Source organism: Phaseolus vulgaris, chromosome 6 (assembly GCF_051622355.1).
Source record: "Phaseolus vulgaris cultivar YP4 chromosome 6, ASM5162235v1, whole genome shotgun sequence".
Classification (NCBI taxonomy): domain Eukaryota; kingdom Viridiplantae; phylum Streptophyta; class Magnoliopsida; order Fabales; family Fabaceae; genus Phaseolus; species Phaseolus vulgaris.
The window spans coordinates 32,071,847-32,200,149 of record NC_143503.1 but is presented as its reverse complement, the minus strand read 5'-3'; the positions used below and the strand labels follow the sequence as shown (position 1 = coordinate 32,200,149).

Sequence of the window (128,303 nt, the reverse complement as noted above, 5' to 3'; positions counted from 1 at the left end):
ATATTAAATAAAATAAATTTTTTTTCAATCACTTTTTTTCATTTCATTTCAAGTAATTATATTATTTTGTATTTACCATCAAATCAATCATAATTTTAAGGTGAACATCATCACACTCTCTGATCCCAAAACTACTAATAGAATAAGAGAAAAAACTTGAAAAAGAAGAGGGACTTAACTCGAAAAAAAAAATGTTCAATCAATTCATCTTTTACATGTTATTATTTGTTTTTTAATTTTGATTAATCCAAATTTCTGAAAATTGAATAAAAATATCAAATACACACACAAAACCACTACGCTATGTTTTCGCTATCGCTGGTATTAGTAATATGTATTGGTCACTTGGTATACGTATTTGTGAAAGTTACAGAATTATTTATACAATAAAATAAATTTACATATTATGTAGAAAGTTACGTAGTCTAGTCAGTTTAAACAACTCTATCGAACTACTTCTCTACTTTCGTATCATACATTAAATGGCTGACACGTAACGTGCCACCCAAAAGTTGGTCCTAGATCTACAGAGAATTACGCATTATATTTCTTTTTATTAATACTCTTAATAAAAACACAACACTTTACACTATAATATTTTTTTTAAATTTTTAATTTAAAAATATTATTATATTATTATTAATAGTATTAAATATATGTTTTTTTTTATTGTTGATGTGTCAACAAAACTTTTATCAAATACTATTAGTATGACCAAAAGGTACAAAAATAAATATAATATTATTTTATTAAAATAATATGTTATAAATAATTAAAAAGTAAAATTATATTTGTTAGTGTGGTTTAAATATTTTTTTCAATTTAGCCTTTTTATTTTTTTTCAAAAAACCGAAAGGTTGGTCCGGTATTCGATCCGACGGACACGTTTTACGCCTTTAACTCATCAGCCACATTGAATCAGTCGTTTAGACACCCTAATTTTAACATGCATAAATGTTTTTTAATATAATTTAAGTATCAATAAATTATATATTTCTGTTTCTCTGTCAAAACTTCTGGACAATGATTGCGAAATTAACAGACAATAAATTATGGTAGAAATATACTAATAATATTACACTTTTCTCGGTGAAACTTTGTCATTTTAATATTTCTAGAACAATAAATAAGGTACACTGATATTTAAATTAAAATAGTAAATATTTTATTATTGATAATATATGCATGTTCAACTATATGTATATTATATCATTTAAATATATATATACATAAAAAAATAAGATCAAATAAGAAAAAAAAAATACTTCGACTATTGTACAAACATCAAATTTTTTAGAATCATTTACTTCAATGTAAAAACATGATTATAGCATAATCACATGAAATAAATATTTATTACAGGATTGAAAATAACATAAAAAAGTTGTATAAAAAATTATACATGCTATCCATAATATAATATAATATAGTATAATACAATATAATATATATATATTATATCACTTTAATTATTACTCGTGACATATTAAATTTATTAATTATATTTTATTACTCATCATTTCATTCTTATTGTACATTATAATAATGTATAACATATTATATCAATATTTAAATTGGTGTAATATAGCGTTATATATAATTTTATTCATCTTTATATTAACGTAGGTGTCGTTAGAGTTATAATTGTCGACTTGAACAAGAATATATTTAGTTTGGAGACAACATCATGTGACTTATGGCATGAATAATCTCTCAAAAACTATAACAAATGAATTATTTTAATGAGTGTTTGAATATCTAAGCTCTTATTAGAGAAAGAATAAACATTGACTCTTTATCACTTGAAAGACATAACATTGGTGGAACATCTGATTTTGACACTACACTCCAAAGTTCAAAAATTCTCATTTCAAACCTTTGATTTTCAGTGCTTAAGTTATGAAAGGTTCAAAAATAGAGGAATTGTTTCAATATATCTCACTTCAATCTCAAACATAATTTGAAGGGAAAACTATATACTTATGATTATTTGAACATCACTACAATAACAAACAATCAAGTGTTATCTTTATAACATAAAAAATTGTGTAGATTATGATATCAATGATCTTAATTTAATATGACAAATTTACCTATTCCAAACATGTTATATCGTCAACTTCTCTGTTAATACGAAAAACAAAACACAACTTCATCTTTATTTCAAAACTCAAATTGAATAATTTTACATTTAACATCCAACTTACAGTAGAGTTGTTTGTCTTCCAAACAACAACAACTTCAAATCAGTAAACTTAAAAAACCTTAAGTTACAATACAACCCTTAATCCAACAAATAACCAGGAAGTAGATCAATTTAAATAAAATATGCTTCATAACTTGTGAACACGATAATGTTATCAATTGGAACCAAAGAGAAAAATACAAAAAAAAAAATAGAATAGGAGAAACTTACCCAAAAATAAATTATAATAAAATAGGTTTAGTCCAGTTAAAAGTAAGAGAAAATATAAAGAACAAAAAATTCAAAAATTTATGAATTTTAAAAATATAATTAAATATAAGTATGAATTTTAACTTCTATTTTCTTAAATTGTTTGTGCAAAACCAGAAAAGAAAAATAAATTTTTACGAATACCATATTTCGTGGTAGTTAAAAGAGGGGGGAAATGCACTTAAAAGGGTCTATAATTCAACAAGTTAAAGATGTGTATGAAATGATGTAGATCTACTATTGAATGCCTACAGATAAAAAATTAGGATAAATACTTACTGCTTTTGTAATTTTGATCAAGAATGTAGACTTAGCTGTACACACTTCCCAGGAAAATGGTCCCAACACTCAGTTATTTGTAGGGTAAGCTATTTAATAGGTACGTAGATTGAGTGAAGAGTTGTGAGATTCAAAGGGAATATTGAGATATGCTGCACATAATATAAGAAAATTGAAAACAGAAAAAAAAATGTAAAGAAACGGACACAGAAGATGTCTCGTATTCATCATATGTATTTCTGAATTTCGAATATATAAATTATATATTAATATATACTAGAGTTAAAAGTATGAAAGTCAAGCATAACTCGTGTAATTCATTCATAACTTAATTATTTTTAATTATAGCATATCGTATTACGAAATAAATAATAATAATGATGATAATAATATAATTTTATACTCGTAAACACTATAAAACCGAAGCTAAAATATTCGATTAATAAAATTACCAATTACTTACAAATATTTATGATCAATTTAAAAATAATCCTACAAAAATAAATTAAGTAACCAATGTGATAAGATAATGATAAATAATATTATCTTTTCAAGTATTGGTTTTAATCTTGAAGGATTTAAGTTTTACTGATTTTAAGTAAATTCTATCTCTCCTTTTTGTCAAAATGGCTTCATTATTTACAAAAATAAATGTTTTTTTTTTAAAAAAAGGGTATATTTATTGATGGGTTAAAATGGAAAGATGTTTGAAATGAGAGGGAAGATAAGACGAGTGTTGATTCATGAGACGCACATGCAGTGTCTTAATTTTTTGTCAAATGTGATCGATTGGTGAGATCCTGTTTGTCTGAATCGAAGTCGAATCCAAGGGAAAATCTAGAGCATTCATGTCTCACGCGTACAAAATTTGACAGAACACTGAGGGATCTATGTCTAGTAAACATCCAACCTAATAATGTCTTGTGTTTTCACTCCTCCAAACCCAACTTCATCTAGATCCTCTCTTTCTTATTTCTTATGCCTACATATACATACAATAACACCATTACTATTCACCACTTAATAAAGAATCTAATCAACTCTGCATTAAATGTCAAATATATAAATTATTTAAAACAGTTTTAATTTTAATATTATTTTTGTATGGGTGGGAAAATCTCGTCATAGGACTCTTCTCCACCTAAGTCTACTCGATATCTTTTTTGAGTTTTGATCAGGAATTGTGAGAGATATCTGTAAAAGATTTATCAATATTTAATTTGTAATTTTAGACAATAAATGTTATCATTACAAGAAAAAAAAGTTATTAAATAACAATTAAATTTAAAAATAAAAAAATAATTAATAACTGTAGGGATTAACTTAGATATTAATATCTAAAATGATTTCTATTATTAATAAATAATTATAAAATGGTTTTTAAATTTTAACTACCAAAATTTTAGGTACAAATATTTTAGATTATAAATTAATTTTTATAAAATTATAAATATTAATTTAGAATATAAAGTAATTAGTAACTAAAATTTTGGTAACTAACTATTATATTTTAAATTATAAACTATTTTATAAATTTTTATTAAAAATAAAAATTATTTTAGATATTAATAATTTTTTTAATTTATAAAATGATTTCTAATTTAGTCAATAATAACTAATTATTTTCATCTCTAAATTTTTTTATTTAATAATATTTTTGTAGTACACCTTAATCTGGAAATAGGTAACTTATATACAAAGTCAAGTTAGGTTTATGAGATATTGGACTTAATTAATACAAATATCATCTCTTATTAGTTTGACCTATGATAATTAATTATGTTAAGTTATTATTAGGTGGAAGGTATTTGAAGAGACTGAGATGTATTTCCTCAGTTATGTGATCTGAACGTCACTGGTATTGACCTAGTTTGGCACATCTATCTTAGCCATAGAATACAAACATAAACTCTAAATATTGTCTCAGTGAATTCCACACAAAATTCAATATGTACTTAATTATGTTATTCATGTGAATAAATTTTGTAAGTTTACTTTTAGGTTGATGGTTAAATATGATTTTAATTATTTATTTTTCCTTTAAGTAAAAAAAAGAGTCTTAGTTTCCCCCCGTAATAAAGTATTATGTCAAATGATTACGTAATATACTTTTTCTGATGAAAAAAATCGAAAACATATTTTTTTTCTTTAATATGACTAAATTTTAAGAACTCTCACTTCATCTAATTGTATTTTGTAAATATTTCAATTAACGTTTTATCTTTTAGTTACACTATCATACTTTTTTTTCGTTTTATAATAAGGAACTTTTACAAAATATTAAGATATTAGTGATATGAATTACTTTTTATTTTTATAAATAAGATAGAGATTATATATATATATATATATATATATATATATAATCATTTGAACTATTGGTTTATTTTGACAATTATGTAATATAATATGATGTTTATTTTGAGATTTTTTTTATTGATTTCTAGTTACTATTATTTTTGTGTAAAGCCAACAAACAAGGTATTTTTCCCAAAATTCCATTTTCCAAAAAATATTCGAAAGCCTAACTCTTTGAATACTTTTCTTCCCACAGGCAAATCTGTTTAGTTCAGAATTTGTTTTTTGGATAAACAATTTGTTAACATATTTTTAAAATATTTTTTTTATAAAAAGTATAAATATACTATATTATATATATATATATATATATATATGTGTAGGTTAATAAAGAAGCAAATATTTCTCATAAGTGATAGTTATTTTAAATAAATAATAATTTAAATTATAAAACAATACCAGTTTAAAACATGATATTCAATAACTTTTTCAAACAAAATATAATAGTAATTTTCCTCCATTCTTAAATGAGCTCATATTTTATTTGCTTCATCTAGGTTTCAGAATTGTTTAAGTTGATAACCAACTTTTTAATTATTGGGTTGTAGCGTACATATTTTTAATATGTGAAAATAATTCTGCATAGTGTAAGCAGAAAAAATATTTTTTTTCTTATATATTCAAATTGATTTGTATATATGGGTTAAAGAAGAGTAGGAAATAAAATTTTAAATATATAATACTATCGAGCAAAGCTGTTGTTTCTTCAAACAATACAGTCTATTGTCCAATTTATAACTTGAAGTTTGAAAAAAAAACATGTGAAACCAATTATATTTTAATTAAAATTATCATCGTTTAAGTAATGATTAGTTTTTTAAGTAATAAAAAGACAAATTTTGTAATTAGAATATAGAATTTGGTGGGTTAATATCTGAAATCGTATCATTCAAGTGGTACAATATTTAAAGTGATAGAGAATTAGTATTTTTTTTTTCTCTACTAAAAATGTGAATACGCAAACACTAATTGGTCGTTTAAACAAGAAAGATGGTGAATCAAATTTATCTTCTCCACAAATATATTATTAAAGTATTGAGAGGATACTTAAAGCGATATATTATATCGTTAAAGTGAGGAGGTGAGATATTGTTCAAGTAACATGTTCGTAACTCAAACATCATTTTTCTCTTTGTTTTAAAATTCAATGTTTGAAATTTAAGTTTTTATTATTGGATTATTTAAGTTGAATATGCATTATTGCATTGCTCATATTTATCATGTAGAGTGATTTGTCATTGTTGATTATGTATTTGGGTGAAATATGTTATGATGAATAGTGTGTATGTAGGTAGTAAACAAAGGAAATACTATCGAGTTGATGATATAGTGTATGAGTATTAAGTTAGGTAATTTAATAAGATTTTAGGTTTTATTGATACATCAATATTTGTACATGAAAAAAGATAGATTGTCAAACTAAATATGTATTATATCATAAACAATAAGTTAGTTTTTTAGTCTAAAACTTATTATTAGTCTTTCAGAGTTTGCAAAGATGTAATTAAACATATTTTAGGTTTTTCTTTCTTTCTTTTAAGTATATATGTGATATACGTAATATAAATATATATTGAATATACAATTGAGAAAATAATATGTAATTTGTAAGTTTTATTAGACTCAAAACACAATATTTTGATAAAAGTTAATGGAATAAAAAATATAATTAATATTAAAAAAATCATAAATAATAAAGGCACAAATAATACAAAATTACTTATTGAGAATAATGAAAAATGTTTTTTATTTATTTATCTCTTAGTGAAGAGATAGTTGTGGATTGAAATGATGAACCAATCGACTACTATGAACATAGTAGTTTTGGACCACCTCAGAGACTGGATATATATTTTTTTTATCATTTATACCACTTGGAAGAAGATTCCTAAAAAGTACATTATTAAAGTAAATCATTTTGTATTTTACTTATATTTCATTTCAATTATAATACAAGTTGTTAACTTTATTGTCAAATTATTTGAAGGTTAAATTTGAAGTCAAAAATCCCAATCAAATAACTTATGTCTTCAAATCATTCAACACAAAATCACAAAATGATGATAACATTGTCAAGATTTATGACAATAAAGAAATAATGACACTTATAATAGACATTAAGACAACACCTATAGGATTGATTGAATAAGAACCAATGACTTTCTCTCTAGTTGGTTATCATCTAGATTATAAAACTAAGGTAAAGTTAAATTTTATTTTCGTTGAATTTACAAATTTTTTGTATGTTAATGAATAGGAAAAGGCTAAAAAAAGCAATTTGGCACATGGGTGGATCCATGAACATTTCATTCAAGAAGCAAAAAAGATACATAATGCTTCTTGATTTTTAATAATAATGCAAGTATACTTCAATTATTTAAATATGTCCATTTGAATTCATTGAGTTGTGTAAGAATTGGAGTGTAGTATAAAGCTAGTATAGAAGAAAAAAACATGAATAGTAAAAAATTTGAATGACAAGTTGAGAAATTGTATTAAGTTTAGTTCTATTATAATGATAATGCTCCCAATTTGTTTTAGGTTATCTTCAACTGTTTTTGGTAAGAAAAAAATGAAACACATGAATAAGTAGTGTAAATACTTTAAAAGATATACTAACTCAATATTATATAACATAGGTTTTAGGAACTGAACATCACAATAAACATGTATAAAGGCTTAAATTTAGGAACTTACTCATTTTGAATGTTTGGACACACTATAGGTCCTTATGGTAGGACCTCTTTGCCACTTCTTACAGAGAATAAAAGAAATAAGATTATTAATTCAATAAATTTTGATGTTAGACTTTAATTTCTTAAGAATATGAAAATGATACAAAACTGAATTTATCCAATCTTATTTAGATTAAAATTGTAGATTTTTTAGTGCTTTGAAATAACTTAGTTCCATTTTTTTACATACTTGATTAACTATATTATATTGTTTGGCTATATACATATATGATGGGATAGAATTTAGGGTTTGATAAAAATTGAGAAGATGTGTGAAAAGTATAGAGGTAGAAGGAAAGGGAAGTGGGGTTTGTGAGTGGAGTTGTGTATGTTGGGAGATGAAAGAAACTTGTGAAGAGAGAACAAAGATATGTGGCCCTACCCAAAATAATTTGTTCACAAAAAAGACAATATTTTAGTGAGAAGTCACAAAACATTTACCTCTTTCCTCACTTACCATCCAATGCCCCCACTTGGCTTATCTTTGGTATACCTCTCTTACAAAAACATGCTTTCTCTTTTGGATCTTTCTCTTCCCACCACACATGCATCCAATATAATTATAAATGCTGAGAGTTGAATTGAATCAACAACGCCAAAACCAACACACAAACATTAATGCTCAAACTATGCCCTATCATAATACTAGTAGTAATTAATTAAAACCCGTGTTCTCAAAATCAGGACAAAATAATTCAAGCATAATGACAAATAACTATAACTCATATTGTTTGATATTTTTCATTTTATTTATGCTAATAATTTTATATGTTGTAAAAACCAACATTTAAGTTTAAATGTCTCTCAAAATAACATTTTCTGCTTTTCTCCTAACTTTTTGTAAGCACTTCTTTTATAGTCAAATAAATACAAATAAAATGAAAGAAAACTAATATTTGTGGTAGTGGAATATATCATTTTATTATATTTTTTTTTATAAAAAACCACTTAGCTTGAGGGCCCAGGATTGATTATAGTAGAAGAGTAGACCTTTAAATAATTGCATATTATCTTAACATATTTAGTTTTTCTGTTTTAAGTTATTGGATTTTTTTTTTTCAACTAAATCTTAGTCTTTTTTTTTATATATACAACATGTATTTTACTCTCTAATAGACAAGTGAATAAGAGTTTTTTTTTATTTTCTTTTCTTTTTTTCTCTTTTTTACGTTTGAGTCATTGTCTCTTTGTCATTTGCAATTAGGATTCATCAAAACTTTCTTTCTCCAATGATTACGTGCGATTAAGTGTCCTTCATTGAAATACCACATCAGGTTCATCAAAACCTCTCTTTCTCTATTATGATTATGTGCGGTTACGTGTCCTCTATTAAAACACCACATTAGACAATAAATATTTATCTTAATTGACCATAATAGATTAGGATAATATTCATCTAAAGAATTACCTAAAAAGAAAGAAATAAAATTGATAGATGGAAAAATAATAACAGGAAAACTCAATTAAACGTGTTAATGGAAGTTGGAAGAACACCACATAGGAGGAGGAGGAGTCAGCTCTCGTATATACAAAATAAATGTAATAGTGTGTATAATTTTAAGAAAAGCTAAAGAAATAGAGAAGAAGGAAAGGAGTGGACCATGATGGTATACAAAAGACAAAGAAACATGGTGAAGTTTGATTTGAAAGCTTGGAAAATCTGCAAACTAGTGTACTATGTTAGATAATAGGGACAATCACCAATGAAAATACTAGAATTCAAATTTTTCAAGAAAAAGACTGTACAAGATCACACAAGTGAAAGGTTAAAAAAGTCAAAATGTTGGAACTGCAAAACAATGATTTTAGAATATATACAAAAAGTAGTTGAGGACGGTTACTAGCAATGAATGCAAATGGACGATGGAATAAAAATAAAATTATTTGTTACGGAGTAATTGTTAACTACCAATAATTGTACATCATCATGACATAAAATATCACCTAAAATATGCTCTTTTTAAGTGGCTTTAATATCTTTATAACAATCCTAATTCTGTTTACTTACTTCTACCAGGAAACAATTATTTAATGTCATATAAATGTATATAATTAATTAAAATTTAATATCATATAAAAATTAACTAATTTATAAAATATTTTACATAATTTTTCTAGACATGTCTTATAAGTCTATACAAAAAAAAAGTTGGAGATAAAGGAAGAGTGATTATTTTACTATTTTAAAATTATATATGTTATAATATAAACTAAATTTACTATTTTTTCCTTTAAGAAATTTTTTTCTCTAAACTTATAAAACCTTTCACCCTCTTTAGATTTTTCAAGGGAGTTTTTTTCTTCTTTACTTTATTTATAGTACAAAACTTAAAAATATTATAATTTTTTACAATAATATTATAAGAAAACCATTAAATAATAGGAGTTAATTTTAAAGATAAAAAATAATTAATCATTATATTAAATATGTTAGATACTATTTTTTTTTATAAAAATGCTTTCATGTTAGACATCATTATGTAATTTGACATCTCAACTAGGTTGATACCTCAAGTAATAACAATCATATGTCATTACATGAAAAAAAATATTATTAAAAAAAATACAAAAATATAAGGGAATTAGGCCAAAACCCATATGTTAACAAAAGTATGAGGAACTCTAAACCTGATTTTCGCACAATAATTAAGACAAATATTCCATTGATTACGAAACATCCACAAAACATTAGTCATAGCATTAAACACATTATGTTAGATATTATTTTATAAACTACAAAATTATTCACAACTACAAAATTTGTATAATTAATAAAATATGATGTTATGTGTTTAATGATCATAATAAGTATCAAGATGGGATATCACTACAAGAAAATCATGGAATAGAAATTATAGTAACTAAATTAGAGACCATTTTAGAAACTAAAAAGAAATTTGGTTTCTAAATTAGTTTCTATTATTTTCTATTATTGTTAAATAGTTTCTAAATTAGTATCTAATTAACAACCAAGGTTTTTGCTACCAAATTTAGAAACTAAATAATTGGCAGTTAAAACCTTAGTTGCTAATTAGATACCAATTTATAAACTATTTAACAATAATAAAAACTAATTTAGAAACCAATTTTTTTTTTAGTTTCTAAAATGGTCTCTATTTTAGTTTCTATTGTAACTAACTATTTTGGTCTCTGAAAATGAGTTTCTATTTCATGATTTTCTTGTAGTGTATGATATGTAATATGGTAGACATCAAGAATAAGACATCTAAACATATGTTGTTGAAGATCCCACATTAACTAAAAATAAACACATTTCACAATATATAAGTGGATATAAACCTCATTTTATAAGAGTCAGTTTTATAAAATTGAGTTAGACTTAAAATTCATTTTTTACTATGGTATCATTGGAGGGTCTCAACATGAGGGTGTGATGGTGTGTTAGAGATTGCACATTAACTAGAAATAAAAACATTTCAACATAGTATATAAGTGAGTGCAAACTTCACTTTATAAACCGATTTTATTATAAGATTAAATTAGACTTAAAGTCTATTTTTTAATATATATTTTTTATAACTAAAATAATTTTAAAAAATGAGATATATTTCTTTATAAATGGACTTGAATAATGAAATTATTTTAGTTTCTTATTATAATTATATATACATATTTTTACTATTATACTTCTATAAACATGACAATTTTTAAGCGAGCTTACCTTTATGTATTATTTTGTTGTATAATAACGATTTTAATCATACTTGATAGTTTTTTTTTGAAATAAGATGTTTAAAAGATAATCTAGGAACTACATATACATGATAGAGTAGGGATTTTTATTTTTAAAAAATTACCATGTAAATGTTTTATTATTATGTTTTGAAAAATATGTTTTTAAGTATCATAAGTCGTAAATATATGTATATATATTGAAATGACTTTATGAATTATATATATAAATATAAGAGTTAAATTTTTACGTTTATTAATGACTATTCACAATAATATATTAATATTTATTTTTCTTATTGATGTGTGAAACAAGTTTATCTCACAGAGATGGACTTTTTATTTATTTATTTACAGAATGCAGTTTTAAGTGTCAAGTAACTAACATGAAATTTTGATCATTCATATATTTCATGTATCCTTTTATGATCGAGTTTTTAAGAGATATATAATAAAATGGTCAATTGTTTTTACACAAGGTTGAAACATGTAAAATAAAACTTAAGTGTGAGATGAGTACTATTGCCCCATAAATAATGACTCTTTTAGTAGATATGTCTATTGACAATTAATTTAATATCACATAATTTCTAAAAGATATTGTGTGAATTTAACATAAAAGAAGTAAGTTGTATGTTTTAATTATCATAAGATTGCAAACATTATATATTAAATAATGTTACACAGTGAAGAGAGAAGAAGAGTTTGATGTGAGATGTAATAATTATGTTTTTTTTTGTTATCAGTGAGAATTCAACATCTAAAAGGGAATTTACAATTTACAACCATTCGCGTTAAGCGATGACATAATTGTCAGGTTTATATACACTTGTAGCAATAATAATACGATGGAAGAAAATCTTTTACTAAATCTTCTGAAATAATCTTTGTGAGAAAGATGTATCAACTAATGTGAGAAGATCTTAAGTGGGGAAAAGTATCTCTCAAATAATTAGAACAAGATTTTTAAGGGAGAAAAGTCTCATAGTTTAAACAAAATTGTTTAGATGGACGAAAAAAAAGCGAATAATTAAAAAGATTAATAGAAAGTTTATAATTGATTATAAAGTTTATCTAATTACAATTTTTTGTTAAAATATATGTTTTTGATAATTATGATAGTACTACGATTGGTTCGTATTCGAAACCAAAAGTGACCTTAAGAAGTATAATAAAGCAAGTATCATCCCTCACAACATGATTTATTTTATATCTAAAATTACATCAGCATAAGTTAAATACTGAAAATTTTGATTAAAAACATAAAACAACTATAACTTATTAAAACTATCAAATTATTTATTAACAATTAACATATTAAAGTTTAATATAATATAAACAATAATTCTCTTAACCAGTAGAAATGTATGTTACTTAATAAAAAACTATTATCAAGATATTCTCGTAATTAAACAAATATTTACCTAGTCATTATTATAACACGAGTAAAATTGTAAATACAAGATGTCGAACAAAATTCTTCATACAAATATTATCGATCTTTGTATATTACTTTTTTAGTGTTTATTATAAGATGCATAATACATTTGTGATTTTTTTTATAAGATACTAGCGGGAACACATGCACTAATGTACAGTGCCTGTGTATCCACATTTTTTATTTTTGTTTCTTTAGTATTTTTTTTTATTTTTCAAAAACAATTTCTTTTAATAAAATTAAAATGAGAAGTTAAAGAGTATACAATTAAAGAGTAGGTTAATAAAATAGTGGAGAGAGGTAATTAAAAGTTACATATGGCAAAGAGAATGAATGAATTTATTTATTTACATGAAAGTGAAAAGGAAAAGATAAAAGAAAGTGAGAAGTATGGTAAAAAAAAGAACGTGTTATGTGTAGTGGAGAGAGAAAGTGGAGAGTAGGTACCTATACATGAGAGAGTAAGTGGGAAGTAGGATACGTGGGTTATGTGTAGTGGATAATCATAAAATCCGTTTCTTAAATCAATTTTAAAATTCTACAATTTTAATAAAAGAGAATATCAGTTTAAATAAAAAAGTAACGTAACAAATTTCCACTTTTCCGCTAAAAGTGGTCCACAAAATATTACAAATATTTTTAATTTTTTATTTAATAAAGGAGAAGATCTTTAAAACAGAAAAGTAACTAATCAATCTATCCACTCTCTCCACTCTCAGTTAAATAATGACAAATAAAATAAATTTTAAATTTTAAAATTATTTTATTAATTTTTGAAATTATAAAATGTCCAAATAACCAAAATAAATTAATACAATAAATTATTAAGTAAGGATAAAATGGAAAAAAAATTAAGAGCAGTTGAGAGGGGAATAAGAAATGACACAATAACCATAATACAATAATAAAATTAAATATTAATATAAGGATAAAATAGGAAAAAAAATTAAGAGAAGTTAAGAGGGGAATCCCCTTTATATATAGGTATAGATTTTCTAATTTTGATGAAGCATTAATTTTTTTATATTTGTCTTTACTAACTATTATGAATATATGTTTTTATTCATAAAATTGAGATTTAAAAAAAGTCAGTAATAATAAAAAAAACAGTACCGCCTTAGATTTAATTATAAACAAAACAAACTATTTTACATTGATTAAGAATAGTTAATTTCATTTAGTAATTTTGTTATTATAAAATAAAGATACACTTTTCATTAATTGTATTTATTGAGACTAGTGATTAAATTTAAGGATGAGAATATCTATGAAGTATTTAGAAAATTTGATTTTTTTTATATTAAAATTCACTAAATATAATATTTATTTTCTTGGAGTATATTATCTGTTTTAAAATTTAAACAAATAAATTGAATTAATTATATATGTGTAATCTCATGTTCACATATTATATTTTTATCATTTATGACTTGGCGTCAATGCTATCTCATGAATCATTATTTACAAGTTGATTCAATTCATACGTATACTCACTTTAATCGATTTAGTCAACCGTTTCGTTAATTTGGATTTAAATATTCACATTCGATTTAAAAGTATAATTATATTGACTTTATTTTAAGTGAATCTTAATTAATCATGACTGCATGCTTTGTGCCTTGTATACTACTACATTTTGTAACTTAAATTCGATGCGAGAAACATTTACCACTAGGAGTCAATGCCATCACATAAAAGCATTAATGATTTATATAAAAGGAAAAAAAATTGTGATTCGTTTCTTCGACCATCACAATTTGCATCTAGTTGGCTAGTTTTTTTTTTTTTTTAGTTTTTAATTTGTTTGTGAACATGCATATTTCGAATTAATCTTAGTTTACATTGAAACAATTGTATATTTGGAGAAGTTATTCTTCAATAAATTGTCCACTTGGTTTTACTAACTTAGTTAAATTTGTAGTGTTCTATTTCTCATTTGATCAGAAAACGAATCCACACAAATCTAGAAAGTTACTACCAAATTTAAAACTGGTGTAATAACTAACAGATATGTGGAGAACTCACAAACTACCAACAATTAGTATTTATTTTAATATAAAAAAATATAATTTTAAAATTATTGATAAAAATATATTTATATTTTTATACAGTTTTATATTAAGAAGTGGACTTTAAGCCTAACTCAACCTCATAAAATCGGTTCATGAAGTTGAGGTTTGCACCAATTTATATATAATGAATTATACCCCTCACACCGAAATTGACAGCAGTTCGTGTGTGTGGGATAACATATTATAGGTAATGACCTGATAAACCCAACAAATATTCGCTAGGATAGGATTGAAATGGTTCTGATATCATATTAAGAAATGAACTTTAAGTCTATCTAAACTCCATAAAACCATTTCATAAAATTGAGATTTGCACTCAGTTATATATATGAATTCTTCTCTTTTCTAGTCTATATGATCTCTAGTTTTTTTCTCTTTTTGTTTTCCCAAATAACAAAACGCAAGCTACATAAATAAGTTGAACTAAATTTGGAGGAAGCTAAGTTGGATTTGAATTGTAATATTACCCAATTGTTTATATTGAAATAGTTAAGTGATGCAGACATTGAATTGGTAAATAAAAGAAAAGAGAGTAAAAAGTGAGAGAGGGTTACGTGGGAAAATGTAGAAAGAGAGAAGAGGGGGGGACAGATGGTGGGGTCAAATCCATTTATGGACAGACCACATGCGCACATAAGAAGATGCAATGTACACAAAACGGTGTTTGTACAATCACTTTAGTGCACTTCAACCTGTAATTTTGACATTTGACAATCTTTAATTCTCTATCAACAAAACAACCTTTGTCACATCCACAAGTCATTCCTAGAAAAGTTACGGAATTTTTCCTTACTCATTTCTCATACCTTAAATTGTTTCATGCCACTTCTTTTTCCCAATCTCTTAAATATGCTTAATCACATTTTTTTTGGATAAATTCCCACTTCCTATAAATAAAATCTTTCATTTTCTTTATAAATTCTTTTCCTAAAGGCAATTAGTTTCTCTATAATAAGTAAACTAATTGGCATGAATTGTCTTATATCACTTTTTATTTTTATAAAGAAACTCTAAAGAGTGTTGTTTAATTGCGATTGGACATTAAATTGAAACAGCAACTGTTTAATTTTGATACTACATGAAATAAATATTTTTATACTATTAATTGCTAGAAATTAGATTTGATGTCACTTTTAAAGTAATTATTATAACAAAAAAGAAATTAATTATGAAATAATATATGTTACGTAGTTTTTTTTTTAGTTTTTACGTGCTAATGTATTTAATTAAATTGTAATAGTAAATTGAAATTTAAAGTTGAAAATTTTGAAAATGTAAGAATTTATATATATTAAAAGTCAAATAAGAATTGCTATAATCAAATAAAAACGGTTTCTACACGTTTTTATTAATTTTCTCAATTTTGAATTGTGTTTCGTTTCTTTGTCTATTCCGTATGATTTATTTAAATCAATCATCTATCTACTTTATTGATTTTTTTGTCTGTTTATATGGTTCGGAGCTGTTTCTAAAATATGTAATAATTAATTGTTTAATTTTTAGTAATAGAATTTGTATAATTGAGATAAAACATTATTATTTTATTATTTAAATAGAAAATTTATAAATAGAAAAATTAACTATTCAAATTTCATATTAGAAAAACTATTATTTTTCTAGATTTTTGACAAATTTGTATATTCTTTCATAAATCTATATGATCATAATTTGTTTTAGACTCCTTTCTACCCATTTTCTTGTTAGATTTATGAAGTTTTGCATGTACAGAGATTAAGGGTTTTGCATGTGATCTTAGGGTAAATATGAATCCTTGTTAATCCAATATCACAATGGTATATTACAAAAAAATCATGAAATAAACACAAATTTTAGATACAAAAAATAATTATTTGTTATAGTGACTAAATTAGAGATTATTCTAGACACTAAAACAATTGTTGGTTTCTAAATTAGTTTCTATTATTATTAAATAGTTTCTAAATTGGTATTTAATAACTACCAATTATTTAGATTCTAAATTTGATAACAAAATTTTGATAGTTAATTAAATACCAATTTAGAAACCATTTAATAATAATAAAAACTAATTTAGAAACTAACCATTTTTTTAGTCTCTAAAATGGTATCTAATAACTAATTATTTTTTTTCTCTAAAATTAATTTTTATTTCATAATTCTTCTAGCGGTATGTTTAGATAATTGCTAAGAGACATTTGTGTACAATTTTAATTTTAATTCTATGTGAAATAGGAGGAGTTGGAAATTTGACTTTAACTAAAACAAGCTTTAACAAATAACCAAAGTTATTAATATTTTTTATAGAACTCTAGAATAAATGATATTGATATAAAGATGATTTTGATTACAATATTTTGATTTTTTTACACAAGAAGTGTGTTTTGTTTGAAAATATGTAAATGTTTGAAATATAGCATAATGTTATTTATTTGAGTTTATTTTTTGTTAATAAATTATTGTTTTAAATCACTTTTTCAATATAATTTTTGAGATATTGATATGATGAATAGATTCTTGCATGTTAAATTATTAAAGTATGACTATTATGAATTAAGTTTTGGATATGACTTTCTACGATAATAATTATTTTTTATTAGTTACTGTGGATAGATACATGAATTCGGTGAGAGTGCAACTTACATTTGACACATTATAATCATCAAATTGATCTTTTTGGTATTTTCACTTTTTTCTTAAGTGAAAATATAAGAGGCAATCAACACTTATTCCCGACTTCATTTTTACTTAAGTGAAAGATTTTTCGTATAAGTATTGGAAGTTCCGGAAAACTTTAGGATAACTTTAGGATGTTTAAACCTTATATTATTAATATTTATATTTTTATAAGTTAAAATTTTGTAATAGAAATATTTTGAATAATTTCAAGTTTGTATAAAAATCGATAGAACTTATATTGTAATAGTTAGATGTATATTTTAGAGTATTACGTAAAGTGTTTTAAAAAAATAATATAAAATTTTTATGGTTAAAAATATAAAATAAATTAATTTAAGTATTTTATATAATCAAAATGTTGCTATAATTTTTGTATATCTTGCGATACATTTTAAAGATTTTTTTTTATAAAACTTTGTAAATATTTAGTTTCCAGTAATTTTTTTTATAAATTTTACAAAGTTCCATTATAAGAATTCTTTTTCCGAAATATAACAAATTTAAAAGTTATAGTAATGAACCTTTCTTTCTTATCTTTTTTTTTTCTCAAGTTGAAGAAAAAACAAAAAATGCAACAACTTCATATAAAATTTATTTTTTTCTTACATATACAAAGAATCCAAAGAGAGAAAAGCATCTTCTTATCTTCTTTGTTTCTTATCTTATTTATTTATTTAAAATAAACTATAAACTTAAATAATTTTTTAAAAAAGTTATTTCACCAAAAAAAAAGAGTAGACTTATTTATGTTAAAATAGATAACATTGTAAAATACATAAATATTTTGAATAAAAAATATATTTAAAATTTTCAAATAAAAAGAATTATTGATATTTTCAAAGTACAGAGAATCAGACATTGACATTTCCTAGCAAATTGTTATCTTTGTGTGCACAGCCTAGAAATCAAACTATTAATTATATTTAAAAGAGATAAGTTAATCTGTCATCCCATTAGTACATCATTACTTATCACTGTAGTGCATAGCAAGTGGAAACACATCTCCATGTTTTATATTTAAAAATATAATTTTAAAAAATTAAAATATATTTAATTCTATAAAAATAACTGTGAAGTTATAGGATATTTTAATAGGGTTATGCCGTTTATGTTTTTTTTTTTAAAATAATTATGCCATTATGTATTTCATTAAGTAATAAAATATTTAAATTTAGTAAAAGATAAGACTATCTAACTAAAATGACATAAAGAAACTGTTATAAAAAAATTGTACTATCTTTATAATATTAGTTCTATAAATCAATTTATTATTAGCATGCTCTAACTGTAGTTTACAAATATTAATCTGTTTAATTGCCTTATATTTTAAAAATCACTAAACGGGATGAACTTTATTAATAACGAGTGGAAGCATAATCGCATGTGTAAAAAAAATTCTTTACTCGAATTTCATCACGATAAAAATTTAATACACATACAAAAATAATTTTGAATGACTCGAAAATGAAAAACAAAAAATAACATGTAAAAGAAAAATGATAAATTGATTAAATAACTTTTTTTTTTCTTCTCTGGTTTGAGTATGTCTTCTGCTTCAAATTTATTCTCATCTTCCATTAGTAGTTTTGGGATTTGATAGTGTGATGATGTTCACATAAAGTTATGATTGATTTGATGGTAGATACAAAACAATAATGATTTTACTAAAAATAATTTGCATTAAAAACTTGTACTTTTTATAGTTTACAAGAGGAAAATTGGAGGAGAGCGTTTCCTGCACCACCACCGTACACAACATCTTCATCTTCTTCCTCCAGTGGTGACCAAACATTTTGAAAAGGGAAACCATAGTGTGGTGCGACCATTTAAGCTTGAACCTTATATTGGTACTGACCATATCACTGTTGAAAATCAGGTTGGTTAAAATTTTTAGACTGATCCTAAAAAGATGGAGGAAGATGTCAATGATACTGGGAGGAGATAGTTCGCACTAAAAGAAAAATTGCTAAGACATTCTCTCCACAACTTCGCAATAAAAGTTTCTTCATTTTTTTGGAATGTTAAAGGCTCCTAATTGAAAAGTTTTTCATAGGCGGCTTCTTACAAATCAACATATTCATAATAAATGTTTGCTTATTTGTTTTATGTGTACGCTTTAGAAAAGTATGAGGAATCTATTTCGCATATGGGTATAGTCTACCTATGTATCGTTTTTGTTAACATATGGGTTTTGGCCTAATCCTCCATATTTTTGTATTTTTGTATTTTTTTTTAATAATATTTTTTTTCATGTGACAGCATATGATTGTTGTTGTTTGAAGTGTCAGCCTAAATGATGTAAAGTTGCATAGTGATGAAAACATTTTTATAAAAAAAAAAAATGGAGTGAAGAGAGTGATTAAAAATGAAGATTATTTTATTTGATATGTGAGATTTGATGTAGAAACGTGTGAGAATATGCTATCTCTTTCTTCCTGTTGTTACTTTAAAATAAGGAATTAAGGAAAAAGTTAGGTAGTCAGTTTGCCTATAAAAACGGTGTATTAATATTAAATTAAAAAATAGTTTTATTCTAAGTAATTCATATGAAATGATAAAATACTTCATTGTACTAATAAAATGAGATATATTAATTAAGGGTATAATAAAAAAAAATTATAAACATAAAAAAGCGGATTATAATGGGAAATTTCCTTATATATAGGTATAAATTATAACAAAAACACTAAATTAAGAAGTTAATAATTACTCTTTTTTATTAAAAATTAAAAGTATATTAAAACGTAAGGTAGTGTACATTAACATTTTATCATAAAATTTAAAGGTATTAAAATCAAAGAATTATGAATAAATACTTTACTAAACGTTGTACTAAAAACATGAATATCAAAGAACTGTGAATGGATATTATATTTTCTTATAACTATTTTTGTGCCTTGATTAATAATATCCTCAAAATATTGGCTAACTTCCTTATTTTTTATTTTAAAAAGTAACAACTAAGAAAGCATAATTAATTTTTATTAAATCTTATTATTAATCACGTAGATAAGTTGACACATTTTTTTACATCAAATTCAAGTTTGCAAAAAATTTCATACATGTGACGTCTGTATTTAACATCTACAGCGAATACTAAATATTTTTAATGGATAATAGATAATGAGTATGTATATTTTTTAAGAGAATAATATTAAATAATTTTAAGATAATAATAATACTTTTTATCAAACTAATTATTAAAATTTATGTTACAGTGAATTTATAAACAAACATGGTATGTATGCCTACTAATCCTAATTGTAATCAATTCACACATGCCTATAATCCTAATTGTAATCAATACATACATGCATGCCTGTTATAGAATGAACAATACATGCATTTCTTTTAAAGAAGAAATAAGACACACACACTTTCTCAGTTTTCATATTAAATTCCATTATAATTTGTAATTCACATGTGTATGTTAGGTTTAACTTTTATAATAGTTGTTAAATTTATATAATAAAAACAATATTTGATTGGTTAACATGATGACCGAGCAGCCTATAAATCTCTCGCGTCTCTGTGAGGCTTTCAAAAGCAGTGCTCTGTTTGCTGTGCCTTTCAATCTCACCAAGCTTCTCTACTCTGCTCTGTTCCTTTTGCCAGAAACTTTCATGTGAGAAAATTCTTTCATTTCTCCTTCTTTTATTTTTTGTGTGTGTAGTTTTTATTTTATTTTTTTCTATTAATACCTCTCTTTTATGCAGCATAGTGTTTTAGACTGTGTTGTTCATCAAAGTTTTCATTTCTTTTACATATGAGATTGATGGGGTACATAGACTTTCCTTATCATGCCTCTGTTACTACCAGTAAAAAAAAATGCTAAATTAATAGTTCAAGTTCAAGTATTTTTAGAACAATTTTTTATAAATATTTTTGTCATAAATTTGAAGAAGGATTGACTTTTAACAAGATATTCTTTTTCAATTATAATTCTCTATCCAACAAAATCAAATTTTACAAATCCAATATTATTAATAACTTATATATTTTTTAGAATATGTTTTAAAAAAATTCTTATTTTAAATTACAACTTTCAAAATATTTCCACACGAGAAAATCATGGTCATACACGAGACAACCTTAAAACATGGATATCCTTATGTTAAGAAGAACTATAAAGTGCACAATTTACTAAACTAACCGTTCATGCAAATTGTTTTTCATATTCTAACATTAGAATTACCAAATACTAAATTAACTAACGGCTATTTTATGCATTTTTTTTTCGAAAATGCATCATTTCCCAAGTTTCCTCCTACCTTTCATTAATTTTTATAATAACTGTTTTAAAAAATAAAATTGTTTTTATTTTATTTTATAATGGTACAAGCTTATTAAGCTCATGAATATAGCAGTAAATATTTAATTTATTAGATTTTTTATGTTAAATTTTAAATTTATTTATGTTTATAGTATAAAGAGAAATTAAAGAATTTATTTTCAGAAAGGTTGTTCTATAATTATATATAGAATTGAATAAAATGAAAATGAAAATTTAAGGAGAGAATAACATTAAAACGGTGGAGTTTAAGCCATTAGAAAATAAAGATTGAAGTTTGGGAACAAAAGTCGTGGAGCTGTTGGTTTGCGTGAGCCATATATATAAGCAACCAAACCCACCGTTTGTCTTTCAGTTACATTCATAACATAGCAAAACCAAAAACCAGAGAAAGAGAAAGAAGAAAAGAAACATGGAGTGGTGTTTGTCAATGCCAAAGGTTGAACTGCATGCTCACCTCAATGGATCTATCCGTGACTCCACACTTCTGTAACTTTCTTTTCTTCTATGAAACTTCAATTTACTTTTTTTCTTTGCTATCTTTTGAGGATGCACAACCGAGCTTGATTTTATTGTTATTATTTTTTCAGAGAACTCACGAAGGGTTTGAATGGAAAGGGTGTCATAGATAACTCCGAATTGGAGCATATCATCATGAAATGTATGTATGCCTCTCTTGTTTATTCTCCTGTTTGGTTGCTGGAAAAGACAAGACCGCCAACAAACATGTCCCTCTCTTTCTGTTTTTCTATGCCTGCGCTTTGGTTAATTGTCCACCCTGTCTCTCTTTCAATGCGCCCCTTTTTCCATTTTTCAAATTCATGTTGACGTTTCACTACATGCTCTCTAAGCCTTCTCTTCCAAACTTAAACCACAAAATTCATCCCTGGATAAACCAACCAACTCACACAACCATCCATCAATTATCTTTTTTATTAACCTTTTAGTGAAACAATATATCTACATATATTTGCCACCACCACCACTACCTACTCACTTGCTTTCTTAATTTTCTTTTGGCTTCTTGCATAATTCTTGGTGGACTTTGTTTATTATTTTAATTTTATCCTATTTCTGTTATGCTTAATTCATTTTTGTTTCTTCATGCTCACACTGATTTAATTGTGTTCTTGTAAATACAGACAATCGTTCCGTGGCTGAAGTTTTCAAGCTGTTTGACCTAATCCACATTCTCACTACTGATCACACGACTGTTACAAGAATTACCAAAGAAGTATGGCTGCTTGGTTGCTGCATAAATTTTGTTTTTTCCTATTTTATTTCCTTCTCTTTTTAACAAGTCGTAATAGTAATAATAATAATAATACTTGAATGCAGGTTATTGAGGATTTTGCATTAGATAATGTTGTCTATTTGGAGTTGAGGACTACTCCAAAGGTAACCGAAGGAGATTGGTAATTCAGGGTGTTCTTGTTTTTTCCATTGATTGTGACAATTGATCTGACGAAGAAAATGTTATTTTTGGTTCCACCGTTCAGAGAAATGATTCCGTGGGAATGAGCAAACGCTCTTATGTTGAAGCTGTTCTCAAAGGTTTATCAATCGCTTCCGTTGACGTGGATTTCATTCCACATTGTGAAGATTCAAAGAGTCTTTTTAGTTCTCTACCACCAATTGGACATGTGAGAAAAAGAATCTATGTTAGGCTTCTCTTGAGCATTGACAGAAGGGAGACAGCAGAAGCAGCAATGGAAACTGTAAGATAAAATGTGCAAGTAATTTGAAAGCAAAAACTTACAGTTTGTCGTGTGCGGGCTTTCTATGATACATTTCTTTGCTGTAGGTCAAGCTTGCATTGGAAATGAGGCCATTTGGGGTAGTTGGAATTGACCTCTCTGGAAATCCAAATATTGGTGATTGGTACGTCAAACTGATCTAAGGCTTCATTTTAGTAATGCATCTTCATGTTTGAAAATCGATGCTTATTCTAGCCCATTCTTAACTTCCGTAGGACCACGTATTTGCCGGCATTGAAATTTGCTCGAGAACAAGGTCTTTATGTAACACTTCACTGTGGCGAGGTGGGCTTATCTATATCTCTTACTCGTGACTTTTGGAGTTTCCCTGACTAAGTCTATTTTTCCGACTAATTTGATATTAGGTACCTAATTCAGAGGAGATAAAAAATATGCTTGACTTTCGTCCCCAAAGGATTGGACATGCTTGTCACTTGGAGGATGAACACTGGAGACAGCTGAAGTCGTCTAAGATTCCGGTCGGACTTTTACCACCTTTATAGCTAAATTAAACTAGTAAAAGTAAATTATGATTCAAGTTGAAAGAGAAATTTTAAGTGTGAAAATTTAGTTGTATTATCTAAGAATTCCTCATACATAACAATAAAAAATATTATGTATATACAGTGCACTTCTCATAGATAAAAAAAAAAGCTCATGTCTTCACTGCTCAACACTTCTGGGCTCTTGATCGACGCTAAGTTTGAATTCATTTTACATAATATCAATTTGCAATTTATAGCCAGCTAAGATACATATTATTTTTTCCGTCTTCTTCACTATTTTCAGGTTGAAATCTGTTTGACATCAAACATTAGGACACTGACTATTCGATCCATACATGTTCACCATTTTGGTAGGTGCTACTTGTTTATAGTTGAAGTTGGTGATCATAAAGATAGAATCAATGGAGGAAGCGTTAGTTTAACTTCACAAAGAAGATGCTGTATGCTTGAAAGTGACTTTGGATTTTGGCTAGCTTCTATTTTTTATGTCGGAAAAAAAAAATGACAGAAGAACTTTTGGAGAAGTCAGAAGTTGGGCATCTGTGATCCTCTTCTCACTTTTTTTTTTCTTCCTTAAAATCGTTTTCTAAAACAATTACATATTAGTCACAAAATTTCTCCTCCAAAATCTGTATATTAAGTGATGAAATTGTTTTCTGAAACAGTGTTTTAAAAGCAAAAAAACAGAAACAGTTGGGAGATGTTTTCTCCTCTTCTGTTTTCTTCAAATGTTCTGTTCAAGTTTTTCAGGAAACACACCTTTTAACGTGTTCAGGGGACAGAAATAAACAAACAAGACCCGTTTTGACTTTCCTAAGAGTGATTACAGCATGTAATGCTCTTACATTTTGCAAGAGAAGTTCATCTCTTCTTGGTGGAGAACAAAACTCACTTTTGTGGGTTAGAAACAAGTTAATGGGTCTATCACTAAGAGGATTACTAAAAGTCTATATGATAAACATACTCTTATTCTCAAACACTTGAAAAGTAATTTCAGAGTTGTATATATCAGGGGATCTACATAAAAAAAAAAAATCCTCTCTTAACCTCATGATCTTGCTGATGCAGGTGATTTGTACAAAGCAAAACATCCTTTAGTCCTGTGTACTGACGACTCAGGTGTGTTCTCCACCAGTCTCACCGAGGAATACAAATATGCAGCTGATTCATTTGGTACGTTTCACTTTACTTTATTATTTAAATTAATTGACCAACTTTTGCTGACGACATGGCTGATTGATTATTTATAGGGCTGGGAAGGAGGGAAATGTTTGAGCTTTCAAGGAATGGTATTGAGTATATATTTGCAGATAGCCAAGTAAAGGAGGATTTAAGAAATTTTTTCAATTCAGTGGCAAAAAAATATGGAAGTGTAACTAAAGCTTTATCTTAGAGAATATCTGCATTTAGCTTGAGTTTAGATGTTGTCCCTTATCCTAGGTTGAAATTGGTAATGGAGTCCTTCACGTGAAAAAATGGATCAAGTGGTAAAATAAAAGTGTAGTATTTGCATTTGATTTAATGAGTATTTTAATTGAAATGAGCAGCAAAATTATCCTCTATTCTCTCATTTTGTACGTCACTTGAGAATTTAAATCCTTGCAATTGGTCCTTGATAAAATTATTCAATCCAGTGACTCTTGTTGGAGGTTTGAGTTGATTAGCTACACACAATTGCAATATGGTCACGTCATTGGATATATATGCTGACTGGATCACGATTCATGATCCATACAAATCTGAACCATAAAAAAAATGTTGTTTTCACATAATTATAATATAAAGGATGTATTTAACATTATATGCGACCGTAGGACGGTGTAGTTGGTTTTTGAACAGCATGTGATCCTAATCCACGCTGACCCGCAATTACCACTTTTAAATTTAACCACTACAATGAACTTTTCCATTTTGCCATACAGTGGTGAAAACTGAAAAGAGTGGGTTCGGTACGCTTTGTATAAAAAAGAGTGTGCAATTTTGAGCCTTCGAATTTCAATCTCATCATCATACCAACATAACTATTTCTAGATTGATGAACATGACAAGCAACAAGAGGTGAACCAGTGATTATAATTAATCTCTTCTACGACTCCAATAAAATTATTCCAAACGGACTTCATTGAAGTTGACAACATAAACAAGTGTTGCAAGGAATCTCTTCATACCAACAACTTTTGAGACTGATTTTATTACGAGGCAGAAGAAGATCCAATGTTACCCATTGGTCGTCTCTTTTGTTTGTATTCATCCTCAATCTTGAAAAATATATATTTTTGTGATGTTGAAGATTGAAATTTGAAGAACTATAACTGACAATTGTAGGTCATAGAAGGAAGAAGTGGTACAGGGTGAATGGTGACTTATGAACTAAACTTCCCTATGCATAAATATCATATCACCATTTTTATTATTAAAGGTTATATTCATTATATACATATTCGAAATGTACTGTGCTTTTCTGACTATAATTCCAACTGCTAAACCTATAATTTATCACTATATATATTGTAAATCTATTTTAGTTTAATAATACTTATTATTATTTCTCTATCACATTTTTCTTTTTACACTTTTCACATCATTTACATCTACTTATATGGAAGTTCTATCTTCATCTTTCTTAGTTTACATTATTCCTTTTGGAAAAAAATGGAACATGTTTTGGTATGTTAACTGCTAGCAAAAATCCCTTGGAGAACCTTCCTTGCACACATTTCCATTGAGCTCACACTTCACACCTCATCGTCGTTATTATACAGTCACTCATCAAAGAAAGGTTACTATAATTTAAAAACTTGGAAGATTTTCTAGTTGACACCAACATTTAGATAAACCAGCCTAATTAAAAAAATGGAAGATTACAGTGTTTTATTTCGTCTTATTCGAAGTATTGAGTATTTTTGCTTCAATATTTTTTAAAAAATGTTTAATTTGCACTGTACTGGTGTGGTCGGCCAAAATATATGTGCGTGTTCTTTGCCAGTTGCGAAACTTATTGGTCGAAAGCAACATATATCCAACAACCGTCCTTTGTTTATCTAATTAACTTCTAGTTAGGCATGGGACACCAATAAATTATTACGTTGTTCTTTTAATTTCTAAGATTTTTTTTAAGTACAAACTTCGACTATTTAATTGTATCCAACATTTTTATTTTTTAATAATTTATAATAATTTTTTATCTGATTCCCACATAATTTTAAGCTATGAATTACTACTACAAAAATTTGATCATCTATTTTTTGCTGAAAATGTATAATATATTCCATTTATAAGTAAAACACATTTACTTATTTTGTCACTAGTTTAAAATGTAATTAGTTGTAGAGTTGAGTTGGTACACGCTTTTTGGTGGTTTAGGCAAGGTCATTAAGTGGACGGTAGTCAAAGTCTTGATTTGGAGTGTTATAATATAATGTGATGTTTGGAATGATGATTTATGAGAGTCAAACTAAAACTTGTTTGCCTTTTAAAATAATTTAAAATACGGTTTGGTTTGATTGATAAACACTAACACAATCTGTTTACGTCACAGTGAGCGTCGTCACCAGATCTCTACTACTATTATTTTGAGATTCCAGAATTTACGTGTTATAACTATTTCATTTTTCTTGTATTCATAAAAAAAATCACTCATTTTTTCAAATGAAAATTTGTAAGTAAATAAATAAATAAAACATAGTAGCTGTAGTTCAATATTTGCAACCTGGTAAATGTATTTATGTAGAAAGAATAAGAGTAAGTGTTGAAAACCAAAAATGCTATTCTGCCCTGAAGCAAACAGTCCCTAAGTATCAGTCGTGAAATTTTTTATTTTGTTCAATTTATTGTAATATGTAAAAAATAGAAAGTTAGGCAATGTTGGTGTTTTATGTCCCATCCTGAAAACCTTTTTAAGTATTCTGCGTAACTTTTGTCAATACAATATACAAGATACGTGCGTATCTAAAACCAAAACACTACTATACTATAATAACAATCGTTTTAGTTCTCGTGTCTCATCTTTTTCTATACTAATAATTGTTCACTTACATATATTATTAGGATAAGTTAATGCAATAAATTTTCATATATATCAATGTAATTATACTTCATATTCATATTAGATAATTGACAAGAAAAATATTCTTATAATAATAGTTACACACATATTTTTATACTATTAACACCATAAATTACTACTGAATCTCTTTCATCCAATATGCATACATTCTCAAGTACATCTCTATGGTTAAAAAATAAATTTATAACACTCAACATCTTCCAAAAAAATTATATTAAACAAGTTTTATCAAAAATGGTTACTTACATTTGTTATAAACGAACTTTCTTCAAATTTTTACCATATGATCAATATAGGTTTAGTTTATTAATAAAGTCAAATATCTTATTTTCGTTTTATGTTTCATATTACACAATATTATCACAGAATCCTATAACTTACCTTCCAAATTTGAACAATCCTTGACCAATCTCCCTATGTTTTTCTTTTAAACTTTAAGTCTGGATAAACATCTCTTGCTTCCATAAAAACACCCATTCCATCTAATATATAGGAGTTGTTGTCTTCAATTACTAAACTCACTCCCCTGTTGTACGACAAACTGTATCTAACTATAACTCATATGATTTCCCTCATCTACATGTTTAGTTTTTTAAACCTTTCTCTGGTATACACTAGCCTCTATCTAAAGTTTCTCTATCCAATGTTTTAATAGTAGGTAATATAAGTTAATATAAATAATATATTTTTATTATTTGAATAAATGTATTATTTCAAAGTCAAAATGTACATCATTATCAAATACTATTACAAAAAGATATTCTTTCTTCGTAGGAAATATATACATATATTAAAATAAAACATTAAAAGAAAAAAGTTAATCTTATATGTTGATTATAAAGTTCTATCACGTACAACATTTTTTTTCTTATAACACACAATCATCATATATTTAAAAACAAATATTAAATAAGAAAGTATGGTAAAATATTATGCATCGATCATATCGATATGAAAAGTAACTCACATATCACCTATACCATTCAATTGCACAAAAATTCAAGTTTTTAAAATAATTTAAAAATATAAAAAATCACACAAACACCAAAAAAATCAATGTTTCAGATATACGTATAATTAAAATTTCATATAATTTAATTAAAGCAATAAACAACAATCAAACAATTTTTTAAAAATAAATTTTGATGTTTTTTTAGCTTTAAAAAAAATATTTTGCTTGAATGAAAACAAATTCAAGATCAAATTCATTTACAATTACAAATTTTGCTGCGGAAATTAGACTAAGACTAGGTTTTTTCAGTATTATTTTCGCTTTGGGGAAAAATCATTCACTTAAGCAAAAATATACCAAAAGACTAAGCTTAAATTTATTTTATATTTTTACCTGAGTGGAAAGTATCATAAATCTAGTATCATTGTAATCCTAAAACCAATTTCAAAGTATTTACTCAACTTCAATACAAAATTTTAAAACTTGTATACAATCAAAAGATTTTTATAATTTTAAAGTGTTAAATATAATATGTATTCTCATTTAAATCCAAATTCAACATATAATTTCAAGATATTAAACTTCAAAATTCAATTTATAATCACATAACTATTTTTTTTAATTATAATTAGTTAAAATTTAAACATTTTTTATCAATCAACCTCTATTTCACTCAACAAACAAATTTTATAAAAGAAATTTAAAATTTGTATTACGTCGTTTTCGCGTTGGATAAAAAAATAAATAAATGAACCCAATGCATTTTTGTTTCTCCAAATGAACATGTTCATTGTAACGATTGATAATTTAGTCTCTGGGAAGCCCAATTCTCAATTGGTTTTTTGTTTCTCAGTGCCAGAAATTCAATTAGCTTTTTGGTATCGAATTCTGATAGGAGTTTTCTGGGTTTTTATGAAAAAGGGAAGAAAAAACTTAAAAAAACGAGGAATTAAAATTAATATTAGAAAAAATTAATTTAAAACAATTAATTAAAAATGTTAAGATTAAATATTACTTGGTTTGAGAGAAGAAGTAAAATAAAAAATATTTTAGAGGTGAATAAATTTTGGTTTTGTATGATTTGAAATTAAATTTGTTATTATTATAATGGTTTGTAGAAATAATGAACAAATTATAGATGAATATTTAAAATTTGACAGCATTAATAATAATAATAATAATTATTATTATTATTATTACTGATTATCTATTTGACAATCTCAAAATTCTAGTCTGTTACATTGTTATATTCTAGTTAATATTAGAAAACTTCTCTACCATTATAAAAAATTAAACTAAGAAAATAATTTTAATTCTTTGAATTTATTTATTTCTACTATTGTAAAATTCTCATGAAAAATGCAGAAAAATAATTTTTTCATAAAACAGTTTTAAGAAGTTTGTAAAATTTAAACATAAATAAATTTAATAATTGGGTCTATTCCCATGTTTAAATTGATATTGTTTAAGATTCAAGATTCAACTCATTTACCCTCTAAATTGTGAGAGAATAAACATACATATTTACATTTCATATCCCAGAACTAATTGGTCTGATCCAAGGGCATGACCTCCTTTTCTTTTTATTGATAGAAAAAATGAGTTGAATTGAAAATAACTTCTTGGAATGTTAGGTAGGAAATCCAACATTTTTTTTGGTTATCTTTGATGAAATGGAAATATCATTTTCACTGGACAACATGGCAATCACGCCCCAAAAGAACCGTCACACCATTAAAAATGGCCTCTCTTTCCACTTGCCAAGCCATGAATGGCGGAGAATAACTTTGACCTGACAAATAAAGAACATTAAAAGACAACCACTGAAAGCCCGGGGAATTTAAATTTTTGTGTTTTTTTTTTTTTTGCATAGCAAACTCACAGGAATTTAAGGTTACAGAAAACCCCATTTCATATGAAAAGTACTATTGCCAATAATGCAGTAAACAGTCTCTGGTTTGACAATGTGTGTCACACTATTCAATAATGCAATGTGTTTGTGATGTTAAACGCTACAAATGCACCAATCTCTCTTGATGTTTTCTCATATGGTAACTATTTTAGCAGAATTCCTAACAGTTTCTCAAAAGGGTATAGTATAATTTCCGAAAAACAAGTTAATTAGTTCTTATCAAGCACTGGGATATCACGATAATTTTAACTTTTTAAAGTTTCAATTATGGGAAATTTCATGCTTTTGCTTTTCATAAAGCAAGTCAGTATCAACTATTTAATACTGACCAAAGATGGATGCTCCAAATTGAAAATTATAAGAATAACGACCACTATGTTCTTCATGTGGATGGCTCACTCGTTTCAATAGTAAATTTATGCACTATATATAAAGAGTGGTGCCATAACAACTGGCTAGTGAAGTTGAAATGGCTGCTCCTGTTGCTATAGGGACAAGGGGCACTATTGGATCTCTAGTCAGGAAGGAGATTGAATACTTCACCAAGTTTGAGTTAGACAGAAGAGGAAGCTCACAAAAGCCTCAGCAACAGTTTGTGGACATGCTTTCTGGCAGAAGCTATTCCATTTCAAGGCCTAGTTTCTGGGTTATGCTAACTACATGGAAGAGGAGGAAGAGAAGAGGCTCAAGTGGGTTCCTTCCAAAAATTTGTTCTGTTGCTGAAGTAGCTGAAGGGAATCAGTTAAACCGGATTCCTGGTTACAGCTACAGGATCATCAGGAATGATATCAACAACTTTCAGCTCTAAGTGACTCTCTTGAGTTAGTGTGCACTAGCTTTTTGTGGGGAACCAAAACTTGAAGATGTTCATTTTATGCTTCATGCTATGTTGCCTGCCTTGGGCAACGTTTTTAAATTTTATGCTCATGTCATTTTCATTTTCTGTCGCATATTGTGCTTCATATAGTTACTGTTGGCTTTTCAGATCTCAGATTCAGTTTAAAATCAGTTTTCTACTAGTAAATGGATGGCATGTTCTACATACATTTAGCGAAGGTAGTATTTGTAACTGAGGAACATAAATAAAGTTGGTAGAAACAAAAGTTAGATACATGTTTTTAGATTGTTCTGTTATTGTTTTTCAATCACATACAATCTCGCTCATTAACCTATTATATGCTTAATCTTTAATGAAAACCTTCTATTACGCAAAATACCAAATTGAAACTTTGATTATGACTGAAGAATAATACCAAAGAATTTAAGATACTATATCTTCGTTTTGTCATTCAGGATCTTAGTGTCTGATGTTTAGAGATAGAATGAAATAGAACCAGAAAGTCGGTATAACTTGTTAGAATGCAAAAACACAGATGAACAGAGAGAGCCTCATATCAGTTCCACAAGGGAAGAATTACAGCTAAAAAATTAAAAGTAGCATGGTACGCAAACAGATATGCATGCAAGCGCTTTCATCCTTCTACAACATTTTTGGTGATTTTTTTGCAGTAATCCTAGACTGTGTGTGGTTAATGAAGCTACGCCCTTTCGGATCCAGCAGAGCTTGTAGCTCTGAAAGATTCAACATGGCCAGCACATTTTATAGAGTCCCCGGCTAAGTCTTTCTCTTCAACTTTGTGCACTGCTAGATGTGCAAGAGCTGTCACAACATCGTCCATGTAAGGTCGTGTGTCAGGTTCCTCTTGTAAACACATTGCTGCCACTGCAAGGGCTTGAAATAGTCCCTTCACAGGGAACTGACCTTTAAGCAAAGGATCAGCCATAAGAGTAAACTTCGTTCTGTCTTTAAACAAAGGTTGTGCCTGCCAAATAGGAAAAAAAAAAGGACAACCATAAATTCCAAGTTCCAAGATTAATTGTATTCAACTCAACATCAATGCTCCTCAATCAACCTCCACATAACATGTAACTGAATCTTTCAATTTGCCAAAAAAGTTAATAAAATTCAGTTATGTGTTATAAGAAGATTAGTGAGAAACCATAGAGAAGTTTTGTTTTGGAGCATACCCAATCAATCAAGTTTTGCTCTTCTGTAGCTCTTGTAGTGTCAAATACTCTCCTACCCGAGATTATTTCCAAAAACACGACCCCAAAACTATAAATATCCGACTTTGTGCTAAGTTTACCCGTAGCAGCATACTCTGGTGCACAATAACCAAAAGTTCCCATCACCCTGGTTGTCACCTGCTCCTGGCCTTCTAAAGGACCAATCTTAGCAAGGCCAAAATCAGAGAGCTTAGGATTAAAGTTGTCATCTAACAGTATATTAGATGATTTGAAATCACGGTATATAATAGGAGTATCTTCACTGTTATGCAAATATTCAAGTCCTTTAGCTGCTCCCTCAGCTATTTTCATCCTGATCTTCCAATCCAAAGGCTCCTTGCCTTCTTCTAAGTCTGACATAAATAAAATCTAGTTAGAGTTGCATGATATTAAATGTGTTTCTGTATCAGAATTTTTTGTCATCATACCTAGAAGGTGATTTTCCAAACTCCCATTAGCCATGAATTCATAAACCAAAATCCTATGGTGGTCATCTGCACAATAGCCAATGAGCCTCACAAGGTTTGGGTGCTGCACCATACTTAGCATCAAAATTTCTGCAAAAAATTCGCGCGTTCCTTGTGCTCCGTCCCTGTTCAGTACCTTCACAGCTACAGGCTGAACACAACATTTCACGAGATTTTCACAACCTTGTGAAAAGCTAAAAGCATTATTAGATATAATAAAACATGAGACATACTTGTCCAACACTGTCTATGTATCCTTTGTAAACGTTCCCGAATCCACCTTCACCCACCAGGTTATCAGAACTGTAGTTGTTTGTGGCTTCACCAAGTTGTGCATATGTGAATACTTTGACATCATTTTTCACAGCTCCAAATTTTCTTATCTCTGCGTCTATTTGTCTATGCCTGCTGCTGCCTGCAATTTGAGATCATCTGGTTATTACAAAAATTATCCATTCACATTATTCGAATCCAAGGATTCCAATATCATATTTCATGCATGCTGCTCATACAATTAGGAAATTCATTACATTCAAGGAAGAATTTCAGATTTGTTTAGAAATACAGTTAAATCAAACAAAATGAAGATATTCATGGGTAATAATATCTTAAAAAAAAAATTGTTCATCACGAGCCATCTTTATATCCTGAAGGAAAAATGTTCCGGCAGGGGGGGCTAATCTCCTAAGGCAGATAACATTAAAGAAAGTGACAAAAAATGATTAAAAGATTAAACTGCTATAAAAAAAAGGATTTCTTTTGAAGGTAATAATAATGGGGGAGGAATTCGAAAAGATGAATATTTATATGACGAATGAAGCATGGCACACCTGTTTTAAGAGACATGGCCGCAGCTACTGATTTGAATGTTCTCCTTCCTTTGGAAACTTTGCCGGAGACAGCCCCGGTAGAGGATGATTTGGTATCTGATTTGCAGCATGGGAAGCAACTCATTTTCTGAGACCTTGTTGATGGTTGGTTACAAACCTTGAAAAGATTTGTAATCAACCAACACAACGATCTTCAGAAAAAATTGCATGCACAAAGTTTTGAGAAAAAACAGAATAATGGTCGGTAGGTAGGAGATGGCTAAATTTTCTAAACTGTAAGCCGTTATTCAGGGCCAAAAAACTTCAAATTTATATTTCATATTTCTTTCTAATTACTTATTTTAGTTTTGGGCATCAAAATGGAATTTCTTTAACATAGTTACTTTTAGCTGGTTTTTTCTGACACGTAATTCTGACAAAGACAACAACTTCTTCATACCCTATTTTACGAACTCTTTTCTCCAATTCAAAATTGGAATTAAAAGGAAAAAAAACACGTAGACAACCTTTTTCACTTCTTTAAAAAACACTTGGCCTTTTCCAGACTACAAAATCTTGTAATGTAGAAAATAAGGATGATTTAGATGCAAATAATATTCTTATTTTTTTAGGAAAATTCCTTCTATTCTTAAACCTTGCACGAGAATAGTTCATTTATTTTAGCTGCTATCAGTTGTATCTTTATACTTTTGTACATAAAAATAATCCTTTATACATACAATTTTTTATTTTATTTGAGTTTCATTTTTTAGATCTGTTTGGATGGTGTACCTATCCTACGGTGGAAACTCCTCTCAACTTGAGGTATTATTCGAGAGATTTTGTTTTGTGATTAAAATAAGATTATTTTGTTCACTGTTACGGGTAATATTTTTCATTTTCTGGTAACTGTAGTTAAAAAAAATGTGTGTATTTTTAACATGACGTGTAGATATATGAAACCTTAAACGTATCCTATTAATTGAAATTCACAAATACGTAAAATAATTTATTCCTTAAATTATTAAACTGAATAATAAAAGCACTAATATCAGACATATATGACATAAACGTTTATGATAGATAGAAGTATAAATCTGGAGATAATAAAACAAACTTCTGCCTTAAATGAGAGTGATGATTTTGTGAGTTGTACTGTCTCACATTATTATTATTTTAAAGATTTTTCAACTTTTATTTTATAACATATTTTATGGTTAAAAAATATAGTTTCAAGATAAAAAAAAAATATTATTCTTTTATTCTTTATAATTCAAATGTTTTACTTTAGATTTAAAATCTTAAATTTTATCTCTTAAATTTATAACCTTGTATATATATCACTACTGCAATGGAAATTTCCTTATACAGGACATGTATTTAAAATCCAACTAAGTTTGGATTTGTTTTTCTTCTGCGTCTAACTGAGTACTCATCCAAATATTTCTTTCCTTCTATCTTTGTCTTACAGAGTCGAAACATTTCGTTCAACACATTCAAATGGAAAAACGTAGGTTCATATTGAAAAACGTAGAAAAATATAACTTGTTCTTAAAAAGTAAAATTATTACATGGAAATTTGTAATCTAAACCAAACAAATAATCCAAAATAGTGAAATTGTAAAGCAAATATTCGTGCACAATGCATGGCACAGACTAAGCTAGTAATTAATTATTATTTTTTACAAACCATATACATAATCTATTTGGAGACAATTTTATTCGTGACGTCTAAAATTATTACAGATAATAAGATTACTTTTGCTAAATCTTAACTTAGTTACATACTTAAATAAGTTAAAATAATTTTGCATAAGGTCATCCAAACACTCAAATATTATCCTAATTTTAAATTAGTATTCAATTTTAATTAGTATTGGTTGAGCAACAAATGTAGGAGCAAGCACTGTCTAAAATCTAAAACCAAAAGCCCTTCTCCGAAGGGAAAAAGGAAAATTGCATTAGGAATTTGGGACATTGTCAGAATGCCCTAAAGTCCCTGAAAACCGTCCTTTATAACTTGATCACAAAACCATTGCACTTTGTTTGATGGTCTGTTCTCAATTGACGATGTATGTTCCTATTGGATGTGTTGGCCCTGCAATGGTGCGTAAGATCTCCTGCATTGTAAGTTGGTTAATTTTGTTTCTTCATAGCCTCATTAACGTTTTAAAAATATGGTACGGGTTATACTTAGAGGAAGATTAAAACGGAAAAAGATAAACTAAAACCAGGACATGATAGAGGTAAACCATGTTCTCATTTGACCATCGTATCTGGCCATGCCTACAATACTCGTAAACATGTGTAATAAATATAAACTGTCTTACTCATTGCATATGATCTTAATTAGCCATAGTCATTCATTCCGAGTGTTAGTTTGTGCTTATCACTATTACCCATTGTGTTGAGATAGTGAATATATATATATATATACTATATCATATCAATTCGCTTTCATTTTAATTGTCATGACAAGGCAGTCAATTTAATTTTGCCGAACTTTCTCATCAGCAGTTTTTTAAATCAGCAATAATATGTGTTTCACAAATGGCTTAAAAATTTTCATCCCTCGTGTACTTTTGAGATACAACACTTCTTTGACGGAAGCACGATGCTTGAATTGCCTACCATTGTTATATTCCAACGACAGACGGACCAAGACGAAGAGAACCATTACATTAAAGTGGGTTGATAGTTGAAGGTGGTAACACTTCTATTTAATACTCAATATGCATTTACATGTAGACACATACAATATGAACAAGTGAACACAAACAATGAGGATCTACTATTGGTTCTGCATTATCTGCACAAATTATAATAGCATTGGCAACATGCAATGAGTCAATTGCATGCATAATTTCAGCATAATGGAACATGCCAACGGGTCAATTGTTGGATTCCATTAACATTTAAAATCAATAGAGCTATTGTATAAAAACCAGCTTCTGGCTTCAGCAACTATGCAGGACGAGTAGAACAAGAAACTAAAAAAACAGTAATAATGTAATATACAGGTCCATAAAGCTCCCACGCAGTGTATCAGTCACCTTTAAAAGAAAGAATATGGCCAATGCAATTTAAAGAGATAAAACAATCAGAAGCATTTCCAATTCTATTATTTCTCAAGGAAAACTAAGCATGCTCAACACCAGCAAAAATGTCAAACTAACTTGGCAGATTACCAGTCACCAATGAGTTCATTTGAGCAAGCAAAAGGCCAATGGCCAGAGGAAGTGGCGAAAAAGCCTTTCCTTAGCTGATGTCACATGGAAAATTCCATTTTCAGTGCTCCCCTCCTATTGATCAAAGAATTATACAACTCAAGGAGATCACAATCTTCCTCACTGGGACAACCCAGATTCAACCTCATCCCACTTGTCCCCGTTCTCAGCAAACTTCTCCTTGATCTGCTTAATAACCTCTTTCGCCTCATCGACCTTCGATGCACCAGCAAGTCCATTTACAAGAACCTTCATTGTGGTAAAATTCGGCACCCAACCCTTCCCCATAGACTCCTTAGCAACCTCCAAAGCCGCCTCAAACTCCCCAGCGCGACACAGAAAATGCACAAGCGTAAAATAACACTCACCATCAGGGGAGTACCCTCTCCTCTTCATGTCCCTAAACAACCTCTTGGCCTCCTCAAGGTCCCCCTCTCTGCAAAAACCATGAATCAAACATGCATAGCTAACCGAATTAGGCTTCCTCCCATTGCAAACCATTCCCTCAAGCAAAGCCTTCCCTTCAGAAGACCTCTTCAGCTTACACAAACTCTGAATCCTAACATTATAAGTACTGAGAGCAGGAAAAACACGATACTTCTCCTCCATCAGCTTCAATACCTTCCCCACTTCCTCAAACTTCTCCTCGCGGTAGAAACCAGAAATCGAGTTATTCAAAGTGGTGACATTAGGTTTAATGGAATTCCTATCCATCTCAGCGAAAACGGAGTAAACAGAGGTGGAAGAACCGGATTCAGCGAAAGTTTTGATAACGATGTTAAAAGTGTCTACGTTAGGTTGAATTGAATAGGTTTTAGGAAAATCGAGGTAGATTCGAGATACCTCTTTGTAGTTCTTGGCGAGGAGGGAGGCAAAGAGGAGGGAATTGAGGGATTTGACGGAGCGAGGAGATGAGAGATCATCGGTGAAGGTACGGAGGGCGTGGTCGAGCATGTTGGCCTGGCCGTAGAGGACGATGGCGTGGCAGAGGAACTTTTCGTTACGGAGGTCGGGGCGGGATTTGAGGTCGTCAAGGAAGAGGCTGATGCCAGCGAAGTGGTTGGCGGCGGCGAGCTTGGATACGGCGAGGGAGAAGGCGCGACGGTCTAGGTGGGAATCCGGGGAGAGGGAGGCGGCGCGGCAGATATCGAGGATGCGCTCGGGGTTGGTCTCGGATTTGAGGAGGTGGAGGGCGGAGCGGGTCTTCTGCTTGGAGGAGAGGGGGGAGGAGGAGTTCGGGGAGAGGATGGAAGTGGAGAAGTGGCGGAGACGTGAGAGGACTGACATGGCTAGGGTTAGGGTTTTACGGCGGAGGAGTAACGATGGAAGGAGGTTTAGCGAAGGGGAAGACAAAGAATGAACAGAAGACAAGACAGGGTTTTAGGGTGTGAAATGAAATGTGAACAGTCGCCACTAAAACTATGCATTTTTACTTTTTCATTTTCATGGATGCATTTTTATTTAAAGCTTAATTAAATTCTTAATTGTGGATTTTCGTTTTTGTTAATTTCTTTTTATTTTAATTTGTGTTACTAACTTTATAAACCTAACCCTTAGGTTATAAATATGTTATAACACTATCATTATATAACACTGTTAATAAACTCAATATTTATAATGTCATAAAAATGTCTCGCGAAGATTATATTATTATGAACTAAAATAAATAAATAAAAGTCTAATTTTTGTATTGTTTTATAGGGTGAATATTAGATTTCTTGGTAAAAGGATAATTGATGATTAATTGACAATTTACTCTTTTTACTTCGAGATTAACATGTTTGAGTTTGCATCTAATTTAAGTAAAATATTCCTTAATTTTGGTGATGAAAAAAACGTGAGTTTCATATATTTTAGACTTTTTATTTTTATTATCAAGCTGAAAAACATAAAAAAAATAGTAAATTGTATTATTGTTAAAAATTACTCATTAATATATAATAGTTTTTTAAACAAACAATTGGAGTCAATATGTTTAAAATGTTCAATAATTAATAGTAAACTTTCACGTAACACTTAAATATTCAATATGTCTTTTCTTTCACTAATTCCTAAATACATTTTTATAAATATGTTGTTTTTGTTTTAAGTCCCTACAAATTTTTTAATTTTAAAATTTTAGTCCAAAAAAATATTGTATATATTTTTTTATTTTAGTCCCGCGTGTAAAATATTTTGTATTTTATATAAATATATGACTTCTTATTTTATTTTCTAGTGATGTCATAGGATAACATCTATTTTTTATTAATACATAATTTTCACATTGTTTAGTAAAGATTAAGGATAATATAAATATAATTTTTTTATTAATTTTTATTTTATTTTTAAAAATAATATTGTAGTTTTCAATAAGTCACTTTTTAAGAATAAAACTATAATTTTGAGTTTTAAAGCGGAAAAAAGTGATTAATCTTATAATAATAATTATATTATTATCATTATCATAGTATACATATAGAGTATCTTTCAAATAGTAATTTTTAACTAATAACTACGATTTTTTTTATTTTGTTATTTAATGAGTCAAATTCAACAAAATCATGCATATATTCTGTAGTTAAATTTTGTAGTAGCAGTGAGCTAGCTGAATTGAATTCTACAAATGGGTAGAGTAGATGAAATAATTTTTAAAAAATAACTAAAATACCATCTACTAGGTCATACAAAGCTCTCCCATTGATGTAGAATGACTACTTGTTCGTTTATGTCTTGATTTTGTTCTTTAATAGATCTACTAGGACTAGTGTTTTTCTCAACAAATAAACTTCCAATATTCTTTTTAGGTAGAAATTGATGGTAAATTACTAAAATTCATGATAAAATATGTTTTTAATTTGTTAAATTTTGATTTTAGTATCTCTGAAAAAAAATTCAATGTTTTTATTGCTCTAATTTTGAAATGTACTGTTCTTTATCTTGAAAACTGTTTAGATAGTACCTTTAGATACTTCAAAATGTATACTTTTTTCACTAATTTGTTTGCCTCTAAAATCTTTTATATTTCAAATTCATCATAAACTCTTAAATTTGACGAATTAGTTATTTTAAAAAAGCTTGAGACTGCAGGATCAAAATATACAAAAATAAAAAGGGGATATTAATATCATATCTACAGAGTGATGTCTGACAAACTACAATGAAAAAAGAGGAACTCATTCAGTTAAAACTCTGAATATTCGACATATCGCCCCTTAAATCCTAATAATTAACAAATGCAGGCGAAAAAGGATGTTTAAAATCAATATATTACACGGCCAACCGTTTCGCTGTTCCGTTGCTAATCCTCTACCCATTTCATGGTCATTCATTCAATCTTGGTGAAGTTCATCAGCTGGTGGGGGGGCAAATCTGACATTGGCAGGCCGTGCCACAACAACTGGGTCATCTGCAAATAGTGCTTTGATGAATGATGGTGTTTTTAGTGGCCTACGACCTGTCATCCGAGGATAAACATCTTCAAGAAAATAATATGCATGACCAGCAATCATTCCCTGAAACATTGCAGTCAAGATGCACATTAGCTACCTGTTGTTCACAAAATGTATTGCTTAGAAATCAAGTATCACTATTAACGTAACGGAGGCATACCAGTAGATCCACCCAAGCACTGGCACCAACGAGTACAGAGAAACCCAAGAGAACCTACAAACATAAGTTGGAACTTGAGCGAAAGACAGAATATCAAAATCAAAGATAAATTCTTTTAAATATAAACCCGGTTTATTGTTATCCTATCCTATACAGCTTACGCACCCATGGAAGGTAGGCAGCAGTGAAAGTAAACAGGCCCAGGAAGCTCATATGAATAAAGGGATTCTGTTTGCTCCACACGTAAACCTGGAAAAAAAAAGATACATTATTTCAGACAGATTTAAACAACAGGACTGAACAACAAATATATAGAAATGCGACTTACCATCATAAATGTCAATGAGTTGCTAAGGAATATTATTTTTGCGAACGACTCTGATATATACGGTATCATCCCCCCAAGAAGAACAATTCCAGTCAATACAGTGGCACCAAATAAAAGCATGTAAAAGAAATCGGCAGTTCTCCCTCTGAACGAGTTCTCCTCAAGCAGCTTGCAGTAACGTGCAAGAAAAAACATATGAAACAGGAAATCCAAGTCTGCCCATTCAATAGGAAAATACCATGTCAAATTTAGAAGTAAGATGCACAATTTTCAAATTAAATTTCAAACGATGATGAAACAAACAAATTATACAGGAGTTGCTGGTAAATGACTATTCCGTTAGCCCCGACAAGATCTGTTAAAATAAAAAAGCAGACCCAGAAAATTTGACTATATAGGATTATTACTAGAGGGAATTTGGAAGTGACGTTGTAATTCAGGCAAATGACAGGGGAACTCGAGAACAAAATCTGCTGAAGGTTTGAATACATAATGCATCCAATAAACTAGCATCTGATAACCTAGTCCACAGACACAAACCGCAAAAGAAAATAGGGGATATGCGGATAAGGCAACCGTTTTATTCAATAGGCAGACACCCATTTGATACAAGAGTTTATTAATATATACACCAATGCAAGCTTCAGTCTCCCTTGCATAACACTACAAAAGCACCACACTCAGAAACGCAAGATTTAATTTTCAATTTTACAAGGGGGTTCAGTAAAGTCAAGAACTATGGCCGTGTGTATACGGAGCAAGGACCACACTATACTCTCCAAGAAACAAGAATACATACATAAAGCAGTTTCATTGCTTCTGACAAGCCCACAAAAGCTCGTCAAGTAGTTTATTTCTGGGAACTATCATGTCCATAGACATTCTGCTTATGATTACGTCAGGGTCAATTGGATTGACCCCTTTTCCCAAATGTAGGTATATCCCACCTACAGCTATAGCCTTTCTTCACTAGTGCTCTTTTCAAAACAGTTGCAGTTCATTTAATGCAATTGCTCTCGTATTGTAATTTTCATCATGTGAGAATTGGATTCATGATGCTTAAAAATTATGCACACTCCCATTTGGAGAATTAATCATGAACGATCATATACTCATTATCATATTATCGCATACATATGTAACTGCCCAATAGAGGGAGATTTTAGTATACGATATTCCTTAACTAAGAATAAAAGTAGTTCCTCTTAAGTGCCATCAACAAAACTCTATGTATGCATACACAAAAACAATTTAGAATGAAAATCAGTGTCCCAAACATGTTGACATAGAAAAATGGGGACATTTTCCATAAGAAAACTGAAAGCGAAATATCAAAGTATCTATCACCTCCAATCTCAAAGAATATCTATTCATTAAACGGGGGACAGCAGAAACTTTACCCATTTTACGAAAGTACAAGAAATTAGTAACCAGACGCCAAAACTGATATTGCTTCACCACCAATCTAGGATTCAAGTACAAATGATAAGGGGAAATTATCTGCAACACCACCAACAAGAGAATCAGTCACCTAGAGTTGTCAAATCAGCGAAATCAAAAGGAAATCAATCCTCCAGCCAAAAAATTGAAACAAACAAATTATATAAATCACGCAAACTTTTCACCAGACCAAGCTAGCACAAACACGATCCAACCGCAGCTTCATTAAACACTTCTCAAAACCAACAACAAACATCCGGATTACCACACTAACGATTTGATTTCAAAACGAAAAACCAAATGAAATACAACAATTATAAAATGGAAAGCCCAAATTAGACGCGCCAAATTGATAAACATAAAAGAAATTGGAAACCCTAAAAGTGCGAGGGTGCGAAGAAAGAAGTTTTACATCAAGGGAGCATCCGATGGTGGTGACAACTGCAGCGGTGAGATATGAGCGCGTGATAACGGGCATCTGCTTGTACCATTCTTCAACCGCCTGAGCCATTGTTGGGTTCCCTAATTTCTGTTTACAGATAAATGAGTCAAGGGATCAAAGGATTTAGCTATGAAGGGAGAAACAAGAAACTGAGAAACGGTGTGATGATCTTTAATGAGACAGAAGAAGGATAACAGACAAAAGAAGAACCGATGTGAAGATGAAGAAGAAGTAGATGAGAACACGGTGAATGACAAAGACAGCACGAATCAAGAAGCGCGTGGGATTGACGAACCAATCACATTACTCTTCTTTGTTTGCCCTGGTTTTGGTTTCAGATTAATTCTAGGAGAAAAATAGGTTTTGCATTTAATTAATTAGAATAAAATGATTTTTTTTAAAATATTTTACAATTGGAGTGACTTAACATCTTTTAAAAATGAGTTGAAGTTAAGGCTTTTATAAAAAATAAATAATCTTTCTTGATCTTGGATGGATTTAACTAAATTAAAGGATAACAATAAAGAGTTAATAAGTTGATTTGCAGTTCGTTCTCTCTATCATTTTCTTTTTGTTGAGTAAATTTTTTTATGGATCAAATATTTTTATTTATCATTTTATTAATATATATATATATATATAAATTTATATTTTATTTTATAATGTATTTTAATAAATATTTTTATAATATGTTTTCTTATTTGTTTGTAATAAATTAATAAATCATTAATCTTTTGAAATTTTCTTTTCTAATGGTTATGTTTGTTTTAAATATTTAATTTTATAAGATACTTAAATTTATAATTAAAAAATATAAAATTATATTTTTTATTTTTTAAAAAATTCATGCAAGTGAATCTTTAATGATAAGTCTTATATAGGTTAGCTTGCATTGTCGTCCTAAGAACTTAGAATCAAATAACTATTCAATAGTATGAATATAGGATCAAAGCTATAAACACGAAACCTAAATATAAAAGGATAAAATAAATCACTGAAAAATTTGTGAACATGATGTTGAATTATTTATTTATTATTTTTTCATACATATATAAATATATGACTTTTTTTCCATTCAATCAATTATGCCTCTAAACTTTTATGTTTGGAAAATCATGACTTAAATTTTAGATTATAAAGATTGATTATAAAACTTTTTTCAATTTGGTGTAATCATCATGATAATATTGGAGTATCTTATTGTTTAAGAGAAATTTTTTAAAGAATAATGAGTATCCTTTAAGGATGACAATGTGGATAGGTCATATCGGTCGACCTACATTTCGTTACCAAAAAGTGTAAAGCGAGCTCATTAATTTAGATCGCTGATCCGCTTAAGCTCGTTCCACATAACCTGCAGCCCGCAGGACGGGGTGAATTGACCCACATAAATAAAAAAAATTAAATTTTATTCTGCAAAAAAAAAAAACATACCTCAGTCATCCATTATTGAAGTGTGATATTTATTTTATTTTTAAAAAAATTAAATTGAATGTACTAAAAAAGATAATGTTTTATTTTAATCATCTAAAGGAGTTAATATTAAGAGTGAAGTGAATCTAATTTTAAGTAAAATCTTATATTTATTTTTTTTAATACAAAATAATATAAAGAAGAAATTTCAATAAAATAGTTAAAAAATTAGTCATCTTCATTAAAATATTTTATAGCAAAACTTTGATAAGATATTCTTATACTTGTACATGCAAAACAAAACTTTGATTATTTTTAATTAAGCATTCTAATAACCCTCATAGTTGAATTCATATTTTCATCTTAATTGAATGAATTGAAACAGGATACAATTTTATTTTTTCAATAGCAAGAATAATTTTGTTTAAAATTAATGAAATTTTAATTTTTGGAAATTTTTTTTATGCAAACTGTCCGCAAGCATGCAGGTTACCTCATATGCAAGGCAAATCAGTGAAATAAGTCTGCACTTCTTACGCAAAGCAGACCTATGCGGGACAGATCGCTTAATTAAGAAGTGTTCAAGTGACTAATAGTGATAAGTCATATTTTGAAGTTTCATTTATAATCTTATTACATATTCGAAATACATATTCTTTCTTTATTTATTTTCATGAGGAGAGAGTTTTTTTTTATAAAAAATATATTAGTTATTATATTCTATATTTTTTTTACTATATTTCTGTATTTTTTACACTAACATTAGTCTATTGTTTATATCATATCTTTTTTCTGTAGAGATTTTTTTGGTTGATTCTTTTTCATTGGATTCCTTAGTTCTAGAGCTTCAGTTTGGACACTTGGAAAGAGACATTTGAAATTTATATCTATCTTACATACATCATATATGATCAATTTAAAAAGTATAGTCTTGTATGTAAGATTTCTATGCAATGATAACTTTGCAAGGCCTAATTAGGTTCAGTCTATGCCCATAACTCTTTCAGAAAAAGTATATATAGATGGGTGTGTAAGAAGCTACCCTAGCATATATTAGTCACAAATTGGAATTGATATTATTGGACAATTATATGATCCAATATACCTAGAACGATATATTATAGGTTGATCTCAGATTTTAGTATATTATACAATCTTTCAAAAGTTGTTCAGTCTCATAATGTATTTTGTCTGTTTTCATTATTATGTGATTCCCGTGATTCTTTTGAGTCAATATTATATGGTATAAAAGTTACTAAATCAACTAGGAAGCAAAACATATTTCCTTTAAATTATTTTGAAAATTTCTTTTTATGATGATATATATATATATATAATATTTATACATATCTAAATACTAGAGAAATTATATATGCGTGTTAAGTGTAATTTATTTTACATCAGTAATTAGAATAATAATATTTTATATATTATATTTAGATTTAATGAGTTAATGTAGTAGTTCACACCATATGTTTGCAAGCCATGTGAAAGATTTAATTGATAAAAAAAAGAATGTATTTGATGTTTTTTCCCTTCATAAAAAGTTGCCGATTTAGCTATAATAATAATAATGGAAATAAAATCCTAATTCAACGAGAAAAACTTGGAAAGAAAAACATAGTAATATTAAACTTATCACAGGGCACAAAGTGATAAAGCGCCCCAATTGATGAATAGAAATAATCTTAACAATGAATGAAGAAAAGCTATGTCATGATGTTAATGATTCACGTGGTCTTTCAGTCTGAGAAGGTAAGTTGGTAACATGCAGCTGGATAATATTTGTTTATCCTTATCATCACATGATTTGAGTCATAAGTGTTTCAGTATGTTACTATTAAGCCAACTTGTACTTAAATGCTCCTGCTTCATTTTGTTAGATGTCTGTGTGATCACGTCAATACCATTTATTTCTCACTGGGAATGGGACATGCAAATATTCCATTCATAGTTTCTTCACAATACAACTTGATCAAGATAAAATATTGATTTTGAGGTAACCAAAAATATCTGCAACCACTTGGGCCTGTTTGGATCGGTGACAAGATTTTTTCAGTTATTGACATTTTTATTAATCAACAACTCCTTAGTTATCTACAACACAAAACACTTTTGAATAGCAATTAGTGTCCACCTATCTTTTTCTATATGTCAGGTCAAGTAGGAACGTGTAGCAAGTTTGATATAAAAGTTAGCTAAATATCTGCGAGTTGAAATCTTGGGTGTCACTTTTGAAAACAACAGAGAACAAATGGTTCATAACTCACCTCCATTTTGTACACAAGAGTCACTAAGATAAGAAGAACATGGCCTAAATCATGCAAAGGCAACTTAACCAATTTTTCATTAAGAAGAAATCAACCACTAGCCGTAAATGGTATAGCTCCTAATCAGAAGAAAGACCCTTCATTCATTCATTCAAGCTGCTCTTGCTAGAACTTCCAAATTCTCAGACACATCAGCAGGGTCAATGTAGAAACCTCTTCTAATTGATCTTGGAACTGTAACAGTTAAAACTCCATCTTCATACCCAGCAGAGATGCCATCGAGCTCCACCCTCCCAGGTAGCCTAAACTTCCTCTCAAACTTCCTTGCAGGTTCTGTGGATTCATCCACTGCTTCAGTTCTGATTATGAGGTACCTTGAATCTTCAACCTCCACTTTCAGCTCCTCTTTCCGCACACCTACCACAATAAGCAAACATCAAATAAATAAATAAAATAAACCCAGTTCAAATATCTTATTGCAACTTATGAGAAAAACCAAATAGATATCATTGTTAGTGTGACTCAGAAATACTTTAAAAGTTAAATAAATTTGTTAAGGGTCAGCAATCTAAAAATCCTTTTACATATACATACTTTAGTATTTACTATAGTTGGAAACAAAGAAAACGAAAGACATGATTAAGGGGAAGGACTTTATTTAGTAGTTTTCCAACATGGCTAACTAAGGTGCTTACCAGGGATGTCAGCTGAGAAAATGTGAGATTCAGGGGTTTCTGTCCAGTGGACATAGTTTTGAGGGATGAAATTGTAGGGAAAGAGAAGGTGAGAAGGGATGAAGTATTGCCAGGGAAGGGAGTGAGATGGTGGGAACTCCATTGTGAGGAATTTGGAGTTTCCTTGTTGATTTGGCTTTTGTGGTGCTGGTGAAAAAGGATATATAGTAGTTGGTTGGTTTATTTTTATACAAGTGGACAAGTTGGGATGATGAATTCAACTCATCAGAGTCTGTCTGATCACTGCCTTTCTTTTTTGATCGGTAAACAGTGGGATACTTGGACCTCATTGTTTTCTTTCTTCTCCCATCTGATGCATAACTTTTAGTCACCTGATAATCTTATCCATATTATTTCTGCACTGCTCAATTTTTTCATTTGTATTGTTTAACTTTTTTTATTGCATTTATAATGTTTTCATCTTTTTCTTTTATTTTTATAACTGTTTGAGAATGTTTCAAAGGAAGAAAAATGTATTGAGTTTTAACAGAAGAGAGGAAGGAAGGAAAAATATAACCCCCTTCTTTATTGAGTTCAAAAGGAGAGTAATAGAAAATAAGAGAGTAACTTACCACTCGTACACCCTTATAGATATTATTAGATGGAAAAAAAGGAGGGGAGCCCAAAAAATTAAAATTGCTAAAATAATTTATATAACACAATATGCATGATATAATTAGTTTTTATTTTTTTCAAATATCTTAATGTTAGCAGCAATATATATATATATATATATATATCTATATATCAGTATGTAGTAATCATAAAGTGATAATCACTTTAAGTCTGTCCTTGGGTATATTGATTTGAGTTTGATTCTCAATCATACAGAGTATCTAACAGTGTCCAATGACAAATTGTATATATGGCTAGCATGATAGTTTATTGAATCCTAATGCATACTGTATATTAATTAATTAAACTTAAAAAAATGTGGGCCATTCATTTATTGAAAATGTCAAGACTTCATCTTTTAATTCAGTCTGAACCATGAAGCAATTTAATATAGCTGTATACGTGATTCACAGCCGTTTTGGAGTACATCTAACTCACTTTTTAACCTTTAAATAACACAAGAAATAGAATTTTGAATCCTCAACCTGTATAATGGAAGAACACAATATGCACTAGGATTCAATTGAAAAATAAATATTTTCTTAAAATTTTTCCTTTTCTTTAATTACATTTTTCTAAGGAATTTAAATTCCTAAGGCAGATGAGAAGAACCCATTTTGATGTTCTGAGATTTCTGTGGTCTCTAAAAAGCCGTATAACTAACAAAAAACAGCTCCAATCATGGCAACGTGCCATTAGTTACTAAGCATCCCAATTCTATTACAACAAAAGGTATTGACAGAAACTTCTGCTCATCCTCTACAATTTCAAATCAACGACAAAATGACCATTTGAATTGGTAATTGCAAATATGGATAGTTAGTTTTAATCTATTGGTAAAACCATAGTTAAGAACGGCAGTCACATACGCATGATGCAATATAAACATGAATTTCATTGGATAACTCTTTTGACATTGCTTTATTTCTTTCCAAAACAACTTGGTCACAAGGGGTTGAGCACAATCATATTGATTAACCAAAAAAACTGATACAGACTTCAATGTGATAAGAGGAAAACAACCAAAGAACTCAGCCCACTCGAGGCTAAGATACAAATTATACAAAAATCAGTGTCATGATTCAGAGGCTAATGCAAGAGCTCTGGCCAAACAGAATCAATATACACAATTCAACAAATCTTACAAGGATCTTCTAGTTTGCTGTGATGTTCAACAAATTGCATGATAGCCGAGAAAATTTGAAAGTTGCAAGCAACCTTAGAATGCATGGCATTGACAGTAGATGGGCACTTGTTTTTGGAACTTTTAGGACTGCATTCAAGTATTCACCCCAAAGACAAAACCATTGCTGTATGAAGGAAGATTGAAAGAAGCAGTGAGATTTTTCACAGGTGACCGGAAAGGATTTGGAGTCACCGGATGCGTAATGTGCAGTCCAGCGTTACGAAGGACCTGCTTAGCATTTACACATGAAACTTCAGATTGATCAGTGAAGAAAGCAGGCACCCCCAGTGATTTGATTAAATCAATAGCTCCACCCCAACTAGAGTAGCTATCTAATCTAGAATTTAGAGCAATGACAACATGTGGAGAAGGTAGATAGGAGGCTTCCACCTGATAAACGCCCCTTACAAGATTCACTCTAACTCTGCTACCTATTCCTGAGGTTGTACCAGACAAATTTGTTGGAACTTCTGGTCCCACCATCACTATTTGTACATTGCCCAGTCCATTAAGCAAGTGTCCTACTTCTGCAAATGCTGGCATCCAATCCAACTCACCTTCAGGTCCAAGGTAGTGGACAATCACCTCTTTCCCTTTCAGTATAAGATTCTTTGAACTTATATTAAGAGTAGTTAGTATGTGATACACAGTCAATGGATGCGAGAGAATGTCGGCGACAGGACTTGACAATGGAAGTGAGCGAAGGTTGTAGTACTCGGACCAACCAGAGAGAAGAAATGGACTTGAGATGAAATGGTTATTAAACGGAGAGTCATGAGGGTATTCAAATTCATCAATTCCACCCCATAGTTCCTGCAGCCCACCTTTCACAGGAAGGAGACCAAAAGGACAATGTGAATAGCAACTACATTTTCTTCTCCACATACCCTTCTGGTGGATTCCTAATGATTCAAGCCATTTACAAGGCTGGTCAGCAGAACATGGGAACAAGAAAATCATTATAGCCAGCTCTTCTTCCCTCTCCATCATAGCCTTGTAAAGTCCACACATGCTTTTATGCGTGTCGGTCCAATGCTGCTTCTGGCAGATTGAACTGCAGTAAACAACTGCTCTACACCGCCCGCAGCAAAGAGACTGTTCTCCATGCACTTCTTTCTCACACATTGCACACTGTCTCAAGCCAGTACCTGAGTATGCTTTTGTGTCATTGAAAGTGTCCTCCCTAGGTGGTTCAACATACTTGGTGGGAGTAGAGCCAGCACTAGCACTACTAGATCTTTCTTCATACGCCTGACCCGGAGGGTGGGAAACAGTAACAGCAACAAGGTCATAACCCCCCTTGGCTACTTCTGGAGGCCACTGAACATCAACAGTCTCTATAAAAGGTTCAAAACATACCACTGTGGAATACTTTGGACCACTTTCCCTGTCAACCTGAAGTAAGGAGTGCACCAGGGAAATGGCTTTCATGAATGCATAAACAAATCTAAGCTCTTCAATGGTTGGATTTCTATATCGGATATCCCCAGAAGGCGTGCATCGAGCAACATCAATAACAGGAAATCGATCTGATCCTGATGTTTCCAATGACAAAGACTTAATCATCTTCCGGTTGGAAGGGAACATCAAATACTCCACTTCGTATGTGACCCTCAGAAGCTCGACATTTGGAACGTGAATGGTCTCTCTAGATCCTATCATTTTCTTAGCATCATTCTCTGATCTAAACATGTAGAATCCCACATCCCCTCCAATGAACTGAACACATGGAAAAGGCTGTTTCTTGCCAGGCCAATCCGAATCTTTCCCAACCCGGACGCCAAACAAGTGAGCCGGTCGCAGCCTCTTCCATGGCTCAGTTCTATACAAAGCCGCAGAAGCTTTGTATACAGATTTTATGAAATTTGGAGAAATGCCATCCACTCTCATCATGCACGTCCCAGATCCAGGACCAAGACCAGGACCAGACCCGAACTGCTCCTGAAATCTGTTGAACAGACTCTTCAGATGCAAATCCATTGTCTCCCCAATTCCTCAGATTCTTTTCCTTTTTATGCTCGGTAGTCACTCTAGTGAAACTAAATCCGTCAACTTTTTCAAGTTCTGAGTTCACAAATTCTCATAACTCTACTCCACTTCAACAAGCCAAATTCCCACTATGAGCTACCCAGTACACTTATGAAAGCAAAATGCAAATTTGGGCACATGAGTCAATTACAGCTTATGAAATCAGCACCCATTCAGATCATGCAACAGACAGTACAACCAAAACTGATAGGACAATGAGATCAATTGTTTCAAATGTTGAATCAGAAAGTAAAAGAATAAATATCGAAGGTTTTGTTTCGTACCAGCCCGCAAAACAGTGACCAAGCAGAGCTCCAAGACCCAATTCTAATTCGTTTCATGTCAGACATAAACTCATTATTGTGAAATTGACGACTAATGCCATAACATACGGGCATTCCCATTTGTGATCTGTGAGCTCTGAATTGCCATCACGAAATCGGGACTTTTTAAATAATCAACGGTGAAAAAAATCTCCGTAAAATCCAGGGTAGATAAACTTGTAAATAATATATTTAGGTGAAAGAGTCTATAGACGAGAACAGGTCTATTAGCAAAACAAGTCATTCCGGTTTCTAAGTAGAAAGTGGGTTAAAAATGTTACCAACTTTTTTATTTTATAAAACTAATTTAGATAGATAAAATTAGATATTATAATTTAATCTTACATTTAATTTAATTTGAAAAATATTTTGTTACTAGTATTAAGGAATTAAATTCACAAAAAATTTAACAATAATGACCAATGTATATTAAGTTTTTGAAGAAGACTAACCTACTGCGCATGAAGATTTGAGAATTGCTACACTTTGATCCATCCCAACAGCACATGATGGAATGGGGGAGAATGGAACGGAAAACCGGTGCGATATTACTCAACTAACTACGTTATTTTAGAGAATTTTAAATCACGTTATCAAATTATAAACTCCACTTTTTTAAGTACTGTAGTTTATTTTAATGAGATTTTTTTTAAAAATTATTGTGTCATTCTAATTCAGCATATTACTCACAAATATATTTCTACTCATTTAGGTCAATTTACACGGATTTTTCATTTATATTACATATTTCTTATCTTTTTTATTTATTTTGTCTTTCGTTCACTTTTCATCCAAACAAATGCAATATTTTAAAATATATTGAGAACTTACAAATTATTTAATAATAATAATAATATATTTTTCTTTTAATTAGAATTGTCAATTTAATTCATCACTTCTGTCCACTTTTAAAATAAGTATTCTTTATTGGACAACTATGTTGAAAAAAAAATTAACCGAAAGATCCCTGAGTTAAGAGTAAAGTTTAAGTGAATTTTGGTTACTGTAAAATTTCAATTAAGTTATAAATATATGTTATGATTACGTTATGTTTTAGAAATTTCTAAATTATAAATTAGTCCTTAGTTAATGTTTACTATTTGAAACATAATTAGAAGATTAGACCCAATCCAACTTTAATATTTATTGTATTTTGTTTTGGCACAAGGTTAATAATAACGTTAATATATTTGAAGAATTGTTGGTATAATGAATTTTATTATGAGGCATAAGGCAAAGATCTTGAAATCATATCACCTAGATCATACCTTTCACTACTATTTTTACACTGATCTATTACGAAAACAAGTGATAAACATCTGTATTCATTATTGATATTGTTTCTTCATTAGATGAATATATATTCATATCTGATGAAAAAAATATCTGTATTCAAACTTAACCAATAATATTCATAGTAATATGAATGCTTATAGATTTCAAATATATTTTACCATCTTAAACTTTTGTAAACACTTGAAAATGTATGAAACCATATATAATCCATTTCAAAAGTTTAGTTATACCCTTTTAACTATAAGAATAATGTATAAATTTTAATATAATAACTACTTGTTTAATATTTGTAATAGTTATATGTAACTATATTGAAAATTGATTAAATTAATTTTTTTTTAATTTTATTTAAATTATTTTGTAAATTAAATTAAATTTATAAAAATTACCATTTCATTTATTAAAGTTACACTAATAGCACTTACCTTAATTACAGTTTTAAAATAAACATTTATTTCTATTATATTTTTATATGTAGTAAAACTTACATCTCTTGTTTTATTTAAAAATAGCATTTTTTTAAAAATATAAATAAAATGTGAAAATAAAAAGTTAGAACTTCAAAATGTTAAAAAACGAAGGATTTTATTATAAAAAAATAAAGGATTTAGTTATTATACATCAACATTGTTAAAATAATTATATTGACACCCAGTTATTATCTTTTGAGCATATAACAGTTATATGTTTTGTAAAAAATATTGTGTTAGTGTAAGAATAATTACATGAATCAAAATTGATTCATTATTATATTAACTTAAGCCTTTTTTTATGAAAATTAGTTATTAATAAATTTGATGAATATTCTCCTATTAATACACAATTATTACAAAAGTTAAATCACGGAAGTGTGAACCTGCTTTAGCAAAACTAGAAAGAACTTAAATAACATTTAGGAAAATCTCGTATATTTCATCTTTAATTTAAAATTACTGTATATAAAATTTTATTTATAAAATTACAATGTACTACAACTTATATGATCATAACACATGTTTATTTGCATAAATAGAAATCTATTAAATTATATTATTATTATTATTATTATTATTATTATTATTATTATTATTATTATACTTTCATTGCAGTTTTGTCCTATCAATTACGAGTTGTTATAATATTATTAACTTATTTTACAAAGAAACTTTTGTATGTCTTAATTTATATTTAAAATTTAAATATAATAATTAATATTTCAAATCCATTATAATTAATGTTATTTATTTCTTTAATTTAACAATATGTTTACACAATGTAAAAATATTTTCTATTATATTTTTAATTTGATATGGTTAAAAAAGAAAGAAAGAAATTTTTCTTCTTTTAAAAAATCATTAAATTTAAATTTAAAAATAAATATAAAAATATATGAATAAAGATTTATATACTTAATCTTTTAACAAGATAAAATCTTCTTAAGAGATACTCGATTATTAACTATTTATTATTTTTCCAAAAATTTTAAAATAAATAAATTAAAATGATTTACGTAATAATATAAATTAGGTTTAATTAAGTTTAATTTTTTTATTAAATGAATATAATTTTTATATTTTAATTAAATTTAATTGTAATATTTACATTGAGTGTGTAGTAAAAGTTACCATAAATTGAAATAATTATAATTATTTACCTGCAAAAGAAATCTGGTTTGAGTTAAGAAGGGAGATAAATCTTTGAGATTTTTTTCAGGCTTACACAGAGCAGCCAATGAGAGTCTCCCACCTAATGACGAAGCGATAAAAATCAATTGAATAAATCTTTTAATTAATTATTTATTATTAAAAAAAACCGTAGTGGCCATCACGCCATCCAAAGTCATTCATTGGTTCCATACCGCACCTTCCCATTCTAGGGTTAGGGTTTGAGTCTTCTTTAAAGAGGATCAAGACCATTCACTTATTCTCTCTCTCAGTTTGCCCCTTTCACTCTCGCTCTTCCATTTTCTCTCTCTAGAATTTCAGATTTGTTGGTGCGGAGATGATGCAGCAGCCAGGACTCGGCATGGCTCCTCCCACCATGGGGCAGCAGCCACCGCAACAGTATCAGCAGCCGCCGCCGCAGCAGCAACCCTACGTCATGATGCCGCCGCAGCCCCAGGCGCCTCCGCCCATGTGGGCTCCTTCCACCCAGCCTTCGTCGCAGCAGCAGCCCACCAGCGTTGACGAGGTCCGGACCCTATGGATCGGCGATTTGCAGTACTGGATGGATGAAAACTATCTCTACACCTGCTTTGCATCTACCGGCGAGGTATAACAGCCCTTCTTGTTTTCTTGGTTTGATGGTGATTTTTGTTGCTTGTGCATGTTTTTTCACACAATTTATTAGGGTTTATCTTTCTCAACGTTAATCACGATCACTTTTTGATTTTTAAAAGGTCCTTGCCTTTTAGTTTCATTTTTAATGATTTACGCGCAGTATTGTTGATTTTGTGGCATTTTAGGTCAAAGATTTTGTTGATTTGTGTTATTTTCTGAAGTAACTGAATTGGGTTTTCGTGAATATAGTTTTTTTAGTAGACGTTTGTTTTGAGTGAATATTGTATTTATTAATACGCGGAGTAATAGATAGTAGTATGAGTTCTGTGGCACTGCAGGTTCAAATTCGGATTTATTTGTGATATTTGTTTTTAGCGTAGTTTGATTTTTTTTTCGGTCATATTTTAAGGTTACCTTTTGTTTGAATTTTGTATTTTATATGGAGGACTGTTTTGTTGTGATATAAAATTCTCATTTTATTGGATTGTAGGTTACATCTGTCAAAGTGATTCGTAATAAGCAAACTAGTCAATCAGAAGGTTATGGGTTTATTGAATTTAATAGTCGTGCTGCGGCAGAGAGAATTCTCCAAACATATAATGGAGCTATTATGCCAAATGGGGGGCAGAGTTTCAGGTTGAATTGGGCAAGTTTTAGTGCTGGTGAAAGACGCCACGATGATTCTCCAGATTACACAATATTTGTTGGCGACTTGGCTGCAGATGTTACTGATTACTTGCTCCAAGAGACATTTAGGGCCCGTTACAGTTCAGTAAAGGGTGCAAAAGTTGTTATTGATAGGCTAACTGGTCGGACAAAAGGTTATGGCTTTGTTAGGTTCGCAGATGAGAGTGAACAAGTGAGGGCCATGACTGAGATGCAAGGGGTTCTTTGTTCAACAAGACCCATGAGAATTGGGCCAGCCAGTAACAAAACCCCTGCTACTCAGCCAAAAGGTGTGTATCATATGTGCTGTTTGTTTGTTTTTTGCTGCTAATATTAATATTTCTTGCATGTGTTGTGTGAAGGAAAATTGGGCTGTCTTCATTTTATGAGTGATACTGATTGAATGTAATGCTGTGTGTTGAAATATCTTTGATGGTGCATGCCAAATTTATCAATTTATAATTCTTTTTTGTTACTCTCTTGAAGATTTGCAGCCGCAACTCGTTTCTTCCTGCAATTTCCTTTAAAAATTTGGGCTAAATAAATTATATACAATAATAAAATCTTATAGAACTCCTATTGTCTCAAAGCAGGGTGTAAAGAGGCTCTGTCATCCCGGAGCCTGGAACTGATTTCAGCTGAAATGGTTACCATTTTAGTGCATGTCTTTGCTTAGGTCAGTTTCCCGTTTATGTTTTGCCAGTTATTTTCTTTGGCATTTTCTTTTTCGCCTACAATTTCAAGTTCTTTTCCATTTGTTGGTTGAATTTACCCCAGTTACATTTGCAACTTTTCTGGTTTCTTATTTTCCGGCCCTCCTTTCTTAATCTTTGTTCATTTAATTTTCTCCTATTAGTTTGTCATAAGAAGTACATCGTTTGCTTTCATTTGTAACATTCCCTTTTGCCAGAAAATACCTAGTTGCCTTTAGTAATTTCAACTGTTCTTCTAACGTGTGTAGATTAATTTCAGTTTCCAATCTCTAGTCCAGTAGGAAAAAATTATTGAGTGCCAGTGTTTATTACGTTGTTTTTTCTAGAAACTACACTTGCTGGCTGGTTATGTTTGTGTTGTCCTGTAGTTTCATATTTTCATGATGATTAGGTTCTGTTCCCAATTCAGTTGTTCCCAATTTCTAAGTTCGATGCCATGCAATTGAAGTTGTAATTTACTTTATATTGCTCAATCCTTTCGGTTAGCACAGTCTTTCAAACCCTTGTTATTGACGTCTTTCTTTCTCAATTGCTAGAAAATTCAATAGGCATCTTATTTTCTCAATTACTTGAAAATTTGATATAGGATTGCAAGGACGATTGAGTTAAAGGTTATCCGTTTGCCTTGCTTGTTGCTATATGACAAATTTTTTGTTGAATTTACTTAATTTTATCTAAATGCATGTTTAAATTTTTTGATGATTACATTTATATAGTTATTCTCAACCTTGTTCTGTTTATTATCTATGTATGCTCTTGTTTTTCTTGTTGCTATATGACAAATATTTCTTTAATTACTTCAATTTATCTAAATGTACGGTTAAAATTTTCTGATGATTACATTTATATTGATGAGTATAAGATATTCTCAACCTTGTTCTGTTTATTATCTATTTATCTATTTATGCTCTTGTTAGCTGATGGATTTATTTATTGTCAATTTTTAACTTGGTTTCTATTGCCGTGTATTTTTAACTTTTCTTATTTTTGTAGATCTGTGGTGACTTGAAAGGGATGTCCCTGTCTTAATCTGTTGCTTCGTATATTGCACACTAAATATTTGCATGCTATAAATTGCACGTGCATAGAATCTTTTATCAAGAAGTTGTGCCTTTATTTAATATAATTTTAATACATGTTTGCACTGATTTGTTTTACTTTTCTTGGTTTCCGTCTAAGTGTGTTCTTGGTGTCATTTTACCATGCATTGTTTCCGTTTAAGTGTGTATAATTCATCATTTTACTTCACTTTTTATTTTGAACATGCAGCAACGTATCAGAATTCTCAAGCTCAAGGCACACAGAACGAAAGTGATCCTAATAATACAACTGTGCGTACTTCTTTGATATATTTGAAACTGCTTTTATTCAACTTTTTTGTGACTTAAATCTTAATTGCAGATTTTTGTGGGCAATCTGGATGCTAATGTCAGCGATGATCATTTGAGGCAAGTTTTTAGCCAGTATGGAGAATTAGTTCATGTGAAGATACCAGCTGGCAAGCGATGTGGTTTTGTCCAATTCGCTGACAGGTAAACATATAATATCTCGTTAAATTAAAAATTCTGTGTGGTGGCATTTTGTAGTCTGGGATCTCTGATAGAGCCTTTATTTTGATACCTCAGGAGCTGTGCTGAAGAGGCACTTCGGATGTTAAATGGGACACTATTGGGTGGACAAAACGTTCGTCTGTCATGGGGACGCAGTCCTTCAAACAAACAGGTAATTAATAGTGTTAAATCTGTGTGTTTGTTTTCCTTAACTAGCTGATAATTTGTAAAATGAGCTTGGGTGTTTGTTTATCAGGGTCAGGCAGATCCAAACCAGTGGAATGGTGGTGGTGGATACTATGGGTATGCACAAGGCTATGAAAACTATGGTTATGCTCCTGCTGGACAGGATCCGAACGTGTATGGCAGTTATCCGGGTTATCCTGGTTATCAACCTCCTCAGCAACAGCAGCAAATAGGATATAGTTGAGAAGTCTCTCCTTTCCTTTTGTAATCTTATCATCATATCATACTTATCATCATCGTCTTGAGTTTCTCTTTTTTCCTTTTCCCTTTGTTTGCTTATTAACTTTATATTTTATGGGAGCTCTCTTTTGTATCCTTAAGTTGCTTGCGGAATACTTATTTACCAAATGCTCTCTACTATGCATTATGCTATGCTATATTACCATGTTTGTACTTTGATATTCCGCCTCTCCTAATTTCGATTGAATGGGTTTTTAAGTAGGGATTTTTATTTTCGACTAAATTATTGTTTTTAAGTTTAATTATTAAATATACTTCTATTTTTTTTAATTTATTGGGTTACTTGTATAATAATTTGTAAGTAGCCGTGCGTATCTTTGTCCATGTCACTATTTACTACATTAAATGTGCTCTCTTCTTGCTAATATATGATTTGTTGTGGGAATTGATGGATAACTGAATTCAGTTATAGTTTTTAGTTTGATTTTGAATGTGATTATAAAAACAATGCGATTTATAGGCTCCCAATGGTTTATGTAGATTTAGAGTATGTCAGGTTAGGAATTCTCTAATCCATGATTATGTATATTTTCTCTTACATTCTAAATATGATTTATCCTTTTCATACTTCACAGTATAAGAGCCTATTTAGTTGTATTTAAGAATTTGTTATTTACTTCACTAAATGAAAGTTTATGTAAGAAATATGGAAATTATTAGGGTTTATTTATAAACCACAGCCAATTTAGTTATTTAAGTCATATATATATATATATATATATATTGCTCTAAGATATTTTTACTAAATTGATAATTTATATTTTAATTGTTTTGTTATAGTTTTAATTGATAGCAGTGGTGGCGAGTTACATCACTTAATTAAATTACATAGGATAAAAATCATAGTGATAAACACATTAGGTGCTGATATCTACTTTTTGAATACAAAATTTAGAGGGTGATGTATTTTTTGTAAAAAAAATAATTATGAATTTATAAAAATAATTTGATTAAATATCTAATTTTATAATAATTTAACTTTTTTTTATACTTTCTCCTTATTATATTTTTTCCGGTTTCAATTCCTAAGCTTTTTTTTTATTTCGTCAGACCAATATTATTTTTCAAGTGATATTAGTTAACATAATAATAGTAATATTATTATTATTTTATTGCTACCAAACACAGTCTTTTAATTTGTAATTAATATTATTTGGATTGTTTTGAAAAAATGTCAATCATAACATAAGTTTTTTTTTATCTCATTTTTTAGGTTGTCAAATATTTATCAATTTATCGATGGATATATTACTAGTGTTAACGAATAGATTAGAAGACATAATAGTGGTTTCATTAAGTTGATTTTAATTTTATTAGAAATTTATTTTATTTTACTTGTATATATACATAGTAAATGTTTATGGACATGTTTCTCCAATAGTTTTTCTTCTTCCACAAAATCAAACCAATAAATTAAATTATAATATTAATATGTACTTTGAGATTTACAATTGATTTCTCTTCTCCTTAATTTTGAAAAAATAACATTCAAAACAGTTTACATTATCATAAATACTCGTAGAACATATTATAAAAAAATGAAGGATGAAATGTGAAAAATAGTTAAAAGGAACAAATTTACAACACCAAACTTTTATTTTCCAATGATATTTTTAATAGTTTGAATAGAACATTCCCAACCCATTGAAACCAAATTATAATTTAGAGAGCAGTGTTTTTGCATTCTTCGATTAATAGTCTTCCAAATCTTCATATTTCCTTATAAAAGAAAACTATTATGTTTTCTCACTCCATATTTTCTTGGCAAGTTTAAAACTTATATCAGTATATTTTTATTTAATCATAATAATAAAATTTACTAATTTATTACCATGATTATTATGTGATGTGATCATCAAGTTTCTCTTTGATGGAAACACAAATATAACTGTTTCAAAATTTAAAATTTAAATTTGAATTTAAATTTTAGATTTAAATGTTAAAAAAATTTAAGTAGTAATAAATACATTTAATTAAGAACTTATTACATCGAAAAATGGAGGAAGATGATAACAATATAAAATATTTTCTTATAATATCGTAAAAAGTATTTAAATTTTTCATCTGAAGAAATAATATTCATATCATTCAAGAACTATTTTCACATCAAAAATAATATTTAACTTTTAAATTATCAAAATATAATATTTATACATGATTACACAAGATACAATCAAATAATTATATCAAATAACATCCATACAAGAGAAATTAAAATTTGAGACCACATCCTTCCACGTTCAAATCTTCTAGCCTAGGATACTATTGAAAGTTAAAGTTATTCAGATTTTAAAATAGATGATGTATGGAGCGAGAAATTAATAGAGAAGAGAGAAAATGAAAAAGATAGAGAGAGAAGGAAAAAAAAAAGGAATTGAGTTTAGGGGGGAGGTCTACTGGTTTTAAAAAATAATCACGATATTACAATATAATTATTCAATTTTTAAAATAAATAATTCAATACATTATTTAATTTATAATAAAATATACATGTTTCATCAATGACAATGATTTTATAATTATTTATATAAAATATTTAATAATAAAATTTATTTAATATTATTATTATTTTGTATATGTGTGTGCAAAACAGGAAAATCATCAAAATAAAAATTAATTTTAGAAACAAAATAATTAGTTGTTATATTAACTAAATTAGATACCATTTTAGAGATAAAAAAATTTAGTTTCTAAATTAATTTATATTATTATTAAATAATTTTAAATTGATATTTAATTAGCTAGTAAAGTTTTAACTACCAACTATTTATACTTTACATTTGTTAAAAAAACTTTGGTAGCTGTTAAAAAAACTTTGGTAGTTAATTAGATACAAATTTAGAAATTATTTAATAATAATATAAACTAATTTAAAAATTAATTTTTTTTAAAAATGATTTCTAATTTAGTTAATACAGTAACTAATTATTTTTTATCTTTAAAATTAGTTTATATTTAATGATTTTCTTGAAGTGGTAACAAATCGATAAAACTACATTATGGTGAAAATTTGTGAAGAAATGAAGAATCTTTATCTAAAGAGATAAAGTCAAAATCTATAATGGTTACACTTAAAAGAAAAAAAATGGGTCAAAGAAATCAACAAGAATGACCAGGCAAAGATGGACAAAGAACATAATATGAAAAAATGATTAAAACACAACAACCTTAATGGTGGATAGACTAAATGTTCCACCAGCATATAGATAGAAGAATCAAAATGTTATGATAGAGATAATGTTTCAATTTAAGGTCCAAATGAGTTAAACCAACTATATTGTTGGATTGTTTAACTCTAGCATAAGAATGTTATATTTATTTGTTTTCATCATGATCTATATTTAATTCTTCAGAAAAAGTTTAATAGAAGGATCCAAGAGGAATTATTGCACCTAACACTATCCTTCCAATAATGGGACTTAGGAGGGAGTTTTATGACTGTCCTATAGTTTTAAGCTTCAGTTGAGAACGAAATGAATGTTTAAGGTATGTTTATTAAGATATTAAAGTGTATCTTTTCAATTACTAATTCTTTTATTTCACAAAAGCTTAAGTTGGATTTTTTTAATTTATTGTATTATGATGAAAAACATCATCAATATAAATAACAGCACACCTCAAAATCTTTCCTTTTTTAAGACATGAAAGAATGACTACTATTGTTATATTAAAAAAAATTTGTTCAATCCTCTTAAAGAAAAGATAAATCTAGTAAAAGAGACATTTTAGTTATCTTAACATTGTTATCAAAAGATTTTCTTTTACCAACCCTCTATCCAAAAAACTTTCGAAAAGACGCTAAAATCTAATGTTTACTTACATTTCAGAGACTATTTATAATAGGAAAATACTTTATGTTAGAAACAAAATTATAAGTTGAAATTTACATTTCTCACTCTTTGATCACCAAAACTTTAGAGAGGAAGCTAGAATTTAAGTTCTATTTCTCTAATTTCATAAATTATTTTATTAAGAAAAGAATTAATATAAATATAAATAAGCTAAAATTTAGAATTACGTATAATCTCATCATTATTATTATTAAAAAGCAATTGACCACCATTATTATTTTATTATTTGAAACATTGCAAACACATGTATCTTTAATTAGAAGGGAAAGAAAGCTAATATACCTCCTTCTAAAGTCATTTGACTGAAATAGATTCATAGAATACATCCTTAAAACCAGAAACTGTAAAATACTAATGTGAAATCTGAAAGGAACAACACTGCTCAAAAGAAATAAATGAATAGTTATTAGTGCCTAATTCCAACCATGTGATGCATGCAAGAAATCTCTGAAGTTTTCTTTTGATATATACTATACTATTGCTGTTATCAAAAAGAAAGAAATTTGTGTGTTGTTTGAGCAAATTTTGTCATTTTTTCTTTGATGAAAAAACACTTAATTTTTATTCTTTAAGAATTGTTGCCAAATAAAGTACAAATATATGAATGGAATTTAAAGATCCCCCACCCTTGTAGAAATTTGGTCTGTACTCATGCTTGTCTCAAATTGCTCTTTGACTTAAAAGAGCTTCTTTGACTTCAGAAGTGCTTCCACAGTGAGAAGGAAAGCAACTATGCAACAATAATTAAATCAAAGTTTGAATTCCAGAACTATGACATGCTTCTTCTAGTCGGTGATATTAGAAATACTATTAATTAGTATTCACACCACATCTATGAAATACAACCACATCATAACAAATTACGTCTAATCTGATTTTTGCAGCTAAAATTAATTAATTTATAAATATTGTCTTTTTTCTATTTATGTCACAAAATATTTTTAACGTGTAACAAATAATTATTTATTTAGTTATAAGATTTAAAAATCTTTGCGTATGGATGTAAATACATAAAGTTGAGTTGAGAATATTATCCATGAATCTCAATATTTTTATTGGTGATATTATTATAATAAAAATAATTTATGAATACATAATGACAATTATTGCGGTCAACGTTTGATTATTTAAATTAGTATAATTGCGCAGGCCAAATACGTCAATATGGTCCCTCCTTTTAGTTTCAATTTCATCACATATTGTTCATTACAAATTAGAAACTTTCACTTTCTTAATTTTCCCACTACTAATTCAACAAATAAAAAGTTAGTGGCTGAGTCCAAATCCTCACACTAGGATCAATGTTTTAAATTGTGAGTTGTAATCATAGTTTTTTAGTTGGATTGGTACTTAGTTTGTGACTAATTTCCTTTTTTAAATCTTGTGACTCTAATTTGTTAGCCTATACATTAGTATGATGTAATCATCTTAACTTTCATTCTTTTATAGTTTTTCTAGTTTACCCTCTCTATAATAATATAATCTTCACTCTTATGTGTATAAAAAGATAAGTAAAGCTTATTAAATTAGTTGACTTTAATTCACAAGTACTAACTACATTAATTATATTTAATTATAATACTATAATTTAATAAATAGTTTTCTTAATCCTTAATTTTTCATATTTTATTTGTAATGAAATAAATTATCAGTTTTTATGATAAATAAGTAAATATTTCGATAGTTGACTTACAATAATTTAAAAGTTATAAGTTTCTCATAATTAAAAAAAAAGTTAACCAAACTTATAACGGGAGCTAATTTGATTTTTCTAAATCTATTCTGGTTTATTTTTAACACATTTCATCCAGGTTTTTATCAGTAGCCAAATCACAGCAAAAAAATGCAGCAAATTCAGACTTGGATGACACTACCTAAGTTGAAATTTCATTTGGAATATTTAAATAACCTATAAACTATAATAAATTATATTTTTTTTGTCAATTTTTGAGTTAATTTCTTATCCTGAATTAGGTTATATACTTCATGATTAAGTAATAATTGGTGGAGTTGTATTTTCCATGGCAGTTTGTATTTGAGGAGAAAGGATTCATTTTGACAAAATGATAGAGGCCAGTTCAGGCACAGTCATCATCTCCATTATTTTCAACAAAAAATTAGTACATATGACATCCTTGAATGGCCCACAAGCCAAAACTATGCTATAAATTTTACTTTGAAACCTCTCTATGCTTGTCACTCCTCTTTCTCTTTCACTCTCTCACTCATTTTGCAGAAACATGGATCTGTCTAGGAGGTCATATGGTTACTCAAAGGTGGATAAGGAGGACCCTGAAGACATAATCCGCAGAAGGGCACAGTTTTTGATCCACAAAGTGTTGGACAAAGCAGATTCACGCAGAAAGCCATCGTGCCTTAGACTCAGAATTTCTAAGTTGAAGGTTAAGATTGGGAGAAGGTTAATGAGGCTGAGGAAGAGAATGATATCAGGTGTTTCCTCACTCAGACTTGGCATTCATGGACACTTCACGACTCAACTCAAAACATGGAAGAGACTCTTTGGCAGAGGAAGACAATCACCAACCCTCATTGCCCTTCCTCCTCTCATCACTTGATGTGTATCTGCTTGCAAACATTTTACTAGGAAACTCATGTTTTATGCAATACAAAATCTCATGTTTCTGTCTTCTTTGGTTTTTATGTGTTTTATTTAGCTTATACAAAGAGTGTGAGATCATATCAGTTCTTCTGCCTGTAGATCAATTTTGAGTTGTTGTTCCTCTTTTTCCATCTCTCTCTTTTGTTACTTTCAGATTCTGGACTATGATGCAGAAGTAGATGAAACAACAATTTCTGTCTCTTGTTTTCATTATTGCACTCTCAAGTGATGGAAAAGTCTTTGGGTAAAATGAATTGATGACAAGTTTGGAGAGATGGCAGGGGAGCTATAAATATTATTAAACACTTCAGTGGAAATAATGAAAGGTTCTGTTCTATCATATACTACTAGCCATGATTTTAATAAAAAACAATGAACACAGCCAAGTTATTATCCACATTATATTATATGTGTAATCTCTTTACTAAATCATCCCTCTATTCCATTTTTCATTCATTACCTTTTGCTTGTGAGAAAATCTGAAAAAACTTTCACATATAGGAATCCCTTTTTCTCTAGTTGGACTTCCCTTTCCTTCTGTTTAGAGTCACATTGAAACATACAGTTTAAAATAAAGAAGTGTTGAAATGCTGTAATCGGTGATGTGGGTTTGCACAAGTGACAGACACAAATTTAATGAGTATTAATCAAGAAAACGACATCTTATGACATTGGGAGTGGACGGTGCAGTGGTTAAGTTTGTGATGGTGGCTGCCATTGCCATCTGATATTTGATTATGTATTATGTAAATACTAAACAATCACAAACTTCCCCAAATACAACTTCATTCTGATGAATCAACTAAAAGGGTATTATAATTATTCAATTGTTTAAGATATTATCTTATGGTAGGAAAATCCTCAACTACTGCGTTTTTTCTTTTGTTCTGTTACCTAAGAAGGTTAGCTAGCTAGGCACTAGCTCAACAAAGATGGAGCTATGTAATTATAGTGCAGCTACTACCAATTTCTCCTATTTAACTTCTTAGACACTTGTCTCATATGTATGGAACACGAACTTAATAGAAGTCTTAATTCTTAAGGTGAATTCGTACCTGGTAAACATGGCTACAATTTAGGATTCTTTCATTCTAAGATTCTAAGATCTGATTGTGAATTAAAAATAATAGTAATGATAATACTAATATTAATAATTAAAGACGATAGGTGTGAAAGTAAGTGCAAGCATTAATGAGAATAATTATTGGAGAAAAGAGTCAACTCGTCAAATACAGCTTCCACTACAGTACCTTGGTGATCCAGCCACTAATTCTGAACACTTCTCTCCATAAAATAATTGGGTTATGTACAGGTATCTGCAACCAAATGCTCCCCTTGATGTTGCAAGAACCCAGCCTGGCTAGTAAATACCAGACAATTTTTATATTATATCCATTAACGATTCTTCCCTGTGAGAAAATTTCGGTTACTTGTTGTTTTTATCCTCATCAAACCTGTAGTTATTTTCACTAGGGAACCTTCATAGCTGAACTGTTAGAGATCCTATAAAAATAAAATTGACTAAAAATAAAACTGTCTCAAAGTAAAAAACACACTGAATTACGCTCTCATAAAATTTATTTTGGATAAGTATTAATATAATTTTAAGTCAATTTTGTAAGATTAAACTAAATTAAAAATCACTATTTAATAGTCATTTGTGTCCTTATTAAATTAAATTAAAAATTAAAAAAAGTTTTGTAAGGAGTAGTGATTGGTAGAAAATAATGAGCAGTAGTAGCTATTGTGAATGTGAAGGGACATGAGGAGGCGCGCGCTTCATGCAGAGCACATTTCTTGGTTGTCTTGAACACCCCACCATTAGCATGCTTTCACGTTTCGGAAGGGTTTGAATCTGACCAAAGTCAATGATGGGGCATCAATGAATATTCTTAGTTCTCACTGTCATTTCAATTTTCATTACATCTACTCCTCACATTGCTCACCAAACTCACAATGCCTCCTCTTTCTATCACTACACTTACACTTACATATATAACTAAATTATAATATATATTCACATAAATATAATTAAATTATATATAAGATTAAGTTAAGGGTAAAAATTTACTTTCTAAAATAACATTTTGAAATACTTTTTAAGTGTTTTATTAATGATATATATATATATATATATTAAAACTTGCAATTTTAGTGTATTTTCTTATTTTTTTTATTTAATTACTTTTTTTAATGTTATCTTTTTTATAAAAAAATTTAATGTTAGATATTATTATGTTACTTGACATTTCAGTCTAAGTTAGACTGAGATCTCAATTAACAATAATCATTTATTTTGTCATATTTTATAATGTTTATTAATAACAACAATAATATGATAGAATATTTATTATTGATATTTATTTTTCAATTTTTTTTTTAATTTTTTATTATACATACTTAACTCTTATGTATCACGATAAAATACTCATTAAATACGAAATGTGATTTCTAAACGTACTTAACTCTATTGCCTAGCACTTCTCAAGGGTTAAAGAATATTGTTTATATTTAAAAAAAAATTAAAATAAAATAGTAGTTTAAAAAAGTCTTACAGGTGGTTCATCCATCGTGATTTACTAGATATTGTAATTTTTACTATGCTAATTAAAATTATTTAAAAAAGGTTTATAATAAATATAAAAATGTTATTATTCATTTAAATATCGAGTTTGTAAACCAAAATCACAAGTAAAACAATTATAAAATTGAAAGACAATCAGTCTTATGTTCTCTTAATAATATCTATTTATATCACTCAATCTTATTGAATTCTTAAAAGTCATTCAAAATCAGTTTCTTACCCTTAGAAATTTCAAGTATTCCAATTCACTAATTGGTTCCTTAATTTATCAAAACAGAGTCTCTGTAATAAGTTTAAGAACTTGTTCAACTAAAACTCTAAATCTATTCTTAGCTTTTACTGTTAATGTAAAAGAAGAATAAATTAAACTCAGAATCCCTATTCCAAATGATTCTTGGAGTTATTTCTTGTTTTATTCGTGTTTTTTATTTTCTTTCCTTATGTATGGTCAACAATTAAAACAAAGTATGTATGAGAAATAATAATTTTCTCAGCCCTTTTGAAGTAGATGAAGACATAATGAAGGACAAAATACTTGAAGGAATTGAAAAGCTAAGGAGAACCTACAACAAAGCAACTATGGTTACATTTTTTAATCTAATCCACTCAACCTTTTTCAAACAGTTGAGCATATTTAAGTTTTAAATAATTATTACAAAACCAATAATCTATAACCAGATAATAGTATACAAAATTGCATTCAATAAATTTTAATTAAATGTATTATATTTATTTATTTATTATTATTATTTTCAAAAATAAGAAAATAAATAAATAATATTTTTAGGAAAATATATTTTATTTATGTAACATACATTAAATGATTCATTAGGCACAATAAATAGTCAAGTTCTCTCTCCATCTCCTTATCTTCCTCCTTCCCCTTTATATTAATTCTGAAAAGTCAGTTTTATCTTTTAAAAAAAATAAAATAATCCTAAATGAAGCATAATCTCACATTTCTAAATAACTTCGGTTGCACCCTACATCCCTATCCCTTCCTTCCAACCGCATCACTTTCATTATTCTCAGTGTTTGAGATATCAGTTTCATCATTCAACATGTTTTAACTTCATAAGATAAATTTACACAAACATGAGGGCTTGAGCCTCTTATAGTTAGAAGTTTTTTCTCATGTAACATCACAGAAATTCTATTAAGAAAATAATTATTATTGCACTTTTAAGGGTTCCATGAAGTAGACTCTTATTGCAATCTGAAGTAAATTGTGAACCCTCCAAATCAAAAGTGCAAAATTTTTATTTTTTTTTTAGTTATGTACTCCATTTTTGCATCTTGTTAGTTTTTTTTTCTAAGTTTTGTGGCTTATAAATTGTATAATAAGTGAACGATAACACAACTAACACCAGTAAAATCACTACAAAATTGACCTCAATCGTCAACGTTTCACCACCAACTAACACAAACAACCACCATCAATTAAGAATGAAGAAGAAAACATCACACTCTCAACATACTCGGAAATGTATTATTGAAATAAAAAAAATATGAAAGTGCCATAAAAAGATATGGAGATGCAGAGAGAATTAAAAAAAATCTGATTTTATATATAAATGATCAAATTAAAAATATGTAAGAGAATAATAATAATAATAATAGATTATATTTTATATGTATAGGAACCAATTAAATAAATTTGTAGATGTGTAAAGATCCAATTAAGCATTTGTTACAATATAATACTAAATTATATATTTAACCTAAATTAAATTTTTCTAATATTTGACTTGTCTAAAATATAGTAACAATAATAATAATGGTATTTCTTAAATTTTATGAATTAAATGTCTAAAGAAAGAAAAAGTTGTTGTTTATTATAACTTTGAGGTAAAATAAAGATTAACTTTAGCAAAAGGGGATAGTTAAATTTGTTTAAGAAAAAGAAGAGAAGTGAGTTTGGGATGTGGCAATTACAATAAAACCAGAATGAATTCATTATATCTTATTACTCAGGGTATAGTTATCAGATAGCAGCGGTTGAATTCCGTTGAGAATGAGAGTGACGGCGTTGGCCACTGTTTCACCATCTCTGAATGCATAGCTTAAAACCCTAAGTAGAGGAAGGACCACCACTCCTTCTATCAGACCAATAAAGACACCATAATAACTCAGAATGCTGCACTGTTGCATACAACTATCTTCATCTTGCAACACTCACGTCTTCATCAATTCAATGTAATCACGCACAAAACTCCCAGCTTGTTCCTGCATTAAATCCTATTCCCATCTTCACCATCAATCCTGCTATTCACATCCCTGCTTATGCTCTGTTAGGCTTAAAACTTACTAACACTAATACATCATTAAAAAGACTGTATAAAGTTTTTTTTATAATTTTACAAATTTAAAATAAATTAGATATCTATTTACAAATTTTATTAATAACTCATTAATACCACATGTTGTTTATCATCTTAAACAAGTGAGGAACTAATATAGGACTTTTTTGTACTTATAACAATTTAACCAAATCAATTTATTTTGAGTAAATTATATCAATACTTCATCTGCTTATTTACAACAATTATTTTAAATATACACTATGCAGTCATTTTTAAAATAATTAAAATATAGTAGGATAATCTACAAAACATGTCAATGTAATATCTTTTATATAATTAAAATATTTAGCATTGAGATAAAAAAAAGTATTATATACAATTTGAAAAATCTTAGAAATGATCATATAATTTATTAAATTATTTTTCACTCTCTAGTAGGTACTTCAAATGGGAGGGACTCAAATATTTTTGGATAAAAAGTATTAATTTTTAATCCTAAATTAATCTCAATATGAAATCTCATCATCCCTATAATTTAATCCTTCAACTTTCAACTTTTTGTTTATAAAAAAGCTTTAATCTGTATATTTTGAAACTTCAATTTTCATATTTTTGTTTTAAGTCTTATCAACTGTCTATTTTAGAATTAGGAAATGAATGAAACTCATTTGGCATGACTTCATGAAAGATAAGTCTAATCTTTCCTTAAAAAAAAGTGTCCATCCATTTTGTTTTCCTTTAAAACCCAACTCCTGAACATTTCTCAAGAAAAGCACAAAACATTTCTTGTAGTGATAAGAGTGAATGATGTTCTGTTTGATGAGTTCAATGTCAACTATAAATTGGTGAGAACCAAATGAGGTCATGAATTTGTGTGCAGTGACTTCTTGAGTGTAGTTTATGAGATTTTATAGCCCTCATGCTTAACTATAAGATTGGTGAGCTTGGGATGGACCTTAAAATCTTGGTTTTACAAGGAAAATAAAGTAGCATCATGATGACTGTAGAAAAATCTACATTGAACATAAATAACACTTCTCTAATAGACATAGAACTGAAAATTCCTATAATACTTAAAATGCATATCAATCTCATCAAGTTTCTGTATAACCTATTCTTTCTAAATTTTCTATATACAACAAAATTTATTACACAAGCACACACGAAGAATCATGAATCAAGAAGATCCGAAACAGATTGGACATTACCTCCAACTCAACTCAAATTTCTCTTTCTCATACAATACCTCCAACTCAGATTTCTCTTTCTCATACAACAGGTTACAACTAACTAACCTGACACTAAACCCGTATAAAACTATCTTCCTTGAAGAACCAGGAAAACTTCACTTAACAAGGAAACCCTCATAATTACATGGTTGCCATAAGGAGAAACAACAAAGCAGCAAGTATGACGAACAGAATCTCTTGGCTGTATAGGCCTGCTGAAAACAAAATACAGTGTCAATTGATAACACCAGATTAATAGAGATGCTATGATCCTTCAATCATATCCAAAGATCTGGTGTTACTCAGTAGTCTAGTTAACAGTTTCAATCAGTTAGAAGTATCCAAACCAATTAATCCAACTAAAACTTAAAAAAAAACTCTGAAGACATTGAAGAAACTGTAAAACTAAAAAGTAATTAAGCTGAAAGCCAATCCAATACAAAATGAACCAAACCTGTGTGTTTTAAATCATCAGAAACTCTTATATTATCTATGTACATTTAGAAACTTTGTTATTATAGCTCAAGCCAAATCTAGCTCCCACTCTTAAATTTTGAACATATATTATAGGATTGACAATTAATTTTGAAACTACATGTAGCATTTATATTGTATTTTGATATACTAAATGCACTTGTATTCAGTGTATTTGATAAATAAGCTTAGACTTTGTTTAAACTGGTATCTAGTGTTTGATGTACTTTGATCAAATTAAATTTCTATATTTTTTAGGAATTTAAATATTTTTGTTTTAAAGAAAAACTGCAAAATCATTTAAATTCAAAACAATTAAGATATGATGGGATTTACATTTTGAACCAAATCATTAGTGATATTGTAGGAAAACCGATTAGGTTAGATCAGGTAGCATTTCCTTCAAATATTCAATGTGATACGTGAACACCCATGCATCCTTCTTTTTATTAGTTTAAATTTTGAAGTGTTAGAAACTTCATAGGTTACAGATTACTACTGAACAAACATGAAGACTAGAAAAGGTTCTCTTACAACTTTGACTTGATGCTGCTGCAGGAAGAGCAGGGATGTTGACAGCTGCATGCCAACATTGTACAATTATCAGAAGTGTAGAAAACAAATATAACATTTTCAACCAAAATTACTAAAACGGAAAATTTGAAGCCAAAAGAAATCAGAAATAAAAATTAAAAAGGAGCAGTTTGCCACTCATAATTAAATTATAAACTTTTAACGCGATGTACATACATTTATTGCATGAGGAAGAAGTCAGCTGAGATGTAGAAGGCCAGGGAGCTGGAATATTATCATTTAGATCACAAAGGAAGCTGATCCCAGAAATCTTGTCAAATGTAGCATCTGAAGGCAAACTAGGTAATAGACATCCAGCCTCTGTTTAGGATAGACAGTGCAGCAAGTCACCTTTCAGTAAAACATTAATGCAAGAAGGGAAATAATGCAGCAAGTTATGTCTCAACAAAACATTAGTTTTTCTTAATTGAACCCCCTTCCCCTTCCTTCCCCATAAGTGGCACTTAAATAATTTACAGTGACATAGTGTACATTGTAGAATTACCTTGATTTCCAACTGAAGAATCCACATTGTCGATTTCCACACCAAGTTGAACAAGGGAAAAAGAAGAATTGTTAGCATCAGGTATAAAATATTAAAGGTATTGAGTGTGAGTTCATTATAATAACAAGAATGGACAAAAGAAACCAACCTTGTAGGGAAAAGTCTTTAAGGCTGATGTGACAAAGACCATAAATATCTGCAGTAATATTTGATCTTTTTAACTTCATTGCCAAAGTCTCAGCACAATCCAAAGCTTGCAAGTTCGTGATGAAGCTCTGTTTTTGCAAGTGAGACACATAGCTTTCCACAGCATTACAGCAGGCAGTTTTGTTACTTATCCCATCTCCACAACCTTTGGCAATTTGCATTGTGTCAGGGAAAACCAGGGGACAAGCTGATGCAGAACACAAAGAGAAAATCTATGTAAAAGAGCGCAATATTAAAGGGCCAGAAGGATTGGCATCATTAGGAATTATCACCAAGTGATTAGGTACTCAATGAAATCAAGTATAATAAACTAGAATGGTCATGCTATCATGAAGGAAAAAATACCCCAACTCACAATCTGCTCAAACTTTGTCAAGAAGGAATAATATAGCATTTAGCACAAACTGACCTTTGTTAACATTGCAATTAGACAGTCCTCTAAGAACTTTCTTGGCATGAATAGGTTCGAGCTTACTAGCTACCCACCGCAGGACAATATTTCTACAATCATTGATCCGTAGTGGGTGCTCAGGTGGAACATGTGCTGAGTCCATGGCCAAAATATCAGAACCTTTTGATGCAATGGTTGTAGCTGCTTCTAATATTGCATTCTGACAGACTTGATAGCAGCATTCTTTGACAGGATCAATTTTGTCACAGGCGGTAAGGAGCTTAGTAGTATCCACCATGTCATAAAAATCATTTACATTTTTTACCGGACAAGATGCTTCAGTGAGATTTGAAGAATGAATTGAACATATCTGCTTCAAATTGGTAGTGGCACCCTGGCCCATCAAAATCTGTTCCACATCTGCAAGGCAATGTTTAGCATTGGTACCATTTAAGGCAAGTACATTAGTATATTTACTGGATTGACCGATGAGAATTGTGAGAGTTGCTTCCAATTGGGGACAGCATATTACGTTAGCCAGAAATGGGGCAAAAACTTCCCAGCAATCAATTGCCGTTACACTGATCAAACTTTCAGCCGTGCTAAAGTTCAAAGTGCAGAGTCCTGCGACACAGGATACATTATAAAGACTGTAAGAGAGAGGAACATAGAACATTTAAGCATTTGAAAATCCAAAATAACAACAAAATTCATTTAGAAAGGAACCTGATAACTTTGGGATAGAGGTATTGGTGAATGGTGCGAGTGGTGAAGGTGCAAGAGGAAGAAAAGGCTGCGGAGCACCAAGAGGTGAGATTTTAGGGAGCATAGAACCCACATGGTTAACCATTCGTACAGGACCTTGAAGATGATTGAATCTACTGTTATGGGATTCAAGTGCGCCTAGACCAAAACACAAATAAGAGAGAATTTAGCTTTTGTTCACACCTATCTCTCCTCTTGCTCACTCAGTTAGAATGAGTTAGCAAAGCAAGGAATTCCATACAAAAGGTTGCAAACATGATGTTGTGTTAAATTCTTACAATTAATAGCAACTACAGTTCAGGCATGTGGAAGTGAGAACATATCTTATTGTTAAAAGGTGATGAAGCATGGAAAGGCTTCTTCAAATCAAAATTAATTAATTCTCACCAATAAAAGCTTCCATTTACCAACTTATTTTTGTTTCAATTAATCTGTCTATTACATTACAGTGTCAACGTAGTCCAATTTTGCTCAACAGCAATAAAAATGAAAGACTATTCATCAGCGAATGATACAATTAGTAAAACGGACAGCCTTCGAATGTAATTGAAATTGACACTTCTAACTATATGTCTAGCATCATCACAACCAAATAAGAAAGTTATTTGTTGAACTGAAGCAGCGGATAACAATGACAGTAAATGATATAACTAAACTTCAATTCATTTCGTGATGTCCAGCACACTAAAATTTTATGGGGAAGGGATGGTTCTCTAGCATTGCAACCCTGACTCTCCAAAATCAAGGGTCCTGCTATACCAATAAAAAACTAAGGCTTAATTACTTATTTAGTCCTTATAGTTATATAAATTTTACCTTTTGGCAATTTTAGTCCTTACTTATACCAGTTTAATCTTTTTTACTCCCAATACATACCATTTTTTAGTCCTTGTCATCTAAACTGATTGGGATTAAAAGAGATTAAAAATAGGATGTAGAAGATAAAAGAAATATTTTTTAAACATAAGGACTAAAAGGTAAAGTTTGTTAAAACTATAGGGATCAAACAGTAATTTAAAAAAAAATTAGCATGTAGCCTAATTGTGGAAGATGAATTCTATAATGCACAGGCTAAATCACACAAGCTCTGTTGCTAATTTTATCAAAGACCACTAACTTGTAAAAAACAGAAACCTCGCTTGTACAAGAAATAATAATTACATAATCAACTTGGCCACGATAGCAGCAATGTTGAAACCAAAATTCATGAACCAAGTTTCTCTCTTTTATCCGTTGCACAGAAGATTAGCCTTGAAAGGCCAAGTGAAAATGAAACAATACCAAAACCCTAACTCTTCGTGCTGCGGTCACTACCCCTTCTCAATTCTCACCACATTGAACAATAGAAATTAGCAATAGAAAACGCAAATACAGATAATAACGCAAATGGAGAGTTAATTAAACTCGAAAAAACCGAAAATTTATCAACAACCAATGCACTTTAAACTGAACAGCGATGATCAAAGTTTATTTAGCTCAAACACTGGTCCTCAAAACATGTAACGGACTACGTAACACGCCCACATGAGTAATAATAAGACAGATCAAAGAAGAGTTAAAGAAAAGTGAGAAGAAGGACTTACAGAGAGGCAGGAGAAAGAGAAAGAGGGTGAGGAGGAAGAGGAAGAAGTGGGGCATGGTGCAGAAATCGAAAGCAGCATTCACGGAGAGAACAAAAAGGTGAGTGGTTGTGGCATTTGAGACAGAAGACGAATAGGAGGAGGAGGAAGAAAAAGAACTAGAAGAATCGAAACGGGTTCATAAGATAAAGTGAAGTGTGAAGCGAAGAAAGGATGGAAGAAAAAGAAGAGTGAAAGCCATGAATGAATGAATGAGGGTTCAAAGTGAGTGGGGACTGTGGGTGGCAGGTTCAGTAAAAGCTGTCTGGTGAGACCCATAAGAAGGAGAGAGAAAGAGTAGACCCCACCATTACCATTTGCAATCACTCGCACTTAGCTACCGCATTTACGCCATTCATTACCTTTTTTTATTTCACTGCTTCCTCTGCTTTTTGGTTTTTAATGTGAAAATTACATAAACCAATTTTGGTTTTCAAGAACTTCTTATTCACATACAATTAGAAATTGAAGTGTTAGTTACAAGTTTAAAGAGCTTAATTTTGGATTAAGTTGTTGTATGTGTGACAGAATGTGCCAGCTCCTAAGTGATGTTTTTTTTTTGGAAGTAGTTTGTCTCTTTGAGGTTTCGTGTGTTGTATGTTTGGCGCCAACTGTGTCGTGTGGCAGTTGGTAGATACCGTGATTAATAGGGTGCGTTTGTGGGTGTTGCTTTTATTTATTTATTTTGACGTGGAATGACAAACGGAACGGAGGCATATTTTGCTCCTACTACTACTACTTTCATTTATGATTTATCCTTAATGCATTCAATTCGGACATAATTCCTTATGGGTAATGACCCGTTTTAAGTATGATTTTTCAGATTTTATATCGCCAAATCAAACCTGCTTCTCTTCTCTGTTCTTAAACACTCTTCTTGTTTTCGTAATTCAAATGTTAGGTTGGTTCACGTAATTCCAGCTACCAGTTTTTAAAATCTAACTGTATTAATTCAAATAATTGTCATTTTATTTTTCTCGAATAATATTAGTTTTCCTAAAAAACTATTTATAGCCTCAGATAAAATTATATACAGCTGATTTAGTTTCAAAAAGATTAAATTAATTAACTGGCAAAGCTCTCTCAACAATTTTTAACTCAGACATGATTTTAAAACTTTAAATTCAAAATTCCTTTAAAAAGTTCAAGTAAAATAAATTTATTTACACATGACAAACTCTTTCAAAAAATTAAATAATAAATAAAAATAACATGAAATAAATTTATCCATCAACTAAAATTAGTTTATACACAAATTAAAAAGTTATATGAAATTTTTTCGCATATTAGTTTTGTTCGTAACTTTTTTCTTTCTTAAAATTATTCATACGTAAGTCATTTAAAATATTATTTATAACATAATTTAAAATAGTATTTTAAAGTTAATTTAAAAAAGAAATGGTTGCTCTATAGAGCATAATAAGTTTTTTTAATGGTTAAGAGACATGCAAACAACTTTTAAGTTGTTCTAAAAATTTATGATTGCTGCTCTTCGATATCCATATTTTTTTAGATGAATGAAAAATAGGTGTATGTAAAAGCAATATAAAAATGATGGATTTTTAATTGTAATGAAGTAAATGTTTATATTTTCAAAATTAATTTATACCTAAATATTGATATTGGACATCTGATGAAGAGAGATGTTTCTTAACAGTGTTGATGTTATTACTAGATAATAATTAAAATTACAGTTATGAAAATATTAATACAAACCAACATATGATGTTTGGTAACTTTTTTAGTTTCAATCATGAACACTAACACTTTGTATAAAATGAAGAGTAACCTCCAAATATGCAGGTTTTCGAATTTTATGAAATGTTGATTTGAGTTAAACAACTAATCATTATGGTAGAGTTGTAAAAATGTATCAAAGTTATCTATTACTATTACTAGTATGATGTTGTTGTTGAGTATAAGACTTTACTTTTCACATTACTCCTAAAAAGAATACATATATTTCATCAATAAAACAAAATATTATATTATAATAAAATAATAATTTTTTAAAGTTAAATAAATATAAAAGATGTCAACTTATCAGTCTTTAAAATTAAAAAATAATATATTAGAAATGCTAAAGCAAGATATGCTAAAGCGGACAAACCGGTCTGTCAATCTGTCCTCATTTAGGTGGGATGGATTAACTTTTTGAGTTCGTCAACCCGCACTATCCCAACCTTTTTAAGCTCTCAACCGAAGACTAAGGACAAGACAAACTAGGAAACAACTCGTCATTCTTTATTTTTGACATTTTTAAAGAAGAATCTCATCATTTTGAAATTAAAATTGGTGGTGGTTAATGTTTTATATACAACTTTATTTACATCAATTTTTTTATAAATCATTTGATTCATTAAGGTATTGTTGATATTTACTTTATTTTATTAGGCATTAAACTTTTTTTATTAAAATATTAAAATTTGATTCAATTTTATTGATTTCCCTTGTATTTTTATTATCTAAAAAGTATTATTAATTACTATAATAGAGTAAATAGATCCAAAATAAATAAATAAAAACTTAAAAAAAAAAAGTGGTGGGGCGAATTATATGCTTTTATGAGATTTTCAAAGCATATAAGGTAACATTATTGTAAAAATCATAGAAAAACTGTGTTGGAATTTTTTCAATTATATCTAAAATTTCTCTCTGAAGATCAAAATATTAGACTTTGTTTGTGAGCTGATGGATTTACTCCATTCACAGTACCTTATTATTGATGGTCAATAATTATCACCGTACAATCTCTCTAATCATGTATGATGACTCCATATTCCATATATGTTTCTAACGTTGATCATTCCATATCTATATAATCTCTGCAAACTTTTAAATGGATGTGTATTTGTGGCAATGGTACATTAATTGCAACGATTATGAAATGGTAATCTAATTACATTTTATATGATGCCCTCAAAACAAAATTTCTATTAAGAGTTACATTGATGTGGACAATAAATTATTTTCTTGACGTTTTATGTATAACCAATATGTTTGAAAAAATTTAAAACTCTATCTTTAATAAGTGAAAACAATTACTTTATTTAATTGTCGTTGATGATGCTTACTTTTTTTATAATAAAATAAAAAAAAATAGTCTCCATTTAAAAAATAAATAATATATATATAGTATTTTTGGTCATGGACATTTCTATAATTAAAAAAATTATTTTAAATTTATTCACATTATATTGAGTAGAAATCATGAAACAGAAACTAATTTAAAAAAATAAAATAAAAAATAATTAATTATTATAGTGATTAAATTATAGATTATTTTAGGAACTAAATAAAATTTTTATTTTTAAAAATTTTAATTATTGTAAAATTTCTAAATTAGTATTTAATTAGCAACCAAATTTTTTTTACCAAATTTAGAAACTAAATAATTGATAGTTAAAACATTAATTGTGATTCATTAAAATAAGAAGACAATATAATAACATTATGATACGATGTTATTATTTTTCATCAAGAAATGAACATTAGTTATTAGGTTATTAAAAAAATATAATATAATTAATGCCTAACCAATGCCGAAAGAAAAAGTTTGTAGAAACAATATTAAAATATATTTTGAATAGTACAAAACTTAAGCATAAAAAGTTATTGAAGAAGAAGGCCCAGACAACAATTCATTGAGCTAGTTAATGCCCGCAGCTAGCAATCTCTGCGCCCAACATCCTGACACCTCCCAATTCAGTACTTATTAATTCTTTTGTTTTAAACGATTCATATTTCAAACTCCAAAAATTAAAAACCAGCTCAAACTCAACAAAATTTAGATGAGTTCGATGTTTTTTTTTATCTTGCATGAGGTCATATTTTTCAATTTTTCACTCAAAATAATTGTTTCCCTTCCTAATTTATGCATATAATTAATTTTATTTCAGTTTTTTCATCTACTGTTACTGTTATAATATGCCACTTACTAAAACGAAGAGTAAGCACCATAAAAAAGATAGTATTATGTGTAGGAAATATCATAAGTACTTTTAAGACTGCATGTTTGTTCCTCTTGTAGTCAATCATATTTCAGTTCAATGATTAGTCACCATAACTAAGAAGTCTTGGGCCTTTTCTGTATAGGTATCTTGGGAGTGCCATGTGAGTGAATTTTACGTGAATAATTAATTTTTTTTTGTGATAGATATAGATAATATATCATCTTATGAATTGATTTTATAGATTAAATTAAATTTAAAATTCATTTATAATATTAAAATTTAAAAAAATATATATATTTTAACAAAAATTTGTTAAAGTGATGTGTGATTATTCAACTATCCATTATATAATTGTAAGCATTAGCCGGTTAAATTGTGAACAGTAAAATTAAAAAAAAGGAAATAATGATCGATAATTTTAGTATATAATTTTTGATGTGATGTATTTAAATATAAATATATATATATATAATAAAGAGTAAATTTGTAATTAAATGATATGAAAAATATTAAAATAATAATATTAGATTAATGTGATCGTATAAAATTTTGGTTTGTGGATATATCATTAAAAAAAATAAAAAGACAATTACTTTTTGACCTTTTCAAGTGCGAGCTAGATATGAATAAATAAATAAATTCTTGTGAACAACAACTAAGACAGCCAGATTATACCTTCTGGACAGGTTTGTTCGCGTCATGGTTGATGAATACACGAAACTTCTTTGATTCGGTCTCTTAACAATCCCTGTTGGGATTTGATACTCAAGTCTTATATATAGATATAGATATAGATAGTTGCATAAACTACAAATACATATGTAATATAATAAAACAGTGAGTTACTTTGATAATTTCTATCAATTTTACACAAGAAACTCGATCTACAATTTTCACTTTTCTGATGTTTCAGTAGCAGAACGACGACTATACAAATCACACATTCCCAACCATAAAAGAAAAACAGAAGCTGAAAACATGGAAAACAAATAAAAAAATCAGCTAAAGTAACCTTTCTCAAGCTCTATCTACACACCACTAATTAACCTCAGGTATACTTTGAAGCACGGGTCTCCAAGATCTATGATGAACATCATGGTCCTCGTTATGATCTCTAGCGTGAATTAAACGAGCCAGAACTTGTTCACCCAAATGCTTATTACTCTCTTTCCCTCCCAACAACTGTGCCAGCTCCTTCTTCGAGATCTTGATCTTCACCTTCCCATTGGGATCAGAAGAAGCTCTCAGCACACCCAAGAGCTTCTCCTTCTCCTCCGCGTTTTCCAAACTCGCCTCATCAACTTCATCAAACACCTTCCCCGAACTCATACTCCTTCTCTTAGACGATGACAAAGAACCCCAATCATCACCACCCCAATCCATAGACGACTCCGTGGCAAAACAGTTTCCCATATGATATGTATATACTATTGTAAATATCTACTAGCTTGCTCCACTGGTTTCTTTTGGTTGATAAAGTTTGTAAAAGTGGAATGATGAGAGAGATTTGTACATTGCGGTGTGTTGATATATTTATAAGGGTGATGCAAGAGGTGGGTAATTGGGAAATTGACTTTTGCTTATGAATTTGCAATTGAATTAATAAATACTTGGTAAATGTGGCAGATGGCTAGATGTGGTATAATTTGAATGTGGATGACATTGGAAACTGAAAGGGTAAGCTTTGTTGACCAAATTAAATTAATTTTGTGATTTAGGGTACAGGGACGTGTAGGACCCAGATGAAGTAAGGTTACTTGATTGGCTCCATCATCCATATATTATTGTGTGAAAATGGAGGAGAGGGAGCATCTTTGGAAGTGTGTGTGAATGCCTATATGCCACTGGAATCTTGCCTTTCTGATTAGTTTTAGCATCACGTGTGGGCTTGGTTAATTAATCTTTTTCTATAATCTTTTATCCTCCCTCACAAAACCAATCTTCAGCTTTCACTCATGCCACCCATATAAAAAATTATAAAACTATCTTTAATTCAAAATTATAATATATTAAAAACTAAACTACTCAATTATATACTTTCAGAAATATCCTTATCATTATTATACGTGAGATATACAAGGTGATATATAAAAGATTAAACATTTACTTTTATAAAGTCTTGAAGGAATAGAAAAGGAATCACTGCAATTCTTTGTTAGTGGGTTTTGGGTGAAATCCGTCTGTTGAATTTTGGGAACACCGAAAGAAGAGAGTTGAATGATGTATATCCTGTTTTCACTGAGCAGATAGATTTGTTCCGTGATGAAGAGAATGTTGGAGTGAAAGCAAGAGAAGATGAGTATAATATTGAGACTGAGAGATTTGTTTGGAAATGGTTGCACATGGCAAGGAAAGATATTTATGCGTATGCGTTGTTGGTAATAAGAAAGTAGAAGGAAGAAGAGCCACAAATAAGGTTCTCTAAGCTGGCTAGTGTGGCTATGGCTGTAGAGCATGCATTGTTGTCGGTTGGTAGTTCAACACATGCAATCACTCTAAACCTATTCAACACTGTATTTGAAGTTTCTTAGAAACACCACATAATCTTCTTTATCTACTAACCAATTCAAGAGCAAAATACCACAAAAATAATAGTTTCATCTGTACTTTATCAAAATAGTTTATACAACTCATCAACTCATCGTACAACATTCTACACAATAATACTTTTTTTTATATATATAACTTGTATTGCTTTCTCTTTCTCTCTTAATTGTATAATTTTTTGCATGAGTTGTTGTACAAGTATACTACTTTATGAGAATTAATTTCCGTGACATCGGCTACCATCTCAGATTTTTATCCACAGGCAGAGTATAAAGAAAATTTGCAAGAAAAAGTCATGATTGTTAAGAATAATTGCCGTATTAAATCATCTCATGTTTGAATTTAAACAAAAAAACATTTTCTTTAAATATCGTTTTCAAAATTTAAAATAATATTAATCGTGTCTACTTCGAAATTTTTAATTAATATATATTATAATGAGAAGTAAAATAGAATATCATAACATTATTTACTTTTTATTTAGAGTTTACCATAATTAGATGAACAAATGTATAGTTTATCACATGTGCTTCCGTTCCGCAATGTATTTATATAGGTAATATTTGCAATAGGATTTTGGTTCTCAAATATAAAAAAAAAAAAACACTTATTTAATGTGTGCAAGTGAATTGATAATAACGAGGTTGCTTCTGTTACCGGACAGAACGATCTTTTGGATTAAAACCTTGCTGTTTTGTTATTCTCACTGAATTTGTCTTCGTATATAATTATACATAATTACACTTTCTAATGTGTCAAAAGCAAAAGCAAAATATTTATTACCACTTTTAAATTATTTTTTTTCCTAAATGTCCTGTTATTCAAATGAATTTATTTTTGCAGAATTGATGTTATTACAGTTAACTTGTATCTAACCAGGGTTAGATTTATGTGGTGATTGATTTTTGTTCTTATCTAGTTTGAAAAATGAAGATAGTTTACCGTCTACTGAATTGGATAAACATTGGCCAGTCACTGAAATTGCCCACAGATCCAAACTGAACCATCAGAGATCCTTAATTTTCTTATCTTTATATGATTTTATACTGACATGATAATATCTGAAATCATCTGCTTTCTCATTTTGACTCATTTTTCCTTTACCTCCTGCTATGCAATTAGGTCACCATATCATATAGTTGAATATTCTTTGGATCCAAGCTAAATCCTGTTGGATCAACTTCCACAGGTTTCAGATTTTAACCGCTACAAATTTTTTATTTGTTATAACATTAGAATGAAATAAGATAACTATATATATGTGAACAATACAAGCTATATTTATTAGAGAACAAGGTTATATTTGGATGAAATTTTTTAGAAAAAAAAAAGTTAGGAATGATGTTCATACGTTAAGATTAATTTATGTTAAGTTAAAAATCATTTTTAAAATAAACTATCCATTGACCAAAAGGAAACTATTAATTTCTTTTTATCAGCAATAAAAAAAACTATATTGGTAGCAATAAATATATTTTAATTTTTTTCTTTAATTGTCTCTTTTTTATTAATTTTTTTGTCAATATAATCCCTCTTTTTATTATTTAGAGATATTTTAATAAAAACAGTATTATATTATTTTTAATTTAAGTTTTACAAATAAGAAAGAAGACAAATATCATTTTTAGGGATTGCAATTTCACTAATGATTGTTTACTAAAAAGGAAAATAAATAAAATATGAAAATAGATAAATGTGGATAGGTAAAAGAATAATGGTCTTAATCCCATATATGAGAATAATAAAATCTTTATTACTATCAAAACCATTATGTATGTGAACAATTATGATGAAAAGTTAGTTATGTAAAATAGAAGTTGTGGTACAAAGTTTTGTTAGTTTTTATTAATTTCCTAAAATCGAAATTTAACAAAAAAATATGACATGAAATAATATATTTTACCTTATAGTTATTAATATATGTAAAAAAGTTAAAGTAAAATCATTATGTTAGGGAGATTATTGTCCATAATATCTTAACTCTTTAACATTGAATAGTATTCACAAAATTTGTTTTATTTAAAGGCAAAATAGGATTTTGATTAGGTTCTTTCACCTCTGATATTCCTGATTTGATTCTCCTTTTGTATCTTTTTATGCTCACACATACTTCACTTTCATCTTGCAACAAGTATTACAGTTTAATCATTTCTTTAATATCTTTAGACTTTTCATAATAAGCTGAAGAAACATTAGCACAAACGCAATCACAAAACCTCAAATTCCCTCTGTCTGCATCTTTGAACTTCTAGAAAACATAACTGTGATTAGAAACAGTTCTTTTCAAGTCATCAATTAATTACCAAATGTGAAAATGGAAATGATCTTCTAGCATCAAAATACAAATAACACTATGTATCATCTCCTCTCAAACAATATATGTAGCTTTCTGTGTTCCTTTCACAGTTTCAGATACATTCTCACTAAACTAATAATTTGACTTGAAATCAAGTATTACATACGAATCTGATTGCGATATTTGCAATCCAAAACGGGATAAAATCTTCTAAATTTATTTCCTTTTTCATAAGAAGAGTTTTTCTAAGAATGATCATCCTTATATTAGAATCTTATTAGTGCACTCATATCTTTAATTTCAAACTGTAATATTCAAACCAACTATAAAAACTTCTACTGAATCCTTGACTTGGTCATAAAGTTGTCAAATCTCTTATAGTATTGTTTACAAGGTTGCTTCATAGATTAGTTGTCTCATCGTTCTGAAGTTTTCCACGTATAATCATTCAAGTTCCAAAGTCCAATGTGCTGCCAAACGGTTCTAGACTCGAAGATAGACATGTTTTATAGAATAAGTGAAGAAAAAATTACTGTAACCAACACCTTTTATTTGATGGTAGCTTTTTGCAAGTCTTGTATCTTGTTACAACTGTGTTTTCATTGTAATATATTCCATTCCCACGTGTTTGTTTTGTTCAACTTTTGATTTTTTGTGAACCTTACGTGTTTAAGACACTGTAGAAGGTTCTTCTTCAATTTGTTCGTCTTCAAAAACTCCACACGCTTCGTCACCCTGATTCGTGTAAAGCATTTCATGATTTTGTTCTCTCTACTTGGAGAAATATCAACATTTGCTGATATCATACCACCATTCTTTCTCTATCAGTAACTCCAATATCTTGATGAAACCAAAAAGCTTCTCTTCTAATAAATTTCCTTTTAGAAGGTTACCTTGTTCTGTACTCTTTCATCCTGTTTCCGTTATTGCACGATAATAACATATTCTTATATGTAGGTTCTAGCTTACTTCCATCATCATTTATGCACAGGGGCACCAAAGCAATCACCAGTATCATGCTCTTTTTCTAATTGAAATATGATGTTTTTACGTGCACTCGCCTTGATTTTCACTTTTAAAACAAAACAAATATTTGATTTATTCAGTCTTTAAAAACTTTAAATATTAATAAATTTATCTCAGACACTAAGCCAATTTTTACAGTTCTACTGGTTAAATTTTAAATATTCATAGATTATATATATATAATATTTTCTCTTTATAGGTGCTATCACTCTGTTTTCATTATTTCTATCAGTGTACTTAACCTATAATAATAACAATATAAATCTCAAAATTTGAAATCTTAGAACCTAAGATGGAAATTTTTGTTTCAACCACGTTATTTTGTGTTTAGATTATCAGAAAAAAAAATACTAGAAATAAGTAACTTTATCTTAAATGTTGAGATCTTAAACAATTTTTTTTAGATATATAATTTATGTTTATGTTCTATATTCATAAAATCCCCCCCTAACTTTAAACTGGCTGTTCTTTAATTTCTATATTCAATGGTTTATATCTATTGACTCCTATATATTTGTTTCGATCAATTTTTTCTCTGACTCGACGAAGGTTGTACGAACGCAATTTCTTCCTGCACCATATAATTCTAACTTCTACCCTATCATTTTTTAAATTTCCAAAATTATCTTTATTCCGGATTTAAAAATCCAAAATAGTAAATATAATTAAAATATAAAAAATACATTCTGTATACAAAAATCCGGAACACAAAATTGAAAATATATTTTGAATAAAAATTTCCGGAATTTAAAAATGTGTTCGGAAGTAATTTTTATTTACACTTTTTTTAAGGTTATTTTCGTCATTTTAGAAGGATATTTTTGTCATTTTCAATAACTTGTATATTGGAATTGATATGGTGCAGGGAGCAATTGCCCTGTACGAATTACTTATACTTCCTTATAGGCAAATTCTTCCTGCACCATATCAATTTTAACCTCCACCATATCAATTTTTTAAATTTCCAAAACTACCCTCCTGCACCATATCAATTTTTTAAATTTCCAAAATTACCCTCCTGCACCATATCAATTTTAACCTCCACTATATCAATTTTTTAAATTTCCAAAACTATCCTTATTCCAAAATAATAATTATAATTGAGAAATAAAAAAATACATGCTGGAAAAAAAATTCTGAACACAAAACTAAAAATACATTCTGGATAAAAAATTTCAGAATTCAAAAATATGTTCTGAAAATTGAAATCCAAAATATTTCAAATAAAAGTTTCAAAAATAATTTTTCCCATTTTTGTGTAAGGTTATTTTCGTCATTTAAGAGGAGTATTTTTGTCATTTTCTAGAGCTGATTGGGTGCATGTGCAATTGATATGGTGGAGGGAGAAATTGCCTTCCTTATATTACACGGATCCAAGCCCAAAACAGAGTAGCCCAGTTGCATAATTCTTTTAGGGTGTTTCTTCCTTCACCCTTACATTTTTCACAGTACTACCTATAACATCATTTATTTATTATCACTTGATTGGTAATAACTCTATTTAGAGAGAATATGCAGGACAACTAATTTATTATTATCTATTGTCATTATTGTATTTTTTTTTTCAGAGTGATTTTGTTAATCTCGAATGAAATAATTTGTAAATAATAATAATATTTTTTATAAAAGTGTTCAATACTATTGTAAATATTATGAGTATTTGTATTTTTCAATTATTTAATATTATATGAAATCAAAAATATTAAATTATTAAATATTTAAAATTGATTAATTTTTATTTTTGGCAAAGTTTAAAATGAAATTTTTGTTTTAAAACAAACATTTTAAAATTAACTTTTATCTTGAATGAAAATTTTAATTACTTGATCTAAATAAAAAAAATTAAAATATAAGATATCTGAATTACTTTATACAAATAATTATTTTAAAATAAAGAGAATTTAATTGATGTTATGCATTTCAATAATTGAAATTGTTCAAACTCCTCGTTCAAACACATTCTAAAGATGTTAAGGAGATCCACTGGAAATTCAACAAAACCTCAAAGGCAATTGATTCCTGTACCATATTACAGGGGAAAAGACGAAAACACTCTTAAAAAAATGAGGGGAAAAAACGAAAACACTCTTAAAAAAAATAAGGTACATGTAAAATTACATTCCAGACTTCCTTTTTCGAAATACAATAATTTTTTTGGATAAATTTTTCTAGAATGTGTTATTTTTAATTCTGGATATTTTTATTCAAAATGGGATTTTGATTTTTGTTTCTGGATTTTTATATCCGGAACATAATAATCTCTTCTGATCTACTTTTTCAGAATGTATTATTTTAATTTTCATTTCCAGAATAAAAGGTATTTTCGGATTTTTTAAAATGGTGTTGGGTGCAGGTTCAAAAATGTTGGGTGCAGGAAGCAATTGCCAACCTCAAACTTCTTACAGTTGTGGTCCATTCTCACCAGGCCCTTCCTAGATCCCTATAACATGGGTCAAGATTGAGCTTTTTCTTGGATCAACATTTTATAATGGGCTTTCTATTCACACTCTAATTTTATTTAAACTCCTCCTTTTTAGATCTCCATTCTACCATAATATCTCACAACTTCAATTCACTTTGTTGTTTATCCTTCTTACTGAAAATATCTAATAGTACTCCTGCAATTGTTTTTGAAATGCACCCACAAGAAAATTATTTTCCTAAGCTTAAATAATTCTACTTAATAGCCACCACAGAAAAATAACCAGCTAAAGTAAAGACATGATATAGTATCAAAATGTGCATGGGGACAGCAATTAGCCATTAATGCTTTTAAGAGACATGTGCTTTAATCTTTATCACTTGACAAGACAACTTCCAAGTTTAAATTACCTTCAAAACACAATTGTTTTAACAAAGATAAATGAAACCAATCAAATGTTGTTGTTTATTGGGTACATTGTGATGATTGATATCCTCTTAGGAGCAATTTTTTGCATAATAAATACTACAAAATATATTGAATGTTTGAGTTTTTTAAAACATACAAATTTTTTCTACATTTAATATAACATTTCTAGTTTGAATATTACTAGTTTCATCTAGAGTTTTAAAACAATAACATTTATGGGTTTGTCTGTATCTTTTTTAAAGTTCTTTATCATTTTTAAAGAGGGTCATTGTGGACGTTACATTATATTCTCCACTAATTGCACACGTAACATCATCAAATAGAATTTGAATTAACCTAAATCAGAACATCAAGGGTTTGTCTCTTTTTTTTTACAGTGTTTTTTCATTATATTTGAAAAGAGTTATGTTGGAAGTTACATTACATCCTTCATTAATTACTATGTGGATATATTTCCTCATTAGTTTATTTGTGATTAAAAAGAGAAATTGTGGGTTTGAATATTAGACAATATTCAATCAACAAGTATATGATAAATTACAGGTGGATCAAAATATATAAATGATGAAACAATTACATAAAGAATACTAGCTAGGGATAAGCACAACCACACTTAGTGTCCTACTATCCAAAGTCATTAAGATGAGAAATTAATTAGTTAGTGTTTAGTACATGTTTAACTAATGGAGGACCTTCCCACAATAAATAACTAATCAAAACCTTGATTTGATGTTTCATGGGGACCTTTTAGTGACACTTTGATTTATAACCAAGGAGATGCCAAGCAAATCATTCAATGTTCACACTCATTCACTCTAAATCGGGAGAAACAGATAGAAGTAATGGTGCTTCTCTTTATGATTGCACCCAACCCCATTTTATCTACAAAAGCATTTCCCACAACCACCATATCCACACAAAGTCTTTGCTTTCATCATCAATAAGTGGTACCTAATCAAGTGGGACTCAATACTGTAATGCTATAGAAAAAACAGAAAGATATATTTTTAGATGTTGTTATAGAAATGTATTTTTATATTATTTTCTAATAATAGTTTAATAATGTTTTAGATAATTATACAAATTAAAACGAATCCTATTAAGATTTTTGAAATTAAAACAAAAATCTTTTAGATATAAAAAGTACAATTATTTGTGACCTTATTTTTTTGGATATCTCATACTATATAAGATCAATTCATATGAAGTAAGTGTAAATCTTATCTTATAAATCGGTTTTGTAAGATACAATTAAACTTAAAATTCATTTTTTAAAATGATATTAAAGTTATTTAGATTGGCTTAGAGAATTTTTTGGACTTATCGGGTCACCCATTATGAAACCACCTATAAACATATAGTTCCACACACGAGTTAGCTAATATTAACGTGAAAGAGTATGTTGAAGATTCTACATTGACTAGAGATAATATCAATTCATAATATATAAATGAGTACAAATCTCACATTACAAGTCAATTGTAAGGTAGAGTTAAACTTAACTTTCACTTCTTAATAATTTTATTTATAATCTAATTGAAATCTAATTCCATAAACTAAAAATATAACTAAAAATATAACTAAATCTACAATCTCTTACAAATATTTAATCTTGAGATACTTAGTTAAAATATCTGATCTTTAAAGTTTCATTACATATATATGTAGTCCTTTCTTCTTTCCAGTTTTTTAAAGCAAGGAAAGGAAAATAAATTAAAATGAGAATGTGTGATTAACTTGAATAAATCAATCCTTTCTCTTCTTTTTTTATTGAAATGTTAACATTAACATTGTCGAGACGTGTAAATGAGTTTGTATTTATAATATACAAAACTTGAAGTACAAGTTGTAATGCAAGTGTCTTAGTCAATCATTAATAATTTTCAACTTCATGTTGTCAACTACATTTTTACTTAGTTAGTCTTCTTAAATGTCAATAAATGAGTTGTCTTAATGTAAATTTAACTTATGCATGTAATGTTAATATAATAACTGAATATGAAGAGTTGTCTCCAAGAATTATTAGGAGAGAATAAAAAAAGGTTGGAGAAATTATGTATTATAAAATTTTAACAAATTAGTCTCTATATAGAAGTTAATTTTAAGTATGGATAGTCAATTTCATCTTTTCTTTTTTATTTCTCTCTAGTGAAAGTTTTTATATATAAAAAAAAATTGAACTTCAGAAAACTCTACAACAATTAAGCACATTTTTTGCGCCAAAATAATGTAGAGTATTAAATTAGGATTTCGAGAAGACTTTTTCAACAAATAAAATCTAATAGATTTTAAATATTTTGTAAAAATGAAATAATATTGTAAAATGTTTTACTATTTAGAATTTTGTAAATTATCTTTTAATGGAATTGTAAAATATAAAATAATAAGATTTAAAAGGATTTTTTTATATTTACAAAAATCTTAAATAGTTTTATACATTTTTAACAAAAAAATTTGTTAATAGTATATATTTTTTTACTGTGAAATATATATATATATATATATATATATATATATATATATATATATACTTATCATTCTATTTTGTAAAATTATGTAAATTAATTTGTACTTTAGAGATAGACAATTTTTTTTTAATAAAAATTCTTATGTTAGGCAAGAGATAGATAATGTTGATATTACGGTAAATTATAAAGGTACAAACAACCTATAATACTAAATTATATTGAAAATATTAAACAATTTAATTATTTATCATTGCTCAAGTAGACAAAATATTAAGTGCTTTTCATTTTTGTTCTTGAATTTGAATAATAAGTTCAAAGTTATGATTTTAGTTAACTGATAATTCTAAATACGGAAATTCGTTGTCCAACTCAATAAAAAAAATCATCATATCAACAAAATAATAAGAATGGTTAAAGTGATTGTTCTTTTTACCTTTTAATATGCAAATCCACAATGATATTTGTGAAAGAATTCAAAATAATTTTATTAATTTTTTATTTTATAATATTTTATCATTCAGTACAAGAAAATCATAAAATATAAATCAATTTTTAGAGACCAAAAATAATTAGTTGCTATAGTAACTAAATTATAGACTATTTTATAAATTACAAAAATTTTGATTTCTAAATTAGTTTATATTATTGTTAATTGATTTCTAAATTGGTGTCTAATTAACAATAAAAGTTTTTGCTATCAAATTTAGAATCTAATTAATTGGTAGAAAAAACTTGATTGTTAATTAAACACTAATTTAGAAACCATTTAACAATAATAGAAACTAATTTAGAAACCAATTTTTTTTAGTTTCTAACATAATATCTAATATAGTTATTATAACAACTAATTACTTTTAATATCTAAAAATTGGTTTCTATTTAATGATATTTAATGATTTTCTTGTAGTGATTGCATAATAAATTATTTCTTAAAACCGATGGAGATATAAAAAAAATCTATAATAGTTTTTAATGATATATCCAGCTGCGTCACATGGATAATTAAGGTTTTGAAGTAATATTAAACTTGTTTTAAAAAACATAAATCCTAGTTATTTAGTTAATAAGATTTTTTCAAAGAATTAAGTTTAAACTCGTTTAAAAAACCCTTTTCACTAAAAAAAACAAGGGTCAATTTAAAAAGGGTTCATTAAATATTTTATCATTATATATAATATTAATATTAATAAATTTTATGAACGTATTAAGTTTTAAAATATTTAATATATTAATTTAAGTTCATAATAATAAAAATGATGTAAAACTAAAAGATACAAGTTAAATGACTATATATGCATAGTTTTACACTGTTTTTTTAATTATTAAAATTAGAATGATAGAACTTAGGTAAACGCTCTATCAATAATTTATATAAAAATAAATATTACTACATTAGTATGTACTTCTTAATTATTATTTTCTATAAAATTCCTAATATATTCAAATATTTTAAAACTTAAAAATGGTATTTACACAAACAAATAAAAAATCACACAAAATTTATGAAAATATAATTAATAAAATAATATGTTGAAAATCATAGATTTTTTATTTTTTATAAAAAATTTCATGTTAGATATCACTATACAACTTCAGCTAAGCTGACACCTCAAGTAACAATAATCAAAATATTATAAAAAAAATCGAAGGATTTAAATAGTAAATGTTTTTATAATTATTTAAAATTTAAATGAATACCACCAATTTTTTTCACCCTCTAAAAAATTATCATAATCTTAATTAAATATAATCTAATATGTTTTAGTGTTTACAAATTTTATTCAAATACTACGAAACATTTTATAAAAAATATTTTAAATTCTCAATTGAATACATTTTTTATTTTAAAATCATTCTTAGCAAATATTACAAAAACTCGATGCTAATCATAATATATATTATTTCAACTATCCATTGTCGAATAATATTTTTTTTTTTAACGTTGTATCAAACACACTAGGAATTCAAATATTATTGTTAGTTTACTTTTTATCATCTTTCTAATAGTTTAATTTCAAAATATATAAAGTTTCACCATTTCGCCTCTAATAATCACTGTTAGTAATGCGTATTGTCACGTTAATTATCAATATTATTACCTTAAAGTAATAAACTGAAAGATAAACAAGTTTCGCGAAATCTTAAAAAATAGAGATTAACTATGTGAAAAAAAATAATCAAAGTGACTAAATTGTAAAATCATAAGTAAACAAAATATACAAATAAGCTTATATTTTTTTTTTAAAAAGGAACATTATGCTTAGATTTTTATTTTGATGAATAGTAATTTTATTCATTGAGAATGAACAACTGGTAGCTGACATAACTACATGAGATGTTAATTTTAATCACATGATATATTGAAAGTGATATTGTACCAATACCATAAATATTAATAATTTTTATAAAAAGGTTATATATATCTACCATGAAAGTTAAACGTCCTTCATGCATATCTGGGTCCATTTGTACTGTGCCTCACACACGTTTGCATGTGCATATTTAATACCTATTACTTTTTATTTCTTTATTCTAGGATTGGATTTAGAAAAGAAATCCAATAATACAAACTCATAAAATTCATTTTCCACAATAGTAAATAAATATATCTTTTACATACTTATATTATTGAATATGAACATTTAATGAACCACTGTGAGTCATAACCACTAATAGTGAAAATTAGATTTTAATAAAAATAATTAGTGATTTTTACTCTACTTTAAATTTTTTTATTTTCATTTAAATGTATTGTTATTTTTTTATAAATAAGATGAAAAATATATTAATTTAAGTTTTATTTAATTTGTCTATCAACTGATCCTCCTCTCTTTTAAATTTCTTTCAATTTATTGTTTATTTTTTTAAAGAATGACTTAATTTACAAATTGAAAGAAATTTGAAAAAAAAAATTAAAAATAACAACTACGTTATTCACGAAAAAATCAAGAATATTCAAAAAAAATAAAAAGTATTTTGAATATTCAATAAAATAAATGTTGTTAATCAAATTTAATTAAAAAATATCTAAATTTATAAAATACTTTAAACTTAAATAATTATATTTTTATGACATATAACAAAATTGATGAGTGAAGTTAAATCATCAATTTATTTTAAAAAATCACCTAATTTATAAAGATAATAATAAATTAAGATTTTAAATTTTTAATTCATTATATATAATAGGAAAATTTAGAATTAATATGTTAAAGTAGCATCTAAATTTATGAAATTTATAAATGAGTTGTTATGATATTTTTTTATTTCTTTTTATGATTTATGTATTATATGGAATCTTTAGTTTTAAATTACAAATTCTTAATTTTTATATATTATCTTTTCACATATAGCTGTAGTTTTATGGTAGAGTGAATTGTACTGATATTTTTTCACATTATATCTTAAGTAAATAAATTTACTCAACCCATTTATAAGATGAATGATGACTTATGTTTATAACTATAACCTTAATAAGCTACAAGACAAGCTTTTGAAGTAGCTGTAGTTTTTTGGTGTTGTGAGTTAGAAGATGATTCCTTTTGAAGAAAATAATATGTTACAGATAGATATCTAGCTATCTAGAGTTTCATGAGAACTATGGCATATCTTCAAATATAATGATAATATTTATTGAAACAAATGATAGTGATTTACATATTTTAATTAAGTGGTTAATATATTTAAATATTGGTAATAACATTTAAAGTAGGGAATAAATTATATTAAATCGAATACATATATTATGTACCATTAAAAATTCTAACGAGATGGTTTTTTTTTTAAATGTTGTAGAATAATTAGTTAACTAGTGTCTTTACAACGCATTCAATTCAATATTAATAAATATATAAATTCTTTATAATTATATAATTCTCTATTTTTTCAACCTGTCACAACAGTAAGTAAGGGTGCACAGATTTGACAACATTCAATAATATACTGTATACTTATTAAGATTTACCAGAGACTACATTTGATCGATGACATTAAATTTATATTTTCATAAAAAAAAATCATTATAATTGAAAATTCTAAAAGGATAAGATTTCCACTGATTTATCATTTATTACTCCATCCGTTTCTTTTTAATTAGTATAATTTTTTTGAGAATTTTTGTTCACAACATACTAGATTACCACTACAACCAAATCATGAAATAAAAATTAATTTTTAAATATCAAAATAATTAGTTACTATAGTAACTAAATTAGAGATTATTTTAGAAACTAAAAAATAAAATTTTAAATTAGTTTTTATTATTGTTAAATAGTTTTTAAATTGGTATCTAATTAGCAACCAAGGTTTTTCTACCAAATTTAGAAATTAAATAATTGGTGGTTAAAACCTTGGTTGCTACTTAGATATCAATTTAGAAACTATTTAACAATAATATAAACTAATTTAGAAACCAATTTTTTTTTTTTAGTTTCTAAAATTGTCTCTAATTTAGTTACTATTATAACTAATTATTTTGATCTCTAAAAATTTGTTTCTATTTCATAATTTTCTTGTTGTGTACATTAACTGCTATTTTATCAATTATATCTTTAAATATTTGTTAATATTTAATTAACTTATACCTTCATTTATTGCGAAGGTGAAAAAAATTTGAATAAAATAGAAAAGTCCATAAAACTTTTATTAGAATTAAAAAATATTTTATTTATTGATTATGAAAAAAAAACTTGAACTACAGCTAATTAAGAAGAAAGATAGAGAGAATAATACATAACTGAATTTGTCCCAGGAAAAATGGTATTGGTGACCAAATAGCTCTTTAGTTTATTTTTAATTAAGTAGAGTGAAGAATGACGTAGCTATCAGTCATCACTATTTTTAGTTTATTGTGTAAAATGTAATATTAATTAGTATAACCCACCATTAGCTATCAGCCATTATTACAAATATTTCTTATTTCTTATCTAATATGGTGGAACACACATATCGTACAATAAAAATTACATTTGTATTATGACTCTCACACACAAACATCACTTTTTATTTCTTTATTATTGGATACTAAATCCAATCATCCAAACTCATAAAATTCATTTTTCACCCATAGTAAAGAAATATATCTTTTACCTACTTATATTATTGAATATGAAAATTAGATTTTAATGAAAAAATTAATGTTTTTTACTTTACTCTATTTTAAATATTTTTTATTTTCATTTAAATGTATTGTTATGTTTTTTATAAATAAAGATGAAAAATATATTAATTTAATTTTTATTTAATTTGTCAATCAACTGATCCACCTCTCTTTTAAAATTCCTTTCAATTTATTGTTTATTTTTTTTAAAGAATGACTTAATTTACAAATTGAAAGAAATTTGAGAGAAAAAATGTAAGTAAATCGATAAACTAGAAAGAAAAAACTAAAAACTACATTATTCACGAAAAAATCAAGAATATTTAAATATAAATAAAATAAATTGAATATTCAATAAAATAAAATTTGTTAATAAAAATTTAATTAAAAATATATAAATTTATTAAATACTTTAAACTTAAATAATTATATTTGTATGACATATAAAAAAAATCATGAGTGAAGTTAAATCATCAATTTATTTTAAAAAAGACCTAATTATAAAGATAATATTAAATTAAGATTTTAAACTTTTAATTCATTATATATAATAGGAAAACTTAGAATTGATATGTTAAAGTAGTATCTAAATTTATGAAATTTAAAATTTTAAGAAAATTAAGAAATGAGTTGTTATGATCTTTTTTATTTCTTTAATTTTTATGAGTTATGTATTATATAGTTTTAAATTCCAAAATCTTAATTTTTATATATTATCTTTTCACATATAGCTGTAGTTTTATGGTAGAGTGAATTGCAGTGATAATTTTTCACATTATATCTTAAGTAAATAAATTTACTTAACCGATTTATAAGATCAGCAATGACTTATGTTTACAACTATAACCTCAATAAGCTACAAGACAAGCTTTTGAAGTAGCTGTAGTTTTTGGAGTTTTTGGGTGGTGTGAGTTTAAGGATGATTGCTTTTGAAGAAAATAACATGTTACAGATAGATATCTAGCTATCTAGAATTTCATGACAACTATGTCATATCTTCAAATATTGCTACCAGAATATTTCTTGAATCAAATGATAGTCATTTATATACTATAATTAAGTGGTTAAATATTTAAATATTGGTAATATAATTTAAAGTAGGGAATACTGTTCATTAAAATGAATACATATATTATGTACCTTTAAAATTTCTAACTAGATATTTTTTTTTTAAATGTTATAGTTTAATTATTTAACTAGTATTTTTAGAAATTTGATCTACGACACCTATATATATATATATATATATATATATATTATTTTTATTTATTTTATTTTATTTTTCAACCTGTCACAACAGTAAAGGTGTACAGATTTGACAACATTCAATAATATACTGTATACTTATTGAAATTTACCAGAGAGTACATTTGATGACATTAAATTTATATTTTCATAAAAAAATCATTATAATTGAAAAATCTAAAGGATAAGATTTCCTCTGATTTATTATTTATTACTCTATCCATTTCATTTTAATTAGTATCAACTTTTTGGAGAATTTTTGTTCACAAAATACAAGATTACATTAACTGCTATTTTATCAATTACATCTTTAAATATTTGTTAATATTTAATAATTTATACCTGCATTTATTGTGAAGGTGAAAAAAAAAGTAAATTAAATAGGAAAGTCCATAAAACTTTTATTATAATTAAAAAAATATTTTATTTCTTGATTCTGAAAAAAAAAACTTGAACTACAGATAAATAGGAAGAGAGATGGAGAGAGAATAGTACATGAATTTGTTATAGGGAAAATGGTATTGGTTACCAAATAAATAATTAATGGAAAAGAGAATCTCTCTAGAGTAGTGAAAACAGTGGATCTGAAGTGATTTTGTTGCTGTGTATATAATTGATTAATAGATCTTTAGTTTATTTTTAATTAAGTAGAGTGAAGAATGGTGTAGCTATCAGTCATCACTGATGTGTCATACTAACCAATTGGAATTTGTTTATGGACCCATGCTGAATTGATATCAAATTTGTTTTTATTTTATAATATTGTAATGGTATGGTATAAACAGTTATCAGAAGAAGAAACCAATATTGGAAACACAACAGTGTGTTAAATATCTGTTAGTGGAGGATGGTTATGTTTTGGCTTTATTGTGGTTAATTTTGGTGAGTGATGGAGTAAAACTTATCATTCTAAACTAACAAAAGAAAAGAACAGGAACATGAATGCATCAAAAACTTTTTGCAGTCAAATCTTATTTGTATATTGTTTAGAATTTAGATACAGATTAAGGTTTCCTTCAAAGTGGTGAATGGAACTATGGATCCAATTGTGTTGTGATGGGCACGTGACAATGGTGGTTGTCCCAACTTCCCCAGCTGAAAATAACAATTCAAAAGAGAGGGTTCGATCTTCAGACATTTATATAGCTAGTGCTAATACAATTATGATAGAACCACCTGCATAGGCAACTGTTGCCACTAAATTTTGTTCACAGAATTAGCATACAAACTCTGTGGTGGACTCCAATGACAGGGACTCCTCTTGCCATGCTATAAGAAGGAAGATGGCCCATGAAGTAGATAAAAGATTTATTTTATTTTGTATAGTGATATCAAAAGCATGGGATTCATGTTACCTCTGGAATCTTAGATGGGTTATTGGATACATAGATCCAAATTTAAGTTTCCAGAATCTGGAATCCAAGAATAATTGAAGGAGTGGACTCTCCCAGTTGCTAGAGCCTTGAGAAGGACATGAAATGGATTCCATGTTGCCAAAACACCACTGGATTTTCACGGTCATCATGCTCAGCTCAAAAAGTCATGAATTGAGGGTTCACGAGTCTTTTTCTGCCTCTATAATCATTGATATAGAAACGTCTGAAGGAACAAAATTAGTTCTCTCTCCCTGCTCAATTTAAGAATAAAACTGAGTTAAACTTAAATTAATCTGATGCATTCTCCTGGAGGCAAAGGTGTGAATTCAAAATCAAATAATTAATTATGAGTGACTTTGGAAAACTAGAGTGGAATCATAAAAAGTGGCAAGGCTTGAAGGTAGATTATATGCCACAACATAGCATTACAGATAAAAACTAGTTGTTTTCAATTGAGCCTAATCTCAGTCCGTTCTGCATTATTAGCAAGTTCAAGATTCGTATGAAGTTAACTAAAACGAATAACAAGTACTAAAATTATTATTCAGTGGAGTTGTTTACAAACTTAACATCAAACTAAGTTGCAAGTACAATACCACCACTCACACAATCAAGCCAAAAACACTTTCATTCAAAAGCTACCCATTTGGCATTTCCCACCATTCAACTTCAGAGAAGTCTAATCCATCTCCATCCACCCTTGGGACTAAAAACTAGTATTCTTAATCTTCAAATTCCACGTCAATACAAATTATAAAATATTTTAACTTTGTAATGTTTATTAAAAGATGCAAAAGAATGAGTTTGAAAACAGATATTGGAGAATAAGCTCTCTCAGTACCCAACAAAACCTTCAAGATGACACTGTCCTTTTTTCTTCTGATAAACTCCATATAATACAACAGCAATGCTAGAGTAATACTGTTAATGAAATTACACAGAGGGACTATTTTTTCTCTTTCACCGATGAAAAAAATCACATAGATTCCACCTTAGTACAATTATTTTTCACTATGGTGATGAGAGTATCCAATTGACCCCTAAATGATTTGAATGTGAAGCTAGCTTAGTACTAAAAATAAGTCAAGGTACATGAAATTTGACTTTGTCAGACTGTCACAAACAAGTATACCAACCCATCTGAAAAGCATGATATCACATGGAAAACTATAGTTTCTGTTGCGTATTTTTAATTCTCATAGTTTATTACGTAAGTATGGATGGCGCCTAATACAACAGGTGAGATTCTGATTCTGATTCTGATTGTGCAGATCAATATGACTCGCCTAAGACATCTCCATATCTTTAAAACGTACTTTATATATGTAGTAATAACAAAGTGAAATAATATTCATTAGAAAGAGAATAATAGTATGGTTTATGATATGAGCAAGGGAATCCTCTGCAACTATGTATCATAATGGCTGACACAACTAAACAAACACCGATTTGTGGCAGTTTTTGGCTGTCTTTGTTTATGAAGATGACATAGTTGTGGGTCACGCCTTTGGGACTGTTCTACCTTGTGTCATTCCACTTGCAATTTTGCTAAGAAACAAGTGAGGTTTCCTTAGATGTGGGATTATTTTAGTAATGTGAACCAATCCATTATGAGCCGCCAAAGCCAAATTTACTACCTCATAAATTACCCTCAGTCACCCACTACAACTGCTAAATGCTTCTCTAATGTAATCAAGTGCACACACCAATCATCTTCTAACTGAGAAATCCATATCTATACATTACTTCATAAACAAACTATCAAGTACATGGATGAAGTGACACACATCAAATATTATAGTTTAAACAATATTTTTAAATTCAAAACCTTACTACGATATTATGTCAAAAAGGAGTGCTGATAACATTTTTTTATTATATATTTTATGATTAGTTAAACTTCACTGGACATTCAAAATTTAAGCACAGACTTGTTAAATTTACCGTGAAAATCACAATAAATAGTAAAAAATGTGGGTTCAAAAATAGCTTTATTTGCCATTATGTTCTCTGACTCGAAAATAATTATTTGTTGTGTGTGGAAAGGATATGTATAGTATGTAACATAATTTTTTTTTGGATGTGTATGATGATGAGATGAATGACATCATGAAATGAATGACAAGTGTGAGGGGTGGGATTAAAAATACAGCATAGGATGCTTGGTTGCTTCAATGGGTCCCAACTCTAAGCAGAGCTGGGCCCGGGGCCCACTCCTGCCAAATGCAACCGCATCCTATGGGGCCTCCTGTCACGGTGAAAACTCTGCGTGAGTGGCCCACTTGCGGCCTATTCCACAATCGAAGGCCCATAGAAATTTGTCAGAACTCACTAATCAAATAATAGGCAGGAGAAAATGCTCGAGAGGTAACAAGATATAATTGGCTTGAGAGAGCATGAAAGTACAATTTTATCTTTTTCAAAAATTAAATAAGAAATACAAAATAAAAAAAGTAAAAAAAAAATTATGTAATGTTTTTGTAATAATTAAAAAAATTAAACATTTATTTGAATATTACTTTATTTGTCGAAACATCACCCTTGTATTTTTTTAAAATCAAAATTAAAGTTTTGTATGTGTAGCAGAGCAGCCTTACCTGAACCTGTATGCACGACCAAGGAACACCCAAACCGCACATTCGTAACAGAACCACCATGATCCTGCATACTTTGTCTTACAATGGTTTTTGTCCTGCCACACAAAAAAAATAGGTTTTCTTATTCAAAATTATTACCAATACTGGTCACAGTATCGTGTGGACAAGAAAAAACCCGTGGTAGAAAAAATATACGAATTCACATTATTAATTAATAATTACTCCAACATCTCAAAATGTTGTTCTTTCGAGAAAACAAAAGATTATATTAAAAATATATTTTTTCTGTTTAATTTATTGTATTTTTCATTTTGGAGTATTTTTACTTCTTTTGTTCTTTCATTTCTTTTATTTCACTGCATCATTTTTTTAAAAGTAAAGAGAGAAGGAACCAGATCCTCTCTCATTTGTTTTTACGAATTGCAAAGGAGATTAGAGAAAAAAAATCATATATACTAACACAAGCTTCCATTTGAAACAACAATTAAGTAAAGAATAAAAAGAGGAACTGCAAAAAAATAAAAATCTTATTTTTCCTCTGCTTCAAACTGAGAATAAGGTGGAAAAGGTGAAAGAGAAACTGGAAAGATGGAAAAAAATTGTGAGACCCTTTTAATAATATAAAATTACAGCTTGGTAATTAAATTGGCAAAAGTTATTATTTTATATAAAAACAATTAATAGTGTGACCATTAATAAAGGTTAGAGCTATATAATATGATCCCACGCATGTATGGATATGTTTTCCACATAATTAAATGTATAGAAAAATAATTCTTTGTTAAAAATCTAAACAATTATCTCGGTTTTTTTTATGGTTTCCCTTTCTTTTCCTTTTCCTTTTCTTTTTCAATCGTTTTCATCAATAAACCAGTCATACCTTCCGCTTCAGTTAAATTATCTATTTATTAATTTATTCAAACTGATATCATTTTAAAACAGTTAATTATCTGCCTAAACTGAACTAACAATTTCAATATAATGATGTCAGCATCAATTAAAAATGGAAATAAAAGAAACTAGAATAAAACTCTGAATAGACGTATAAGGGAAAAAGTATGGTTTTACCCAATTTTATTAATAATTTAGGAAAGAGGCATTTGAAATTATTATAATCATAAAAGCAGGAGTGAAAAGGTATATTTATATATAATTTTTGTTTTGAAATTATATTGTAGTGTTATTAAATTTATTAATAAATGTATTTTTATTTTTATACTTCTTAGTCAAACTTATTTTAAACTATTCATTTTTATTTTATGATGATAAGTTGGTCAAAACAATCAAATGTCTTGGTAACTCAGATTCAGAGTGTGATTAATGCTTTTTAAACTCATTCATGGTCACCCTAAAGTTGGATTAGTGTAACTCTAATCTTCCAAATCATCAATTATTTGCTAATTGCTATCGTTATCGGATTTCTTCTTCCACTGCAATCTTCTTCTTTTTTGCCGAAGGAAAAACAAAATTACAATCTGTTGTTGTGTTCCTACGTGCCACTGACAGAGTCAACATTCATATGGCATAGTATATAAATAAATAAAAACAAATAATTATAAATAATTTCAATACTTCTCTTATTAGAGAAAACACGTGCATGTACATATTTATAATTTGCTTAACCCACATAACTTATATAAATTACGCTTAAATGTAATTTTCATTTAAACAGTATAAATGAAAACTGAACTTACATAATTTAATCACAAAAATTCAAATATGTAATATAATAAATAAATTAAGTACTTCAAATATTTAAACTAGACACGTAAATAATTTGTGGTAGTAGTGATGTTTATTATTTTACTAAATAAATTTATTTTGGTCAATAAAACTCACCCCTTCTTCACCATCGATGTTTAGAATCAGCGTGGACGTGCACGTATCTTAGGTACTCCTAACACCAAACACGATATTTTATTATTTATTTGTGTGAAAGAATTTTGATAAAAAAAAAAAAGGTTTAACAGACGATATTACGGACAAAATTGGTATGTTGTGACAGGTAATAAACATTTTTAGTTATGTTTACTGTACAAAGAAAGTCAACAAATTTATTATATGATCAACTTGTCATTAAATAACTGCATGAAAATTTATATGTCAATAAAACTATATTATTTATTCTTAAAAGTATAAATTCAAATTTTTACCTTTTCCAAATGTTTTGATAAAATAATCTACCATATGAATGAAGATGAATGATTCCTTTCGTAACTCTTATTAATACATATTCTTTACTATTATTGTTTTGAAATACTTAAAAAGAAAATAATTTAAAGTATTTGATATCCGATATAATTATATAAAAGTCAATAATTGAGGTCAATTGCATCCGTAATAAGGCGCATATTTCAACAGAAAAACGTGTTAATATCGAATTTATGGAGAGAGATTTTTGATAGGTGATACTTCTGATTTTTGTCGGAATGGATGTTTATTCCCTCCAAGTGATTTGTACACTTTCCGTATTAATTTTAATTGATAATGAATATATTTAAAATTATATTTATTTTTTCATTAATTTTTATTTTAAACTATAGTCCCATCTATTTCTCTTTTTGTTGATTCACAATTTCAAAATCATCCGGTAACATTTTAAAAAATTATATATAGTACAATTCTACACCAATTTTACTTAAATGGAAAAGTTTAGAAAATATTACAAACTTTTGAAAAAGTTGTATTTGAGGAACACCACTTTATTATTTTGAAGTCATTTATTTCGAATTACCAAAATACAAAAAATGTACTGAAAAAGTTGTATCCCACCTAAACAACTTTCATTAATTATTTTTTCAAAAGTTGTACTAGATGTACACAACTTTGATTAAAAGTTAGTACATGTTTAACAATTTTTATTTTTTAAGCCAAGTCATCATAATAAAAAAAAATACAAAGAAATTAAGATTATTACGATTTTTGTGTATTTTTTTACATTGAAAAAAATATAGGTTAAAAATAAGTTGAGAAAAAATTAAAAATATTTTATTGTGATTATAAATATTATAAAATGACATGTTAGTTTAGGGTTTAAAGTTCGCAATTTAGTATCTTAAACCTTAAATTTCTAAACCATTAATCATAAACTTTAAACTTTAAACCCTAAATCTTAAGAGTGTTTCATTATAAAAATATCATTGTTCAAGTGAAGTATTTTTTATTATTTAAATATAAAAAATTAAGCTTGTTATACTTTCACAAAATCTTTCGATAAATCAATGCTTACACTACAAACCCCACAACACCCGAACCCCAAAAATCACTGCATATACTTTTTATACAACCTTCAATACTATTATTTTTATATTTTTCTATATTATTTAATTAGAAAATCGCTCTTTATTATATGTATTTATATCTAAATACATCACATCAAAAGTTGTATACAACTCTCATGATTGTCAAAGTATCATTTCTCTTTAAATATTCATGTAATATTATTTTTTATATATTATATAATCTATATTTCTATTAACATTGATATTAGATAATCTAAAGATTTGTACATAAATATAAATTTTAATTCATAAAAAACAAATAATTTAGATTTGACATCATTTAATACAATTAATTTTAATTTGAGAAATATAATTATGATAGATAATCTTCACATCTATATTTTTGTTAAAATATATTTCATAATATGAAATTTATTACAAAAGTAACATGTCATTACTTTACTAACAATTTTTTTTTTTTATAAACTTTCAACACTAAATCTAAATCATAAACTATAAACTCTAAATTCTAAAATCTCAATCTAAATCATAAACCAACATGTCATTTTACAATATTTATAAAATAATAGAATATTTTTTCTCAGAAGCTATTCAAAACCAAATTATTTAAAAATTATGATATTTTGTGCTAAAAAAACTCATTGAACTCAAATTATCATAGGATACAACGATTTCAGTATAAAAAAATATACATAAATCATCTTATTTTATGATGATTTCACTTAAAAAGTCAAACACGTATTAACTTTGAATGAAAGTCGTGTACATCTAGTATAGATAATTTGTTATAACTGGTGGTAACCATTTAATTACTCTTTCCACCATTTTATATCATTACATACCTTTGTGTTCATTCCGGAACTTATTTTTAAACTTATTAATTTCACTGTTGAAATGTTTCTATAAGAATTTCTAGGTTCTACCATCACTTTCTTTATCAACTACCCATGCCAAATCCATCTAGAACAATATGCAACACTTTTGATCATTACTTCTTACAACTTTACCACTAATACTTTGGTGAATAACACCAACTATGTAAAAAATATTCACATTAACGTCACAACATTGACAATTACCGTACCTAAGTGTTCTTTCACTGTAAAAAAAAGAATTCAATCAACCCAATATCTAACTGGTTAATAACATAAAAAGTAAGTATCATGATATAGTAAGGTAGTTAAATATAAACATGATGCTACACCATTAGAAGGACCTCACCTCAATCTAGTTATTCTAGGTCAATAATACAATTAAATGTAAAAATTATTTAGTTAAGAAATACTATAATTATAATTTTTTTGTTATCACAATGTGATTATAGTTATGTTTTATGCTTACTATAAGTCAAAACATTTATAATATAAAATCATACATTTAAAACATGAATTTTATAAGATTTATTATAACATTTTGACATGACATAAAATTTAAATAATTATAAAAATAAAAAATATATTTTATTTTGAAAATATATCTTTTATTAATAACACCATAAAAAATTATTAAATATAAACTAATTTAAAACATAAAAAATAATAATTAATTATTATATTAATTAAGTTAGATGTTATTTTATAAATTAAAGAATGATTGATATTTAAATTAATTTTTATTAATAATAATTTATTTTAACTACTTTACATTTTAAAGTAATTTTTTATTTAAATTAATGATTAATTTAGAATCTAAAGTAGTTATTGGTAGTTAATGTTAGATATAATTTATAAACTATTTTATAAATTTTTATTAATAATAGTATATAATATATAATTTAGTTAATATAGTGATTAATTATTTTTTTTAAATTAATTGATATTTTGTAACATCCCTAATTTTACTCATATTTGCTAATATATTATGCATGCAATATCTAATTAACAGATAAACATATATTGTTTTCTTGTATATCTCAAAACAAAAGGTATCCCTCTTCTTAGGATTTAATATATACATAAAAAAAAAAGTTAAAAAAAAAAACAAAACAAAACATTCCATTTAAATCTATCTAATCATTTTTCTGCTCACTGAGGAACTCTATTACCTGCAATCTTATATGCTCCCGTGTAAATACACGATAATCATAGTTAGAGAAACAACATAATCAAATAACAGGTAAGCTAGCCATATAAAACAAAATTCTATAAAATTTCACATTGAAATTAATAAAACATAAATCATAAGTCTCATACAAATTCTCAAATCATCAAGTGTCTATTAAAATTCAATATTCATCTTTCACATTTCAGACTTCCACTGACTCATATAACATAAACATTTGACTCTACTTTCGTGTATTGAAATTAGAATCATGAGACCTGCACCTGTCATACTACTCGTTGTGGATCCACACAACCATGCGCATAAACATCTCAATATCTCAATATCTCATCATCTCGTATGATAGGGTAAATTCATATGACCTGAAAGACCAGATTATATTTCAAACCCCAGACAAAGTCATATGAACCTCCTTCGACTCTTACCAACTGACTAACTTCATCTATGTGATTCCATTATATCAGTAGAGTCAGGATGTCTCATTACGGGCCTGACAGATCAATACACCCTAACAACAATCTCAACACGATATTTCCTTTTCTGAAAATACTATGTCTTGATCACACTTTCAAATCATTGCACACTTCATTTAACACATCAATACACCATTCAATCATAATATATAATTTAAGCTTTCTAACAATCCAAATATATCCAAAAAGTTATTTAACAATTGTAATCTAAAATAAACTATGCTAAAATAATAAAATAGCAATATTCATATATGTATACAAAATTTTGGTTTGAAAGAAAATATTTTAGGTACCCATGAATTTTGGTTTGAACGAAAATATGTTAGGTTGATCGAAAACACACCAGAGAGCACTCAGGAAATTTTGGTTTGAACGAAAATATTTTAGGTTGATCAAAATCACACAAGAGATCACTCAGGAAATTTTGGTTTGAACGAAAATATTTTAGGTTGATCGAAATCACACCCGAGAACCCCCAAATTAACAAAGACCCTGCTATAGCTAAAATTACTCTAATCAACATCAAACAACCAATACTCAACATTATAATTGTATAACAACAACCATATATCAAATTTCACCTTCAATCTTCTAATTCTATTGGAAATTAAGGCTAGCTTCCCTTACCTGACAAATTAGTAGATATTCACTAAGAGCTCCAAAACCACCAAGAACCCAAAGGTAACTTAACCTGTAATACAGAGTCCTAATAAAAAATCTAACTATATCACTAGGACCCTGAGCTAACAGAGATTAACCCTGAAGCTAAAAAGGTCACATGCAAGCAAGGACAAAAACAACCTAACAAGTTCCAAATTTGACTCAAAGAGAAAAGCAAAAATGAACTTACTTTATCAGATATTCTGATCGGGCAGTCTTGTAGTACTCACTACCAGGAGTCTGATGGTGGACTCTGATCGTCGAACAGATGAACGAGGAAGTCATAATTGTAGAGAGAAGGGAGAGGAAAGGAAAAGAATTTTCTAGAGAGATGGTGGTTCTTTTTAAAATGAAACCTGAATAACTGAATTTCTATTTATATGCCCTTTTCATTTAAAATTATTCAGGAGTCATTTAAAATATACCACTTCTACTCTAAAGTAATTATTTAATTATTTATATATTTTCATTAAGTCATTTTCATTTATATATTTAATTATTTTTTAGTGTAAAAAAATAAATAATTATTAAGTGTAAGTTTTTAAATAATTTTTCATTGAAACAAAAGTTTTAAGAAAAAATTTAAAATAGTGTGACATAGTAGAGCTTAAAAAAATTAAAAATTTATATTATAATATCTATATTTAAAATTACCTCATAATTTACAAATACAAGTGATACACTGTGTTACTTTGTTAAACTAATTGTAAGTTTTTTTCCCTTAATTTGTTTTGAAATATCCTAAAATTCTAAATTTATTCTTTCACTCTTGTTAGTTTTTTAAATATAAAAATGAATTTGGAAAATGTTATCTCATTTTGTTGGTATAAATGAATAATTAACTGAAAATTTGTTAGTTTAAAAATCTACATGTATTGTTAAATATACGTTAAACAAAGTCTTAACAAATATATAATTGCACCAAAACTTGCATAATGTTTGGTTGCAAGGTCGTGACAAAATTGCACTTAGTAAAACGGTATGTGTCATGGTCCTTTTCCTTGTTTCATTGGGTATTTTTTTTTTCCAGTGGCTTTCTAGAAAAAGTCTAATGTATGAAACACAAAATTGACATATAATAAGGAAACTCCTTTTGGCTTAGGCAAAACGCATGTAAAAAATCACATCATCAACAACTATGGTGAAAACAATAATAATAACATTGATTAAAGGATTGAACATATTAAAAATGTTATATCATTTTAAGGTGAGCATAACTTCAAGAGCACAAAAAAATTATATTTAATTAAGTTTTTTCTATGACTTTTAAGACTAGTTGTACCAAATTATCTTTTCATATGCATACCTTCCTTTTTCTTCTACCTCTATGTCTTTTCCATGTATCTCAATATTATAATTGTGAAAAGTTGATTTTAATTTATTTAAATTTTTTAAATAATCCTAAATGAAACATAATCTGAATTGCATTCTCATATATCTAGTTGCATGTTTCCCTTTTAACTACAACACTTCCATTGTTTATTGGTCGTAACGTTTGAGAGAACAATTCCATAATTTAAGTATGTATGTGAAATGGTCGATGAGAAGATTCGTTGTATTCGTCATTTTTCAGTGTGAAAATATTTTTTTTTTTAGTTTTGTACTCCATTTGTTCTGTTTTTATTTATTTTATGATTTCCAAAAAATAAAAAAACGAACGAACTAAAACATAGACATTACTAATAAAAATATCATAAAATTTTATCAACTACCAACTTTCACCACCAATCACCATCGCTTCAAAATAGAGAAGAATATCCACACTCTCCAGCACACTCAGAAAAATATTATTAAAATTAAAAAAAAAAAGTGGGGGTGGAAGATGATAAGGTATGAAGTTGCATAGATAATTTGCTCAATCATTTATACCATTAAAGTATAAAGTTAGTTCTATATTTTTTTTAACATAAAAATCCACTACAAATTTAACTTTTTCATTCTAAATGTTTCAATGACATATTAACTTAGCTCATTATTGTAATTTTTATACTTTATATAGGATTTCAAGTACTATAAAGGACCACCCATAATTCAACTCCAAGTTTTTTGGTTGTTTGATTATTGAGTCAAAGAGTCAAACATTACTTATTTGGTCATTTGGTTGAAAAAGAAAATATTGACAAATAACTTTTGTTATAAATTCCATGTGTTTTTAAAGATGAATATAGAAAATGATTTCTAGATAAACTTCTACTACAAACAATATAGATTGGATTAGAACATATTTTTTAGATTAATTTTCTATCAATCATCTAAAAATGTTTATCTCAATACTATAAAAACATTTCTTTACAACAACTAAAATAAAAATCACTAATATTAAAAGGACTAACTACAATAACTTATAATATGCTAAGATTCCTGTCACAATAATGGCTTGAATTGAAACTCAAGTACATTTTCGATGGAGTAGCATTTCTTGTACTGCTGCATTTAAAACTCGAAACTTACATTCATTTTCTCATAACTCATTTTCTCAACAACAACGGCGAAAAGAAAATGAAATTGCCCCCTTCGTATCAAGGAAAGAAAAGGAAATAAAAGATAAAAATATATAAAATTTTAAGTTATCTTTAGCGGAGAAAAACAATATAAATTGGTAAATATTTGTTTCGATTTGTTTGATAGATTAAAAAAGGGAATTATAAGGGTATTAAATGACATTTACATGTTAACGTGAATTTAAAAATTTGACAATGGTGATAATTGTAAGAGAGCTTTTGGTTTCTTCCAATATGATTTGATTTTTGGATAAAAGAGTAAAATAAGAATTTTGTTTTCTCTGGCTCGTGTTCTATTATTCTATTACAAGCGAGATAGATATTGTTACGACAAATGTTTATTTTCCTTTCACGTCTCTTTCTTCCACAAAACCTAAATAAAGAAAGCATGCGTTTGAGAACAAAAGATTAAAAAAGAAAATTGGAAGTAAAAATAAAAAATAATTAAGAATAGATTTAGTAACATAAATAGAAATCTTAACAGTGAGAGTGTGAGACCACTAAAAAAACCTGAATATTCTGCATCTTTATTTTTCCTCTGTTTTGACCGCAATGAAAAATGAGCGAAGCCTCTCTCTCTAACTCTCTACTATGGCCCAAAAATGGAAAAAAAGTTTTCATATGTTCCAGAGAGGGCTTAACATCCCAAAATAGAAACTTCCACTCAAGATGCACACAGTGGTGCCATTCTTTTTCACTCTCACAAAATTGGCGAGTTATCCCACGCTCTGCCACAGTCGCGTGCCACCAACGACAACACACGTAATATTATAATAATATATTTTTTCAACGTTAACTCTGTCGTCGCCATTAGTTAAATTCCATGTCACCGTAACATTACTTACACCAGAGTAAATTCACAGAAAATGAACCCCAAATACAAATTCAAATGAAATTGCGAACAAACATTATATATACAGAGGAAGTGGCACCGATGTGTCCCCCAGCTCAAGCACTAGAGCAATGGATTCGTAAGAGCTGTGCTAAAAAAATAGTGCGTAATTATTATCGTCAGCCACTTCCGATCAAATTTTCGGCGGCGGCGCAATTGATTCCGCCGCCGCATATGGCCAAAGGACGCAAGCTAACGACCAGCCGGAGCGAGCGTTTCCTGGGAACCTACGAGTACGTGAACAGCCGCGGCTCGGCTGCCGTGGAACCGTCGGAGCTCCGGGAGGAGGATATCTGGAGCACCGGCGATGACTCCGGCGAGGTCGAGTGGGAGCAACACGTCTCTTCCGGAAGCAACGGCGGGGACCACCAGCGGCGGATTCCCCGCGACAGGGAGGACCACCGGCGCGTGGGAGGTCTATCGTTGGCGTTTGAAGCTCCGGCGAGTGGCTCGTCGCAGCGAATCGTGCACCAGTACCGCGCGCGTGAAGAGATGGCAGCGACGCCACGCGGGCGCCACGTGGCGACGTCGGCACCGGTGAACGTGCCAGACTGGAGCAAGATTCTCCGAGTGGACTCGGTCGAGTCGATGAACGACGAGGAGGAAGATGACGAGTCGGAGATGGAGCCACCGCATGAGTACTTGGCGCGTAGCCAAAAGATGGTGGCGAATTCGGTATTTGAAGGCGTGGGCCGCACTTTGAAGGGCCGGGACTTGAGCCGGGTTCGTGACGCGGTCTGGAGCCAGACCGGGTTCGATGGGTGATGGCTCAGTTCAGGTTTGGGCTTTCTTCGGGTTTGCACCATAAAATTATCAGAATATATAAAATTAATCGTAAAAGAAATACAGCCACATAAACACCAGTGTGTAGAGTGCAGTGTTTATGTTTCTACAAGTCATAAACACAAAACACAGTTTTGTAAGTAAGTTTAGTTCTGTTTTTTTAACTAGAATTGCAGTATTATTTTGATGATTTATCAAAATAAATCTCTCATTTTAGTTAAAAAAATAATACTAAAAATATTTATGGAACTGAATATAAGTTGTGTTTATTATATTTATTATCATTGTTGTTAATGAGGTTGTAAGTGATGGGTAGTTAAAGACAATTATTTTGGTTTTTCTGGGCGATGATTCGGCTGAGTGGACTCGGACGATGAGAGTCCAACTCAGTGGCCAGTGAGCCTGAGCCGTGATAATTAATTAGCATGTAATTGGAATTTGTGAATTTGATCAAGATCTTCTCCGGCCAAGGCCACTTTATGTCTTCCAGTTTCTGCTAGATTAATTTACGGTTTGTTTATTTCAAAGTTAAATTAATTTTAGGTTTAAGTGATGTGATATAACAAGTATATAACAACGAAAGAAGATGATTGGTTTTCTGAAAATTAAAAGTAATGCTAATTAATGGTATTATTACGGTTTGCCGATAATGAGACAAAGAACACCGTTTTCTCACAAAAGTGTTTCAAGATCACTTTGATTGGTTGGTTCTTGTGCAAATGCTGAGAATCACATAAGTTCTTCAACTTCTCTTTTTGAAATGGGGACCCTATATGTTTAGCCATAGAAAATACCAACCACTTTTTTATATATATATATTTATATATCTTTACCTTTTTTTTTTACAAAATAATTCTTGACTGGGATCAACCAGATGGTAATCAATAATAGTTACTTTCTCCATTTTAATTTATCTGTCATTTCAGGTTTTTCGTATATAATTAAAAAACAATAAATAAATTCACGAATATAATATTTGTTTTAATCAAAATCATGTTAGACAGTAAGTACCATGACATGAAAAAATATCGTACTTTATTTTTTGTGGATAACTAAAATAGTAAATTGGTATCAATTATTGTTCAGCAATATTTTTTCTCGTCTATTTGATTTATGACTAATGATGAAAAAGTTTACAGGACTATGATATTTATTTAAAATAAAATTATAAATATTGAAATAAATAAATGACAATTCATTTAAAAATCATAAAAAATTAAACCACACAGAGAATGAAATGAAAGAAATTATTAATTAACTATTTTGTTTGGTTTTGCATAATTTATTACGTTTTATAACGAAACTTTACTCTGAAATGTGAAACTAAACAGGCACTAAAATAGTGATAAACACATTAGTAGCACGTATGAAAATTACGAAAACTCTGAGTGTCCCTCTCTCTCATTCTACGTCACACAGAACTGATTCCTATATTTCGATTTTGAGTTTTAATAGTAATCTGATCATGATAATTATTTTCTACATATATGTCGTTTACTGACTGATGCAAACAAAAAAATCATATTAAAAAAATACAGTTAACATCGATGAATGATATCTAACTTCAGGAAATGATTAGGTGCAATAGATATAATAATTTTTTTAAAATTACTATTTTTTCACAGAAAAACAATCATTTTAAAATTATTGTTGGAGATTTATAATATATAAGTGGAGACAAACCTTAAATTCATGAGCTGGTTTTATGGGTTGAGTCAGGATTAAAATTCACTTTGTAGTATGGTATCAGAAATATATCAATTATATCTTAACGAGTATTTGTTGACGTTATTAAGGAAATGATTTTTCTATGACATAATTATAATTTTAGAAAAGGAAAAAGGAAAATAATGGCAATCCTTATAAAATTAAGAATAAGTAAAGGCAATGAAACAATGGTGCAATGATTAACCTAAATCTGACGTGAGTCCATCATGATATGTATTATTTGAAAATAAGTGTTAAATTGAGAATCGAAATATCTGATTTGATGAAGAAAAAATTGTGGAGAATGAGAAATGGGCCCTGTGAAAGAAAGAGAAAGAGGTGAAATGGTTTGAATGATGGGTACAGGCATTGAAAGAAGTTCAGTTAGGTCCAAGAGTGGGAGTGAACATTAAGAGCCTCTTTTTCGTGAAAAGGAAATGAGTATTTTATCTTCGCTTCACAAGCCCCCAGTTTTTGGACCATACATTCTGCGCTTTCATCATTATTTTCAGGATTTCTATTTTTAACAAACTCAATTTTTTACAAAAAGTTTTTGAAAAATTTGTCAATTTTTCTTTTTTAAAAACCAACTGACTCTTTTGAAATACTAAATTTAATAAAAACAATGGCAATTTTTCCCAAAAATCTTCATACACTCTCCTACATCTTTATAATTTTTTAAATTATAACAATACCTTTGAATTGAAGTACAAATTAAAATTAATAAAACATTTTATCTACATTAATTTTTTAAAATATAAATAAATAAAAAGAGATTAAAAATTCAAGATTTTCTTAAAAAAAATTCTATACAAAATGAAATTAATAAAATATTACATTTAAATTGATTCCTTTTTATTTTTAAAGTTTTGTTTGATGTTCTTTATTTTTTAAATATTAAGAAAAGATAAATAAAAGTATTAAATTATTTTAGTTAATTTGTGTCAAAAAAATATAAGTTAACACTGGTTATTTTTTTTTCTTTCAACAATGAAAAATCTGAATCAAATAAAATATAAAGATATTTAAAAAATATGTTTATTTTTATTATTAGTTTAAGAAAAATAACATTTTATTTTTCTAAATTTTTAGTTATTTTTTTGGAAATTACAAAACCCTGAAAAAAAAATCAATGATATATAAAAATTGTGTATAAGATTAAAAAAAATTATTTTCATACTAAGAAATAAGATATGCGGTTGAAAGACAAATGTGAAAGTGTGAGATATTTAAAATTATTTAAAAATATAAAATTATACTTTATTTATAATTATTTAATTTTTAAAAAAAATTAAAACCGAGTCTTCTCGATTAATATGGAGGGTGAGGATGAAGGTATGAAAGTGGTGGAAAATTTTACCAAATACTAGCTATAACAATTGCTTCCTGTATTTTTATAGTTTTTTTTTCTTCTCTTACCTCTTCATTAAAAAGGAAAGACAAAAGTAACATTTTTATTACAAAAATGTTAGAATTTACTTTAATTACTTTGGATTGATAATTCAGCTTGTAATAAAATTTATTAAAAACATGAAATAGATTTTAAAAATAATTTAAAGTATATTATAAAATGTTTAATCCTTCTAAAAGTATTAATTTTAAAATTTCCTAATGAAATATTATAGAATATATCTTAAATGGTATTGAAAATCTGATTTTGGAATGAGTAATTAAAAAATTTAAAATAATATTGTTATAATTCCAATTGGAATTGTGGAGAGAATTTATGGAAATGCAGAAAATAATCACCTCATTGAAAACTCTAATGGCTTAGATTTGAGCAGTAGAAGAAAAAAAACATTTGATTATTTACCTTTGTTTTATGTTTTGCATTTAAAAATTAACATTGGACTTGAACCTTGTTCAAGGAAAACTTTAGGTACTAATTACCAGACAATTTAACTTTCTCAGCCATTACTTTCAGGTAAACTCATTTCATTTTTACAAATAAAACTTTAAAACTGTTTTTCAAGATTATACATAACGAACATTTTATGCATTCATGTTGTGTTACAAGAATGGTTTCAATTATGTTTTGTATTGTGCCAATATTTATTCTTTTAAAGAGTCACTTTTTTTTGAAAAAGTATATACTATTAATAGTTATTTATTTAATATTTCTAATGTTTTCTTTGTTTTGAAAAAAATATATTAAAAATATGCATTAGTTTAAGTTTTTATTTTCTTTTATAATTTAATTACGCACAATATAAATATTATATGTATTATGATAATAAATCTCAGTAAAATTTGTTTAGAGGATCTGAAAAAGAGATATTTAAAAGAATAAAGAGAAGGAGGAGGGAGAAAGGATGATCTCAGAGCTGTGCGTTTTGATTCGTGAAGACAGAAAGATGAGAATAGAAGAAAAAGAAAAGAAGAGAGAAAGATGAGAATAGAAGTAAAAAGAAAAGAGAGAAAGACGAGGGTGTAAAACGCAGGAAAATTTCCCGTTGCATAAACACAGAAGCAAGGAAAAAAAAAAAGAGAAGAAAAAACAGTGTCGTACGAGCTCTGTCTTTGCTTTCGAACACCTCTTCCTCCACGGCACACTCATTTCGCTCCACAAATTCTTCGCCCAACGCAGCATCGACGCAACTCTCCGCTTCAACACGTGCGTCTCTCACCTCTAATTGGTTACTTCTTTCTTTCTTTTGGTTAGGCACAAGTTGCTTTAGGTTGTTAGGGTTCTTTGCAATGCACCTTCTCTTGTTGTCAATTTTTAATTATTATTATTCGTTGCACTGAAAGTAAATCGATCAATCGCAATTGGGGTGTTGCTTGGATTTGAGAATTAGCTCTTGGCTTTCTGAATTAATTTCCTTAACAATGCAATTTGGGTTCAGTTTGCGTTTAGGTATTGTTGGATGTTGAGAGTTCTAGCTTGTGGAAAGTGTTATGCTTTGGAGTGTTTGTCATCAGAGGAAGGGTGATCAAAGATTATTTCCTTAATTGTCAGAGTTTATTGGGGATTGTTGTATTGTGCTTAATCTCTCATTGGGAGAAAGGATAATCCTGTATGCTTCCGGTGAAGGGGTTGGGGGAGGGTGCTGGAGAATACCTGTGCATTGACTTTATTAAGTAACACAACAAAATCTGCGTCCACTGTGTACACAATAATACAATAATGTAATCTTGTTAGTGATTATACTCGAATAAGTGGTTTGGTCTGTTGTTATATTTTTTCAGTCTCATGATTTCTCATAGACTGTGATAAAATTATAAAAGATCATGTGTGACATGTAAGTTATTGTGATTGTATCCTTTATTCCTTTTTTTTTTCTCTTCCTAGTTTAGTTATTTTTTTATATGCTTAATGAATGCTGATATGACTGGAGATTAACTGGGTTTTTGGAAACTTCGGAATTTTGGGAATATAAAAAGTCACCTTCTTTTGTTAATTATTGTTTTAGTCTTTTGGTTTGATGTAGTTTTCAATAAAATCAGTATTTGCTTTGAAATAGATTTTTGTTGCATACATCTTCTAGATGTGACTGGAGTAGGAAGATATATGCATATACACTGTACACCCTCATATGTGTTTGTTACTGCTTTTGCTTTCTTCAGGGTCTGTAGTCATTCCAAATTCCGTTGTATGGATATTGCCTCTTTCACATACTTTTGAATGTCTCTGAGGATCTCAGCTCAAGAGTAAACTGTAGCCATACGTTGTTTTTTTAAGATGCCTTTAGGCTCAAATTCACAGTCAGCCGAAGTTTTCCTTGCCATGAATCAGAATGCACTTTTTTCTTCTGATAACCATGGAAGGACCTTGAAACCTGAGGAGGATAAAGAAGAAGGGGAGGAGGAGGAAGATGAAGATGCAGATTTTAACCCTTTTCTAAAGGAAACACTTTCACAAGAAGCATCTTCAAGTTTGAGCTCTGAAGTTGATGGTTTGGATGGTAATGTGGTCACTAGTGAGCCGTCTGTACGTTCAGAGTTATCAAAGGTAACAACTAAGGAGAAAATATGTACTGCTGTAGATACTGAACATGGTGAGGAGGAAATTATTTTACAACCTTCTGGTATGATCTCTCTGTCTGAGATTAATCAAGTGAAGCACAATGACCTAACCAGTATGGCTGATGGCAATGGTTCTAGGACAGAAGAGCTAAGTAACAAAACAAAATCTCGAAGTCCTGTAATAGACATAGACAATGAGGATGCTATCTGTATGCGCACCAGAGCTCGTTATTCACTTGCAAGTTTTACACTTGATGAGCTCGAGACTTTTCTTCAAGAAACTGACGACGATGATGATCTCCAAAATGCTGATGATGAAGAAGAGTATAAAAAGTTTTTAACAGCTGTTTTACAGGGTGGGGATGATGATGGTCTTTCAACTCATGAAAATGAAAATCTTGACGATGATGAGGATAACGATGCAGACTTCGAGATAGAACTGGAGGAGTTATTGGAGAGTGATGCTGAAGACAACTCGATGGTAAAAACCCGAAAAGAGTCTGATCGAGCTGGACGACGACCTGAGACTAGGCAAAATAAGCGTCAAAAGGTCTCTGTCCAATGTGAGAAGAAAACATTAGGAGAAGTCAAGAGGCCACTGCGCCCCATTTTGCCTAATTGGTTTAATGGAACCCTAGCTTCAGGAAAAGGTTTGGTTCCTGAGGCTTCTCTGAGCTTTCAGTCTTCTGCTTCAGTAAATGGTCTTGTCAATGGGTTCACTCCCCTGCAGATTGGTCAGTTGCATTGTTTGATACATGAGCATGTACAGCTTCTTATTCAGGTGTTCTCTTTGTCTGTTCTTGAACCTTCCCAAAAACAGGTTGCTTCTCAGGTTCAAGGTTTGCTTTTTGAGATGCTTCGCAAACGTGATGAAATATTAGCTTCAAAAAGAGTTCCGTATCCCACCGTTTGCTTTTCTCCATCGTTTGCTTGCTCCTCTGTGTCTGACGGAAGCTCAAAGTTTGCCCAGGTTCAGTCCAATACACAAGAAAATGGTCCTCAACAAGATACACAGAACGTTTGGTGTTCTCAATCAATTCTGAGATCCTCTGAAGGTTTGAACATGCAAAGCTGTTGCAGACCTGCTGAGGGTTCTTTCTGGGTTCCCTCTGTAAGAGGCCCTGTAAAGTCTATTTTGGATGTTTCTCCTCTTCATTTCGTAAGAAGATACACAGACGACATTAAGTCTGGTAGGTCATTTTAAAGACTTGAAGTTTTCTTCTGGTTATTCCATTTTGTACTGGTTTGTAAAAATAAATTCTGCATACTCAGGAATTGGTTTGAAATTCCTTTTACAGCTGCCCAAGAGTTTCGAAAGAGATACATTGAGTCTAGTTCTGATTTACCTGTTGAAAAGGAACCTCTCTTTCCTTTTTCTTCATCAGTTGCTGAAGCTAATAGTGAAATTTGTAGTGGAACCATCTCTAGAGCAGTTAATGCAGTCTCAACTTCACCTGGTCAACAACAACCAAAGAAAACATTGGCTGCTATGCTTGTTGAAAGTACAAAGAAGCAGTCAATTGCTTTGGTGCCGAAGGAAGTTGCAAAGTTAGCTCAAAGATTTTTGGCCTTGTTCAATCCAGCATTATTCCCACATAAGCCACCCCCAGCAGCAGTTGTAAATAGGATACTTTTCACTGATTCTGAGGATGAGTAAGTTGCATGCCTCTTCATTATGCTAACAAACTGTATTAAATGATTTACTATGAAAATGCTTGATTTTTATTCTGTTTACTTAACAACATTACTACACACTATCTTTACATATGTTTGTGATGTAGATAGGTAGGTAGCTTGGAGGTCTAAAGTATGAAAGTAAACTTTTGAACTCTTATATACGACTTTGAGTATGTTCAAAGAATATTACACATGTCGTGCTTCTTAAACCTGCACATGTCCTTAGCAGATCTTAGAGTTTGTCTTAGGGTCGAAATTAATCCCACAAATATTGCTTGTAATGTGAAGATCTCTCAAGTCCGGTTTCATGCCCAGGATTGGACATTTAGAGTGTGGACAGATTCAGGTGGCCAGATAACTGCGCATCCATGCTTAGGAATACAGATCTGAAGTGTAAACAAATGCATTGCCTTGTAACAGATCTAGGATAGATTTTGGCACTATTTTATGACTTGGGTTGATTCTAATTTAACCTCATGAAATTAGCTTGACATATTTTAGAATATGGTCTTAGGGCCAACTATCCTACAAATTTGATTGTGAGGAGAAAACTGCTCAATCTTTCAAGGACTACATTGACTATATCGTTAGTTGACGTGATATCTCAACACACCTCCTCATATCTAATAAGTGGACATCTGAATTGTGAACAAAAGTGGATGGCCAACAACAATTCTCCCTCATGTTCAGGAATAGACATCTAAAGCATAAACAAATCCAGGTGACCCTTTAATGGATTTTCTTAGAAAGTGGATTTTAAGTTTGACTCAACTTCACAAAATTGGCTTGTGTGGTGAGATTTGCACTTACTAATATATTATAATTTGATCATTTCTAGTCGATGTGAGATCTTTAACACACTCTCATGTCGAGAACTAGACATTTGAGTATGAGACTAGATATTTGTGGGTGGTCCAATAGCGGTCTGACAGAGGGTAACACGATAGACCCAACAAACATTGCTAGGATAGATTCTAATACTATCTTAGAAAGTAAACTTTAAGCCTAATTCAATTGTACAAACTTGGCTTGTAAGGCAGTAGTTGATGCAAACACATCCTATCACGTCGAGAACTGAACATCTCTAGTGTGGAAATGGATATTTATGGATGGTTTGATGGTGGGTGACACTATATGTTCAATAAACCTTACTAGGATAGTCTTCGATATATCATCTTAGAAAGTGAACTTTAAGTCTAACTTAACCTCACAAAACTAACTTGGTAAGGTAAGGTTTACACTAACTTACATACTATAATTTGACTATATTTCTAGTTGATATAAGATTTCCAATACACCTTGTCGAGGAGGATTGAATATCTCAAGTGTGGAGCTAGGTATTTGTGGCTGGTCCAATAGTAAACCGATGGCAGATAACATTGTAATCCCAACAAAATTTGCTTAAATAGATTCTAATAACATTTTAGAAAGTGGACTTTCAGCTTAACTTAGTCTTACAAAATCAACTTATGAGGTCAAATTTGCACCCTCTACATTTGATAATATTTTTAGTTGATGCGAGATGTCCAACAAATTTGTGATAGACTTTGATACTTTCTTAGAATTTGGGTTTAGGATTTAACTCAACCTCACAAACCGACTATAAAGACTACATTGAACATATAGCTAGCCAGTGTAGAATCTCAACAACAAATGTAATATTATTCAGATTCTGTAGGTTTTGTCCCCTTTATCCATGTTCCCTATGCTGGAACTAATGTTGCCTCTCTTAAATCTGCACAGGTTGAAGCCAGGAGGCATAAATTCTCAAAGGAACAATATTGCCCTACTAGCCATGACACTTAGATGTAGTACTTTATGAGTTTAAATTTTAATGGTGAATGTTAATATCCAGATTGAATTAATTGATGTGGCTTGCTGAAAATAATATTAGTTAACAACCTTAGGAATTGTATGTTAATCTATCACACAAGAAAACTCATTTCTATTAGTGTTTATAAGTTGCACTCAAATAACAGTAGCTTAGGAAATAGTCTCCCCAAAGTCCAATATGAATGTCTTGTATAACCTATACTTGAAAAACTCAACACCTATGTAACACATTCTACTGTATAATAATAAAACATTCCCATTTTGATTTCTCATTAAAACATTTTGTTCTGTGTTTCTTCTTTATCCCTCTAAATGCAACATGGTTGTTGAATTGGTGTGTATGAGGACATGAAGCTTGATAAAGTAGCAAAACTCTACTGTGTATGTTCATCTTGTCTCAAATGAAAATACAACTGCGTATTATACTATGCTTGTTTAGTAATTTAAAAAGTTCCAGTTAGACCTCAATGTGTGCTAAAGTTGGTTATAAATACGAATAAGCTATTTTGATAAGTGAATCAGAAAAAAAAAAATAATCATTTGAGATGTCTCTGGTGAAGATATTTTTGTCAACATTCTGTCTTGTTGCGCGTGTTCCCTTGAATTTGATGCTCATGTGTTCTCTCTTGGTTATTCAGTAGTCTATGTTTGAATTATGTGTATGTGTTCAAGAGAGCATGTTCAAGTATATTTCTATTTTTTGTACACTTCTAGACTTTCCTTTTAATGGGAATATTTTATTTTATCATTAAACATGTTTTTAGTGTATATAATATATATATATATATATATATATATATATATATATATATATATATCACTATCACCTATTGTGGTTTTTGTGAGATCAAAGACAAATTGACATTATTATGTTCTGTTGATGTTTGCCTGTTTTACTTATCTCTTTTTTTATAATTTTTTTTATCTCAGTTGCATATGAGAAGCGTATGGAGTTAACGTCTCTTCGTTTTAATTTTATTCCAGATTACTAGCCTTAGGGATAATGGAATATAATACAGATTGGAAAGCAATTCAACAACGTTTTCTTCCCTGCAAGTCCAAGCATCAGGTAGTTAGTAGTTACTACTATTGCAGATTTCTTTTGAGGATTTTTTGGGGGTGAGGAGGTGGGCAAATTTTTTTATTGTTGAATCATCTTCATTTAATTTTTTTTGCTATCTTGTTCATGCTTGCAGTGAATAGACTGTCTTTTTTGGCAGAAATCTGTATGTTAAGTTTTATTTTCTATGCTTTCCGTCCTTTAGATATGGGAGAATTCTTATGGTTTTATAGAGACTTGAATCAGTTGTTTCTTTTATTGGGCATCATACAAAGTTGTATGATTAAATGGTTTGGATATGATTTATTGATTAGATTAATTAAGACCCTTTAGTAGTAATTGGACGGACGGACATCCTCCGGCCAAATGCAATATAGGCTTACATGGTTCCACTTGCCATTTTCTGACTCTATGCCTCACATTCTTTTGGCTGAAGAAATACTAAAACCAGGTGTCTGCAAAACACTACACTCAACAGTGAGATTCTCTGAAACACAGGTTAAGGAGTGAAAAAAGTAAAATCAAATAAAGAGCAGTTAAACATGTCTGTTCCTTAGTGTCTGCAACTGTTTTGTTTTACTGTAACAAGCATGTTTGAAAGATAAAACCATATAACTTCTCAATGAACAGTCTTGGTTGTCAAATTAGAGTCCTCGATACAGCTTTGGAAAGTTGGTTTTATTTAATGATTGTTATAGGTGACATGGTATACTATTTTACTTATCTGTTGGCCAATACATTCTTAGTTGTCAGAGCAGTGTCCTGGATACACTTTTCTTTTATCCCTTTAACATGGTGCTATTAGGTCGAAGACCCTACATTTATCATTTGTGTTTAGGCGGGCTTGTTCCACTGCATTGAATTGTTATCATAATGATGACTTGCATTCCTTCTTTTTACTAGTTTTTGAGTTGATTTGAAATGTTTGTTGAATAATAGTTTAGTTCAGCAATTCCAATATGGTGGTAAACGTTGTTATCTATCTAAATATGAAATGGAATGTTTTGGTTACAGATTTTTGTCAGGCAGAAGAATCGTTGCTCTTCAAAAGCATCAGAGAATCCAATAAAGGTGAATTTATATACATCTTATATAATGAAATGTTGCCAATATATTTTTTGTGTGTTTAATTACTGAGAAAAAAAATTAGAAAAAAAATAATATTAGAACATTGGTTGTAGTCTCTGCCTTTTGCATGTGACAGCTGCATGACTTGGGTTTGAATCTAGGAATTCCGTGCAGGTATGCAGTTTGTAATTCCAATATAAATTCTCATTTAGTCGTTTGTTTGCCTAGCCTTGGAATTGGGAGTGCCAATCCTCACCTTGAACTGTATTTACTCTTAAGTAGTAAACTTTAAGCCTAACTCAACCTTACAAAACCAGTTTATAAAGTGAGGTTTGTATCCCTATTCAATATGAGATTTCCAATCACCCCCTCACGTCGAGACCAACAAACTCGTGTGTGGGTGGGACGATATATTTATGGGTGGCCTGATAGCGGGTAACATAGTATGCCCATCAAACTATTGTTAGGATAGATTCTGAATGACTATAATACCATATTAAAAAGTTGACTTTAACCCTAACTCAACCTTACAAAATCGGCTTGTAAAATGAGGTTTGCACTCACTTATATACTATGAATTTATCTCATCTCTCGTCATTGTGAGATCTCCAACATTTAAAAAAAAAAGACAAAACATATATGATATCAGAAATACCATACTTGCCTAAAAGAATAGGAAGTTTGTAGCTAAATTCTTCAAACGTGAAATGCATGTTCTTTCACTTTATAGCTTACGTGCCTATTATAGCTCTGTATTTATAGGCTTGTGGCACATATGGAACCATACTATACTCACTAGTTTAGTGAAAATAATGGTTGATATTAGTTGCATGATTTCTTTATACAGGCCGTTCGAAGAATGAAAACCTCCCCATTGACTGCAGAGGAGATAGCATGCATTCAAGAGGTAATGTATTCAACATTTCAACTGCATTTTGGATTTGAAAATTTTCTGCTAGATAGCATTATTTTGACTCGCTGATGTATGACAGGGACTCAAGATTTATAAATTTGATTGGATGTCAGTGTGGCAGTATATTGTTCCACATAGAGATCCATCCTTGCTTCCACGCCAGTGGCGCATTGCTCTTGGCACTCAAAAGTCATACAAGATAGATGAATCAAAAAGGGAGAAGAGGAGATTGTATGAGTCACAAAGAAGAAAGTCAAAGGCTGCCGCATTAGAAAGTTGGCGGGCTATATCTGATAAAGAGGTTTGTTACTAACTTGAGCTTAGAAGCTTGTTTTGAATTTTGTCTCCCTGGTCTTACATGTGTATGAGATGCCATTATAGTCTTCTTAAATGTCGCCTTTGTTAACTACCTGAATGGCTTTGGATGAGTGACAGATATACACAATGTACAGTTTTCAATTTACTTTTATGAAATCTTGGTTCTCATGCTAACAGGAAATTATAAATCATTGTAAATTCTGGGTGTGCTTGTACATATATTAGTATATATTTCTAAATTGTGTGTGATATGTACGAAACTTCTCACCTCTATGCAAGTACATTGCCAGTTTTTCTATCATAACACTGGGCTATCTGGCTTTTGTATGGGTTATTGAGGGGAGAATTCACAGGATTTTTGGAATTTATTGCAGGATTGTGATACTGAAATTGCTGGTTCAGAGTGCATAGATTATTCAGATGTACCATACGTCCACCAGGCATTTCTGGCAGATTGGAGGCCAGACACATCTGCTCTTGCTTATTCTGAACGCATTCCCACTACATCTGGAGAAGGAAATGTTGCTCACAATGCATTTTCTCAACATATTCGATTTTATAGAGGTACTCAAGATTATGGTTTAAGTGGAAAAGTTCAATATCAGAATGGTAATCAGTCTGCATTTCCATCTGTATCTAACCTACCTCAATTTTTCCACACTACATCTGATTTGAGAACTGGAATGAATGGTGCTCCTAGCTCCTTTAATCCTAAGAAACCAGTTTTTAATGTGACTTCTAGCTCCAAGTACTATTGTCAGCCTTATCGGTCTCGGAGGGCACATAATGCCCACTTGGTGAAATTAGCTCCAGAGTTGCCCCCAGTAAATCTTCCTCCTTCTGTTCGTGTGGTTTCTCAAACTGATTTTAAAGGGTTCCAGTGTGGAACATCTAAGGTTTATCCTCCTGGCGGTGGTGTAGCTGCTTCTAGAGAAGATCATTTTGCTTCTCAAACTCCTCATAGTGAGAAATCTGAAAATATTCATCCTGTTATAGGTGCAAGGCCTGCATTGAAAGACACTGTCACAGGTACTCAATTAGAAAGATCTGAAGTTGTTGAAGGCAGATCTATTGTGGCAGAAAAAGGCACCTGTACCGATCTCCAGATGCATCCTCTCTTGTTCCAGGTCACTGAAGATGGCAATGTGCCGTATTATCCATTGAAATTGAGTTCTGGTACTTCTAGTTCCTTCAGCTTCTTCTCAGGAAGCCAACCACAATTAAATCTCAGTCTCTTCCATAGCTCACAGCAACAAAGCCACATTGATTGTGCTAACAAGTCCTTAAAGTCAAAAAATTCCATTCTAAGATCTGGAGGCATTGATTTTCATCCACTTCTACAGAAATCTGATGATGCACAATCACCAAATTTTGATTCCAATCAGCCTGAGTCACTGGGTACTAGTGGTGTATCGGCAATAGCCAATAGATCTTCTGGCCCTAATGACAAATCCAATGAACTTGATTTGGAGATTCACCTTAGTTCTGTATCTGGAAGGGAGAGATCGGTGAAAAGCAGACAGCCAAAGGCACGTGATCCAGCAGGGTCCAAGAAAACTGTAGCAATTAGTAGAATATCAAGGGAACCTCAAGAGGATAGTGTTCCTCATTGTCAGCAGGGTGGTGAAAATGTTTCAGCAAGCAGCCGTGGGCCTGCTTCAAGTGACCCTTTGGTTGTTCCTAATGATAATATTGCTAGATATGATGTAGACGAGATTGGTGATCAGTCTCATCCCGAGATAGTGATGGAGCAGGAAGAGTTAAGTGATTCTGAGGAAGATATTGAAGAACGTGTAGAGTTTGAGTGTGAGGAGATGACTGATTCTGAAGGAGAGGATGGTTCTGGCTGTGAACAAGCTCTTGACGTTCAAAATAAGGTATTTGGTTTAAATTCTCTCTTTTCTTTTCCTTTTGTGCATGTTTGTCTCTGTGTGTGCATTTATATATTACAAATTTTATCAATAAGGAGAAGAAATACAATTTATCCTCTCTTTGTATATTCCCCCCGTACTTCAGTCTTCCAAATGAAACTAGAAACTAAAAGACTTGTTTCATTTGTAAAAAAATTGTTCATTTTCAAATTTAATTATAAAAGCAATTATTCCCTTTCTTTTTTGTACTGATTTTCCAAAATAGAAATTAGATGAGAGCAAGGTAGTATTTTGTTATTAAAAGTGAAAACAATGGAAAACATTTTCCATAGTAAATAGGCCAGTACTTCTTTGTTTTCTAAGATATGTGGAACTAGCAATGTTATCCTTGTTCTTTAGCTTTACTACTAAACTCATTATTTTCTTATTAAGTTAAACTCTTTAAACTGAAAAGTACTGAACTTTTTGTTTGAGTCATACATGGATTGTGAGGGCTTCTATTTTCAAGTTTGCACTATTCACATCTTTCTAAATTTTTATCTTACATGTTTGTCTCTTGTGGAGCCTTCTTTGGAAGGATCCTTTCTTAATCAGCGAAATTTGAGTTTCGCATTAACCTTGCCAGCCTGTCAGCTCTGTTGGCTTAACCATATCTAAGCTCTAAATAAATATCTAGTTGATTCATTGGTTGCACGTAATTTTTTTTTTTTTTTTTTTTCTGTTTCTTGTTTCATGACGATCTAATGCATTATGAGCCAGTATTTTTAGAACAGTAGAACCTCCATGGCAGTTAGTTAGTGGTTGATCATTGTAGTCATGTATCATGCTAATATGCTATGTAAGATTCAAGACCCCAGTATTCTTCTGAAGCCAATTCATATTCTCACTCAGCTAATTATTTGTTTATTTTTCTTCCCTTCTAACTCTCTTAACTTTGTTTCGTTAGGAGGTCTCAATTTCTTCTGAAGAAAATGTTGTAAAGTATATGGCTTGCATGCAAAAACCAGGTGAGCCAAGGGCCAATTCTAATGCCCAAGTTGATGGCGGCCTCCTTACAAATAATAATAATACAGCACTGCATATTACTTTGACAAATGAGGAACAAGATGACCGAAGTAGTTCTTCATGGCTAAGTTTAGACTCGTGCACGGCAGGTAATCCTGTACTTTCAAAGGCCATACTTGGACACAGTACGAGTATGATTGGGGAAGCTTCTGCTTCTAGAAACTTCTCAATTGGTAAAGTTGTCACAGAGGAGAGACATACCGTAGACACGGCACAACAGCCAACTGTTGGTCTTCATGTGTCTACCACTCCACGAAAACCCAGGAAGCGTTTTGGCAAACCAAATGCAAATTTAAATATAGGTTTGACTGTTGAAAGATCAAACAATGATGGTAATCATGAAAATGGTTGATTTAAGTATTCTGGCAAGTGGGGTTGGAATAGGATTGACTATTGAAAGGCCAGGCCATGGTATCTTGATTGAAATGTTCTGCCAAATGGAGTGCAAATATGATTGAATTTTGCAAGTTCAAGCCATGATGGTAATGTGGAAGTTTGTTGATTGATGCACCATCTCAACTAACTGGGCTTGTTTTTGTTGTTGCTTGGCATCTAAT

The 128,303-nt window shown here is 28.9% G+C and overlaps 13 protein-coding genes across 15 annotated transcripts in view; 6 read left to right on the top strand and 7 right to left on the bottom strand.

Moving 5' to 3' along the window:
* The first annotated feature begins 21,227 nt into the window (after positions 1–21,227).
* LOC137832243 (N6-mAMP deaminase) lies at positions 21,228–25,801 on the top strand. Its single transcript, XM_068640299.2, is given in 13 exon segments — positions 21,228–21,310; positions 22,332–22,465; positions 22,567–22,637; positions 23,119–23,210; positions 23,315–23,374; positions 23,476–23,694; positions 23,781–23,857; positions 23,949–24,018; positions 24,099–24,212; positions 24,523–24,589; positions 25,308–25,412; positions 25,490–25,621; positions 25,624–25,801. Coding segments are annotated over 12 exon segments (1,110 nt in total). The 5' UTR covers positions 21,228–21,310; positions 22,332–22,388; the 3' UTR covers positions 25,650–25,801.
* Positions 25,802–31,518: 5,717 nt separating this feature from the next.
* LOC137832245 (uncharacterized) lies at positions 31,519–32,193 on the top strand. Its single transcript, XM_068640300.2, has one exon. The coding sequence runs from the start codon at positions 31,639–31,641 to the stop codon at positions 31,975–31,977; it is 339 nt and encodes a 112-aa protein (XP_068496401.1). The 5' UTR covers positions 31,519–31,638; the 3' UTR covers positions 31,978–32,193.
* Positions 32,194–32,497: 304 nt separating this feature from the next.
* On the bottom strand, positions 32,498–34,844 carry LOC137832242 (putative serine/threonine-protein kinase PBL23). Its single transcript, XM_068640298.2, has 5 exons — positions 34,534–34,844; positions 33,937–34,118; positions 33,665–33,854; positions 33,198–33,589; positions 32,498–32,992 (listed from the first exon to the last, which is right to left on the bottom strand). Exons 1-5 carry the CDS (start codon positions 34,655–34,657, stop codon positions 32,708–32,710), a joined length of 1,173 nt encoding a protein of 390 aa, XP_068496399.1. The 5' UTR covers positions 34,658–34,844; the 3' UTR covers positions 32,498–32,707.
* A 2,646-nt stretch (positions 34,845–37,490) lies between these two features.
* On the bottom strand, positions 37,491–39,171 carry PPR336 (pentatricopeptide repeat 336). Its single transcript, XM_068640295.2, has one exon. The coding sequence runs from the start codon at positions 39,024–39,026 to the stop codon at positions 37,860–37,862; it is 1,167 nt and encodes a 388-aa protein (XP_068496396.1). The 5' UTR covers positions 39,027–39,171; the 3' UTR covers positions 37,491–37,859.
* A 1,647-nt stretch (positions 39,172–40,818) lies between these two features.
* DER2.1 (DERLIN-2.1) lies at positions 40,819–43,894 on the bottom strand. Its single transcript, XM_068640294.2, has 6 exons — positions 43,511–43,894; positions 43,059–43,158; positions 41,659–41,873; positions 41,496–41,579; positions 41,331–41,384; positions 40,819–41,233 (listed from the first exon to the last, which is right to left on the bottom strand). The coding sequence occupies exons 1-6, from the start codon at positions 43,607–43,609 to the stop codon at positions 41,051–41,053; spliced, it is 735 nt and encodes a 244-aa protein (XP_068496395.1). The 5' UTR covers positions 43,610–43,894; the 3' UTR covers positions 40,819–41,050.
* A 3,291-nt stretch (positions 43,895–47,185) lies between these two features.
* LOC137832241 (HSP20-like chaperones superfamily protein) lies at positions 47,186–48,179 on the bottom strand. Its single transcript, XM_068640297.1, has 2 exons — positions 47,919–48,179; positions 47,186–47,640 (listed from the first exon to the last, which is right to left on the bottom strand). Exons 1-2 carry the CDS (start codon positions 48,058–48,060, stop codon positions 47,375–47,377), a joined length of 408 nt encoding a protein of 135 aa, XP_068496398.1. The 5' UTR covers positions 48,061–48,179; the 3' UTR covers positions 47,186–47,374.
* A 1,285-nt stretch (positions 48,180–49,464) lies between these two features.
* On the bottom strand, positions 49,465–52,326 carry LOC137832240 (zinc finger MYND domain protein). Its single transcript, XM_068640296.2, has one exon. The coding sequence runs from the start codon at positions 51,736–51,738 to the stop codon at positions 49,852–49,854; it is 1,887 nt and encodes a 628-aa protein (XP_068496397.1). The 5' UTR covers positions 51,739–52,326; the 3' UTR covers positions 49,465–49,851.
* Positions 52,327–55,207: 2,881 nt separating this feature from the next.
* LOC137832237 (polyadenylate-binding protein RBP45) lies at positions 55,208–59,237 on the top strand. 2 transcript variants are annotated; one of them, XR_011084526.2, is made up of 7 exons: positions 55,216–55,655; positions 56,154–56,619; positions 56,923–57,005; positions 58,312–58,373; positions 58,444–58,574; positions 58,668–58,764; positions 58,849–59,237. XR_011084526.2 is itself a non-coding variant. In XM_068640291.2 (6 exons), exons 1-6 carry the CDS (start codon positions 55,386–55,388, stop codon positions 59,020–59,022), a joined length of 1,200 nt encoding a protein of 399 aa, XP_068496392.1. In that variant the 5' UTR covers positions 55,208–55,385; the 3' UTR covers positions 59,023–59,237. The 2 variants fall into 2 exon arrangements, 1 of the variants encoding a protein (XP_068496392.1); XM_068640291.2 differs by lacking the exon at positions 56,923–57,005 and having other exon boundaries at positions 55,208–55,655.
* Positions 59,238–65,101: 5,864 nt separating this feature from the next.
* LOC137832232 (uncharacterized) lies at positions 65,102–65,759 on the top strand. Its single transcript, XM_068640282.2, has one exon. It carries the CDS (start codon positions 65,119–65,121, stop codon positions 65,503–65,505), a length of 387 nt encoding a protein of 128 aa, XP_068496383.1. The 5' UTR covers positions 65,102–65,118; the 3' UTR covers positions 65,506–65,759.
* Positions 65,760–71,454: 5,695 nt separating this feature from the next.
* On the bottom strand, positions 71,455–76,659 carry LOC137832231 (putative GPI-anchored protein At1g61900). 2 transcript variants are annotated; one of them, XM_068640280.2, is made up of 8 exons: positions 76,164–76,659; positions 74,542–74,718; positions 73,834–74,439; positions 73,366–73,611; positions 73,218–73,229; positions 72,890–73,033; positions 72,674–72,718; positions 71,455–71,880 (listed from the first exon to the last, which is right to left on the bottom strand). In XM_068640280.2, the coding sequence occupies exons 1-8, from the start codon at positions 76,216–76,218 to the stop codon at positions 71,807–71,809; spliced, it is 1,359 nt and encodes a 452-aa protein (XP_068496381.1). In that variant the 5' UTR covers positions 76,219–76,659; the 3' UTR covers positions 71,455–71,806. The 2 variants fall into 2 exon arrangements, with proteins under 2 accessions (XP_068496381.1, XP_068496382.1); XM_068640281.2 differs by having other exon boundaries at positions 71,455–71,877.
* A 4,320-nt stretch (positions 76,660–80,979) lies between these two features.
* On the bottom strand, positions 80,980–81,720 carry LOC137832229 (uncharacterized). The gene has a single exon (XM_068640279.2). The coding sequence runs from the start codon at positions 81,563–81,565 to the stop codon at positions 81,191–81,193; it is 375 nt and encodes a 124-aa protein (XP_068496380.1). The 5' UTR covers positions 81,566–81,720; the 3' UTR covers positions 80,980–81,190.
* Positions 81,721–111,369: 29,649 nt separating this feature from the next.
* LOC137832236 (protein S40-6) lies at positions 111,370–112,757 on the top strand. Its single transcript, XM_068640290.1, has one exon. The coding sequence runs from the start codon at positions 111,483–111,485 to the stop codon at positions 112,248–112,250; it is 768 nt and encodes a 255-aa protein (XP_068496391.1). The 5' UTR covers positions 111,370–111,482; the 3' UTR covers positions 112,251–112,757.
* A 3,520-nt stretch (positions 112,758–116,277) lies between these two features.
* The window catches only part of DUO3 (Homeodomain-like superfamily protein), a 12,377-nt gene continuing 351 nt past the window's right edge, over positions 116,278–128,303 (top strand). The window contains exons 1-9 of the mRNA XM_068640283.1: positions 116,278–116,589; positions 117,543–119,131; positions 119,240–119,594; positions 122,436–122,520; positions 123,526–123,582; positions 124,427–124,486; positions 124,572–124,793; positions 125,185–126,687; positions 127,628–128,303. The exon at positions 127,628–128,303 is cut by the window's right edge and continues 351 nt beyond it. Of these exons, the coding sequence (XP_068496384.1) occupies positions 117,658–119,131; positions 119,240–119,594; positions 122,436–122,520; positions 123,526–123,582; positions 124,427–124,486; positions 124,572–124,793; positions 125,185–126,687; positions 127,628–128,098 (4,227 nt within the window). The 5' untranslated portion in view covers positions 116,278–116,589; positions 117,543–117,657 and the 3' untranslated portion in view covers positions 128,099–128,303. The remainder of the gene's footprint in view (positions 116,590–117,542; positions 119,132–119,239; positions 119,595–122,435; positions 122,521–123,525; positions 123,583–124,426; positions 124,487–124,571; positions 124,794–125,184; positions 126,688–127,627) is intronic.

Bases quoted from the DNA above. Each gene is read 5' to 3' on its own strand.
- LOC137832245 (XM_068640300.2), top strand. From the start codon at position 31,639: ATGGCTGCTCCTGTTGCTATAGGGACAAGGGGCACTATTGGATCTCTA.
- LOC137832242 (XM_068640298.2), bottom strand. From the start codon at position 34,657: ATGAGTTGCTTCCCATGCTGCAAATCAGATACCAAATCATCCTCTACC. The intron at 33,855-33,936 runs GTATGTCTCATG...TGTTGTGTTCAG, and splicing joins ACATAGACAGTGTTGGACAA to CCTGTAGCTGTGAAGGTACT. The intron at 32,993-33,197 runs GTATGCTCCAAA...CCTATTTGGCAG, and splicing joins AGCAAAACTTGATTGATTGG to GCACAACCTTTGTTTAAAGA.
- PPR336 (XM_068640295.2), bottom strand. From the start codon at position 39,026: ATGTCAGTCCTCTCACGTCTCCGCCACTTCTCCACTTCCATCCTCTCC.
- DER2.1 (XM_068640294.2), bottom strand. From the start codon at position 43,609: ATGGCTCAGGCGGTTGAAGAATGGTACAAGCAGATGCCCGTTATCACG. The intron at 43,159-43,510 runs GTAAAACTTCTT...GTGGTGTTGCAG, and splicing joins CCATCGGATGCTCCCTTGAT to ATAATTTCCCCTTATCATTT. The intron at 41,234-41,330 runs GTATGCCTCCGT...GCAATGTTTCAG, and splicing joins GTGCTTGGGTGGATCTACTG to GGAATGATTGCTGGTCATGC.
- LOC137832241 (XM_068640297.1), bottom strand. From the start codon at position 48,060: ATGGAGTTCCCACCATCTCACTCCCTTCCCTGGCAATACTTCATCCCT. The intron at 47,641-47,918 runs GTAAGCACCTTA...TTATTGTGGTAG, and splicing joins TTTCTCAGCTGACATCCCTG to GTGTGCGGAAAGAGGAGCTG.
- LOC137832240 (XM_068640296.2), bottom strand. From the start codon at position 51,738: ATGGATTTGCATCTGAAGAGTCTGTTCAACAGATTTCAGGAGCAGTTC.
- LOC137832237 (XM_068640291.2), top strand. From the start codon at position 55,386: ATGATGCAGCAGCCAGGACTCGGCATGGCTCCTCCCACCATGGGGCAG. The intron at 56,620-58,311 runs GTGTGTATCATA...TTGAACATGCAG, and splicing joins CCCTGCTACTCAGCCAAAAG to CAACGTATCAGAATTCTCAA. The intron at 58,575-58,667 runs GTAAACATATAA...TTGATACCTCAG, and splicing joins TTTGTCCAATTCGCTGACAG to GAGCTGTGCTGAAGAGGCAC.
- LOC137832232 (XM_068640282.2), top strand. From the start codon at position 65,119: ATGCTTGTCACTCCTCTTTCTCTTTCACTCTCTCACTCATTTTGCAGA.
- LOC137832231 (XM_068640280.2), bottom strand. From the start codon at position 76,218: ATGCCCCACTTCTTCCTCTTCCTCCTCACCCTCTTTCTCTTTCTCCTG. The intron at 74,440-74,541 runs GTTCCTTTCTAA...CCTGTGTCGCAG, and splicing joins CTCTATCCCAAAGTTATCAG to GACTCTGCACTTTGAACTTT. The intron at 73,612-73,833 runs GTCAGTTTGTGC...GTTCTGCATCAG, and splicing joins TAATTGCAATGTTAACAAAG to CTTGTCCCCTGGTTTTCCCT.
- LOC137832229 (XM_068640279.2), bottom strand. From the start codon at position 81,565: ATGGGAAACTGTTTTGCCACGGAGTCGTCTATGGATTGGGGTGGTGAT.
- LOC137832236 (XM_068640290.1), top strand. From the start codon at position 111,483: ATGAAATTGCGAACAAACATTATATATACAGAGGAAGTGGCACCGATG.